Below are 144179 nucleotides of genomic sequence, written 5' to 3'. Positions count from 1 at the left end.
AACCAAGAGCAGAAGGTAACAGAGAAACCATGAGCAGAAGGTAACATAGAAACCATGAGCAGAAGGTAACACAGAAACCATGAGCAGAAGGTAACACAGAAACCATGAGCAGAAGGTAACACAGAAACCAAGAGCAGAAGGTAACAGAGAAACCAAGAGCAGAAGGTAACAGAGAAACCAAGAGCAGAAGGTAACACAGAAACCAAGAGCAGAAGGTAACACAGAAACCATGAGCAGAAGGTAACACAGAAACCAAGAGCAGAAGGTAACAGAGAAACCAAGAGCAGAAGGTAACACAGAAACCATGAGCAGAAGGTAACACAGAAACCATGAGCAGAAGGTAACACAGAAACCATGAGCAGAAGGTAACACAGAAACCATGAGCTGAAGGTAACACAGAAACCATGAGCAGAAGGTAACACAGAAACCATGAGCAGACGGTAACACAGAAACCATGAGCAGAAGGTAACACAGAAACCAAGAGCAGAAGGTAACACAGAAACCAAGAGCAGAAGGTAACACAGAAACCAAGAGCAGAAGGTAACACAGAAACCAAGAGCAGAAGGTAACACAGAAACCAAGAGCAGAAGGTAACACAGAAACCAAGAGCAGAAGGTAACACAGAAACCAAGAGCAGAAGGTAACACAGAAACCAAGAGCAGAAGGTAACATAGAAACCATGAGCTGAAGGTAACACAGAAACCAAGAGCAGAAGGTAACACAGAAACCAAGAGCAGAAGGTAACACAGAAACCATGAGCTGAAGGTAACACAGAAACCATGAGCAGAAGGTAACACAGAAACCATGAGCAGAAGGTAACACAGAAACCAAGAGCAGAAGGTAACACAGAAACCAAGAGCAGAAGGTAACACAGAAACCAAGAGCAGAAGGTAACACAGAAACCATGAGCAGAAGGTAACACAGAAACCAAGAGCAGAAGGTAACATAGAAACCATGAGCTGAAGGTAACACAGAAACCATGAGCAGAAGGTAACACAGAAACCAAGAGCAGAAGGTAACACAGAAACCAAGAGCAAAAGGTAACACAGAAACCAAGAGCAGAAGGTAACATAGAAACCATGAGCTGAAGGTAACACAGAAACCATGAGCAGAAGGTAACACAGAAACCATGAGCAGAAGGTAACACAGAAACCATGAGCAGACGGTAACACAGAAACCATGAGCAGAAGGTAACACAGAAACCATGAGCAGAAGGTAACACAGAAACCAAGAGCAGAAGGTAACACAGAAACCAAGAGCAGAAGGTAACACAGAAACCAAGAGCAGAAGGTAACACAGAAACCAAGAGCAGAAGGTAACACAGAAACCAAGAGCAGAAGGTAACACAGAAACCAAGAGCAGAAGGTAACACAGAAACCAAGAGCAGAAGGTAACATAGAAACCATGAGCTGAAGGTAACACAGAAACCAAGAGCAGAAGGTAACACAGAAACCAAGAGCAGAAGGTAACACAGAAACCAAGAGCAGAAGGTAACACAGAAACCATGAGCAGAAGGTAACACAGAAACCAAGAGCAGAAGGTAACATAGAAACCATGAGCTGAAGGTAACACAGAAACCATGAGCAGAAGGTAACACAGAAACCAAGAGCAGAAGGTAACACAGAAACCAAGAGCAGAAGGTAACACAGAAACCAAGAGCAGAAGGTAACATAGAAACCATGAGCTGAAGGTAACACAGAAACCAAGAGCAGAAGGTAACACAGAAACCAAGAGCAGAAGGTAACACAGAAACCAAGAGCAGAAGGTAACACAGAAACCAAGAGCAGAAGGTAACACAGAAACCATGAGCTGAAGGTAACACAGAAACCATGAGCAGAAGGTAACAGAGAAACCAAGAGCAGAAGGTAACACAGAAACCATGAGCAGAAGGTAACATAGAAACCATGAGCAGACGGTAACAGAGAAACCAAGAGCCGAAGGTAACATAGAAACCATGAGCAGAAGGTAACAGAGAAACCAAGAGCAGAAGGTAACACAGAAACCATGAGCAGAAGGTAACATAGAAACCATGAGCAGAAGGTAACACAGAAACCAAGAGCAGAAGGTAACACAGAAACCATGAGCAGAAGGTAACATAGAAACCATGAGCAGAAGGTAACAGAGAAACCAAGAGCCGAAGGTAACATAGAAACCATGAGCAGAAGGTAACAGAGAAACCAAGAGCAGAAGGTAACACAGAAACCATGAGCAGAAGGTAACACAGAAACCATGAGCAGAAGGTAACACAGAAACCATGAGCAGAAGGTAACATAGAAACCATGAGCAGAAGGTAACAGAGAAACCATGAGCAGAAGGTAACAGAGAAACCAAGAGCAGAAGGTAACATAGAAACCAAAAGCAGAAGAGACATATACAAAGACAAACAGGGCAGACTGTCAAATAGAAAAGGTTAGATGGAGTAAGGATGTAAAAGGCTATGTGGTAGCCATGGTATTCAAGAACAAAACATTCTCATTTGTTCTAAGATTAATAAAATAAACTTTGTTGTATTAATATTCCTTGCTTCTAAATTTTACCTTTCCACGTCTCCCTATCCAGAATGCAACATGAAGAGGCTCAGTGAAGGTGGCTGTGAATGTGTGTAACTGCCTGCTGGGCTCACACAGCTCGTAAAATAGCAGGTGACCAGCCTCGTAGTCTAGATATAGTGCAAATTTCTGACTGGAAGGTTTTTGAGGTAGCGGAATAACTTTAAGGTCATGTCTCATGTAATACTGATTCTCATCCCATCTCCACAAACCCCAGGACTTGTTATTATTCCCAATGTATGACTGACCGCCTTCCCTGTCTATACTGCGATAGGCCATCCCTATAATCCATTCCCCTGATTCACTTCCCTCCACTTCAAAGTAATGTCGCCCTGAGGAGAAACTCCTGGAGCTTAAAACCTGGGACACCTGAAATCTTTCTGGTGTTTGTGGGCGACTCATGCTGATTTCTGACCAGGAGGCAGTTGTCAAGTCACCTGATAAAGTTACATTATTACCCACCGTGCTCACATCCAGCAATATGTCTGAAGCTAAATTTATAACCAGTGCTATGCCTGAACCCACATTCACACCTAGCAACATGTCTGAGACTGAATGTGTGTTAACATTCGCGTCTTGAAGTACATTTATATCTGGGAACATATCTGAAAAACGGCTGAATTCTAGAAACTTGCCTGGATTATCTGTTATATCCAGCTGTCTCTTTAATTCAGTCACAATAGCAGCTAAACCTGTATATACTTTTGATGAAATCCAAGTCACATCCAGATCATCTAGCCCCTGGAGGTTTTTATCAACTCTCTCTCGGTCCCCATGTTTTTTCTCCTCAGATTCACAATAGTCAGCGCTGTCTGATTCACATCCTTGTAAGACAGTTAATGGGTCCGTTGTGTTACACAGCTCCTCGATGTGACCCATCTTCCTGGACAGCTCCTCCTTCTTCATTTCCAGCTGCCGGATTAGATCTGAGACTCGGAGTGAGATCTGCTCTTCTTGTAAGGAAACCTCACAGAGGACTTGTTCCTGTAGATCTCCTAGCTGTTGCCTACTGCCCACAATGAGGGCAGTGACTTTCTCTGATACTCTGGCTACTTTATCTTGCATATGTTGCTTTTGTTCCAGCAGACTTTGTAGTCTTTTCTCAGCCTCCTCCATCTCTGAGGTCAGTTTCTCCAGAATATTTCTCAGTTTCACCTTCTTCTTCACAGTTACCTCATTCAAGGTCTCTACCTGGTGCCCTCTGTGTTCTTCGGCCAGCAAGCAGGACACACAGATATAGACAGTGTCTTCCAAACAGTAATACCCCAGGACTCTCTTGTGGATGGAACATTTTCTGTTCTCTATAGAACTGGTGGGTTCAGTCAACACATGTTCTTCTGACTGGCTGTGGACCATCAGGTGGTTATGACACAGAGAAGCTTCACAATGCAGACATGTTTTTTTAGCAGGTACAGGATATTCAACACAGTAAGTACAGGGGACCCCAGCCTTTTTTTGCACTGGTTCTGAGGGTACGAACAGATCAGCTATATTGCATAGTTTCCTGTTTCTTTTAAGTTCAGGTTTTCTTCTAAACCTTTGTAGGCATTCAGGACAGGAATATTCTCTCTCCTCCTCCTCCTGGGTGTCCAATGTTCTTGTGATACAGGCCCGGCAGTAGCTGTGTCCACATGTTAGAGTTACAGGATCTGTATAAATATCTGTGCAGATAGAGCAGGTTACCTCGTCTCTCACTTGATGAAACGCCATTGTTGAAAGCGGGAAAAAAGACATTCAAATCAATAAAACCAGATGGAAATCTGTTACACCTACAGGGTGTGGTGAGCATGTAATGCAGACTTAACCCTGGAGGTTCCAGATACTTCATGAAAAAGCAAACCTTTGAACCTGAACAGAGGTGTGTTGCTACCTACAAAGGCAAACCTGTGTCAATTGGGCCTTCGTATTATCTGGCTCCACCTCGTGTGAGTGTAGTTACTTGAATTCTTCAAACCATCTGCACTGTATACGGTTTACTTAGTTTTTTCCAAATATGCTGTTTGCCTACCCTTATATATCACTGTGATTATAGGGTGAGATATACCCCATTCTTTAGAACCAAACTATTTATAGGTGTTTTGGCGTATACGTTCACTACATGGATATTGTGCAATTCTAATAATAAAACATTTTCCAGCCTTTGTTTTACTACTAATTCATTTTCACTAAATGTTAATCATATGTATTTGATGATTTCATTGCTGCTGTGCAGACTGTTATCCCAATTCAGATACGTTCTAGGCTGGTATTTGAGTTTGACAACAAGTGTTTTTAATACCCAAAATGAAGATAGTGTCCCGCATCACAGTGCTGACTGCAGCCTACAAGGCGGACAGCTTCTAGTTGGGATTTCTCAGTGAAAGTAGACTATTGGTGGTGATTGGGGGGGAGAACATGTGCCCAATAACTGGGGGATGATTCCACACCCCAAGTTAATTATGTTACTATGAAGATCCTTATTAGGTTTCATAGATGGTAGAGAGGAACCTGCAGCCTGCAGGAGGCAGTGCACTGACTGATTGCTATGCCTTCCCCCATCCCCTCTATACAAGCTGCTGCCAATGTGATGGGTGGAGGAGAGACAAGCCAGGTAGAAACCAGCCAAGCTACTGGTGGGGTGGGAGTAGGATTTAGGCAGACACAAATTGGGGGTGAGAGACGATTGTGAAACAGACACAATTTCCAACTCCCACTATTGCGCCTTCTCCTACTAAATTAACCCAACCAACAATACCTCACTAAATCTCACTATCATCCCATAACTACCATAATACTGCCCAGTCCACGACAAGTCCCACTATCCTGCACTAGCACAATCTTCCCAATACCTGCTACCCTGCATTTCCACACGCTGACCTCCCATAGAGATAGAGCCCCCCCTTGTCCCCATGTGCTGACACTCCATACAGATAGAGCCCTGTGTTCCCATACGCTGACACTCCATACAGATAGAGCCCTGTGTTCCCATGTGCTGACACTCCATACAGATAGAGCCCTGTGTTCCCATGTGCTGACACTCCATACAGATAGAGCCCTGTGTTCCCATGTGCTGACACTCCATACAGATAGAGCCCTGTGTTCCCATACGCTGACACTCCATACAGATAGAGCCCTGTGTTCCCATGTACTGACACTCCATACAGATAGAGCCCTGTGTTCCCATACGCTGACACTCCATACAGATAGAGCCCTGTGTTCCCATATGCTGACACTCCATACAGATAGAGCCCTGTGTTCCCATACGCTGACACTCCATACAGATAGAGCCCTGTGTTCCCATACGCTGACACTCCATACAGATAGAGCCCCTTGTCCCCATGTACTGACACTCCATACAGATAGAGCCCTGTGTTCCCATACGCTGACACTCCATACAGATAGACAGGGCCGGTGCAAGGCGAAGATGCATTTTTCCGCCCCCCCTCCCCTAAAATTAACATCTTCACCTATGTGCCTCCTAACCAGCCCCTCCCTCTTCCCTGCCCCTTAGTGTTCCTCTCCCTTCCCCCCTCTTTTCCCTGTCCCTTGGTTTTTCTCTCCCCTCCCTATCCCTTGGTGCACCCCCCACCCTCTTAGCGGTCACACTCCCCTTCCTGGTGTGCCTCCTACCTGTCTTGGAGCGTTGCGGAGCAGATCCTCTACAGGAGCTTTAGTTTTCTGTACCTGGCTGGACTGACAGGAAGTGCTCTCCCAGTGAGCACTTCCTGTCAGTCTGGTTGGGTACAGGAAACAGAAGCTCCTGTACTACGCTCCGCTCCGCCACACTACACTCAGTGGTGTATACACACTAACAGCCACAAACACTCAATGACAAACACACCGACGTCACTGATCTGACACACACTCACAGACAAACACATACACACACACTCACAGACAAACACATACACACACTCACAGACAAACACATAGACAAACACATACACAGACACACACTCACAGACAAACACTCACACATACACACACTCACAAACACATACACAGACACACACACACTCACAGACAAACACATACACAGGCACACACTCACAGACACACACTCACAAACACATACACACTCACAGACAAACATACACAGACACACACTCACACAGACACAGACACTCACAGACAAACACATACACAGGCACACACTCACAGACAAACACTCACACATACACACACAAATTATTAATAATATCCACCCAGCCTCCCTTCCTGGAGAGCTGGTGTGGATGTGTCCCTGGGGTCCAGTGGGGCTTCGGTGCGGCGGGCGGCAGCGTTCTAATGAGAGGCGGCGAGGGAGCTCTAACCTGTCCGCTCTGCTCCCTCGCGGGCTGTCTACTGATACCGGGAGCCGGAATATTACGTGAAACGCGTTTATGGTTATTAATTCTGTATTTTGTTGTGTATTTTAGATCAATAAAAGTTTATTGGCTACTTTATTGTACCAATCCTCTTTTTATTGCACTCTCTATGCACTTTAAACTTTTTTTTTACCTATTCCTGGCATTTTAACCTTTCCTGGTTACTTTTACTTCCACTGGCAATTTTAAAGTTCCAGGACTCCAAGAAATCCTAGGTGGGGATCATACCACCAGCGCCTATCCATAGAGCAGTACCTCTGCTCTATCTTTGTGAGTATTATTTTATTTCCTCTACTACTCTCTTAACCTATCACAATTGAGAGCACTATTGCTGCTTTTTATTCTTCTATATTGGAGCCTTGGATCACCAGACGGTGCTGACGGACGTATCGCCGCTACAAATCCTATAAGCGGGGATTATACCGCTGTACGCTATCCACACCAGAGCTGGCCCTAGCTCCCTCAAATGTGAGTTTTTTACCTCTTCTTATCTGCACACTGAACCACATCAAAATTGAGAGCACTATTGTCGCTTTCTGTCTTTCTTTTCCGAGTTCTGGACTACCAGACGGTGTTGACGGAGACCCCCTCCCTACATATCCTATAAGCGGGGATTATACCGCTGTACGCAATCCACACCAGAGCTGGCCATAGCTCTCTTGAATGTGAGTTCTCTACATTTTGTTACCCATCACACCCTGAACTTTCATACTATACCATTAGTCGCCTCTACATCTCTTGTATTTACATTTACGGAACGGTCTACACTAGACGCATCCACAGAGGAACTCTATCAAGTATCCTAGACCATCTATTGGCACCCTATCAATACTTTACTGGACTATCTACCCTTATTTGGCGCAGCCCTTCCATATCTTTTTGTATTTAATAGCTATACCCCAAATGAAAACATACATGCATGTTTGTCCATTTGATGTATAATTAAAAACAGACTGCAAAAGATCTGCAGCCTTTGCAAGCCCTCCCCCTTTTCCTCAGAACAGACCTAATGTGGCTGTCTAATCACACCATTCCCAGTGCAGCTCAATGAGAAGTCTTTGCAAGGCAGGTGCAGAGCCATTGCTGCCTCTTGAGTTTAGCACCACTGACCTGGGCCTCTGCTGTGAAAACTGAGTCTGACTCGATTCTCGACGTCCAACATCCTCATGCATTGCCTGAGGACATCAAACAACGCTTGATGAGAAGCATTAGAGTGGTGGAGCACGGCACTTGCCTTTCTTGTCCACAATACTTCTAAGAGAAGCACTGGATTGGACGAGAAGCCAAAAAAATGAAGTGGAGCATACTGCATAATACAGTAACCTCCTTGTTTCACAAGCTGCCTCGTACAGCAGTTAATATGTGTAACATTACGGCAGAGGAAGCTGAGCCACAAAGTCCAAAACTGTTTAATCGTTAATGGAAATCTGCAGCACGAGTTTGGCTTCAGGCATTGTGAGGCTGGTGTGATGAGCTGTAAGGTATAGAAAACATTGGTTGTCGACACAGTCATTTTATTATCAATCCTACTATCAGAATATATAGATATTATTTTATTTGGTATGTTATTTGTGGGAAAATAGTGGCTTTCCAGGTGTTGACACATCTTTGTCTAGGCTATTCATTAAATTAAGAATTGTTAGGAATTCAAAGTGAATGTAAACATTCTCCAAGTCAGCTACACTGCCAGTTCAGCCTTAAATGTTAAATCTACTTTGAATTCAACACATACCTCACTTTAGTGAATAACTCTAGGTAATGAAGTATTTATTAAATTATTACTGTGTGACAGCGAGTTACAAAGCGAGAGACACCGCTTTCAGATGGAATCATGGTACAAACAGAATGCAGCCAGGATGGAAAAGGTGGAACATGGACCAGCTTGAATATAACGAGAGTCAAGTGGCTGGAATGAAATCCGCATTGAGGGAACAGGTTACGTATGGAGTGTCTGGTATATGTGCTTGTGTAGTTTATAATCAGGTTTTTTCACCTGTGGCTTCACCTTTTTTTGCCTTGTCTACTCTATAGTGCCTGTGAGGGAGCCCTATTTTTAAGGTGTGCTGCCTTATATTTATCTCTGTAACGTCTAGTATATTAGCGCTGATCCTTTGTACATATTCTCACGTATACAGATGATTACAAAACATAAAAATAATAAAAAAAAAGACTTGTGCACAAATCCGTTAGATCTGCGATAAACGTATCAAATTTCTGTGAATCTGCGCCCGAATAAATCGACCAGTCCGGGATTTACACGAGGAGACCGAAAATATTCTACTGGTAAATCTCGATCACTTCGTACAGGCATAGATTAACAGCGATTTGATTAATGTGATAAAGGATCTTACGAAACGTGCTGACTGGCAGACACAGTTGCAGAAGGGAGTCTAGCACTGTATGTTGTCTTTATATAACCTATTTTACCATTTGGAATAGAAGTTTTTATATTTGCAAAGAATGAGCAGAGAACTATTTCTTTCATTTTTGTAACAGATTTGGTCACAAGTCTACACAAGGTAATTACAATTTGCATAAATTGCAAAGGGCTGCGAGTTCCCAAAGCTCCCCGTTTTGTGGAATTGTTAAAACAACCATTACTGGGTAGAATTAAAGACTAACACCCACAACTGTAAAAAAACACGGTCACAATGTTTGTATTTATAATCATAGGCTTTGCAGTTTAATGTTTCAGCATCTGATTTTTCTTAGTTTGACCGTTTTATATATATATATTTTTAGCATTTTATACATTACAATTTTATTACCCAATGTACTTTATAATTGTATTATATTGAGCTTAATAATCCAAAAAAAGAAGTCTTACTATTATTTGTTATTGCAATAAAACACATTTCCATAACTATCCATACGACATACCGTTCACACACACTCCCTTGTCAGGACCATCCATGGTAGGTAGGTCCTATCTAAGCAGTCCCTGTTTGTGGCTGACATATCTGCATTTACTTTGTGGTTCCACGTAGATTTAATAGGGATTGTGACTATAGCAGATATTTAGAGATGAGAGATGTGGGTCAGAGGGATATTAGACCAGGAGTTTAAAGAGAGCCATAAAATAAAACATAGTTCAGTAGATATATAAGGAATCCGTTCTTCCAAACTCAGAAATTACAACTATTATGGACTACATGTCCCAGCATGCTCAAGCTTAGGTGTTTATGATAATGAGTACTACATTCACCTTAATTCTTCCTAACACTCATTGGCCGCTGTGATTTAATCAGTAACCATGGAATGTGATATTGTTACAACCATGTATTGTAATCCCTATTATCAGACTAGCTACCTGTACATAGTAATACACAAAGAGGGTCAACCCACATCAAGATCAATATTCCTAGGTCCTGATTCTCAAGCAACATTTTTCCAGATAAGAGATCGCTTTCTCTGATGAGTTTGAGTCACCCCCTAACCAGAAACAAGCATGAAGCGGCTCAGTGAAGGTGGCAGTGAAGGTGTGTAAATGAGTCATTGGGTCAGACAGCTCATAGAAGGACAGCCGCCCAGCCTCATAGTCCAGGTAAATCCCCAATCTCTGACAGGTAGGCCGAGAAGGCAACCATATTCCTTTTCGGTCATGCATCATAACATATAGATTATTATTCCATTTCCACAAACCCCAGGACTTGTTGTTATAACCAATCCCTGATTTGTGCCCTTTCCGGTCTATACTGGGATAGGCCAGTCCCACACTCAGGTCCCCTGATTTACTGCCCTCTACTTCCCAGTAATGTCGCCCTGAAGAGAAACTAACGTTGCTCAAAACCTGAGAAAACTGAAATCTCTCTAGTGTTTCTCGTCGTCTCAGGTTTATTTCTGACCTGGATATAGTTTTCAGCTCTTCGGATATTGCTACATTATTACCCGCTGTGTTTACATCCAATAAGATGTCTAAAGCGGTGCTCACATTCAGTGATCTGTCTGAAGCCTCTAGAACATGGCGCCGTCTCATTACACCAGCCACTATACTGGCTAAACCTGAGTGTAAGATAGCGGAGCCGAGACACACATCTAGATCCTCTACAGTACAAAGAGGGTCTCCTCTCTCCTCGTTATCCCCATCCGCAGCATCACAATAGTCAGAACCGTCCGATTCCGGTTTCTGTAAGATGGTTAGTGGGTCAGTCATGCTAAACAGCCGCTTCTTAATTTGTTCTATCTTCATGGAAATCCCATCTTTTTCTTTTTCAAGCTGTTTTATTAGATCAGAGACTCTACGTGAGACCTGCTCTTCTTGCCTGTTGATCTCACTCAAGACCTGCTTCTCCAAGGCTACCAGCTGTTCTCTGATGCTCCTAATGAGGGAAATTACTTGTTCTGTTAAACCAGTAGCTTTTTCCTGCACATTTCTTCTGTGTTCATGTAGGTTCTGGACTCTTTTCTCAGCATCCACCATCTTTAAAGTCAGTTTCTCCAAAATATTTCTTAATGTTTCCTTCTTCTTCTCAGAAGCCTCATTCAGAGTCTCCACCTGGTGTCCCCTGTGCTCTTCATCCAGTCTACAATACACACACATACTGGTTGCATCCTCAAAGCAGTAATATTCCAGTAACTTCTTGTGCACTGAACATTTTACATCCAACAAGGATTTGGTGGGTTCAATTAAAATATGATCTTCTGATTTGCTGTGACCCCCAGATGGTTTCACACAATGAAGCCTCACACAGGAGACATGTTTTAGCAGCAGGTACAGGTGAGTGAATACAATATGTACAGAGGATCCTAACCTCCTCCTGCTCTGGGTGAGTAGATAGAAAACTCTCTGCTATGTTGCACAGCTTCCTGTTCCTAATAAGTGCAGGGCGCTCTGGAAACTCTGCTCTGCACTCTGGGCATGTATAAACTTCAGATTTCTCCTGCTTATCAAAAACATCCCCAATACAGACCTGGCAGAAGCTGTGTCCACATGTCAGGGTTACAGGATCGGTATAAATACTCAGACAGATGGAGCAGGTCAGCTCGTCTCTCAGATCAGCAGACGCCATTTCTGGAAGCAGGAAGAAGAAATGAAAATTAAATTAAAGTGATCTGATTTCAAAGAAGTGCTTTCACAAACAAGGAGTGGCTGGGTAACTATTCATTTAGATGTTAACTCACTGTTAACCATGCAGTTCCTGATTGTATTTTCTCTTCCATGACACACTAGTCAGATTAGAAATGGTAATTAAAGGGACACTCCAGGCACCCAGACCACTTCTGCTCATTGGAGTGGTCTGGGTGCCAACTCCCACTACCCTTAACCCTGCAAGTGTAATTATTGCAGTTTTTCATAAACTGCAATAATTACCTTGCAGGGTTAAGTCCTCCCCTAGTGGCTGTCTATTAGATAGCCACTAGAGGTCACTTCCTAGTTTCTAGCACAGGAAAACTGTGCTAGAGCGTCGCTGGACGTCCTCACGCTGTGTGAGGACCTCCAGCGTCGCTCAAAACCCCATAGGAAAGCATTGAAATGACTTTTCAATGCTTTCCTATGGGGAGACATAATGCGCAAGCGCGGCATTTCCGCGCATGCGCATTAGGTCTCCTCGGCCGGTGGGCGAGATCAGTCTCGCCCATCGGCCGACGCAATGGATGGGAGGAGCGTCGTGGAGGAGGAGACAGCGGCGAGGGACATCGCCGCTGCCTCAGGTAAGTCACTGAAGGGGTTTTCACCCCTTCAGTAACCGGGGATTGGGGGGTGGGAGGGAGAGGGACCCTCCAGTGCCAGAAAACGGGTCGTTTTTCTGGCACTGGAGTTTCCCTTTAAGAGCTAATACAACTTACTTTTTTTGGGAGTATTAAGATGGTGTGGAAAAATAGGCTTAAGAAAAATAAAATGTAAGTTTATGTTAATACTTTACTACACATTTTCCTCAATAAATAATGCAATAAAAAAATAAACTAAACACATACCTTGAGAGATCTACAGAATGCACTGGAGATTTATCAAACTGCAGTTGCTATCAGAATAATTAGATTGGATCGGACCTCATAAAGTGGATCAGATACCAACAGTATTACCATCGATTAGAATAGCAAATTCAACACAAGCTCAAAAAAGCAAGGTTTGATAAGAAAAGTACTTTAAAGAAAACCAAAAAATAGCTTTATTAGGTTCCAAAAAAAAAAAAAAAAAAGTGAATGGTGCTAATTCCAGTGGTTAGAATGGATAGCTGGAATACCCTGAAAGTGAATGGAAGGTTGCTAAATCGGTTCCAATGTTGCAATAGTCTCTTTGGCAGCAGATAAACCTAGAGTTGAATAACTTGTTAAGAACTAGCTGTAAGCTAGTTAGACACAACCTTTAAAGGGATCCTATAGTGCCCGGAAAACAAACCCGTATTTCTTGTACTATAGGCTCTTGGAGTGCCCCCTCCCTCGGTGCTGAATCCAGCGCCGATGTCCCTCAGCATTGGGTCAGGCTCCACCCACGCTCCTCCGCCGATGGGGAGACCTAACGCACATCAATGGCCGCACGCATTAGACCTCCCCATAGGAAAGCATTATTCAATGATTCAATGCTTTCCTATGGGGGAAGATCTGATGCTGGAGGTCCGTGATTATGTCCAGCGTCCAATAAGTGCGATTTAGTGGCCGTCAGGGAGACAGCCACTAGAAGCTGGATTAGCCCTGCAGTGTAAACATAGCAGTTTCTCTTAAACTGCTGTTTTCGGGGAGAGGGAATACTGAAAGTCCAAATGAAGTAACACTGAGATGGAAAAGAATCCGACAACTCAAGCCCCCCGTTGCTTCGTGGCAGCCCCTAAATCCCAATAGCCGACTTCCTAGACTCGAGCTTTGTTTTTAGTTGGTTAGTCTGGATTCACTTCGCTCGCTCGCTCGCTCGATCTCCTCTGATATGAGGATTGCCTTTTAACAATTGTAGATTATGCTAGCTTTACTGTACCTATAATCTTACATTTTATCAATGACAGGAGGTATATATTTTGCTTAAGTCTCTCTTTACTTAACCCCTTAAGGACGGCGGCGGCATAGCATGTCCACACCGTCCTTCCCACTTACCTACTCACTGGCGAACGCGATGGGGGGGGGGACTTGCCTGGCATCCCAGGCAGTCCCCCCGCGTCTAATCTGGTCCCCCTGGACCATGTGATAGCGGGGACCTCACGATCACATGTACGGAATAGCCGTGCCAGCAGGGGGAGTGCCTGGAATGACAGGTAGTTCCCCTAATGCCTATAGAAAAGTTTAAAGGACCACTATAGGCACCCAGACCACTTCAGCTTTATGAAGTGGTCTGGGTGCCAGGTCCAGCTAGGATTAACCCTTTCTTCTATAAACATGTTTATAAATGGGTTAATCCAGCCTCTAGTGGCTGTCTCATTGACAGCCGCTAGAGGCGCGTCCGTGCTTCTCACTGTGATTTTCACAGTGAGAAGACGCCAGCGTCTATAGGAAAGCATTGATAATGCTGTCCTATGGACTGGCTGAATGCGCGCGCGGCTCCTGCCGCGCATGCGCATTCAGCTGATGACGTTGCTATGGTGGAGAAGAGGAGGAGGAGAGTTCCCCGCCCGGCGCTGGAGAAAGAGTTAAGTTTAACCCCTCCCTGCCCCTAGAGCCCGGCGGGAGGGGGAACCTGAGGGTGGGGGCACCCTCGTGCCAGGAAAACGTGTATGTTAAACTGGCACTATAGTGGTCCTTTAATAAACTTTTAAAACAGTGTAAAATAAAATTATATATAAACTGGGTCAACCCCATTTATTTGAGTGTTTTCCCTGAGCTTCCAACCTCGTACTGTTATATATAAACTGGTTCATGGATTGCAGGAAAGGTTAAAGGACCACTCTAGTGCCAGGAAAACACTCGTTTTCCTGGCACTAGAGTACCCTGAGGGTGCCCCCACCCTCAGGGACCCCCTCCCACCGGGCTCTGGAGAGAGGAAGGGGTTAAACTTACCTCTTTTTCCAGCGCCGGGCGGGGAGCTTTCCTCCTCCTCTCCATCTTGATCGCGACGTCATCGGCTGAATGCGCATGCGTGGCAGGAGCCGCGCTCGCATTCAGCCGGTCGCATAGGAAAGCATTTACAATGCTTTCCTATGGACGCTTGCGTGCTCTCACTGTGATTTTCACAGTGAGAAGCACGCAAGCGCCTCTAGCGGCTGTCAATGAGACAGCCACTAGAGGATTTGGAGGCTGGATTAACCCTCATTATAAACATAGCAGTTTCTCTGAAACTGCTATGTTTATAAAAAAAAAGGGTTAATCCTAGAGCAGGGGTAGGCAACCTTCGGCTCTACAGATGTTTTGGACTACATCTCCCATAATGCTTTTACAGCCATATTGCTGGCAAAGCATCAAGGGAGATGTAGTCCACAACATCTGTAGAGCCGAAGGTTGCCTACCCCTGTCCTAGAGGTACCTGGCACCCAGACCACTTCATTAAGCTGAAGTGGTCTGGGTGCCTAGAGTGGTCCTTTAAAGGATCTTAACATGTATAGCTTGGAGGAAAGACGAGACAGAGGGGGATATGATAGAAACATTTAAATACATGAAGGGAATCAACACAGTAAAGGAGGAGACTATATTTAAAAGAAGAAAAACTACCACAACAAGAGGACATAGTCTTAAATTAGAGGGACAAAGGTTTAAAAATAATATCAGGAAGTATTACTTTACGGAGAGGGTAGTGGATGCATGGAATAGCCTTCCAGCTGAAGTGGTAGAGGTTAACACAGTAAAGGAGTTTAAGCATGCGTGGGATTGGCATAAGGCTATCCTAACTATAAGATAAGGCCAGGGACTAATGAAAGTATTTAGAAAATTGGGCAGACTAGATGGGCCGAATGGTTCTTATCTGCCGTCACATTCTATGTTTCTATGACCACCAATGGAATTAAACTGAAATAAGGCTCTAATAAAGCCAGTCAACTGGACCATATAGGACCAGCTGAACATAATGATTGAGAGGGGAAAGAAACTGAAAGGAATTGTGTTTGGCTAATAAATCTATACATGTGACCCAAGGGGAGGGTCCAGAAGACGGACACTTAAGTATTTAAGATTCACAGGACCATATTACAACTGACTGAAGAAGCTCTACAGGAGTGAAACACATTTGCATAATTCAGGACTTTTTATTTTGTACCTGTATTTATTTATTTTTATTTTTTTTCACCTTCAATATAGTTTTATTACCTCTTCAAAAACTAGTTTCCAGACTCTGCACATGAACCGTTGGCTAATCTCTCGTTAGACTGCAACACAACTTTAAGAGAACACAGACAATGAAGTGTCCAGGACCACATCCACAACAGAAAAAACACAGACAACATGCAGGCACCTAGAGAGACAAACAAGGAATTTTTCTAATAAGCAGCAAAGCTTCAGGGACTGACTGACAGAATCTGGATTGTGATGAGGCTCAGGGTTGACCACCACAACCACTGCTGGAAGGGCTTGAATTTGGAACAGGCATGTCCAGCACTGATGTGTCTAGGTTTGCAGTGACTACAGCAGGTGGTTAAGTGCTTAATTTGAGATTGCAGCCACTTAGTTGATGATTGGCTTCCTGAAGTTCTTTCCAGCAAACACTGCCTTGCTGCCCAGCTCTTCCTCAATCCTGAGCAACTGGTTGTACTTTGCAAGACGCTCAGATCTGCATGGGGCCCCAGTCTTAATCTGTCCGGTACAGAGGCCAACCACCAAGTCAGCAATGAAAGTGTCTTCTGTCTCTCCAGAACGATGACTGACCATCACTCCCCAGCCATTGGACTGAGCAAGCTTACAGGCCTGCAGTGATTCTGTTACTGTGCCAATCTGGTTGACCTTTAGTAGGAGACAGTTGCATGCCTTGTCTTCCACTGCCCTTGCAATACGTTTGGGATTGGTCACAGTAAGGTCATCACCTACTACCTGGATGCCAGTAGACGCTGTGAACTTTGCCCAGGCAGCCCAATCATCCTGATCAAAAGGATCTTCAATGGACACAACTGGATAATCCTTCACAAAGCTCTTGTACAGATCCCCAAGCTGATCGGGGGTGATGTATCTGCTGGGGTCATCTGGTGACTTGAAGTCCAGATCATACTTTCCATCACGGTAGAATTCTGAAGCAGCCACATCCATTCCAATGACAATCTGATCGGTGTATCCAGCCTTGTTAATGGCAGTCTTCAGGAGCTCCAGTGCTTCCTTATTTTCCAGGATGTTGGGAGCAAAGCCACCCTCATCGCCAACATTTGTAGCATCCTGTCCATACTTTTGCTTGATTACATTCTTCAGGTTGTGGTAGACCTCTGCTCCGATACGCATGGCCTCCTTGAAGCTGGTTGCCCCAACTGGCAGGATCATAAACTCCTGCATGGCAAGCTTGTTTCCAGCATGAGAGCCACCATTTATTACATTAAATGCAGGAACAGGCAGCACAACCTCTGGGTTCCCAGCCAGATCGGCAATGTGACGGTACAGAGGGACTCCCTTTTCAGCGGCGCCTGCTTTGCACACTGCCAGAGACACACCCAGGATGGCATTGGCACCATACTTGGATTTGTTCTCGGTCCCATCCATATCCAGCATAAGTTTGTCTATTTTTTCCTGATCCACAACATTTAGACTCTTCTCAACCAGGGCTGGTGCAATGGTTTTATTGATGTGATCAACTGCTTTACGGACACCTTTTCCCAGGTAACGAGTCTTGTCATTGTCCCTAAGCTCAAGAGCTTCATAGATCCCAGTGGAGGCACCGCTTGGAACAGCAGCACGGAACAGACCTTTGTGTGTTGTCAAGTCAACCTCTACAGTGGGTTTTCCACGGGAGTCAAAGATTTGACGAGCATGGATCTTTTTGATAGACATTGTGACTTTCTGTTAAGGGAAGCAAGTTCTCTCCTGAAGGCAATAAGAGAAGAAGACCTGTATTTATTTTATACTGTATTTTTTATGTTTACTTCACATGTTTTTAAATGTATTTGTACAATACATTTTTTGTACATTTTAAGTTAAAGCGGCACTGTCATGCCGAACTTACCTTTCCTCAATCTCTTCCTCTTCTCCCCCTCTCTCAGGATCTGTTATTCTTTTCTTCCTGTCTTCTTTAGTTTTCTTTAAAATCATAAGACAAAGTAGGGACTCTTTGTCTTATGGAGGATTTCTCCGCTTGACCAGCTCAGACCAGCGGAGGAGCAAAGTGTGCTTCATTTCCGCTGGTCAGAGCAATTTTCCCATAATCCTTACCTTTCCTCTGTGTTCCCACGATGCTTCCTGTCATTTTAGACGAAATTGCATTCTAACTGAATGAGAACAGTATGTTCGTTTGTTTTAGAACGCAATTCGGCACTTTGTTCGGATCGCAATTTCATTCTAATTAATAAAACTCCGATCCTATTCATTGCTGTGGCTGCATCTTGCAGCCGCTTAGTAGATAACTCCCTAATTCCCACGGTATCAGGGAGCCATCTACTAAAAGGCTGAAGTACCTAAACTGGTCTTTCAGACAAATTTACTAATACTAAGTAAAGATTACTTAGTATTAGCAAATAATATGCCCCTACTCGCTATACCGCGAGTAGGGGCATGTCTAGTAAGCAGTGAGCAGCCTGTGGCTGCTCACTGTAAAAAAAACTATTGGCCCCCACCCCTAAACGACGGGTGGGGGCCCTAAAGTAAAATAAGGGAGGGAGACCTATTGTCGTCCCCCCGGCCCCCACCCCTGAGCGGCGAGTGGGGGCCATAAATTACAATGGGGGGGGGGACCTACTGTCCTCCCCCCCGGCCCCCACCCCTGGGCGGTGGGTGGGGGCCATAATGGTAATAAGGGGGGGGGACCTACTGTCCCCCCCCCCACCCCTACGCGGTGGGTGGGGGCCATAAATTACAATGGGGGGGACCTACTGTCCTCCCCCCCGGCCCCCACCCCTGGGCGGCGGGTGGGGGCCATAATGGTAATAAGGGGGGTGGGGGGACACCTACTGTCCTCCCCCCCCCGGCCCCCACCCCTGGGCGGCGGCACTAAGTCAATTCCCCTCCCCCGCCCCCCCATCAAGGTGACTAGGGGTCCCCAAGCCCCTAGTCACCCACCCCCCACCCAAATAAAAATGCCTCTACCTACCCCCCTCACCCTAAAAAATAGTGAGGGGGGGAATAAAATTGCTAACCTGTAAAGTAAAATTAAACGTACCATTCGACGTCTTCTTTTTTCTAAAATCTTCATTTTTCAGCCCCAAAAAAGGGCAAATAAAAAAACCATCATACCCGTCGAACTAAAAATAAAATAAAAAACCCGAGCGCAAAAAAAAAACCTGACGGAAAAGAAAAAACTGGAGCGCAAAAAAAATAATCCATCTTCACCCATGGAGGGCTCCGCGCAGACTGAGCTCCGCAGGGCGGGGCAAGGCTTATAAAGCCTTGCCCCGCCCTGCAATTAGGCTAAGAACACTCTGATTGGTGGGTTTAAGCCAATCAGAGTGTTCTTTGTCATTTTACAAGCGTGGGAAAGTTCTTTGGAATTTTCCCACGCTCGTAAAATGACACAGAGCACTGTGATTGGATGGATTTCAAGCCATCCAATCACAGTGCTCTGTGTCATTTTACAAGCGTGGGAAAATTCCAAAGAACTTTCCCACGCTTGTAAAATGACAAAAAACACTCTGATTGGCTTAAACCCACCAATCAGAGTGTTCTTAGCCTAATTGCAGGGCGGGGCAAGGCTTTATAAGCCTTGCCCCGCGGAGCTCAGTCTGCGCGGAGCCCTCCATGGGTGAAGATGGATTATTTTTTTTGCGCTCGGGTGTTTTCTTTTCCGTCGGGTTTTTTTTTTTTGCGCTTGGGTTTTTTATTTTATTTTTAGTTCGACGGGTATGATGGTTTTTTAGTTGGCCTTTTTTGGGGCTGAAAAATGAAGATTTTAGAAAAAAAAGAAGACGTCGAATGGTAAGTTTAATTTTACTTTACAGGTTAGCAATTTTATTCCCCCCTCACTATTTTTAAGGGTGAGGGGGGAAGGTAGGGGCATTTTTATTTGGGTGGGGGGTGGGTGACAAGAGGCTTGGGGACCCCTAGTCACCTTGATGGGAGGTGGGAGGGAGAAAGTGACTTAGTGCCCCCACCAGCCACCCAGGGGTGGAGGCGGGGGGAGGACCGTAGGTCCCCCCCGCCGCCCAGGGGTGGGGGCCAGGGGGGAGGACAGTAGGTTCCCCCCCCTTATTACCATTATGGCCGCCACCCGCCGCCCAGGGGTGGGGAGGACAGTAGGTCCCCCCCCCTTATTACCATTATGGCCGCCACCCGCCGCCCAGGGGTGGGGGCCAGGGGGAGGACAGTAGGTCCCCCCCCCCCTTATTACCATTATGGCCCCCACCAGCCGCCCAGGGGTGGGGGCCAGCGGGGAGGACAGTAGGTCCCCCCCCTTATTACCATTATGGCCCCCACCAGCCGCCCAGGGGTGGGGGCCAGGGGGGAGGACAGTAGGTCCCCCCCCCCTTATTACCATTATGGCCCCCACCAGCCGCCCAGGGGTGGGGGCCTGGGGGGGAGGACAGTAGGTCCCCCCCCTAATTACCATTATGGCCCCCACCCGCCGCCCAGGGGTGGGGGCCGGCGGGGGGAGGACAGTAGGTCGCCTCCCCCCCCTTATTACCTTTTTTTTTTACAGTGAGCAGGCTGTTTAGTGGACATACCCCTACTCGTGGTATAGCGAGTAGGGGCATTGGGGAGATTTTAATCTCCCTTGTGCTATTATGGGGGTCATATTGACCCCCATAGAGTGAGGGGGGGACCTGGGGGGCTTATGAAGTGGTGGGGAGCACCACTGCCGCTTCTGTCTTTACATATTACAAGGAGGGAGCTGTACGCCGGTAGCTCCCTCCTTGTAATAAACCGAACAAACGAACACTGATATTCGGTGTTTGTTTGTTCGTTTGATTTTTTCTATTCATTAATTCGTCTGATGAATGAATGGGTGAAATTCCCGTTCGCATGTCCAGGTGCTTCACTGGGCATGTGCAGGAATCTCACAGTCGGTCTAGTTTGGGCAGATGACGAGTCCCACAGGGACTTCACCTACCCACACAAAGATGGCGGCGCCCTGAATAAAGATCGGGGCAGAAGATAAAGAATAAAAAATAGGTAATGTGGGGGCTTAGGGGGTGACTAGGGGGTCGATTGGATGTAGTGGAGGCGGGAGGGGGGGTTAAAAAAAAAACGGGATTCGGCATGACAGTGCCGCTTTAATTGGAGCCTTCCGAATCTTCATAGGGGTGGGTGGAGCCATTCCCATTCAATTGGTTCAATACTTATAGACCTCAGAGCCAGGACTTTAACCCCTTAACGCTGCCTTTGAGACCGTATGGTAGCCCAGGAATAAGAATTACCCCCATGATGGCATACCATTTGCAAAAGCAGTCAACCCAAGGTATTGCAAGTGGGGTATGTCCACTTTTTCTTAGTAGCCACTTAGTCACAAACACTGGCCAAATATTAGTTTTTTGCTTTTTTCACACAAAAACAAATATGAACGCTAACTTTGGCCAGTGTTTGTGACTAAGTGGCTACTAAAAAAGACTAAACATACCCCACTTTTAATACCCTGGGTTGTCTACTTTTTCAAATGGTATGCCAATATGGGGGTAATTCTCATTCCTGGGCTCTAGATTTTTTTCACACAACTTCCTTTTAAGACATTCTCCCATGCAAGGGAGGGATCCACAACAATTAGTACCACAGCCAATAATGTACCAGTTACCTCCCACACATCTCCTCCTCTTAGTGTGACACATAATCCCATTATTCCAGACACAAATTCCCTGGGTTTCTGGATGTACCCCTAAACATAGGGTTACCCCTTTAAATGTTACATCCCCTGGTAGCCCTGATCTGGGTGAGACACATATCCAAAAATCACCCAGATCGGACCAGGGGTTCGGGAATTATGGAGGGTTAAAGTTTTGACCGACCGCATGGCAAAAGTATCCGAAAATAGTTCCATGTATTTTGGCCCTGCAGTCGGTCACAGAAAAGGGAATTAAAACACACAAATTGCCTGGGTTATGGAGCCTGGGGAGGATTCGAATGAATCCCCTTGTTCGTGGGGGTTCTTTCTACCGAACGGCGGGCCGTTCGGTAGTTTCTACACGAATTGCTGGAAGTCTGGAGGTCTCAGCGGTGATTGCCTGGTCGAGTGTCCGATTTTAGTTCCAGACACTCGACGGCAAAACACTGCTGTTCGGGAGTTTAAGATGGCTGCCGGCACGTGTTTGTTTCCCGAATGGCGACCACCCAGAGGACGAAGAACACATTTCATAAATGGCCAATTATCCGTTTGCAACATTGTTGCAAACAGTAATTGGAGGCACACTTATTCCTGGGTGGTCTGGTTGTTCGGTAGTTTCACTCAATATAATGAATGGAGCGATTCTACCGAACAATCAGACGAATGCTGCATACACATAACACAGTTTACCGAACACATAATATTTAAGACAGCCTGAATGCAATCTGCTACACAGTCTTAAAGGTGTATTGTTCCTAAAAGTCATAATATGTCCACGGATGGCCCTTAGAGGACCAGTAGCAGCAATATAAAATACCAAATGCCCAAATATTGCATTCAAAAGTACAAATTTACCCGGGACCATAGTCAGCAGGTAGGAGGCGAGCAGCCAGGCCTCTCCAATGCCCAGTGGCGAGGCGGGTTCCGCCACACAGTATTCAGTGATATCATGTTCTGTATTAATGTACTAACACTCTGGGTTATGGTTTATTTAAATCACTGAATACTATGTACTAAATATTAATAAAAATATAATGTAATGATGATAATGATATGATGATGATAGTAATAATTATAATGCAATGCTCATAATAATAATATAATAATACTATAATGATGATAATAATAAAATTAATAATATAATACCAATATAATAATGCAATGCTGATAATGTAATAATACAATGCTGATAATAATATAATAAGTATAATAATGTCCTGTTATCCCAATCTGAAACACAGTAAAACTAGTAAAGGAATAAAAGTAGGTCCAACTCCAAGCAAAGTGTAAACTATCTAGCAATAAAGTTAATATAATAATACTATAATGATGATAATTAGAATAAAATAATACTATAATGCTGATACTAATAATGTAATAATAATACAATAATAATAATATAATGCTGATACTAATAATAGTTTCAGCATTATAGTATTCTTATTACATTACTAGTATCAGCATTATAGTATTATTACATTATTAGTATCAGCATTATAGTATTATTACATTATTAGTATCAGCATTATAGTATTATTATTACATTATTAGTATCAGCATTATAGTATTATTATTATTACATTATTAGTATCAGCATTATAGTATTATTACATTATTAGTATCAGCATTATAGTATTAGTATCAGCATTATAGTATTATTACATTATTAGTATCAGCATTATAGTATTCTTACATTATTAGTATCATTATTATATTATTATAGTATTATTATTAAATTATTAGTATCAGCATTATAGTATTATAGTATTATTATTACATTACTAGTATCAGCATTATAGTATTATTACATTATTAGTATCAGCATTATAGTATTATAGTATTATTATTACATTATTAGTATCAGCATTATAGTATTATAGTATTATTACATTATTAGTATCAGCATTATAGTATTATAGTATTATTACATTATTAGTATCAGCATTATAGTATTATTACATTATTAGTATCAGCATTATAGTATTATAGTATTATTACATTATTAGTATCAGCATTATAGTATTATTATTATTATTACATTATTAGTATCAGCATTATAGTATTATTACATTATTAGTATCAGCATTATATTATTATAGTATTATTACATTATTAGTATCAGCATTATAGTATTATTATTACATTATTAGTATCAGCATTATAGTATTATTACATTATTAGTATCATCATTATAGTATTATAATTACATTATTAGTATCAGCATTATAGTATTATAGTATTATTACATTATTAGTATCAGCATTATAGTATTCTTATTACATTATTAGTATCAGCATTATAGTATTATTATGATATTATTAGTATCAGCATTATAGTATTATAGTATTATTACATTATTAGTATCAGCATTATAGTATTATTATTACATTATTAGTATCAGCATTATAGTATTATTATTACATTATTAGTATCAGCATTATAGTATTATAGTATTATTACATTATTAGTATCAGCATTATAGTATTATTATATTATTAGTATCAGCATTATAGTATTATTATTATATTATATTATTAGTATCAGCATTATATTATTATAGTATTATTATGATATTAGTATCAGCATTATAGTATTATAGTATTATTACATTATTAGTATCAGCATTATAGTATTATTATTATTATTATATTATATTATATTATTAGTATCAGCATTATATTATTATAGTATTATTATGATATTATTAGTATCAGCATTATAGTATTATTACATTATTAGTATCAGCATTATAGTATTATTATTATTACATTATTAGTATCAGCATTATAGTATTATAGTATTATTACATTATTAGTATCAGCATTATATTATTATAGTAGTATTACATTATTAGTATCAGCATTATAGTATTATTATTACATTATTAGTATCAGCATTATAGTATTATTACATTATTAGTATCAGCATTAAAGTATTATAGTATTATTATTACATTATTAGTATCAGCATTATAGTATTATTACATTATTAGTATCAGCATTATAGTATTCTTATTACATTATTAGTATCAGCATTATAGTATTATTATGATATTATTAGTATCAGCATTATAGTATTATAGTATTATTACATTATTAGTATCAGCATTATAGTATTATTATTACATTATTAGTATCAGCATTATAGTATTATTACATTATTAGTATCAGCATTATAGTATTATAGTATTATTACATTATTAGTATCAGCATTATAGTATTATTATATTATTAGTATCAGCATTATAGTATTATTATTATTATTATATTATATTATTAGTATCAGCATTATATTATTACATTATTAGTATCAGCATTATAGTATTATTATTATTATTATTATATTATATTATTAGTATCAGCATTATATTATTATAGTAGTATTATGATATTATTAGTATCAGCATTATAGTATTATAGTATTATTACATTATTAGTATCAGCATTATAGTATTATTATTACATTATTAGTATCAGCATTATAGTATTATTACATTATTAGTATCAGCATTATAGTATTATTATATTATTAGTATCAGCATTATAGTATTCTTATTCTTATTATATTATTAGTATTAGCATTATAGTATTATAGTATTATTACATTAATTTTATTATTATTACATTATTATAATTATCCTCATTATAGTATTCTTATTATTATTATATTATTAGTATTAGCATTATATTATTATAGTATTATTACATTATTAGTATCAGCATTATAGTATTCTTATTCTTATTATATTATTAGTATTAGCATTATATTATTATAGTATTATTATTATATTATTAGTATCAGCATTATAGTATTATTACATTATTAGTATCAGCATTATAGTATTATTACATTATTAGTATCAGCATTATAGTATTCTTATATTATTAGTATCAGCATTATAGTATTCTTATTCTTATTATATTATTAGTATTAGCATTATAGTATTATAGTATTATTACATTAATTTTATTATTATTACATTATTATAATTATCCTCATTATAGTATTCTTATTATTATTATATTATTAGTATTAGCATTATATTATTATAGTATTATTACATTATTAGTATCAGCATTATAGTATTCTTATTCTTATTATATTATTAGTATTAGCATTATAGTATTATAGTATTATTATTATATTATTAGTATCAGCATTATAGTATTATTATTATTATTATATTATATTATTAGTATCAGCATTATATTATTATAGTATTATTATGATATTATTAGTATCAGCATTATAGTATTATTACATTATTAGTATCAGCATTATAGTATTATTATTACATTATTAGTATCAGCATTATAGTATTATTACATTATTAGTATCAGCATTATAGTATTATTACATTATTAGTATCAGCATTATAGTATTATTATATTATTAGTATCAGCATTATAGTATTCTTATTCTTATTATAATATTAGTATTAGCATTATAGTATTATAGTATTATTACATTAATTTTATTATTATTACATTATTATAATTATCCTCATTATAGTATTCTTATTATTATTATATTATTAGTATTAGCATTATATTATTATAGTATTATTACATTATTAGTATCAGCATTATAGTATTCTTATTCTTATTATATTATTAGTATTAGCATTATATTATTATAGTATTATTATTATATTATTAGTATCAGCATTATAGTATTATTACATTATTAGTATCAGCATTATAGTATTATTATATTATTAGTATCAGCATTATAGTATTCTTATTCTTATTATATTATTAGTATTAGCATTATAGTATTATAGTATTATTACATTAATTTTATTATTATTACATTATTATAATTATCCTCATTATAGTATTCTTATTATTATTATATTATTAGTATTAGCATTATATTATTATAGTATTATTACATTATTAGTATCAGCATTATAGTATTCTTATTCTTATTATATTATTAGTATTAGCATTATATTATAGTATTATTATTATATTATTAGTATCAGCATTATAGTATTATTACATTATTAGTATCAGCATTATAGTATTATTATATTATTAGTATCAGCATTATAGTATTCTTATTCTTATTATATTATTAGTATTAGCATTATAGTATTATAGTATTATTACATTAATTTTATTATTATTACATTATTATAATTATCCTCATTATAGTATTCTTATTATTATTATATTATTAGTATTAGCATTATATTATTATAGTATTATTACATTATTAGTATCAGCATTATAGTATTCTTATTCTTATTATATTATTAGTATTAGCATTATAGTATTATAGTATTATTATTATATTATTAGTATTAGCATTATAGTATTATTACATTATTAGTATCAGCATTATAGTATTATTACATTATTAGTATCAGCATTATAGTATTATTACATTATTAGTATCAGTATTATAGTATTATTATTATATTATTAGTATCAGCATTATAGTATTATTACATTATTAGTATCAGCATTATAGTATTATTATTATTATTATTATATTATTAGTATCAGCATTATATTATTATAGTATTATTATATTATTATTATCAGCATTATAGTATTATTACATTAATTTTATTATTATTACATTATTATAATTATCCTCATTATAGTATTCTTATTATTATTATATTATTAGTATTAGCATTATATTATTATAGTATTATTACATTATTAGTATCAGCATTATAGTATTCTTATTCTTATTATATTATTAGTATTAGCATTATAGTATTATAGTATTATTATTATATTATTAGTATCAGCATTATAGTATTATTACATTATTAGTATCAGCATTATAGTATTATTATATTATTAGTATCAGCATTATAGTATTCTTATTCTTATTATATTATTAGTATTAGCATTATAGCATTATAGTATTATTATATTATTAGTATCAGCATTATAGTATTATTACATTATTAGTATCAGCATTATAGTATTATTACATTATTAGTATCAGCATTATAGTATTATTATTATTATTATATTATTAGTATCAGCATTATAGTATTATTACATTATTAGTATCAGCATTATAGTATTATTATTATATTATTAGTATCAGCATTATAGTATTATTACATTATTAGTATCAGCATTATAGTATTATTACATTATTAGTATCAGCATTATAGTATTATTATTATTATATTATTAGTATCAGCATTATATTATTATAGTATTATTATATTATTAGTATCAGCATTATAGTATTATAGTATTCTTATTCTTATTATATTATTAGTATTAGCATTATAGTATTATAGTATTCTTATTCTTATTATATTATTAGTATTAGCATTATAGTATTATAGTATTCTTATTCTTATTATATTATTAGTATTAGCATTATAGCATTATTATATTATTAGTATTAGCATTATAGTATTATTACATTATTAGTATCAGCATTATAGTATTATTACATTATTAGTATCAGCATTATAGTATTATTATTATATTATTAGTATTAGCATTATATTATTATTATTACATTATTAGTATCAGCATTATAGTATTATAGTATTATTATTATATTATTAGTATTAGCATTATATTATTATTATTACATTATTAGTATCAGCATTATATTATTATAGTATTATTATATTATTAGTATCAGCATTATAGTATTATAGTATTCTTATTATATTATTAGTATTAGCATTATAGTATTATAGTATTCTTATTCTTATTATATTATTAGTATTAGCATTATAGCATTATAGTATTATTATATTATTAGTATTAGCATTATAGTATTATTACATTATTAGTATCAGCATTATAGTATTATTACATTATTAGTATCAGCATTATAGTATTATTATTATATTATTAGTATTAGCATTATATTATTATTATTACATTATTAGTATCAGCATTATAGTATTATAGTATTATTATTACATTATTAGTATCAGCATTATAGTATTATAGTATTATTATATTAATTTTATTATTATTAGTATTAGCATTATATTATTATAGTATTATTATATTATTAGTATCAGCATTATAGTATTATAGTATTCTTAGTCTTATTATATTATTAGTATTAGCATTATAGTATTATAGTATTCTTATTCTTATTATATTATTAGTATCAGCATTATAGTATTATAGTATTATTATATTAATTTTATTATTATTAGTATTAGCATTATATTATTATAGTATTATTATATTATTAGTATCAGCATTATAGTATTATAGTATTCTTATTCTTATTATATTATTAGTATTAGCATTATAGTATTATAGTATTCTTATTCTTATTATATTATTAGTATCAGCATTATAGTATTATAGTATTCTTATTCTTATTATATTATTAGTATTAGCATTATAGTATTATAGTATTCTTATTCTTATTATATTATTAGTATTAGCATTATAGCATTATAGTATTATTATATTATTAGTATTAGCATTATAGTATTATTACATTATTAGTATCAGCATTATAGTATTATTATATTATTAGTATTAGCATTATATTATTATTATTACATTATTAGTATCAGCATTATAGTATTATAGTATTATTATATTAATTTTATTATTATTAGTATTAGCATTATATTATTATAGTATTATTACATTAATTTTATTATTATTATAATTATCCTCATTATAGTATTATTAATTATTATAATAATAATAGATAGTATATATACCGGTATATAATATCTCTAGGCCCTGGCTGGGTCTCTAACCCTCTGTCACTAAACACACTGACCTCGTGGCACACTCACCATTCCCGCGCTTTGCACTCAGCACACACTATGGGAACAGCGCCCTCATCAAATATGGCCGCCTCTGTCTCCATGGTAACGCCAGAGACGATTGGTCATGTGATATTAGACGTAACTTGTCGCCCAGGATATAAGCTGATAAACTATACTTCCCGTCATGCTCTTGGCACGGTCAGACTCCTGCTGAGGTACGTGCCATCGATACGCGGAACTACAATGACCGTGATGCTTGGCGGTTACCAGGCGCCTTCAGTGACGTCAAAGAGCGGCCGACTGCGGCTGAGAGAGGGCAGTGGAGACAGAGCCGACTTACTGGAGGAGGAGGAGGACAGGGCCAGGTACGGGGGCAGGGGATCTACATGGCCTGAGAGGGTATTCAATATTATACAACTTTATCAATATAGACAATAGTGTTCAACTTTATAAATATATAGACAATATCATACAACTTTATTAATATAGACAATATTATATAACTTTATTAATATAGACAATGTCATACAACTTTATTAATATAGACAATATATATATAACTTTATCAATATAGACAATAGTGTTCAACTTTATTAATATATAGACAATATCATACAACTTTATTAATATAGACAATATTATATAACTTTATTAATATAGACAATGTCATACAACTTTATTAATATAGACAATATATATATAACTTTATCAATATAGACAATAGTGTTCAACTTTATTAATATATAGACAATATCATACAACTTTATTAATATAGACAATATTATATAACTTTATTAATATAGACAATGTCATACAACTTTATTAATATAGGCAATATACATATATAACTTTATCAATATAGACAATAGTGTTCAACTTTATTAATATAGACAAAATATACAACTTTATTAATATAGACAATATTATACAACTTTATTAATATAGACAAAATATATAACTTTATTAATATAGACAATAGTGTACAACTTTATTAATATAGACAATATCATATAACTTTATTAATATAGACAATAGTGTACAACTTTATTAATATAGACATTATTATACAACTTTATTAATATAGACAATAGTGTACAACTTTATTAATATAGACATTATTATACAACTTTATTAAGATAGACAATATATATAACTTTATCAATATAGACATTATTATATCTTTATTAATATAGACAATATTATATAACTTTATCAATATAGACAATAGTGTACAACCTTATTAATAAAGACAATATTATATAACTTTATTAATATAGACAATAGTGTACAACTTTATTAATATAGACAATATTATATAACTTTATTAATATAGACAATAGTGTACAACTTTATTAATATAGACAATATTATATAACTTTATTAATATAGACAATTGTGTACAACTTTATTAATCTTGTTTAGAAAGAAACAGAGTGTGTCAGATTGCTGAAAGATGGGGGGTAACCCCTACTGAATAACAATTGGGGGAAAAAAAAAAAAAAGGAGTACAAGTATACCTGGAGGATACACTAAATTGAAAAGTGCACCTTCCGATCACTAGTACAATAGTAGCAATCCATATTTAAATAAAATATAACTTTTAATAATCAATTTAAAAGCGAAAAAGTTAAGCACAATAGCTAAATGGACAGAAGTTAATCGTAAAAGGAGAAGGGAAAAGTGATAGAAATATTAATCAGAAAGTGCCATATTAATCCAATACTGTCAAATGTAATTAGGGGAATGGGGGGTTAAAACGTGTTTAGCAAATTAGCCCAGCGTTTCCACCTCATTCCTGTTGTTCAGTATCACTTGATATCCAAGACACCCCCAACTCCTCAAAACTAAACAAAAATACAAATCTGACGTACGATAGTAATTGCTACCTAAACGTCTAAACTTCCATCCAATCGAAGTCAAAATAAAATAAACTGTAGCGGAGAGCTGATATCCCACAGCTATTCTCCACTTAAGATCCCAGTGAGGCTCAGGAACAAGTATTATAGATCCAAAGAGTAGTACTTCCAGCAGGTAAAACAATACAGCAATATCCCAACAGCACTCCCAATAACTGGACGACACACAGTATCAGGAGCAGAACTGAAATCTTTAATCACACACTTTCTTTTAAAGGGTTCTCCCTTGCAAGGGAGGGATTTACAGTAATTAGTACAATGTCCAATAGTACAGTAGTTACCTCCCATACCTCTCCTCCCCTCAGTGTGACACATAATCCACTTATAACTTATACACTTTTACCCCGATTCTGGATGTACCCCAAAACAGCCTGGTACAGTTATTTAAGGGGTACCCCTTGGTAGCCCTGATCTGGGTGACTAACATATCCAAAATTCACCCAGATTGGACCAGGGGTTCGGGAGTTAGGTGGAGGGTGTAATTTGACGGGAGGTGAAATACATAGGAAATACTGCCATCCACGGTTAACTTTCCCTTTATACGAATCCCCTCGTTCGGTACTTTAAAACTACCGAACGGGGTTCTGATTAGCCTTCCCGTTCGTGAGTTATGGAGCTCTGGAGGTCTCAGCGGTGTTCAGGTGATCGAGTGGCCGATTTGAGTTCCAGACACTCGACGACCAAACACCGCTGAGATTCGTATGCGTAAGATGGCCGCCGCCACGTGTACGCATACGAATGGCAGCCGCCCAGAAACACACATAACGAGCCTGTTAACTTGCGGTCAGAGAAAGTGTTAACCTTAATAGCTGCCACACTTCTCTCTGGGGTGGTCCCACAGTTCGGTAGTTTCCATTCGTATAGCGTACGGATGGAAACTACCGAATAACATAAGTTTAATGCATGAAAATACACTAGCAATATGAAAAATACTACACAATTAACCTACTGAACACAGTTACATAAGAATGGTACAGGACAGGCTTAATGCATTCCACTACATAAACCAAATAAGATTAAAGAGGGTGGCTGTATAAGTATCGAAAAGTCACAGCTGCAGCATCGTCCCTGTCTGATACCTCCACCCTCCACTAAGCTAGTCCCGACGCGCGTTTCGCTGAAAGTCGGCTCTTCCAAGGGAACCTGAGTACGGGTTTAACCGTCATCATTTGGCTATAAAAAGGGAAAGAAAGATGATAAACACATTATCAAATTCAATCTCAATCCATATGTATGATGAATGGTGGTTATCATGAATGATGTCTCAATTATTGCAGGAATGTTAGTGTATAAATTTAAAGTATATTAACTCCAGTGGGTCCTAGCTTAGACCATTAATAGCTAAAAAGGCAGGTTTACATTTTAATATTGTGGTACCTCTGTATATACTTAACACATACAGAAATACTAGCTTATACAAATGTAAAGCCATAGTGTCAAACACAGGGGGGGAAAGAAAGGGGTCAATCATAAACATTCATGAGCGAATAAATGAAGTGAAATTAAACTCCTCACTTAGTCCTTTGGGGTATAATGTTTGGAATGAGTAAATCCAACGGGACTCAGCCTTTAGTAAGGAGATGTTTATATCTCCCTTTCGATGATTCTGAAAGATTTTTTTGAATCACCTGAAACTTTAGTGCACTAGGTTTTGAGGCAGGATTTAGTCGTATATGTTTGGCAATGGGTGTATCCATATGAGGATTAGTGATGGAATTAATATGTTGTAAAATTCGTCTACGTAGTTGTTGATACGTTTTGCCAATGTACTGTAAACCGTATTCACATGTTATAAGGTAAATCACATTAGTGGACCTACAGTTGATAAAAGAATTAAGCACTATGTCTTTTGATGTTCTTTTATTATGCACCGTTTTAGAAGGTAAAATAAAGTTACAGGCCTTGCAGTGGCCACACTTGAAAAGACCTTTGGTTTGGAGCCATGTTGATATCGTTTGTGCCGGTTTCAAGTGGCTGTGTGTTAAGTGATCTGCCAGATTTCTTGCTCTTCGATAAGTCATTGAAGGCTGATTGGAGATTGTTTTATATAGCGATACCATTTAAATATAGGTGAAGTGTAAATTTCATTGGAGCTAGTGAATACCATAGTCTCTTCCCACCACCCCAAGTATAGGTTGGCGTAACTGGGTGCACATGATGACCCCATGGTAGTACCTCTCAGTTGTAGGAAATATTTGCCATTGAATGTAAAGTAACTGTGTGTTAACACAAACTTTAATAGTGCCAAAATGAACCGTTGTTCCTGTTTGAGGAAGAATTTTGGACTTTTAAACAGGACTGGTTTTATAGTTTATTATTCACTTTTTACTTATTGTATTAAAGTATATATAATTTTTAAACCATCCAGTAATTTTTTTGTCCTCCTTCCTATTTAATACTGCTTTGCTGCTATACCTGGGTCCACTATATCCCGAGGTGGGGATTATTCCACCTGAAATTCTCCAAACTAGAGCAGGTCGTTGCTCTAGTATATGTAAGTAGGATCATCTACTCTTACTACTATATTTTTATTTACGTACTATACCATGTGGCGTATTTTACTCTTGTTTTTTATATAACGAATACTTACACCTATAAATTCACCAACGGTCTTGAACCTCAAGAAATCCATAGACGGGGATTATTCTATCCAGGCTCTTAACACCGAGCTGATATAGCTCCTCAAAGTGTGAGTGTGAATATAACACCTTTGTTCTTGTGGAATTATATCGTTCATACATACTGTACCATTATTTGTATTTTTGTTTCTCTTTTTTTAAGTTACTCCGCTGGCTCAGTATTTCTACTAAACGTATGTACATTTTCTGATCTTTAGCGCTGTTCACCTTTCTATTTTATCTGTCCATTTATCACAAGGTAGAGGGAACACCTTGTTGGTGAACTGCTGCTCACCCTTGAGAAGAGAGCGCTTATTACCCTTTTGCAAATGTGTTTTAATGAGCTAAGGAAGATTGATAAATGAACAGATAGGACCTCCACAGTTTGTTATGCCAAGACCCACTTACTCTATAACTATCCAGCATTTTATTGCAAATAATGTGATCTTATTTTTCCCCAATAGATGGATTTGTGACCAGTAAATAAATAGAAAACGACCACACCATTATTGCAATCCATGATTATGAACAGGAGGATGGTATAACTAACCAGGATAAGGGATGCTTGACTATTCGAAAACTAAGGAAGAGAGAAGGGCCAACCCACAAGATATGTGACTCAAGAATCCATTTCACTGATGCAAGAACATTTTAATAATATAAACATGGACCCACTCCCTGAACATACACTAACAGACACTAGATCTACTCATATTAAGGAGGAATCAGCCTTAGATGATGAAGAAGAACATCTCACAGACACTCACATTTATAAACCCACAGAACAGACACCGACAGAATATCCATCTACTCATATCAAAGAGGAATTGGCCTCATGTGAAGAGGGAAGTCTTACTGATTCTTATTTACTTCTTGAATATAGATCTTTTCAGGTTAAGGAGGAAACTACTTTATATGAAGATGAAACTAAAACAGACAATGACATTTATACACAGAGAGACTATCCAAAAATTCATGTTAAGGAGGAATCCGCCTCACTGGAAGACGACAATAACAAAAGCACCATAATATGTAGATTTATAGAACATTCATCTACAGCTCTTACAAATCACAAGAACGTAATACAGAGCAGTATGAACCTCCGTACATGCCATCACCCCAATGCAATCGACAGGTTGTACACCTGCTCTGAGTGTCTGAAATGTTTTGCTTGTAACTCAGAACTTGTTATCCATAAGGCAATTCACAATGAGAAGAAGTCGACTTCAGAAATTGGGAAACTGTCCAATTGCATATCCCAAGGCTCTCACTCAGGAGAGAAACTGTTATTTACATGTCCGGAGTGTAATAAATCATTTAATAATAAGACACATTTTAAAGTCCACCAAAGAATTCACACTGGAGAAAAACCGTTCTCATGTTCTGAATGTGGGAAATGTTTTATACGGAAGGCAGAACTTATCACTCACCAGAGAATACACACAGGAGAGAAACCATTTGCCTGTTCTGTGTGTGGAAAGCGCTTTAGCAATCGTTCAAATGTCATTGCACACCTCAGAATTCACACAGGAGAGAAACCATTTTCATGCTCTGTTTGTGGGAAACGTTTTACTGACCGTTCAGGTTTGATCACACATCAGAAGGTCCACACAGGAGAAAAGCCCTTTGCTTGTTCTGACTGTGGGAAATATTTTGCCAGTCGTTCACTGCTCATGATTCATCAGAGAACTCACACAGGAGAGACTCCTTACTCTTGTTCTGAATGTGGGAAATGTTTTACCTGCAGCTCCATTCTTGCTGCTCATTGGAAAATTCATACAAAAGAAAAGCCATTCTCGTGTTCTGCTTGTGGGAAAGCTTTTTCCACTAATGGAAATCTCATGACCCATCAGAGAATCCACACAGGAGAGAAGCCCTTCTCCTGTTCTGTTTGTGGTAAATGTTTTACTGACGGATCAGGCCTTGCAATACATCGGAGGATTCACACAGGAGAGCAACCTTTTCCTTGTCCCCAGTGTGGGAAATGCTTTCCTAGTCACTCGCATCTTGTTAGACACCAGATAATTCACACAGGGGAAAAGCCCTTCTCGTGTTCTGAATGTGGGAAACGATTCAAGAACAAGGCAAGTCTTGTTACCCATCAGAGAATTCATACTGGAGAGAAACCATTCTCCTGTTTTGATTGTGGGAAACGGTTTACTGCTCACTCCGGCCTTCTGGCCCATCAAAGAATCCATACGGGAGAAAAGCCTTTCTCTTGTTCTGATTGTGGGAAATGTTTCACTGATGGGTCGGGGCTTGCAATTCATCGGAGGATTCATACTGGAGAACAACCTTTCCTTTGTTCTCAGTGTGGAAAATGCTTCCCAAGCCACTCACATCTTGTCAGACACCAGAGGGTTCATACAGGGGAGAAACCTTTCTGGTGTAGAGATTGTGGGAAATGTTTCACCAACCCTTCAGGCCTAGTTACTCATCAGAAGATCCATGCTGGAGATAAACCTTATGAATGTTCTGAATGTGGAAAATGTTTTGTATTGAAGGGATATTTGACAAGACATTTGGTCAAACACGCAGGAGAAAAAAATGTCAAATATTAGCTAAAGGTAAACAAATCAACCGAGAACATAGTGCAATTTGTCATAGTGCAAATCATTTCAGAGCTTAAGGCATCTATAACTTTTTGAAAATTAGAAAGCCAACAATAGTTAACCAATTTGAGTACCGGTAGTTAGAGGTTTTGTAATATTGTCTTGACTGTGTGTGAGCAAAGGGATCTACAATTAGTCTTACTTTATCCTCGTAAGGTAACATCAGACATAGATTTATGGATCAGATATTTTAGGCCAGTAATTCTTAACCTGTTCCTCAAGAGCTTAAAATGGTCCCCGAATTTATGATTCTCTCCTTATTTTGTTAAATGGTGGTATAAACTGACATGGTTAATATTGTGATTGTAACAGATCACCTGGCACCCCAACTGGGTACCTCCGTTGAAGGATGCTCCTAGCGCTTCCTGAAGGCTCCAAGCACTCAACCAGAGACCATAACCACCGCAGACCCCACGAACCGCCACAGCTTGGTTGGGGTTTCGCCGTCTCCTACCCACCCTGGACCTACGACAAGGCTCCAGGTTCCAGTGGATGAACCTCTCTTTCCCCAGAGAGTAAAGCAGGAACAAGCTCTTAAAAGAGCTTAGTAATTATCCAAGGGAGTATGAAGAGCATAGCAATCCCTTGTAGCTGTTTCCCCCAATAAGAGACAGGACTCGAAATTGAGGGTGAAGTAGAACTGGTTTAATGAGCACAAAGGCATTTCTTATATACAGTTTTCCCCACAAGGTTACCACCCACGTGGACCTTGTGGAGCACAGGACACAAAGTCACAACAGCCAATCAACAAAGTATTGTACAGTCAGACACTCCCAGCTAATGTACACAAACCCTCCCCTCTACCTGTGATACAATTACCAAACACAATGGACTTACTCAATTACCACAGGCAGAAAATATCAAGTTTTACCCAAAGTCCAGAAACACCCCAATACAACAACATATCCCCACAAATATAAATCCATGGATAGCCCTGATCTGGGTGAACAACATATCCAAAAATCATCCAGATCAGAGCAGGGGTTCAAAAGTTTTATGGAAGTCACATTTGACCGACCAGTCTATCTCCTCCTCTATCCTGGAGATAATTGGCTTAAGTGGCTGTGGTAACTTAATTATCTCCAGTAACAGGAAAAGCCAAAAACTGTTACAAAAACCACATAAAAATACATAACTCTTATAATACAATGTTTGACCTATATGTCCAACATATCCCCAGATAGCTTGGATCTGAGCGCTCAATATGTCCAATGTTAAAAGTGCCCTATAGTACAAGGAATGGTGAGGTCAGAAAATAGCAAGGGCTGATGGAAGATTGAGGAGGGACAAAGCAGCCAGTTTCAGCTGGTCTGGCAGTGTCCCTGGGACAACGCCCTGCTGGAGAACAATAGGACAGGAAAAAGGGGGAGGGGAAGAGGCATATTTTTACATGGATTTAAAGGGGCAGACAAAGTGTTTTAAAATCCAATAAGCCAAAATAGACTTTTTAGCATGTCTTTTTGCAGGGCTCATTGTCTTGGGACAGGAGGCTGGCAAGTAGTCCCCTCCAAAAACTCATGGAAAACTCCCTAAAAAAGGGGAGTTTGTCACAGTGATGTACTTACTAATTTTTAAGGAAATCAGGAAAAAAATAATATCATATGTATATTCATCAGTTTAGAGGATATTGACTGAACAGGGGTGTATAATTTTATCACCGATACCCACGATATGCAGTTCCGGGAAGGGTACAGGAAGGAAGATTCCTCATCATTATAACATCTGCCATTGGCAGGCATGCCTTGAGGGGGGGTTGGTGCTGGGGCAGGGAGCAAGAGGGCTGCACCTCCAGCGGGTGCAGATTTTAGTAATTGGTCCATTGCTCAATAATAAGTCTGAATTCAGCTGTCTGGATTCTCTGCATGCATAGTGCCTTGTTCAATGCCGAGTCTGCTAGAGATAGATCACCGAGGGCAGAAATCATAGAATCAAGAATAAATGAGCGAGAGATTAATGTAGTTACAAACTGCATTTCACCAGAGAATACATAACCCCAACACCTCTAAGTGAAAACACCTGTGTGAGATCCGTTCACTAAACACACCAAATACCAAGAAAAGGTGCAGCGCTAAATATAGTACAAATATACCTATCTTCAAAAACAACAATATACAGGACTACAAGGAAAACAACATAGAAAAACAGACAAGGAGGAACTAACATATAACACAGCCAATCTTTAATTATCCTTCTTAATATCATAATATAATCTACATTTACACATTTATTATAATTCTCTTCATTAATTATATATATATGATATATTGCTTCTTCTTTCCTCTGTTTACTTTCTCTCTTGATCTGTGAACCAAATGGAGGGAAATGCAGATATACACACACATAGGTACGTTATATTATGTATTTGCTTTGCCCATTTTAACACCCCTTTGATTCATCTAATGTATATTCTCACATGTTGGTTGAAATTTTGAATAGCAGAATACCACGTTCACAAAATGTATCCATCCTGATAAAGTGGGCTGGTGAAAATCATTGTTATGCTATGCACAAATGCCAGATCTCTACCAAAAGGCACACATTGTTCATACATCCACCCAGAACTAGCGCGGTTCGGGCACCTGGCCCACACTGTCCGGATATCCGGAGGCGCACTGCACACAGACCTAGGCACCGTTTACGGCCTCTTCAACCAGTTATTTTGGATGTTTGTTTGCCACAAGTATTACCCTGAAGGGATCTGCGTATCCACTCATACCGTGTTTTTCGTTATTGGGGTACCTGTGAGTACCAATACACCATGTTATTGATGAAAATGAGTGCCTGCGAGCAAAATCTATACAGTTACAGGTACCTGCGCGTACCAATACAAAAAAATAACAGCACGGCGTTGGAAAAAAGGCAACTAAAAACACCATACGATCGGAGGGGGTTGGTGACCTAAACAAACGCATTCACTGACAGACAGACACGCATATCACTGACACACACAAACACACTGGCAGACATATATGAACCACACACACAATATATATATATATTTTCATTTGATACACTCAAATAGACACACACACACACACACATACACAAATTTTCATAGAAATACACATACAGATATACACACGAGAGATAAATACTAAGATGGAGGAAACTGGCTGACAAATTCTTAGTCACCATGGCACCTAGGATTTATCGAGCCCTGACATAAAGCACATCTGGGTGTGCGGTTTTATAATGATGCTTAAGAAGACTGTGGCGAAACCAACTTCGCCACTGTGGGCTGGAGAAGCCTGGCTGCTAGCCTCCTGCCCGCTGACTATGGCCCCTGGACATATTGCACTCTAAAGACTATATTTGGGCATGTACTAATTTATATTGCTGCTACTGGCCCTTTAAAATCAGCAATGGACATTTTGGGACTACTGTCCCTTTAAGACTGTGAAGCCTATCCTATTGTACTGCCTGTATATTGTATATGTATTTATGTATGCAGTTAACCTGGGTTATATATATATATGCAGCCTTCATCTGATTGTTCGGTAGAATCACTCCATTCCTTGTATTGAGGAAACTACCGAACAACCAGACCACCCAGGACTAAGTGTGCCTCCAATTACCGTTTGCAACAATATTGCAAACGGGTAATTGGCAATCAGTGCAGTGTGGTCTTTGTCCTCTGGGTGGCCGCCATTCAGGAAACCAACACGTGGCGGCGGCCATCTTTAACTACCGAACAGCGGTGTTTTGCCGTCGAGTGTCTGGAACTGAAATCGGACACTCGACTAGGCAAACACCGCTGAGACCTCCAGACTTCCAGGATTTCGTGGGGAAACTACCGAACGGCCCGCCGTTCGGTAGAAAGAAACGTATGAACTAGGGGATTCATACGAATCCCCCTTAGTCTCTATAACACAGACAATTCGTATGTTTCATTCACCTGTTTGTGACCGACCGCAGGGCCAAAATGCATGGAACTGTTTTCGGATACTTTACCCATGCGGTCGGTCAATACTTTAAAGTCCCATAACTCCTGAACCATTTATCCGAATGGGCTGATTCTTGCATATGTTGTCCCCCTGAATAAGGGCTATCAGGGGATACCTGTTTTGGAGGTGTAGCATATGTATTTGGGGTACATCCAGGAATTGGGGAAAAAGGTGTACAGTATAATTGTGTTAAGTGTTAATCTAAGGGGAGGAAATGTGTGGGAGGTACATCCATGTGATTGGTTAATTTCATCCTCCCCCTGGGAGTGTCCTGTATGTACTTGTTGGTAATAAAAGCCAGACTGGGTGTCCCAGTCTTGAGTTCCTGTTTAACCCTCAAAATGAAGTGTCGTCTCGTTCTTGGGGGGGATTGGATTGTAAGCTGACTGCCAAGAGTGTAAGCGGATTGTATGCTTTTCTTGTTCAGCTGTTCCAGTTCGGAGTGTTATTTCGTATCCAGATCGGGAGTGTGGTGTTCTGCAGTAGCTGCCTGTCTATGGAAAAGGGGATTATCGCCTAAACTGGGTTTTATCCTCTTGTAAGTGAAACGGTCCATTACAAAGACAACTTATAAACGGCTATGGACCAGCTATGTCTGGAATCAGGAAAGGGGGGGACTAAACAGAGCATCACCACACACATAACATACAGCCAGAAACACATGTTACACACAGCAATCAAACACACTATGACAAAGGGGGAGACTATGGGAGGGCAAAGGGTAAGACACACTGAGTAATTCACTAAACTAAAATAAATTGCAATGACAAAACTAGCCATGCTGGGAATATTGTTGTGTTCTAGAACCTCGCCATCTATTTTTTGTCTCTGTTTTTCCGTTCAGATTTAATTAGTAAAAATTCAGCATTTAAACAAATAACCCACCCCTGACAATGTCCAGGGCTTTCAGGAGGTGCCTTTATCTGAACTGAAATTATTTAGTGTCAGGACAAGTGAACGGAGCTACCACTAAAGTCCTGTGGACAAGTAGACACCCGTGCATATAATATATAGAATTATATATAAGGTTTGTTATGTGTAAAGAAAACCATAATAATCCAGTTATAACAGTAAACAATAATTTATGAAGAAAAAAAATAAGCCCGTGCAGGTAGCAAATATATTGAAATTGGGTATGTTAGCTTGCTATAGGTTGTAAGTATTGACATATTATTATATTGAGATTACACCTAATACAAATTACACAGGCTTATTTAGGAACGGGATTATTGCCGGGAAAATGAATTTCAGATTATAGACCAAAGGAACCAAACTTTAATTTTCAATTTAATTATTTGGCGTTAAATTTGGAATTCACTTTGAATTGGTAAGTGACCCTGCAAATGGCGATTTCACAGGAGAGAGCTACACAGGAATAAAGCGGGGTTTCTTTTAATATCTGCACAATGATCTGCATGCAGAAAAGGATTTTGCATTTGTTTCTCTTGGGTTAGGGTGATCTCTGTCTGTCACAATGTCCTCATAACGGAGTGTGTCGCCTGAATACCGTGTGGTGTGTCTCAATATTCATTTGTAGAATGAATAACGGTTCAGGCACTCCGAGATGACAAAAATAGCGGCTTTATTGGGGCAAAAACAGCAACGTTTCTCAAAGCTTGATAAAGAGCCGGTAGGGTCAAAGCGTTGCCGGTTTTTCCCCAATAAAGCTGCTCTTTTTGTTATCCCGGAGTGCCTGAACCGGCTTCAGGGCACCGGGGTTACTTGGCGAGTGCGGTATCCAGTACGCCTCAATATTCATTTGCGACTTTTTACAGAACTGACTCAATAAGGAAGGACCGTCATGTAACTATGAGAACTCCTATCCTCATCGAAGGGCTATCCAAGACAAACAGCATTGTTCTGCATATGTCATAATTAGTTAAACATTCAAATTAAGGAATAATCTGTTTATAAGATAGTTTACCGATATCACTGCTCAGAATGCATTGTTTCGTGCTGTGTAGCAGGCAATCAATACCATCTGTCATAGGCAAGCCTTGGTAACAATACTGAAAGTGTTACAACTACGTCATTATACATGGAGGTTGTTATCAATGCGTAATATCATACCAATTTCTGGAAATTGTCTAAGGGCGGTTGCCTAATTGAGCCAACCACCACTCAGGATACATTTTGGCTCTATCTTATTGAGTCCCTAAAAAAGACTCAGTGGACAGTTTGAGTCCTGCACCAGTCCGTTATTATACTGATACTTTTTTTAGATTTATTATTATTTTTCATTAGTTTATAGTGTTATGAAGCCCAATTTCTGGGACCTTTTTTTATAGGATATTATTAAAAGTGACGTTTTAATTAATTGATTATCTTCTCAGGTTATTCCACACTCTCTGCATACATTGTGTGCGATTACCTCCAATTTTCTTTTTCTCTCGGTTACATTCAAATTACAGGGGTTACCCCCCATTAGGAGGCACTAGCTAACTATTTGGCTCAATTTTCTCTCCTCTCCCCCCTCCCCCCCCCATTTTTTTTCCTTTACAAGTATCTATTACTATCAACCACACATTTAACTTTGATTTTTTTTTTTCAATTCATGTCCTATCAACTACATTCATATGGTTAAGTTTGGTGAGGACATATCGTTTTGGAGAGATTTAGTGTCCATACCTTTTATCACATTAGAGCTTAGTCTTATCCACTCACAGCGCCGTTATTTTCACACACTCTATCTCCGCTCTATTCCTATCTCAATCATAGTTACTCCTATTTGCATTTTTATCTGTAGCTATTTTTGACAGTGAGTCAGTGGTTATAGCGGTCCATTCCAGATGTCCTACTTTATCCTCCTTGAATTGCAGGTGAGGTGTCCTGCTCATTAGTGTGTATATCTTTCCATGTATTTACATTAACGCTGCTCTGCTATTTTTCTCTTGTTTAACCCCTTAAGGACACATGACATGTCTGACATGTCCTGATTCCCTTTTATTCCAGAAGTTTGGTCCTTAAGGGGTTAAAGCAGTTATTTATCTTACACTGTTAGTTACTGTGAGCAAGAGAGATATTACTGCAAAAATAAAGATCTTCTAATACAGGGAACAAATCCCAGGTGCCAGGTGGCTATGGTGACTAGGAATGTTGTCCTGGCGCCTGGGATTTATCAGTGACGTGGAAGAATGGAGCGGACTGACTGGGCGAGAGTGGAGCGAAATCTTCCGGCTCTTCTTGCTCTGGTCCCTCGGGTGCCCTGCTGTGATGCCATGTGCCAGGATATGATGTCACTTCGGCCCCGGCATAACTAAAGGGGGTGCAAAAGGGCAGAGCTAGAAGAGTTAGAAGATTTCAACAGCCACACCGGACTCCAGGGAATTATTTATAATAATTTGTGTGTACGTCTCTCTTTCAGTGAGTTGAGTGTGTGTCTGTCTGTCTTTCAGTGAGTGTGTGTCTGTCTGTGAGTGTGTGTGTCTGTCTTTCAGTTAGTGTGTGTCTGTCTGTGAGTGTGTGTGTGTCTGTCTTTCAGTGTGTGTGTGTGTTTCAGTGAGAGTGTGTGTCTGTCTGTCTGTGAGTGTGTGTGTGTGTGCCTGTCTTTCAGTTAGTGTGTGTCTGTCTGTCTGTGAGTGTGTGTGTTTCTTTTTTTTTCCGTGTAGGTTTCAGCTTTCCGAGATATATACATATAGTCTCTAGGTATGTCATCATATTGCTGCATATATATATAAAAAATGTATAAAAAAAAAACATGGAAAACTAAAATTAAACATTAAAAAACAAGATAAAACAAAACAACAACAAAAAGAAACCGAGGACATCCCTCACAAGACAAAGTTACCACCACCACCTATTTTGCGACCTATTAACCAATTTAACATCCTGCATTAAGATTAATGGAATATGAATATCAGACTATTCTTTCCTCTTTATTTACTGGAAAACTGTCAAACCAAAGTTGCCAAATCTTATAATATGCCTCTATCTTTACCCGTGCAGTAAAAAAAACCTTTTCCATCAAAGCAAATCGATCAGTCTGACTTTTTGACGAGCGATTATTAACTTCATAACCAGCAGGTTATAACTAAACTCCTTTTAGCTGCTGGCAGAGACTCTAAGCACCAATGTAGTAATGCTATATTCGGGTATGGGCTCATGACCTTATTTATCAGACCTGAGATCACTTCAAAGATTTCCTTCCAGGTACTTTTGATAACTTTACACTCCCACCATATGTGCACACAGCTCCCTATATTCTCATAGAAACATAGAATGTGACGGCAGATAAGAACCATTCGGCCCATCTAGTCTGCCCAGTTTTCTAAATACTTTCATTAGTCCCTGGCCTTATCTTATAGTTAGGATAGCCTTATGCCTATCCCACGCATGCTTAAACTCCTTTACTGTGTTAACCTCTACCACTTCAGCTGGAAGGCTATTCCATGCATCCACTACCCTCTCAGTAAAGTAATACTTCCAGGGCCGGACTGGGGTACAAAGCAGCCCTGGAAAAAAATATGCCAGCCCCACAGCACGGCGTGGGAAAAAAAAAGGTAAAAACACTATTTTTAAACACACACATACACCATGACAGATGACAGACACACACACACCCAATGACAGACACACACATACCATGAAAGACACACACACACACCTTGACACACACACACATACCATGACAGACACACACATGATGACAGACACACACACACCTTGACAGACACACACATGCCATGACAGACACATACCTTGACAGACACACACCATGACAGACAGGCCATGACACAGAAAAATACACACCATGACCCAGACACACACACACACCATGACAGACAGAAACACACCATGACAAAAACACCTACATACACTCACACTGACAGACTGACACATAATATAGCTACCTGTGGGCGACGGACAGGGAGTTGTACAGGGCAGACAGCTGGGTCAGGTGTGCAGGGGCCGCAGGGGGGAGCTGGCTTCTGGCTGTTCTGGCTCTGTATATGACGTCTTATTCCGGCCCCGGTCTTATTAAGTAGCGCGCGAGGGCTGGGGAGCAGAGTCAGCACTGCCAGCTCCCCTCTGCGGCCGCCAAAACAGCCAGCTCTACCCTGTGGCCGCCAGAATAGCCAGGAGCCAGCTCCCCCTGCGGCCTCCATCTCAGACAGCTGTCTGTCCGACCCCAGGTGCCGACGGCCCACCGGGAAATTTCCCGGTATCCCGATGGGCCAGTCCGGCCCTGAATACTTCCTGATATTATTTTTAAACCTTTGCCCCTCTGATTTAAGACTATGTCCTCTTGTTGTGGTAGTTTTTCTTCTTTTAAATATAGTCTCCTCCTTTACTGTGTTGATTCCCTTTATGTATTTTAAATGTTTCTATCATATCCCCCCTGTCTTGTCTTTCCTCCAAGCTATACATGTTAAGATCCTTTAACCTTTCCTGGTAAGTTTTATCCTGCAATCCATGAACCAGTTTAGTAGCCCTTCTTTGAACTCTCTCTAAGGTATCAATATCCTTCTGAAGATACGGTCTCCAGTACTGTGTACAGTACTCCAAGTGAGGTCTCACCAGTGTTCTGTACAATGGCATGAGACTACAACGTAAGGATTCCATTTGGTGTTTTATGTACTTCTGCGCTCCCGAAAGAGACTGCTCGTTAGCCCTGATTTCCTGGAACTGTTTTGTGCATAGGACCATGTGCACGGTCGGTCTTCAATGAAAATCCCAAAGGTGATTTTTGGATATGTTGGTCACCCAGGTCGGGTCTATCAGGAGATGTGACTTTTGTGGGGTTTTCAAGTGTTTTGGGGGTATTTTGGGGGTTTTCTTATATTGTATGTAGGAGTGTGTAGAATGTTTGCTTGTAACTAGTCTCCTCTCAGGTCCAGAGGGGAATGACCCTGGAATATGAATATGTGTCAGGTTACCCCTTGCATGGGGAGTTACATAAAAGGCCGTGTGTGGCTCACATTAAACAAATTTGTTTAGCCGCTTCATGAAGTCTAGGCTCATGTTTGGGGATTGGAGAGCTCTAATCACTACTCTGCTGGAAACAGGAGAGCTATGATCACTGCAGCACTTGGGATTCGGGAAACTACTAACAGATATACTCAGCCAGAGTATAGGGGATCCGTTACACCTTAATTATACTATTTTTCATCTGACTTTTCTTTTTAAATGTAGATATTTAGTAACTTCCCGGGAATACTACTCTGTGAGGCTTTTAACTGCTTTCCTACTTCCTCCTGGTCCATCCACAAGAGACTCACTAAATTGCTTACTCCCAATAATTCCTGCTCAATCCAATACCAACCCTCCGATTTGGAGGTGGGGGATTGGATTCTACACACATAAACAAGCATGCTAGCTTGGACATAGCTGGCCATACAAGGAAAACCCACGCCCCCTCGATCCTCGTGTCTATATAGCGCCTCTAGCTATATTCAAGGTTTTTTATTATTCCAAATAATTTTGCTCGAGAACCTCTGAAATTGATTACAGCACGCCAGTGGTATCGGTATGGGTATCATTCTAAGGCGATATAGCCATCTTGGCAATATATAGGCTTTTATAAGATTCATTCTACCCAATAGGGATAAATTAAGAGCCTTCCATTTGCCCGTCTGTCTTTGTAAATCGCTAATCAAAGTGGAGCAGTTCAATTCTAATATCTGCCCCATGTTCTTAGGTATATTTATAACTAGGTATTTTAAATAGTTTTCTGTCCAGGTAAAAGGATATTTATCCCACAGTCTATCAAGTCGCGCTGAGTTGAAACCAATCGGCATCGCTTGATACTTCTCAATGTTAATTCTATAGTTTGACAGTCCTCCAAATTTTTCCACCTCTATTAAAACTGCCTCAAGTGACCTTTCAGGCTCTGTCATAGTCAGCAGGACGTCATTCACAAACAAAATTAACTTACACGTCCTGCATACCTGTCTTAATTCCACTAATTATCCTAATTTTGACTGCCAGCGGTTCTAGCGATAGGATATAGGACAACCCGGATGAGTTCTGTTTCGGACCTGAAACCAATCCGAATTAAACCCCTGCCCAACTATTTTAGCAGATGGTGCAGTGTATAAGCCATGACCGAGTTGACTAGACCATCCCCGTAATGAAAAGCTTTAAGTGCCTCCTCCACGAAGCGCCTTCTCCGCATCCAAGGCCAGCACAATCGATGGAATTCTATGAGTTGTTACCTAATGGAATAAACCTATGACTTTACGGGTATTCCTGCTTGCCTGTCTTCTCTTAATAAAACCTGTCTGATCCTGATGTATTATATGAGAGATGACATACTTCATTATTTCAGCAATTACAGAAGAGTAGATTTTGGTATCAATGTTTATTAGGGAAATCGGCCGGTAATTGGAAACCCGGGGATAGGGATTATTGCTGCCTGCAGCATCTCTGTTGGAAATGATATTTTTTCCTTAATCATATTAAAGGTGTTCATCAGGTAGGGACTTATCAGGGATTTAAATTTCTTATAAAATAGAATTCAGTATCTGTCTGAGCCTGGGGCCTTCTTGGGATGGAGCCTATCAATGGCCTTTCTAATTTCATTGTGACAAACTGGACCTCGTCACGGATTCTTGGAGGGGCATACTTGCCAGCCTCTTGCCCTGTGCCCTGTGTTAAATCCTGGTTAAAACCACTGTGTGTGCCTTTTTGTACTTGTATGGCCACAATTTGAATTTTATAAGCGGCACTTCGAAGTCCCGAAGCCATTTGAAGTGCCATTCGACCACGAGGTGGCGGCCATCTTGTTGACATGCACCAAAACCGCAAATAGACTTCAGGGGGACTTAGCCGCAAATGCCCTGGAACTATTTTCGGCATGAAAACCTTGTGGTTCCCGGTCGGTCATCCAGCAGCACTTAGCCGCGATTCTATGGAACTATTTTCGGCTATGGGACCATGCTTGTGGTGTCAGGGTATTTATATCGGCAGACATTTTGTGCTATGATAGAAGTACAAAGTGTATATTCTGAAATCAAAATGAACAGACCAGACTCCATTTTGTATCTTCAAGCTAACAAAGAGACACAAAATTTCTATCCTTTCTCTAAAACTGACCGCTTTGCCCGAGCTGAATGGAATGTGTAGTATATATAAACAACCAAATAGATAAGAGACTGTCTAGGTACTAATGGAATATAATAAATTCTAAAAACCCAGACCTGGGTGACAGAGGATTAAATAATTAAATTTTTATTTCGATATTGTACAACGTCCCATTATAGTTTAAGGTGAAACTTAGTTCACAAACTATCAATTTTAGGAATTATAGCAGAATTTGCAGACGCATAGTCTGGACAAAACTGAGAAAGACCCTGTGATCTGACAGAAAATATAAAGTTATAGCCACCATAAAGATAACGTAAATGACGTCAAAAATAGCCACCAGGAAAAGTTAACTCTTTCCTGGATAGGTATGTGTAGTGGAACAATGCTGCCATCTAGAGTCCAAATATTAAATTGGTTACCTAGAAGGGAACCACACCCCACATTTGTGATTGGCTATCACTTAGAGGAATTTCCCCTTTAAAAAGTAAGACAAAGGAAAGTTTGAGAAGGAGATTGAGAGTCAGATTGGGATGCAGATTCAAATTCGGAGAGATGCAGAGAGCAGGCTCAGAGAAAGAGACCCATGACACTTAGCTACCTGAGGATATCTGATGAGAAAATATCTACACAACTGGTAAATATACTGGCATTTAATTAATTAATTAAAATTAATTAAAATTAATAGCATGATATATGACTGAATAATTCACGATCAGATTTAGAAATCTTAGCTAAATAAGAAATACATAATTAAGCTTTTTATTCTGCAGATAAAAACAATAATAATGTATTTATGTGATTAATCACATATTAGAATATCGTGATATTATCCAGCTGTGTTGATTTGCTATAAATAAGATTAAATATCTGTTTAGACAAATTAATAAAATATCAGCTAATATAACATAGTAGATTTCTCTCATTGGATAAAATCAAGGAAATGGTTGATGACGGGTTAAATGTTATTTATTAAAATTACATGGAGTAGATCTTAACTACTTAGGAGGTCTAGCCAGCATTGCAAGGGTTATTTCTAACTGCCAGCTGAAAGTCTTTATGGCTTTATTGCCTTACGCTACACGCTGTCTCCCAGTGAAACTCTCCCTCTCTGTAAAGAAAGTCGTAAATTGTCTTGACAGCTTGTAGATTCAATGCTGTATTAACCAGGAAGTAAATTGCCACTTTGTATTGCATACCATTTTATACTGCATATTCATTGATTATTACCATATTATATTGCATATTCATGTGATACTGAAATTCCATTGATTATTATCATGCATGTTACTCATCATTATTATTTAAATTGTTAAGAAATAAAAATTATCTATTTTTATAACAATTAGTAATATTAATTATGTGATATAAATTTCATTTAACACGATAACGATTAGGGATCTGAGAATTGAAATAGTGGGCAATTTCTCATCTGTTTACTATTATTATCCCATAAATATCCCCACAGTGGTCGGTCAAATACATGACTTTCATAACATTTTTAAACCCCTGAACTGATCTGGGTGATTTTTGGATATGTTGGTCACCCAGGTCAGGGCTATCAGGGATTCAGGGGATGTAACATTTAGGGATTTTATGTGTTTTAAGGTGTTTGTGTTTTTTTTGTAAAAATTAGTGTTTTTTTGTGTTTGGAGGTAATTGAGTTTAGTATAGTACTTGACTCAATTATCTCCTAAGTAAAGGGGGAGGCTTATTGTATTATGTGTGGGAGTGCCTTAGATTGTAACTCTATTGTGATTGGTGTATACATTTGTGTCCCTGTCCCCAACAAGGTCCATGTGGGTGTCCCCCTTGTGTGGGGACTTGCATAAAAGGCCAGTGTGGCTACCATTAAAGCATTCCTGCTTAACCCTCACGCAACACGTATCCTCGTCTTGTGATTGTAGGGAACCGCTATATTGCTATACCACTAGCTCTTGTAAGAGCTTCACAGCTATACTCTCTTGGAGGAGGATGGGAAGGGACGTCGAGACCCCAACCAAGCTGCGGCGGTTCGTGGGGTTACGGTGCTTATGGTGTCTGTTACAAACTGCCATTTGTAACTGGCCCTTTAAATGACAAATTCCCCTGCTTCCCTGGGTTGTGGAGAAGCCTATTTGCCAGCCTCCTTCCTCATGACTATGGCCCCTGGGAGATTGTGCCCCTGAAAACTTATGGACTTTTATTGGGTGTGTATGGCCCTTTAAGAACCATCTGGGGGACATATTGTGACTTTGTTGAACAATGCCCCTTTAAGACGGTGTCCCCAAACCTTAATATATTGTGTTCCTGGCTTTCTCCCACTTGGTTGAGTAAATGGGGCTTACTGAACCAGGTACCACACAGGCAGACCACCCAGAAGTGGAAGTGTGCAGGCAATTTACCTCCCAGGCTGTGAGGTTAATTGCCGGGTGGCCGCTCTTCGTGCAAACGAACACGTGGCGGCGGCCATCTTTGTTCATTCGAACGAGGTCAGCGGTATGTGTAGCCAAATCCATGTAACTAAAATCGGCTACACATTTCCGCGAACACCGCTGACCCTTACCTTCTCCTACACTGAACTTTCAGCCGCAGAGACTAAGTCCCGTTCGAATGGGACTTAGTCGTTTTTCTGCATGAAATTGACCGGCCGCACAGCCCAAATCTATGGAACTGTGCATTGGGCAGGAAAATGTGCTTGCGGTCGGTCATAAAGGACTTCCGTCTAACTTTTTATCTACTGGAGGATTTATGTGATTTTTGGTTATGTTTATATTTTAATTGTGCTGATGAATAATATGTAATTTATGGAGATTGGATGTATGGTTTTAAAGTTACAGTGTATGTGTAAAAACTGTATTTTTCCTGCCTGTGATAATTATGTTAAGTATTGTGTACCATAATTATATCACAGGCAGAGGGGAGGATTTTGTGTGTAATTGCTGGGAGTGTTTTCGGTAATGTACGTGTATGATTGGTTGTTTTGTAACACCCTGTGGGTGGTCCTATCTAAGGGAACCTGCATAAAAGAAAGCACTTTGGGTGCCAATACACAGAACTTGACCCTCTAACTTGCAGCCTTGACTCATGTTTGTATATTTTATATACACAGTTTTATATATACAGTATATACAGTATAATGCTATGTAAGCTATTTATATCTTGCAGATAAACCAGAGGTATAAGATCAGGTCATCCCTGACACAAGTATCACTCACTGTGTGTCTGGTGTTTATCATTGCGCGCCCTGTACTGTGTATTATTCTATAATAAAGTACTTTAGGAGTCCATAGTGTCCCTTTAAGTGATTTACTGTGTCACAGCACTCTGGACCACTTCTCATTTGTCACTATTTTGTATTTTTTTTAACCAAATCAGATGCTTTTCAAGTTATGAATTGCTAATAGAAAAGTACAGATTATACAAACACACATGCTATGCAGTTCTCCAGGAGAATGGAGAATATGGGAGATCAGAAAGTGAGTCCTTAAGATTAGACAGATTATGTTAAAGGAAAATCTACACTATATATATATACATACACACATATAAAATGGTTAATATATGTATATATATATATATATATAAATATAAAAATACAAATATATTTCACTATATGTATAATCCTTTATAGAGGCGGCTTGAACAAATATTTGTTGGACAACTGATATATTAGCTAACTAAACCCTATCCGCCGTAATATTAATCACCATATGTACACCGAATATTGGTGAAATATCGTCACTGAAAATAACAATGAATATTGCAATGATTAATTCCAGGTATAAATGGTAGCAGCGTTATTGTAGATAATATGGTAAATCAATGTGGCGCTGTGAGCAAACCAGCATAGGAAGGGTATTGAATTTCATCTTAATAAAAATCACACAAATCAAACTGTATAGGAACACGCAACGCAGGATGTGGTTATTAGGAATTTTCCTTTTTTTAACGTGGCTCTATATTTAGACATGGTCTATACAGCACTTTAAATACCGCTGCCGTCATACGCTGTCGTTTTAAAGGAACACTAAGCTTTACACACCATAATCTAAGATTTACACGCCATAATCTAAGATTTACACACCATAATCTAAGCTTTACACACCATAATCTAAACTTTACACACCATAATCTAAGCTTTACACACCATAATCTAAGATTTACACACCATAATCTAAGCTTTACACACCATAATCTAAACTTTACACACCATAATCTAAGATTTACACGCCATAATCTAAGCTTTACACGCCATAATCTAAACTTTACACACCATAATCTAAGATTTACAGGCCATAATCTAAGCTTTACACGCCATAATCTAAGATTTACACGCCATAATCTAAACTTTACACGCCATAATCTAAGATTTACACGCCATAATCTAAGATTTACACGCCATAATCTAAGATTTACACACCATAATCTAAGCTTTACACACCATAATCTAAACTTTACACACCATAATCTAAGATTTACACGCCATAATCTAAGCTTTACACGCCATAATCTAAGCTTTACACGCCATAATCTAAGATTTACACGCCATAATCTAAACTTTACACGCCATAATCTAAGATTTACACGCCATAATCTAAACTTTACATGCCATAATCTAAGATTTACACGCCATAATCTAAGATTTACACGCCCTAATCTAAGATTTACACGCCCTAATCTAAGATTTACACGCCCTAATCTAAGATTTACACGCCCTAATCTAAGCTTTACACACCATAATCTAAGATTTACACACCATAATCTAAGCTTTACACACCATAAACTAAGCTTTACACACCATAATCTAAGATTTACACGCCCTAATCTAAGATTTACACGCCATAATCTAAGATTTACACGCCATAATCTAAGCTTTACACGCCATAATCTAAGCTTTACACACCATAATCTAAGATTTACACGCCATAATCTAAACTTTACACACCATAATCTAAGCTTTACACACCATAATCTAAGATTTACAGGCCATAATCTAAGCTTTACACGCCATAATCTAAGATTTACACACCATAATCTAAGATTTACACGCCATAATCTAACCTTTACACGCCATAATCTAAGATTTACACGCCATAATCTAAGATTTACACGCCATAATCTAGATCAGTGCATATTATATTGAAATAATTATCATTCCAATTATTGCCGCTAATAACAAAACGTGTTAATTTGTGGCCAGGGGATTGCATTGTTAGTAATATATAAATGGGTTTTATTATCTGGAGGGGGATAGGGTAGAAGGAGATTGGACAATTACAGATATAGGTTGATGAAGAAGAGCATAAGGTGCTGGGGGAAATAAAGGAGCCTGGCCAGATGCAAGCTGGGAAATTTGGTTATGCTATTTGGCAGGTATATTGGCCAAACAATATTCTTTTTTCAGGTAGTTCAAAGGAAAAGGACTCACCGTCAGGGGCGTACCTGGAGCATTTGGCAGCTGGGGCAGAGGGCGGATCCGATATTTGCCACCCCCCAGGTGAGGGTGTGAGGGAGGGGGGGGGGGGGGGTGATGTGAGAGGGAGTGATGGTGTGAGGGGGGGGGGGGTGATGTGAGAGGGAGTGATGGTGTGAGGGAGGGGAGTGATGTGAGAGGGAGTGATGGAGGGGGGTGATGTGAGAGGGAGTGATGGTGTGAGGGAGGGGGGGTAATGATGAGAGAGAGTGATGGTGTGAGGGAGGGGGGGTAATGATGAGAGGGAGTAATGGTCTGCAGCTCTGCTCACTGCGGAGCTGCAGACCGGTGTCTGCGATGGGCATCGCACCCGGCGGCATATCGAGCAAGCTGCCGGGCCCCCTCCTGGTGTCGGGTCCTCGGTCAGAGACACAGGACCCAACACAGTCTGCCCCGGTCTCCCCCTAGTGAGTGGCACCCGGGCGGACCGACCCCACCTTAGTACGCCACTGCTCACCATATACCTCTCTGATGAAGTCTAGTTTTTTTCCTGTAATGTTTTGATTTCTTGTCGTACCTGCGCCTAAATGTACCTTCCTATGAAGCGTAAACAAAGAATGAGAACTCTGAGAAAGGACAAAAGCTTAGCGAAACGCAGTAGCTTGCACTTCGGTAAATCCCTGCTTAGGGCTCAAAATAGTTTTTGCTCACTTGTGCCATTACAGAGAGAACCAGTTCCAATGCACATCAGACTGATCCCACCCATATGGGCCGGCATGTTTTCTCTACATGCGAGATACAGCGACCCATGGCGATCGTTTCGGCCTTCTTTGGGGTTCGTCAGCGAGGTGTCACTGATACTCCTCTAGGCACAGTAAGCACGGGGTCCATGTCTGGATTACCCTTTTGAAGATGGATAGAGTCAAGCTAGTGCAAGAAAAACAAAGAATATAAGAACTCTGAGAACTAAGAAAAGCTTAGAGGAACTTAGCCTTTCGGTAAATCCACGCTCAGGTCTCAAAGAAGGTTTTGCTCACTCGTGCCATGACAGAGAGATCCAGTTCCAAGAAGACACATCATACTGACCCAACCCAGGACAGTCCAGAATCGAGCAAATCGAGGAGTACAGCGGCAGGAGATTGTGTTTGGCTTTAAAGTATTTCTGTGTGCATTGTGCAGCCAAGAAAACACCATGAAGTGCATGCATTCTCTTTCAGAGCATCATTTAACTTCAACCATGTGAAAAAAAAGAAAGTGAAGCTGCTGTTAGACTTCAGATGGTTAGACTGTGATTATACCAAATAGAAATGATAGAACCGGACCGAGGAAGCCATAGGACAGCGAAACACGGATCTGGACTACTATAGACTTCATCTTCATATTTGGTATTTAAGAAGCTTGTTCTATTGCATTTTTTCAAATATTGAAATAAAATCCATTTTTAAAAATCAACTAGGACTCCAGTAGTTTTAAAGAATGGTGTGTGGTCCTTAACCACACCGGGCACCTTTACTGAGCCAGCATACAGGCTCCACACGTGTCAGTATAATAATTGCTGTTTATTCACCATATGGAAGTATAAGGAGATGTGCACCATAACTACAATATCCAGAAGGGACCAATAAGCGATACATACCAAAGCTAGGTTACATAGCTCTGGAAATTGGGAGTGTGCAATTGGCTTTTTCATACATCTTGCCATGGTTTTAATGGTTTTACATTATTTCAGTTTCATTCTCTATTTAAAGGAACCCACACAGAATTGAAGTTCCTCACTAATGAATTAAGCCAAGTGTCTTTCAGTACAGATGAATTGTCTTATGTATTACACTAAGATAGCGCTCCACTATTTTCTGTATATGTAATAAATCGAAATGACACGGATCATGAAAAAGCAACTTTCATATGTTTTCAACAATATGTGCTTTTTATAACGAAGGCTGTTTGTACGTAAGATATGATCTTTTTTCATGAAGTGTATAGGGAGAATGTACGAGTCTCAGCCAGGGGTGGTGGATCTAGGGCTGCATAAACAAAGTGATTTAACAACTAACTTGCAGAGAATTGGGCAGTGGGCATGATCTATCCACCATAACCACTCCAAAAAGTGAGTTAGTGCTTAGAGGGACCCTTTTTTATTTCCAAGTAGTTTTTCATCTCACAACAATTTGTTGGTTAGAGGAAAAAAAAAAACACCACTATTTTTTTAAATGAAATCTGACAAATATATAAATAAAAGCACTCTAACCAGAAATGTAAAGAAATAATAGTGCTAAATCCCACTAATTCCTTAAACAAATGAAAGCTCAATATTTGTAGGTGCCATTACACAGTATATTAAATAAATACAATGATACGTACAATTCTATCATCAAATCATAAAAAAATACACATAAAGAAAAAAAATGAATTTAATAATTCAGGCTAAAAAAAACCATGTCCATTTTATAACATCATTCAATAAATTAGCTTTTTAACATGTTGGCTATTATTTTCATATTTCCTACAAATACATTAAAGGCTCCTGTCTGTTGAAGACACCGAATTTATATCATGAACTTTTTGGGACCAGCAGTTCATGTCATTGGGAATCCAATCATTTAATAAGCTCTCATTTAAGTATTGTCCCACCATCGGTTTATCTCCAATGTGAATTCTCATATGACGGTTAAGATGTCCCTTGTGTCCAAAACATTTTCCACAATCACTACACGAATAGGGTTTCTCTCCTGTATGAATGCGCTGGTGTACAACAAGATTTGAGTTATTGGTAAAACATTTCCCGCACACAGGACAAGAAAAGAGTTTCTCCCCAGTGTGAATTCTCTGATGTATAACCAGGCTAGATTTATAGAAGAAAAGCTTCCCACACTGGGCACATGCAAACTTCTTTCCTTTGTGGATGGTTTGATGTTTCTCAAGGCCAGTGTGGCTGGTAAAATACTTCTGACACACAGGACAGCTATAGATCCTCTCTGTGCTGTGTGCTAACTGGTGAGGCTGGACAGTCAGTGCGTTAGTACATTTGTTTCCATAATCCGAAGTGGCCAATGCTGACAAACTCTTTGTTCTTTTCTCTGCAATATTATTATTCACTTTCTGATATCCTCTGTAATGAACAGACTGATATTCTGCTGGTGTATAGATTTCAGATTCAGCGGTATCGCCACACGATTCGGATTCCGCCTTAATGTGATTAAACGGAAATTCAGTCTGTGGATCTTCTACGGGTGTATAAAGGTCGGTGTCTGTCAGATTCCCTTCTTCACATGAGGCGGATTCTTCCTTAACATGAAAAAATCTAGATTGGGACTGCGTATTTGTTGCAGTTTCATTGTCTTCTTCACATGGCAAAGGTTCCTGTTTAATCGACGGATATTCTAAATGTGTAGGTTCTGTGGCTGTATAAATGTTCGTATTTGTAAGATTTTCTTGTATCCAAGGGGCAGATTCCTTTGGAACTGCAGATGAGGTATGATCTTTGGGGGTATAAACCTCACACAAACTTGGCTCTCTCTTTATATGAGCAGGTGTATATTCTGGCTGTTCTGTTGATGTGCAAGTGGCAGGATTTGCTTTTTCACAAGACTTTGTTCTCTCTCTAGTAGATGCGGTTGTACAATCTGTTTGTGTGTAAATGTCTGCATCTATGAAGTCATCTTCTTTAGGCTCCTTAGTAAATGTAGATGTACATACAGTGTGTGCTTTTCCTGTGGAACCATCAAGACAGGTATCTAAATCTTCTTGAGTCAGAATTTTTTTCTTTCCCACGTGTTTAACAGGTTTGCTCAATCTCTTTCGAATCTTCTGTTTTTTGGGATGTTTCGCCTCTGCCTTAGATTTTAGATCGCCTTTCATTTCATTCAAATGATCTGTTGATGGAAATGTTTAAAAAAAAAAAGAAAAAAAGTCAAATTCTTTTGGTGCATTTCTACTAAGTCACAATTTCAGTAACTACAAAAAAAACTAATGCATCCATCTACAAGAACTTTGCGGACAATTTATCAGTGCCAATATTATGTTGAGCATTCCCTTGTTGCGTATTCCATTTTTGTTATTCTGCAAACACATCAGTAGACTGCCAGATGAATCTCACCCTTCATATATCTATCACACTTACTAGAAGAAACATCACTTTTCTTAAAGGAACACGTTAGCCCACCGTAGAGATCATGAATGCAGGAGTGCCCTGGCACCCACCCGGAGTAATTTATCAAACCATTTAAGAACAGTTTGACAGCTTACCTGGGTTCCCTTTGGTGTCCGTGGGTGCAATAGCTGCTAATGGATTCTTCTGCATCAAGCTTCATTAAGCAAAGCAAGGTCACTCTCATCGGCTCAGCTTAGAATGTCTGCTAAGTGCTGCGTGCAGCCATGTATCATCCTCTGGGAGGTTGCCAGGGCAATCCTGGCACCAGAACCACTGGAGAAACCTGTAGTTGTTATGGTGCCAGGAATTTTCCTTTAAATATCAGCTTTCTGCAATACACCTTATAGTTTGATACAGATGACCTGTGTCCATGGTGTTTATTATATACACAACACATAAGAAATGAATGAGGAATTACCTAACATATACAATATTAGACTTCCTTATCCCCGTACCTGCCAAACATGTCATTCTGAATTTTGAAATACAATTAATGAAGAAATGCTGGAACTGGGCACCTCCATCTTGGATTATTTTTACACGTTTTGTCAGTTTTATCTGCTTTGTATCTGTCATTCAGCAAACAGAAATCATACCAGAGGAACGATGGAAAAAGGATTCAATCTTTGTGTTTCTCCTCTCCATTTGCAAAGTTGGCCTTGGTTTCCCCTGGTCTGAACTGGATTATAATGTGATTTGCTAAATCTTTAATATACATTTAGAAGAAAACCTCTGATAAAGTAAAGGTTACCAAGTTATAGGAGATGGTCAATGTATTATTTAATGGGATAAATGACCGTTTCCCTTTAAACTTCTCTTACCCAGTGAGGCGAGGGGATGATGGTCTTCCATGATCACATCTTTGTAGAGATCCCTGTGTCCGTCTATATAGTCCCACTCCTCCATGGAGAAATATACCGTGACATCCTCACACCGTATAGGAACCTGATACACACAATGATACAGTCACAGTCCAGACACATCCCTTGGTTTTACTCATAGGCGTGCGCAGCCTATTGCATTAGGGTGTGCACCCTAAAGCACAAACACACGCCGCATGTATATATATATATACACACACATACATACACTGCTGTGTGTGTGCTGTTAGTGTGCCGTGTGAGAGTGCTGTGTGTGTGAGGGTGCTGTTAGTGTGATGTGTGGGGGAGGGTGTTTGTGTGTGTGTGTGTGTGAGGGTGCTAGTAGTATGCTGTGTGTGAGGGTGTTTGTGTGTGTTTGTCCTGTGAGAGTGCTGTGTGTGTGAGGGTGAAGTTTGTGTGAGGGTACTGTTTGTGTGATGGTCGTGTATTTGTGAGGGTGCTGTTTGTGTGTGTGTGTGTTTGTGAGGGTACTGTTAGTGTGCTGTGTGTGAGGGTGTTGTGTGTTTGTAAATGTGCTGTGTGTGTTTGTGAAGGTGCGGTTAGTGTGCTGTGTGTGTGAGCGTGCTGTGTGTGAGGGTGCTGTATGTTTGGAGAGATTGTGGAGGTAGGGGCAGATTAGTAAATATCCCCCCTCCCTTCTGACCTTATGTAGGGAGGGGGATCCTTGCTGCCATGTGCCATCCCTGGTGGTCCAGTGGAGAGTGAACTCTAGCCTGCGGGGCTAGAGTTAACTCTCGCGAGATCTGAGCGTTGCCGCGGCAACGCTCAGATCTCGCGAGAGGAACCTGGCGGAGCTGCTGTCTAGAGCCAGCACTCAGATAGCGCCGGCGTGAGCCGACAGGGGAGATCTCCAGTGCCGGCAGGGTACAAGTCCTGTGGAATAATGTGTGGGAACTCTCCCAAGATTCCCCCCCCCCCCCCCAAAAAAAATACACACTCGTGTGTGTATGTATGTATGTATATATATATATATATATATACACACACGTGTATATATATATATATATATATATATATATATACACACACACACATTCACAGACACACACACATACATTCACAGACACACACACACACATATACACACACACATACACTCAGACACACATACACTCACAAATAATTTTTTTAAATTAAAAAAAGGCCACCCAGCCTCCCTAACTGGAGTGCTGGCGTGGACTTGTCCCTGGGGTCCAGTGGGTCTGGCGCCTGTCTCCATCTCAGCCGCGGCGAGGGAGCTGTGTGCTCTCTGCTCCCTCTCGCCACACGGGCTGTCTACAGTAGCTGGGAGCCGGAATATGACGAGCACACAGCTCCCTCGCCGTGGCTGAGATGGAGACACCTCTTGCCCCCCCCCCTCCTGCCCCCCATGACAGGGGGAACACAGGGGGAGGAAGGGGGGCATTTGGGGGCGCTGAGTGCCTGCAGGAACTCAGTGCAGGGGACTCAATCCATAGGGGTGCCGGCACACCCCGTGCGCATGGTTTTACTGTTTATTGTCGCATTCCCAGCAGCCTCACCTCTCTAGTCAGCAGCTCAATTATCTGATTGGTCAGTTCCAGGATCTTCTTGTCATGGTCCCTCTCATGTATCACTAGGTGTGATAGATGCTCCGTGTTTATGTTCTGGGTCCTGGAGTAACCTTTCGACACACAGGAACTACTAATGTCTGTGATAATGTCGCCACTTTTCTTCATCACAATAAAATCCTAAATTGTAAGAGCAAATCTAATAAATATAATGTACATAGAAAAAAAATATGTTTGTACATACTGTACTCATTTCTAGAATTAAACTGCAGTGGCTTGATATATCCTCTATTTGTCCATGCTAGACCTGACTTATTTATCACTTCCTCAATTGTGTCTGTCATTCACATTTCAACATGTAAAATTGGAATTCCCCAGAAATTATTCAGATAATTAACCAGAGTTGATGTACTAGAGCAGTGTTTCCCAACCCAGTCCTCAAGGCACACCTACCAGTCCAGGATTTAAGGATTACCCAGTTTTGTCTTCTTTTTTTTTCTAAAAACACCTTAGACAAAACTGGGTAATCCTTAAATCGTGGACTGGTAGGTGTGCCTTGAGGACTGGTTTGGGAAACACTGTACTAGAGAACAAAAAGTTGCATTTTCCCCCCCACTGGTTTTCATTACGTTTTCATTCCAATGGGCAGAAGTGATCTGGGTGCCTGGAGTGTCCCTTTAAGTGGTCATCCCCAATTTGGATAACAATTACATTTTTAGTCATCAGCAAATGTATAAACTAGAAGAGCTGCTTACCCTACACCAACATGGAGTCCTCAGACGGGCAAAGAAGCTGTATCATTTTACATTGGTGTAGCTGTGGGTACAATCCCACACAGGTTCCATGGCTGGAAGGTTTACCGTCGTGCGGATAGCAGAGCCGTAATATCATGGCAGCCAGAACCATTACAATTTGCATCATATTTCACCTGCGAGCACAATACTCAGGTGAAATGTAATGCCCTATAAAGTGTCAAGCAGTCATGCTTGGCACAACAGATGAACTATGACGTTTATCCTACAATTAAAATGTTTGTTCTTTCTGAATAATGAAAATGTTTGTGACCTATAGAGCTGGACGGAATTTAGAGCAGGTCTCAATAAAGCGGACATTGGATTGAGAGCAGCGTAAAGTATGGCAGCACTCACTGCAAACACTTATAATAAAAGCGTAGGGTTGAATAGAATGGAAAAAAACTACACATTACAGATGTTGGACATTACACGGCCTTATGGACCACATCTGGGAGGGAATAAATAATTATAATTGTTGCCTCAACAGCCACTGACCTCTCCAGCCAGCAGGTAGATGATCTCCATAATGACATTACCCAGAATCCCTCACCTCTCCAGCCAGCAGGTAGATGATCTCCATACTGACATTACCCAGAATCCCTCACCTCTCCAGTCAGCAGGTAGATGATCTCCATAATGACATTACCCAGAATCCCTCACCTCTCCAGCCAGCAGGTAGATGATCTCCATACTGACATTACCCAGAATCCCTCACCTCTCCAGTCAGCAGGTAGATGATCTCCATAATGACATTACCCAGAATCCCTCACCTCTCCAGCCAGCAGGTAGATGATCTCCATAATGACATTACCCAGAATCCCTCACCTCTCCAGCCAGCAGGTAGATGATCTCCATACTGACATTACCCAGAATCCCTCACCTCTCCAGCCAGCAGGTAGATGATCTCCATAATGACATTACCCAGAATCCCTCACCTCTCCAGCCAGCAGGTAGATGATCTCCATACTGACATTACCCAGAATCCCTCACCTCTCCAGTCAGCAGGTAGATGATCTCCATAATGACATTACCCAGAATCCCTCACCTCTCCAGCCAGCAGGTAGATGATCTCCATAATGACATTACCCAGAATCCCTCACCTCTCCAGCCAGCAGGTAGATGATCTCCATACTGACATTACCCAGAATCCCTCACCTCTCCAGTCAGCAGGTAGATGATCTCCATACTGACATTACCCAGAATCCCTCACCTCTCCAGTCAGCAGGTAGATGATCTCCATAATGACATTACCCAGAATCCCTCACCTCTCCAGTCAGCAGGTAGATGATCTCCATACTGACATTACCCAGAATCCCTCACCTCTCCAGTCAGCAGGTAGATGATCTCCATGGTGACATTACCCAGAATCCCTCACCTCTCCAGTCAGCAGGTAGATGATCTCCATACTGACATTACCCAGAATCCCTCACCTCTCCAGTCAGCAGGTAGATGATCTCCATACTGACATTACCCAGAATCCCTCACCTCCCCAGTCAGCAGGTAGATGATCTCCATAATGACATTACCCAGAATCCCTCACCTCTCCAGTCAGCAGGTAGATGATCTCCATACTGACATTACCCAGAATCCCTCACCTCTCCAGCCAGCAGGTAGATGATCTCCATAATGACATTACCCAGAATCCCTCACCTCCCCAGTCAGCAGGTAGATGATCTCCATACTGACATTACCCAGAATCCCTCACCTCTCCAGCCAGCAGGTAGATGATCTCCATGGTGACATTACCCAGAATCCCTCACCTCTCCAGTCAGCAGGTAGATGATCTCCATACTGACATTACCCAGAATCCCTCACCTCTCCAGTCAGCAGGTAGATGATCTCCATAATGACATTACCCAGAATCCCTCACCTCTCCAGCCAGCAGGTAGATGATCTCCATGGTGACATTACCCAGAATCCCTCACCTCTCCAGTCAGCAGGTAGATGATCTCCATACTGACATTACCCAGAATCCCTCACCTCTCCAGTCAGCAGGTAGATGATCTCCATACTGACATTACCCAGAATCCCTCACCTCTCCAGTCAGCAGGTAGATGATCTCCATACTGACATTACCCAGAATCCCTCACCTCTCCAGTCAGCAGGTAGATGATCTCCATACTGACATTACCCAGAATCCCTCACCTCTCCAGTCAGCAGGTAGATGATCTCCATACTGACATTACCCAAAATCCCTCACCTCTCCAGCCAGCAGGTAGATGATCTCCATAATGACATTACCCAGAATCCCTCACCTCCCCAGTCAGCAGGTAGATGATCTCCATACTGACATTACCCAGAATCCCTCACCTCTCCAGCCAGCAGGTAGATGATCTCCAGACTGGCATTACCCAGAATCCCTCACCTCTCCAGTCAGCAGGTAGATGATCTCCATAATGACATTACCCAGAATCCCTCACCTCTCCAGTCAGCAGGTAGATGATCTCCATACTGACATTACCCAGAATCCCTCACCTCTCCAGCCAGCAGGTAGATGATCTCCATACTGACATTACCCAGAATCCCTCACCTCTCCAGTCAGCAGGTAGATGATCTGCATAATGACATTACCCAGAATCCCTCACCTCTCCAGTCAGCAGGTAGATGATCTCCAGACTGGCATTACCCAGAATCCCTCACCTCTCCAGTCAGCAGGTAGATGATCTCCATAATGACATTACCCAGAATCCCTCACCTCTCCAGTCAGCAGGTAGATGATCTCCATAATGACATTACCCAGAATCCCTCACCTCTCCAGTCAGCAGGTAGATGATCTCCATAATGACATTACCCAGAATCCCTCACCTCTCCAGTCAGCAGGTAGATGATCTCCATAATGACATTACCCAGAATCCCTCACCTCTCCAGTCAGCAGGTAGATGATCTCCATAATGACATTACCCAGAATCCCTCACCTCTCCAGTCAGCAGGTAGATGATCTCCATAATGACATTACCCAGAATCCCTCACCTCTCCAGCCAGCAGGTAGATGATCTCCATAATGACATTACCCAGAATCCCTCACCTCTCCAGCCAGCAGGTAGATGATCTCCATAATGACATTACCCAGAATCCCTCACCTCTCCAGTCAGCAGGTAGATGATCTCCATACTGACATTACCCAGAATCCCTCACCTCTCCAGCCAGCAGGTAGATGATCTCCATAATGACATTACCCAGAATCCCTCACCTCTCCAGTCAGCAGGTAGATGATCTCCATACTGACATTACCCAGAATCCCTCACCTCTCCAGTCAGCAGGTAGATGATCTCCATGGTGACATTACCCAGAATCCCTCACCTCTCCAGTCAGCAGGTAGATGATCTCCATAATGACATTACCCAGAATCCCTCACCTCTCCAGCCAGCAGGTAGATGATCTCCATACTGACATTACCCAGAATCCCTCACCTCTCCAGTCAGCAGGTAGATGATCTCCATACTGACATTACCCAGAATCCCTCACCTCTCCAGTCAGCAGGTAGATGATCTCCATGGTGACATTACCCAGAATCCCTCACCTCTCCAGTCAGCAGGTAGATGATCTCCATAATGACATTACCCAGAATCCCTCACCTCTCCAGCCAGCAGGTAGATGATCTCCATACTGACATTACCCAGAATCCCTCACCTCTCCAGTCAGCAGGTAGATGATCTCCATACTGACATTACCCAGAATCCCTCACCTCTCCAGTCAGCAGGTAGATGATCTCCATGCTGACATTACCCAGAATCCCTCACCTCTCCAGTCAGCAGGTAGATGATCTCCATACTGACATTACCCAGAATCCCTCACCTCTCCAGTCAGCAGGTAGATGATCTCCATGGTGACATTACCCAGAATCCCTCACCTCTCCAGTCAGCAGGTAGATGATCTCCATAATGACATTACCCAGAATCCCTCACCTCTCCAGCCAGCAGGTAGATGATCTCCATACTGACATTACCCAGAATCCCTCACCTCTCCAGCCAGCAGGTAGATGATCTCCATACTGACATTACCCAGAATCCCTCACCTCTCCAGTCAGCAGGTAGATGATCTCCATAATGACATTACCCAGAATCCCTCACCTCTCCAGTAAGCAGGCAGATGATCTCCATAATGACATTACCCAGAATCCCTCACCTCTCCAGTCAGCAGGTAGATGATCTCCATACTGACATTACCCAGAATCCCTCACCTCTCCAGTCAGCAGGTAGATGATCTCCATGGTGACATTACCCAGAATCCCTCACCTCTCCAGTCAGCAGGTAGATGATCTCCATACTGACATTACCCAGAATCCCTCACCTCTCCAGTCAGCAGGTAGATGATCTCCATAATGACATTACCCAGAATCCCTCACCTCTCCAGTCAGCAGGCAGATGATCTCCATAATGACATTACCCAGAATCCCTCACCTCTCCAGTCAGCAGGTAGATGATCTCCATACTGACATTACCCAGAATCCCTCACCTCTCCAGTCAGCAGGTAGATGATCTCCATGCTGACATTACCCAGAATCCCTCACCTCTCCAGTCAGCAGGTAGATGATCTCCATGCTGACATTACCCAGAATCCCTCACCTCTCCAGTCAGCAGGTAGATGATCTCCATGGTGACATTACCCAGAATCCCTCACCTCTCCAGTCAGCAGGTAGATGATCTCCATGGTGACATTACCCAGAATCCCTCACCTCTCCAGCCAGCAGGTAGATGATCTCCATGGTGACATTACCCAGAATCCCTCACCTCTCCAGCCAGCAGGTAGATGATCTCCATACTGACATTACCCAGAATCCCTCACCTCTCCAGTCAGCAGGTAGATGATCTCCTTACTGACATTACCCAAAATCCCTCACCTCTCCAGTCAGCAGGTAGATGATCTCCATAATGACATTACCCAGAATCCCAGCAGGTAGATGATCTCCATACTGACATTACCCAGAATCCCTCACCTCTCCAGCCAGCAGGTAGATGATCTCCATACTGACATTACCCAGAATCCCTCACCTCTCCAGTCAGCAGGTAGATGATCTCCATGGTGACATTACCCAGAATCCCTCACCTCTCCAGTCAGCAGGTAGATGATCTCCATAATGACATTACCCAGAATCCCTCACCTCTCCAGTCAGCAGGTAGATGATCTCCATAATGACATTACCCAGAATCCCTCACCTCTCCAGTCAGCTGGTAGATGATCTCCATGCTGACATTACCCAGAATCCATCACCTCTCCAGTCAGCAGGTAGATGATCTCCATGGTGACATTACCCAGAATCCCTCACCTCTCCAGTCAGCAGGTAGATGATCTCCATAATGACATTACCCAGAATCCCTCACCTCCCCAGCCAGCTGGTAGATGATCTCCATGCTGACATTACCCAGAATCCATCACCTCTCCAGTCAGCAGGTAGATGATCTCCATGGTGACATTACCCAGAATCCCTCACCTCTCCAGCCAGCAGGTAGATGATCTCCATACTGACATTACCCAGAATCCCTCACCTCTCCAGTCAGCAGGTAGATGATCTCCATACTGACATTACCCAGAATCCCTCACCTCTCCAGTCAGCAGGTAGATGATCTCCATAATGACATTACCCAGAATCCCTCACCTCTCCAGTCAGCAGGTAGATGATCTCCATACTGACATTACCCAGAATCCCTCACCTCTCCAGCCAGCTGGTAGATGATCTCCATGGTGACATTACCCAGAATCCCTCACCTCTCCAGTCAGCAGGTAGATGATCTCCATAATGACATTACCCAGAATCCCTCACCTCTCCAGTCAGCAGGTAGATGATCTCCATAATGACATTACCCAGAATCCCTCACCTCTCCAGCCAGCTGGTAGATGATCTCCATGGTGACATTACCCAGAATCCCTCACCTCTCCAGTCAGCAGGTAGATGATCTCCATAATGACATTACCCAGAATCCCTCACCTCTCCAGTCAGCAGGTAGATGATCTCCATACTGACATTACCCAGAATCCCTCCCCTCTCCAGCCAGCAGGTAGATCATCTCCATGGTGACATTACCCAGAATCCCTCACCTCTCCAGTCAGCAGGTAGATGATCTCCATAATGACATTACCCAGAATCCCTCACCTCTCCAGTCAGCAGGTAGATGATCTCCATAATGACATTACCCAGAATCCCTCACCTATCCAGCCAGCAGGTAGATGATCTCCATAATGACATTATCCAGAATCCCTCACCTCTCCAGTCAGCAGGTAGATGATCTCCATAATGACATTACCCAGAATCCCTCACCTCTCCAGTCAGCAGGTAGATGATCTCCATACTGACATTACCCAGAATCCCTCACCTCTCCAGTCAGCAGGTAGATGATCTCCATACTGACATTACCCAAAATCCCTCACCTCTCCAGCCAGCAGGTAGATGATCTCCATACTGACATTACCCAGAATCCCTCACCTCTCCAGCCAGCAGGTAGATGATCTCCTTACTGACATTACCCAGAATCCCTCACCTCTCCAGTCAGCAGGTAGATGATCTCCATACTGACATTACCCAGAATACCTCACCTCTCCAGCCAGCAGGTAGATTATCTCCATGGTGACATTACCCAGAATCCCTCACCTCTCCAGCCAGATGATCTCCATACTGACATTACCCAGAATCCCTCACCTCTCCAGTCAGCAGGTAGATGATCTCCATACTGACATTACCCAGAATCCCTCACCTCTCCAGTCAGCAGGTAGATGATCTCCATACTGACATTACCCAGAATCCCTCACCTCTCCAGTCAGCAGGTAGATGATCTCCATACTGACATTACCCAGAATCCCTCACCTCTCCAGCCAGCAGGTAGATGATCTCCATAATGACATTACCCAGAATCCCTCCCCTCTCCAGCCAGCAGGTAGATGATCTCCATGGTGACATTACCCAGAATCCCTCACCTCTCCAGTCAGCAGGTAGATGATCTCCATAATGACATTACCCAGAATCCCTCACCTCTCCAGTCAGCAGGTAGATGATCTCCATACTGACATTACCCAGAATACCTCACCTCTCCAGCCAGCAGGTAGATTATCTCCATGGTGACATTACCCAGAATCCCTCACCTCTCCAGCCAGATGATCTCCATACTGACATTACCCAGAATCCCTCACCTCTCCAGTCAGCAGGTAGATGATCTCCATACTGACATTACCCAGAATCCCTCACCTCTCCAGTCAGCAGGTAGATGATCTCCATACTGACATTACCCAGAATCCCTCACCTCTCCAGTCAGCAGGTAGATGATCTCCATACTGACATTACCCAGAATCCCTCACCTCTCCAGCCAGCAGGTAGATGATCTCCATAATGACATTACCCAGAATCCCTCCCCTCTCCAGTCAGCAGGTAGATGATCTGCATGGTGACATTACCCAGAATCCCTCACCTCTCCAGTCAGCAGGTAGATGATCTCCATAATGACATTACCCAGAATCCCTCACCTCTCCAGCCAGCAGGTAGATGATCTCCATACTGACATTACCCAGAATCACTCACCTCTCCAGTCAGCAGGTAGATGATCTCCATGGTGACATTACCCAGAATCCCTCACCTCTCCAGTCAGCAGGTAGATGATCTCCATAATGACATTACCCAGAATCCCTCACCTCTCCAGTCAGCAGGTAGATGATCTCCATAATGACATTACCCAGAATCCCTCACCTCTCCAGTCAGCAGGTAGATGATCTCCATAATGACATTACCCAGAATCCCTCACCTCTCCAGTCAGCAGGTAGATGATCTCCATACTGACATTACCCAGAATCCCTCACCTCTCCAGCCAGCAGGTAGATGATCTCCATGGTGACATTACCCAGAATCCCTCACCTCTCCAGTCAGCAGGTAGATGATCTCCATAATGACATTACCCAGAATCCCTCACCTCTCCAGCCAGCAGGTAGATGATCTCCATACTGACATTACCCAGAATCCCTCACCTCTCCAGTCAGCAGGTAGATGATCTCCATAATGACATTACCCAGAATCCCTCACCTCTCCAGTCAGCAGGTAGATGATCTCCATAATGACATTACCCAGAATCCCTCACCTCTCCAGCCAGCATGTAGATGATCTCCATAATGACATTACCCAGAATCCCTCACCTCTCCAGTCAGCAGGTAGATGATCTCCATGGTGACATTACCCAGAATCCCTCACCTCTCCAGTCAGCAGGTAGATGATCTCCATACTGACATTACCCAGAATCCCTCACCTCTCCAGCCAGCAGGTAGATGATCTCCATAATGACATTACCCAGAATCCCTTACCTCTCCAGTCAGCAGGTAGATGATCTCCATAATGACATTACCCAGCATCCCTCACCTCTCCAGTCAGCAGGTAGATGATCTCCATAATGACATTACCCAGAATCCCTCACCTCTCCAGTCAGCAGGTAGATGATCTCCATAATGACATTACCCAGCATCCCTCACCTCTCCAGTCAGCAGGTAGATGATCTCCATAATGACATTACCCAGAATCCCTCACCTCTCCAGCCAGCAGGTAGATGATCTCCATGGTGACATTACCCAGCATCCCTCACCTCTCCAGCCAGCAGGTAGATGATCTCCATAATGACATTACCCAGAATCCCTCACCTCTCCAGTCAGCAGGTAGATGATCTCCATAATGACATTACCCAGAATCCCTCACCTCTCCAGCCAGCAGGTAGATGATCTCCATGGTGACATTACCCAGAATCCCTCACCTCTCCAGTCAGCAGGTAGATGATCTCCATAATGACATTACCCAGAATCCCTCACCTCTCCAGCCAGCAGGTAGATGATCTCCATACTGACATTACCCAGCATCCCTCACCTCTCCAGTCAGCAGGTAGATGATCTCCATAATGACATTACCCAGAATCCCTCACCTCTCCAGCCAGCAGGTAGATGATCTCCATGGTGACATTACCCAGCATCCCTCACCTCTCCAGTCAGCAGGTAGATGATCTCCATACTGACATTACCCAGAATCCCTCACCTCTCCAGCCAGCAGGTAGATGATCTCCATACTGACATTACCCAGAATCCCTCACCTCTCCAGCCAGCAGGTAGATGATCTCCATGGTGACATTACCCAGAATCCCTCACCTCTCCAGTCAGCAGGTAGATGATCTCCATAATGACATTACCCAGAATCCCTCACCTCTCCAGCCAGCAGGTAGATGATCTCCATACTGACATTACCCAGAATCCCTCACCTCTCCAGTCAGCAGGTAGATGATCTCCATAATGACATTACCCAGAATCCCTCACCTCTCCAGTCAGCAGGTAGATGATCTCCATAATGACATTACCCAGAATCCCTCACCTCTCCAGCCAGCATGTAGATGATCTCCATAATGACATTACCCAGAATCCCTCACCTCTCCAGTCAGCAGGTAGATGATCTCCATGGTGACATTACCCAGAATCCCTCACCTCTCCAGTCAGCAGGTAGATGATCTCCATACTGACATTACCCAGAATCCCTCACCTCTCCAGCCAGCAGGTAGATGATCTCCATAATGACATTACCCAGAATCCCTTACCTCTCCAGTCAGCAGGTAGATGATCTCCATAATGACATTACCCAGCATCCCTCACCTCTCCAGTCAGCAGGTAGATGATCTCCATAATGACATTACCCAGAATCCCTCACCTCTCCAGTCAGCAGGTAGATGATCTCCATAATGACATTACCCAGCATCCCTCACCTCTCCAGTCAGCAGGTAGATGATCTCCATAATGACATTACCCAGAATCCCTCACCTCTCCAGCCAGCAGGTAGATGATCTCCATGGTGACATTACCCAGCATCCCTCACCTCTCCAGCCAGCAGGTAGATGATCTCCATAATGACATTACCCAGAATCCCTCACCTCTCCAGTCAGCAGGTAGATGATCTCCATAATGACATTACCCAGCATCCCTCACCTCTCCAGTCAGCAGGTAGATGATCTCCATGGTGACATTACCCAGAATCCCTCACCTCTCCAGTCAGCAGGTAGATGATCTCCATAATGACATTACCCAGCATCCCTCACCTCTCCAGTCAGCAGGTAGATGATCTCCATAATGACATTACCCAGAATCCCTCACCTCTCCAGCCAGCAGGTAGATGATCTCCATGGTGACATTACCCAGCATCCCTCACCTCTCCAGCCAGCAGGTAGATGATCTCCATAATGACATTACCCAGAATCCCTCACCTCTCCAGTCAGCAGGTAGATGATCTCCTTACTGACATTACCCAAAATCCCTCACCTCTCCAGTCAGCAGGTAGATGATCTCCATAATGACATTACCCAGAATCCCAGCAGGTAGATGATCTCCATACTGACATTACCCAGAATCCCTCACCTCTCCAGCCAGCAGGTAGATGATCTCCATACTGACATTACCCAGAATCCCTCACCTCTCCAGTCAGCTGGTAGATGATCTCCATAATGACATTACCCAGAATCCCTCACCTCTCCAGTCAGCAGGTAGATGATCTCCATACTGACATTACCCAGAATCCCTCACCTCTCCAGCCAGCTGGTAGATGATCTCCATGGTGACATTACCCAGAATCCCTCACCTCTCCAGTCAGCAGGTAGATGATCTCCATAATGACATTACCCAGAATCCCTCACCTCTCCAGTCAGCAGGTAGATGATCTCCATAATGACATTACCCAGAATCCCTCACCTCTCCAGCCAGCTGGTAGATGATCTCCATGGTGACATTACCCAGAATCCCTCACCTCTCCAGTCAGCAGGTAGATGATCTCCATAATGACATTACCCAGAATCCCTCACCTCTCCAGTCAGCAGGTAGATGATCTCCATACTGACATTACCCAGAATCCCTCCCCTCTCCAGCCAGCAGGTAGATCATCTCCATGGTGACATTACCCAGAATCCCTCACCTCTCCAGTCAGCAGGTAGATGATCTCCATAATGACATTACCCAGAATCCCTCACCTCTCCAGTCAGCAGGTAGATGATCTCCATAATGACATTACCCAGAATCCCTCACCTCTCCAGTCAGCAGGTAGATGATCTCCATAATGACATTACCCAGAATCCCTCACCTATCCAGCCAGCAGGTAGATGATCTCCATAATGACATTATCCAGAATCCCTCACCTCTCCAGTCAGCAGGTAGATGATCTCCATAATGACATTACCCAGAATCCCTCACCTCTCCAGTCAGCAGGTAGATGATCTCCATACTGACATTACCCAGAATCCCTCACCTCTCCAGTCAGCAGGTAGATGATCTCCATACTGACATTACCCAAAATCCCTCACCTCTCCAGCCAGCAGGTAGATGATCTCCATACTGACATTACCCAGAATCCCTCACCTCTCCAGCCAGCAGGTAGATGATCTCCTTACTGACATTACCCAGAATCCCTCACCTCTCCAGTCAGCAGGTAGATGATCTCCTTACTGACATTACCCAGAATACCTCACCTCTCCAGCCAGCAGGTAGATTATCTCCATGGTGACATTACCCAGAATCCCTCACCTCTCCAGCCAGATGATCTCCATACTGACATTACCCAGAATCCCTCACCTCTCCAGTCAGCAGGTAGATGATCTCCATACTGACATTACCCAGAATCCCTCACCTCTCCAGTCAGCAGGTAGATGATCTCCATACTGACATTACCCAGAATCCCTCACCTCTCCAGTCAGCAGGTAGATGATCTCCATACTGACATTACCCAGAATCCCTCACCTCTCCAGCCAGCAGGTAGATGATCTCCATAATGACATTACCCAGAATCCCTCCCCTCTCCAGCCAGCAGGTAGATGATCTCCATGGTGACATTACCCAGAATCCCTCACCTCTCCAGTCAGCAGGTAGATGATCTCCATAATGACATTACCCAGAATCCCTCACCTCTCCAGTCAGCAGGTAGATGATCTCCATACTGACATTACCCAGAATACCTCACCTCTCCAGCCAGCAGGTAGATTATCTCCATGGTGACATTACCCAGAATCCCTCACCTCTCCAGCCAGATGATCTCCATACTGACATTACCCAGAATCCCTCACCTCTCCAGTCAGCAGGTAGATGATCTCCATACTGACATTACCCAGAATCCCTCACCTCTCCAGTCAGCAGGTAGATGATCTCCATACTGACATTACCCAGAATCCCTCACCTCTCCAGTCAGCAGGTAGATGATCTCCATACTGACATTACCCAGAATCCCTCACCTCTCCAGCCAGCAGGTAGATGATCTCCATAATGACATTACCCAGAATCCCTCCCCTCTCCAGTCAGCAGGTAGATGATCTGCATGGTGACATTACCCAGAATCCCTCACCTCTCCAGTCAGCAGGTAGATGATCTCCATAATGACATTACCCAGAATCCCTCACCTCTCCAGCCAGCAGGTAGATGATCTCCATACTGACATTACCCAGAATCACTCACCTCTCCAGTCAGCAGGTAGATGATCTCCATGGTGACATTACCCAGAATCCCTCACCTCTCCAGTCAGCAGGTAGATGATCTCCATAATGACATTACCCAGAATCCCTCACCTCTCCAGTCAGCAGGTAGATGATCTCCATAATGACATTACCCAGAATCCCTCACCTCTCCAGTCAGCAGGTAGATGATCTCCATACTGACATTACCCAGAATCCCTCACCTCTCCAGCCAGCAGGTAGATGATCTCCATGGTGACATTACCCAGAATCCCTCACCTCTCCAGTCAGCAGGTAGATGATCTCCATAATGACATTACCCAGAATCCCTCACCTCTCCAGCCAGCAGGTAGATGATCTCCATACTGACATTACCCAGAATCCCTCACCTCTCCAGTCAGCAGGTAGATGATCTCCATAATGACATTACCCAGAATCCCTCACCTCTCCAGTCAGCAGGTAGATGATCTCCATAATGACATTACCCAGAATCCCTCACCTCTCCAGTCAGCAGGTAGATGATCTCCATGGTGACATTACCCAGAATCCCTCACCTCTCCAGTCAGCAGGTAGATGATCTCCATACTGACATTACCCAGAATCCCTCACCTCTCCAGCCAGCAGGTAGATGATCTCCATAATGACATTACCCAGAATCCCTTACCTCTCCAGTCAGCAGGTAGATGATCTCCATAATGACATTACCCAGCATCCCTCACCTCTCCAGTCAGCAGGTAGATGATCTCCATAATGACATTACCCAGAATCCCTCACCTCTCCAGTCAGCAGGTAGATGATCTCCATAATGACATTACCCAGCATCCCTCACCTCTCCAGTCAGCAGGTAGATGATCTCCATAATGACATTACCCAGAATCCCTCACCTCTCCAGCCAGCAGGTAGATGATCTCCATGGTGACATTACCCAGCATCCCTCACCTCTCCAGCCAGCAGGTAGATGATCTCCATAATGACATTACCCAGAATCCCTCACCTCTCCAGCCAGCAGGTAGATGATCTCCATAATGACATTACCCAGAATCCCTTACCTCTCCAGTCAGCAGGTAGATGATCTCCATAATGACATTACCCAGAATCCCTCACCTCTCCAGCCAGCAGGTAGATGATCTCCATGGTGACATTACCCAGCATCCCTCACCTCTCCAGCCAGCAGGTAGATGATCTCCATAATGACATTACCCAGAATCCCTCACCTCTCCAGTCAGCAGGTAGATGATCTCCATAATGACATTACCCAGCATCCCTCACCTCTCCAGTCAGCAGGTAGATGATCTCCATGGTGACATTACCCAGAATCCCTCACCTCTCCAGTCAGCAGGTAGATGATCTCCATAATGACATTACCCAGCATCCCTCACCTCTCCAGTCAGCAGGTAGATGATCTCCATAATGACATTACCCAGAATCCCTCAACTCTCCAGCCAGCAGGTAGATGATCTCCATGGTGACATTACCCAGCATCCCTCACCTCTCCAGCCAGCAGGTAGATGATCTCCATAATGACATTACCCAGAATCCCTCACCTCTCCAGTCAGCAGGTAGATGATCTCCATAATGACATTACCCAGAATCCCTCACCTCTCCAGTCAGCAGGTAGATGATCTCCATACTGACATTACCCAGAATCCCTCACCTCTCCAGCCAGCAGGTAGATGATCTCCATACTGACATTACCCAGAATCCCTCACCTCTCCAGTCAGCAGGTAGATGATCTCCATAATGACATTACCCAGAATCCCTCACCTCTCCAGCCAGCAGGTAGATGATCTCCATACTGACATTACCCAGAATCCCTCACCTCTCCAGTCAGCAGGTAGATGATCTCCATAATGACATTACCCAGAATCCCTCACCTCTCCAGCCAGCAGGTAGATGATCTCCATACTGACATTACCCAGAATCCCTCACCTCTCCAGTCAGCAGGTAGATGATCTCCATGGTGACATTACCCAGAATCCCTCACCTCTCCAGCCAGCAGGTAGATGATCTCCATAAGGACATTACCCAGAATCCCTCACCTCTCCAGCCAGCAGGTAGATGATCTCCATACTGACATTACCCAGAATCCCTCACCTCTCCAGTCAGCAGGTAGATGATCTCCATGGTGACATTACCCAGAATCCCTCACCTCCCCAGTCAGCAGGTAGATGATCTCCATAAGGACATTACCCAGAATCCCTCACCTCTCCAGTCAGCAGGTAGATGATCTCCATACTGACATTACCCAGAATCCCTCACCTCTCCAGTCAGCAGGTAGATGATCTCCATACTGACATTACCCAGAATCCCTCACCTCTCCAGTCAGCAGGTAGATGATCTCCATACTGACATTACCCAGAATCCCTCACCTCTCCAGTCAGCAGGTAGATGATCTCCATACTGACATTACCCAGAATCCCTCACCTCTCCAGTCAGCAGGTAGATGATCTCCATAAGGACATTACCCAGAATCCCTCACCTCTCCAGTCAGCAGGTAGATGATCTCCATACTGACATTACCCAGAATCCCTCACCTCTCCAGTCAGCAGGTAGATGATCTCCAGGGTCAGATTTAAAATGGTTTCAGTCATCGGGTCTTTGTTTGTTTTCATTGTGAAGGAGCCGGAAGCCCTGCTATGCTGTAGTTTCCTGAAGAAGACTTTTTGTGGATACTATGGATATTATTTGTCTAAGATAAGAATAAAAATGTCCAATTAGATGCACAAACAACGTATTTAATATGAAAGCAGGGTGAAGATATAACAGTTCCTTCTGTCAGTGTCACTTGGCAGTGAGAGAGATCTGAGGAATTGTGAGGAATTTCTGTCAGTGATGGGGCAGTGGCAGGTGATGTCATGTGACTGGGGGCAGTGGCCGGTGATGTCATGTGACTGGGGGCAGTGGCCGGTGATGTCATGTGACTGGGGGCACTGGCCGGTGATGTCATGTGACTGGGGGCACTGGCCGGTGATGTCATGTGACTGGGGGCACTGGCTGTGATGTCATGTGACTGGGGGCACTGGCTGTGATGTCATGTGACTGGGGGCACTGGCTGTGATGTCATGTGACTGGGGGCACTGGCTGTGATGTCATGTGACTGGGGGCAGTGGCTGTGATGTCATGTGACTGGGGGCACTGGCTGTGATGTCATGTGACTGGGGGCACTGGCTGTGATGTCATTATGTTGCAGTGTAGCTCAGTATCCAGTAATGTCCCCCCCCATGCCATATAACAGCCTGGATCCATACACAGACACCCAGTACTCACCTGCTCCTGCCTTGGCTGCCTTTGTCCAGCCGGCCACCGTATTTTACCCACAACCGGAAAGTGCGACCGGAAGGCGGAGCTTGCGTGTCACAGCACTTCCGGGTGCTGCGTTCCACAAGTGCGTCATTACTCGGCGACAAACTGCGTGACGTCACTGCCATTCACTAACCATCGAGTTAAAGGTACAGCCCCCTGTTATAGGAGCATCATGGGAATTGTAGTTTGTAACAGCTGAGGGTCTGCAGTATAAATTATTAAACAATGTGCCTTCCCAGTGCAATTATAATAATATCTCACCGTAACCTGGACTGTAATAACCCCCATCTCACCGTAACACGGACTGTAATAACCTCCATCTCACCGTAACATGGACTGTAATAACCTCCATCTCACCGTAACCAGGACTGTAATAACCCCCATCTCACCGTAACATGGACTGTAATAACCTCCATCACACCGTAACACGGACTGTAATAACCCCCATCTCACCGTAACACGGACTGTAATAACCTCCATCTCACCGTAACACGGACTGTAATAACCCCCATCTCACCGTAACACGGACTGTAATAACCCCCATCTCACCGTAACACGGACTGTAATAACCCCCATCTCACCGTAACACGGACTGTAATAACCTCCATCACACCGTAACACGGACTGTAATAACCCCCATCTCACCGTAACACGGACTGTAATAACCTCCATCTCACCGTAACACGGACTGTAATAACCTCCATCTCACCGTAACACGGACTGTAATAACCCCCATCTCACCGTAACACGGACTGTAATAACCTCCATCACACCGTAACACGGACTGTAATAACCTCCATCTCACCGTAACATGGACTGTAATAACCCCCATCTCACCCTAACATGGACTGTAATAACCCCCATCTCACCGTAACACGGACTGTAATAACCTCCATCACACCGTAACACGGACTGTAATAACCCCCATCTCACCGTAACACGGACTGTAATAACCTCCATCTCACCGTAACACGGACTGTAATAACCCCCATCTCACCGTAACACGGACTGTAATAACCTCCATCACACCGTAACACGGACTGTAATAACCTCCATCACACCGTAACACGGACTGTAATAACCTCCATCTCACCGTAACACGGACTGTAATAACCCCCATCTCACCGTAACACGGACTGTAATAACCTCCATCACACCGTAACACGGACTGTAATAACCCCCATCTCACCGTAACACGGACTGTAATAACCTCCATCACACCGTAACACGGACTGTAATAACCTCCATCTCACCGTAACATGGACTGTAATAACCCCCATCTCACCCTAACATGGACTGTAATAACCTCCATCTCACCGTAACATGGACTGTAATAACCTCCATCTCACCGTAACACGGACTGTAATAACCCCCATCTCACCGTAACACGGACTGTAATAACCTCCATCACACCGTAACACGGACTGTAATAACCTCCATCTCACCGTAACATGGACTGTAATAACCCCCATCTCACCCTAACATGGACTGTAATAACCTCCATCTCACCGTAACACGGACTGTAATAACCTCCATCTCACCGTAACATGGACTGTAATAACCTCCATCTCACCGTAACACGGACTGTAATAACCCCCATCTCACCGTAACATGGACTGTAATAACCTCCATCTCACCGTAACATGGACTGTAATAACCCCCATCTCACCGTAACACGGACTGTAATAACCCCCATCTCACCGTAACATGGACTGTAATAACCTCCATCTCACCGTAACACGGACTGTAATAACCCCCATCTCACCGTAACATGGACTGTAATAACCTCCATCTCACCGTAACATGGACTGTAATAACCCCCATCTCACCGTAACATGGACTGTAATAACCTCCATCTCACCGTAACATGGACTGTAATAACCCCCATCTCACCGTAACACGGACTGTAATAACCCCCATCTCACCGTAACACGGACTGTAATAACCCCCATCTCACCGTAACACGGACTGTAATAACCTCCATCTCACCGTAACACGGACTGTAATAACCTCCATCTCACCGTAACACGGACTGTAATAACCTCCATCTCACCGTAACACGGACTGTAATAACCTCCATCTCACCGTAACACGGACTGTAATAACCCCCATCTCACCGTAACACGGACTGTAATAACCTCCATCTCACCGTAACACGGACTGTAATAACCTCCATCTCACCGTAACACGGACTGTAATAACCTCCATCTCACCGTAACACGGACTGTAATAACCTCCATCTCACCGTAACACGGACTGTAATAACCCCCATCTCACCGTAACACGGACTGTAATAACCCCCATCTCACCGTAACACGGACTGTAATAACCCCCATCTCACCGTAACACGGACTGTAATAACCTCCATCTCACCGTAACACGGACTGTAATAACCTCCATCTCACCGTAACATGGACTGTAATAACCTCCATCTCACCGTAACACGGACTGTAATAAACTCCATCTCACCGTAACACGGACTGTAATAACCTCCATCTCACCGTAACATGGACTGTAATAACCCCATCTCACCGTAACACGGACTGTAATAACCTCCATCTCACCGTAACATGGACTGTAATAACCTCCATCTCACCGTAACATGGACTGTAATAAACTCCATCTCACCGTAACATGGACTGTAATAACCCCCATCTCACCGTAACCTGGACTGTAATAACCCCCATCTCACCGTAACACGGACTGTAATAACCCCCATCTCACCGTAACACGGACTGTAATAACCTCCATCTCACCGTAACATGGACTGTAATAAACTCCATCTCACCGTAACATGGACTGTAATAACCCCCATCTCACCGTAACACGGACTGTAATAACCTCCATCTCACCGTAACACGGACTGTAATAACCTCCATCTCACCGTAACATGGACTGTAATAACCCCATCTCACCGTAACACGGACTGTAATAACCCCCATCTCACCGTAACACGGACTGTAATAACCCCCATCTCACCGTAACACGGACTGTAATAACCTCCATCTCACCGTAACACGGACTGTAATAACCTCCATCTCACCGTAACATGGACTGTAATAACCTCCATCTCACCGTAACATGGACTGTAATAACCCCCATCTCACCGTAACATGGACTGTAATAACCCCCATATCACCGTAACCTGGACTGTAATAACCTCCATCTCACCGTAACACGGACTGTAATAACCCCATCTCACCGTAACACGGACTGTAATAACCTCCATCTCACCGTAACATGGACTGTAATAACCTCCATCTCACCGTAACACGGACTGTAATAACCCCCATCTCACCGTAACCTGGACTGTAATAACCTCCATCTCACCGTAACACGGACTGTAATAACCCCCATCTCACCGTAACCTGGACTGTAATAACCCCCATCTCACCGTAACACGGACTGTAATAACCTCCATCTAACCGTAACACGGACTGTAATAACCCCCATCTCACCGTAACATGGACTGTAATAACCTCCATCTCACCGTAACCTGGACTGTAATAACCTCCATCTCACCGTACCCTGGACTGTAATAACCCCCATCTCACCGTAACACGGACTGTAATAACCTCCATCTCACCGTAACATGGACTGAAATAACCCCCATCTCACCGTAACACGGACTGTAATAACCCCCATCTCACCCTAACATGGACTGTAATAACCTCCATCTCACCGTACCCTGGACTGTAATAACCTCCATCTCACCGTAACATGGACTGTAATAACCCCCATCTCACCGTAACACGGACTGAAATAACCCCATCTCACCGTAACATGGACTGTAATAACCCCCATCTCACCGTAACCTGGACTGTAATAACCCCCATCTCACCGTAACACGGACTGTAATAACCCCATCTCACCGTAACATGGACTGTAATAACCCCCATCTCACCGTAAGCTGGACTGTAATAAACCCCATCTCACCGTAACACGGACTGTAATAACTCCATCTCACCGTAACCTGGACTGTAATAACCCCCATCTCACCGTAACACGGACTGTAATAACCCCCATCTCACCGTAACACGGACTGTAATAACCCCCATCTCACCGTAACACGGACTGTAATAACCTCCATCTCACCGTAACATGGACTGTAATAACCTCCATCTCACCGTAACCAGGACTGTAATAACCCCCATCTCACCGTAACACGGACTGTAATAACCTCCATCTCACCGTAACACGGACTGTAATAACCTCCATCTCACCGTAACCTGGACTGTAATAACCCCCATCTCACCGTAACACGGACTGTAATAACCTCCATCTCACCGTAACATGGACTGTAATAACCTCCATCTCACCGTAACATGGACTGTAATAACCTCCATCTCACCGTAACACGGACTGTAATAACCTCCATCGCACCGTAACACGGACGGTAATAACTTCCATCTCACTGTAACACGGACTGTAATAACCCCCATCTCACCGTAACACGGACTGTAATAACCTCCATCTCACCGTAACACGGACTGTAATAACCTCCATCGCACCGTAACACGGACTGTAATAACCTCCATCTCACTGTAACACGGACTGTAATAACCCCCATCTCACCGTAACACGGACTGTAATAACCTCCATCTCACCGTAACACGGACTGTAATAACCTCCATCTCACCGTAACACGGACTGTAATAACCTCCATCTCACCGTAACATGGACTGTAATAACTTCCATCTCACCGTAACACGGACTGTAATAACCTCCATCTCACTGTAACACGGACTGTAATAACCCCCATCTCACCGTAACACGGACTGTAATAACCTCCATCTCACCGTAACACGGACTGTAATAACCTCCATCTCACCGTAACACGGACTGTAATAACCTCCATCTCACCGTAACACGGACTGTAATAACCTCCATCTCACCGTAACACGGACTGTAATAACCTCCATCGCACCGTAACACGGACTGTAATAACCTCCATCGCACCGTAACACGGACTGTAATAACCCCCATCTCACCGTAACACGGACTGTAATAACCCCCATCTCACCGTAACACGGACTGTAATAACCTCCATCGCACCATAACACGGACTGTAATAACCCCCATCTCACCGTAACACGGACTGTAATAACCTCCATCTCACCGTAACACGGACTGTAATAACCTCCATCTCACCGTAACACGGACTGTAATAACCTCCATCTCACCGTAACACGGACTGTAATAACCTCCATCTCACCATAACATGGACTGTAATAACTTCCATCTCACCATAACACGGACTGTAATAACCTCCATCTCACCGTAACACGGACTGTAATAAACTCCATCTCACCGTAACACGGACTGTAATAACCTCCATCTCACCGTAACATGGACTGTAATAACCTCCATCTCACCGTAACATGGACTGTAATAACCTGTATTGGGGAATAGGAGAGCAGCTGTAATAGGGAATAGGAGAGCGGCTGTAATGGGGAATAGGAGAGAGGCTGTAATGAGGAATAGGAGAGCAGCTGTAATGGAGAATAGGAGAGCGGGCTGTAATGGGGAATAGGAGAGCGACTGTAATGAGGAATAGGAGAGTGGCTGTAATGAGGAATAGGAGAGCGGGCTGTATTGAGGAATAGGAGAGCGGCTGTAATGGGGAATAGGAGAGCGGCTGTAATGAGGAATAGGAGAGTGGCTGTCTCTGTAATAGGGAATAGGAGAGTTGCTGTAATGAGGAATAGGAGAGGGGCTGTAATGGGGAATAGGAGAGCGGGCTGTAATGGGGAATAGGAGAGCGGCTGTGATGAGGAATAGGAGAGGGGCTGTAATGGGGAATAGGAGAGCGACTGTAATGAGGAATAGGAGAGCAGCTGTAATGAGGAATAGGAGAGCGACTGTAATGAGGAATAGGAGAGGGGCTGTAATGAGGAATAGGAGAGCGACTGTAATGAGGAATAGGAGAGGGGCTGTAATGGGGAATAGGAGAGCGGCTGTAATGAGGAATAGGAGAGGGGCTGTAATGGGGAATAGGAGAGCGGGCTGTAATGGGGAATAGGAGAGCGGCTGTGATGAGGAATAGGAGAGGGGCTGTAATGGGGAATAGGAGAGCGACTGTAATGAGGAATAGGAGAGCAGCTGTAATGAGGAATAGGAGAGCGACTGTAATGAGGAATAGGAGAGGGGCTGTAATGAGGAATAGGAGAGCGACTGTAATGAGGAATAGGAGAGGGGCTGTAATGGGGAATAGGAGAGCGACTGTAATGAGGAATAGGAGAGGGGCTGTAATGAGGAATAGGAGAGCGACTGTAATGAGGAATAGGAGAGCGGCTGTAATGGGGAATAGGAGAGCGGCTGTAATAGGGAGTAGGAGAGCGGCTGTAATGAGGAATAGGAGAGCCGGCTGTAATGAGGAATAGGAGAGCGGCTGTAATGTGGAATAGGAGAGCGGGCTGTAATGGGGAATAGGAGAGCAGCTGTAATGGGGAATAGGAGAGCGGCTGTAATGAGGAATAGGAGAGCGGCTGTAATTGGAATAGGAGAGCGGCTGTAATTGGGAATAGGAGAGCGGCTGTAATAGGGAATAGGAGAGCGGGCTGTAATGAGGAATAGGAGAGTGGCTGTCTCTGTAATGGGAATATTAGAGCGGCTGTCTCTGTAATGGGGAATATTAGAGCGGCTGTCTGTGTAATGGGAATATTAGAGCGGCTGTCTGTGTAATGGGAATATTAGAGCGGCTGTCTCTGTAATGGGAATATTAGAGCGGCTGTCTGTGTAATGGGAATATTAGAGCGGCTGTCTCTGTAATGGGGAATATTAGAGCGCCTGTCTCTATAAGGGGAATATTAGAGCGGCTGTCTCTGTAATGGGGAATATTAGAGCGGCTGTCTCTGTAATGGGGAATATTAGAGCGGCTGTCTCTGTAATGGGGAATATTAGAGCGGCTGTCTCTGTAATGGGAATATTAGATCGGCTGTCTCTGTAATGGGGAATATTAGAGCGGCTGTCTCTGTAATGGGGAATATTAGAGCGGCTGTCTCTGTAATGGGAATATTAGAGCGGCTGTCTCTGTAATGGGGAATATTAGAGCGGCTGTCTCTGTAATGGGAATATTAGAACGGCTGTCTCTGTAATGGGAATATTAGAGCGGCTGTCTCTGTAATGGGAATATTAGAGCGGCTGTCTCTGTAATGGTAATATTAGAGCGGCTGTCTCTGTAATGGGGAATATTAGAGCGGCTGTCTCTGTAATGGGAATATTAGAGCGGCTGTCTCTGTTATGGGGAGTATTAGAGCGGCTGTCTCTGTAATGGGGAATATTAGAGCGGCTGTCTCTGTAATGGGAATATTAGAGTGGCTGTCTCTGTAATGGGGAATATTAGAGCGGCTGTCTCTGTAATGGGGAATATTAGAGCGGCTGTCTCTGTAATGGGGAATATTAGAGCGGCTGTCTCTGTAATGGGGAATATTAGAGCGGCTGTCTCTGTAATGGGGAATATTAGAGCGGCTGTCTCTGTAATGGGGAATATTAGAGCGGCTGTCTCTGTAATGGGGAATATTAGAGCGGCTGTCTCTGTAATGGGGAATATTAGAGCAGCTGTCTCTGTAATGGGGAATATTAGAGCGGCTGTCTCTGTAATGGGGAATATTAGAGCGGCTGTCTCTGTAATGGGAATATTAGAGCGGCTGTCTCTGTAATGGGAATATTAGAGCGGCTGTCTCTGTAATGGGAATATTAGAGCGGCTGTCTCTGTAATGGGAATATTAGAACGGCTGTCTCTGTAATGGGGAATATTAGAGCGGCTGTCTCTGTAATGGGGAATATTAGAGCGGCTGTCTCTGTAATGGGAATATTAGAGCGGCTGTCTCTGTAATGGGAATATTAGAGCGGCTGTCTCTGTAATGGGAATATTAGAACGGCTGTCTCTGTAATGGGAATATTAGAGCGGCTGTCTCTGTAATGGGAATATTAGAGCGGCTGTCTCTGTAATGGGGAATATTAGAGCGCCTGTCTCTGTAATGGGGAATATTAGAGCGCCTGTCTCTGTAATGGGGAATATTAGAGCGGCTGTCTCTGTAATGGGGAATATTAGAGCGGCTGTCTCTTTTATGGGGAATATTAGAGCGGCTGTCTCTGTAATGGGGAATATTAGAGCGGCTGTCTCTGTAATGGGGAATATTAGAGCGGCTGTCTCTGTAATGGGGAATATTAGAGCGGCTGTCTCTGTAATGGGAATATTAGAACGGCTGTCTCTGTAATGGGAATATTAGAGCGGCTGTCTCTGTAATGGGAATATTAGAGCGTCTGTCTCTATAAGGGGAATATTAGAGCGGCTGTCTCTGTAATGGGGAATATTAGAGCGGCTGTCTCTGTAATGGGGAATATTAGAGTGGCTGTCTCTGTAATGGGAATATTAGAGCGGCTGTCTCTGTAATGGGGAATATTAGAGCGGCTGTCTCTGTAATGGGAATATTAGAACGGCTGTCTCTGTAATGGGAATATTAGAGCGGCTGTCTCTGTAATGGGAATATTAGAGCGTCTGTCTCTATAAGGGGAATATTAGAGCGGCTGTCTCTGTAATGGGGAATATTAGAGCGGCTGTCTCTGTAATGAGAATATTAGAGCGGCTGTCTCTGTAATGGGGAATATTAGAGCGGCTGTCTCTGTAATGGGAATATTAGAGCGGCTGTCTCTGTAATGGGGAATATTAGAGCGGCTGTCTCTGTAATGGGGAATATTAGAGCGGCTGTCTCTGTAATGGGGAATATTAGAGCGGCTGTCTCTGTAATGGGAATATTAGAGCGGCTGTTTCTGTAATGGGGAATATTAGAGCGGCTGTCTCTGTAATGGAAATATTAGAGCGGCTGTCTCTGTAATGGGGAATATTAGAGCGGCTGTCTCTGTAATGGGGAATATTAGAGCGGCTGTCTCTGTAATGAGGAATATTAGAGCGGCTGTCTCTGTAATGGGGAATATTAGAGCGGCTGTCTCTGTAATGGGAATATTAGAGCGGCTGTCTCTGTAATGGGAATATTAGAGCGGCTGTCTCTGTAATGGGGAATATTAGAGCGGCTGTCTCTGTAATGGGAATATTAGAACGGCTGTCTCTGTAATGGGAATATTAGAGCGGCTGTCTCTGTAATGGGAATATTAGAGCGGCTGTCTCTGTAATAGGGAATATTAGAGCGGCTGTCTCTGTAATGGGAATATTAGAGCGGCTGTCTCTGTAATGGGAATATTAGAGCGGCTGTCTCTGTAATGGGGAATATTAGAGCGGCTGTCTCTGTAATGGGAATATTAGAGCGGCTGTCTCTGTAATGGGAATATTAGAGCGGCTGTCTCTGTAATGGGGAATATTAGAGCGGCTGTCTCTGTAATGGGAATATTAGAGCGGCTGTCTCTGTAATGGGAATATTAGAGCGGCTGTCTCTGTAATGAGGAATATTAGAGCGGCTGTCTCTGTAATGGGGAATATTAGAGCGGCTGTCTCTGTAATGGGAATATTAGAGCGGCTGTCTCTGTAAGGGGAATATTAGAGCGGCTGTCTCTGTAATGGGAATATTAGAGCGGCTGTCTCTGTAATGGGAATATTAGAGCGGCTGTCTCTGTAATGGGAATATTAGAGCGGCTGTTTCTGTAATGGGGAATATTAGAGCGGCTGTCTCTATAATGGGGAATATTAGAGCGGCTGTCTCTGTAATGGGGAATATTAGAGCGGCTGTCTCTGTAATGGGAAATATTAGAGCGGCTGTCTCTGTAATGGGAATATTAGAGCGGCTGTCTCTGTAATGGGAATATTAGAGCGGCTGTCTCTGTAATGGGAATATTAAGTCCATGAAATGAAGGTATTGCTATTGTCTCTGTGCACCATGTCAGTCTCTGTCACTGGGAATAACTGCAGGCTTAGGACAGCACCATAAATCTCTAAAAGGACCATTAAATCATTTACCCTCATCAAAAATGGCCGCTGAGCAGTTTCCTTCCTGTGATGTCATCATTGGCGACTCCGTCTCTATGGTAGCGCAGAACCATCTCTATGGTAATGCCCTCATGTACCGTGTCTATGGTGATCCTGCGCATGCGCATTAAGCAGTGCCTTCTGACAGCGGCTCAGTGCGCATGCGTTTCAGTAGATAACGACTACATCTCCCTTGGTCCTTCGCTTTCCCGCGGCTGCTGATTGTGACGTCAGATTCGGGCTTTGTGACAGCAGAGAGGAGGCAGGCAGGAGTAGTGGAGGCGGTGCTGGGAGTCTGGGAGAAGGTAAGTGAGGGTGTGATCAGCACCAGGTATGACCTTACAGGAAATGGTACCTACCGCCTGGGGCACTTACCTACACTCACTCACACTCACTATACTCACTGCCACCACTCACTCACTCACACTCACTATACTCACTGCCACCACTCACTCACACTCACTATACTCACTGCCACCACTAACTCACACTCACTATACACACTGCCACCACTAACTCACACTCACTATACTCACTGCCACCACTCACTCACACTCACTATACTCACTGCCCCCACTCACTCACACTCACTATACACACTGCCACCACTAACTCACACTCACTATACTCACTGCCACCACTCACTCACACTCACTATACTCACTACCCCCACTCACTCACACTCACTATACACACTGCCACCACTAACTCACACTCACTATACTCACTGCCACCACTCACTCACTCACACTCACTATACACACTGCCACCACTAACTCACACTCACTATACTCACTGCCACCACTCACTCACACTCACTATACTCACTACCCCCACTCACTCACTCACACTCACTATACACACTGCCACCACTAACTCACACTCACTATACTCACTGCCCCCACTCACTCACACTCACTATACACACTGCCACCACTAACTCACACTCACTATACTCACTGCCCCCACTCACTCACTCACACTCACTATACACACTGCCACCACTAACTCACACTCACTATACTCACTGCCACCACTCACTCACACTCACTATACACACTGCCACCACTAACTCACACTCACTATACTCACTGCCCCCACTCACTCACTCACACTCACTATACACACTGCCACCACTAACTCACACTCACTATACACACTGCCACCACTAACTCACACTCACTATACTCACTGCCACCACTAACTCACACTCACTATACTCACTGCCCCCACTCACTCACTCACACTCACTATACACACTGCCACCACTAACTCACACTCACTATACTCACTGCCACCACTAACTCACACTCACTATACTCACTGCCCCCACTCACTCACACTCACTATACTCACTGCCCCCACTCACACTCACTATACTCACTGCCACCACTAACTCACACTCACTATACACACTGCCACCACTAACTCACACTCACTATACTCACTGCCACCACTAACTCACACTCACTATACTCACTGCCACCACTCACTCACACTCACTATACTCACTGCCCCCACTCACTCACACTCACTATACTCACTGCCACCACTAACTCACACTCACTATACTCACTGCCCCCACTCACTCACACTCACTATACTCACTGCCCCCACTCACTCACACTCACTATACTCACTGCCACCACTCACTCACACTCACTATACTCACTGCCACCACTAACTCACACTCACTATACTCACTGCCCCACTCACTCACACTCACTATACTCACTGCCACCACTCACTCACACTCACTATACACACTGCCACCACTAACTCACACTCACTATACTCACTGCCACCACTCACTCACACTCACTATACTCACTACCCCCACTCACTCACTCACACTCACTATACTCACTGCCCCCACTCACTCACTCACACTCACTATACACACTGCCACCACTAACTCACACTCACTATACTCACTGCCACCACTCACTCACACTCACTATACTCACTACCCCCACTCACTCACTCACACTCACTATACACACTGCCACCACTAACTCACACTCACTATACTCACTGCCCCCACTCACTCACTCACACTCACTATACACACTGCCACCACTAACTCACACTCACTATACTCACTGCCCCCACTCACTCACTCACACTCACTATACACACTGCCACCACTAACTCACACTCACTATACTCACTGCCACCACTCACTCACACTCACTATACTCACTGCCACCACTCACTCACACTCACTATACACACTGCCACCACTAACTCACACTCACTATACTCACTGCCCCCACTCACTCACTCACACTCACTATACACACTGCCACCACTAACTCACACTCACTATACTCACTGCCACCACTAACTCACACTCACTATACTCACTGCCCCCACTCACTCACTCACACTCACTATACACACTGCCACCACTAACTCACACTCACTATACTCACTGCCACCACTAACTCACACTCACTATACTCACTGCCCCACTCACTCACACTCACTATACTCACTGCCCCCACTCACTCACACTCACTATACTCACTGCCACCACTAACTCACACTCACTATACACACTGCCACCACTAACTCACACTCACTATACTCACTGCCACCACTAACTCACACTCACTATACTCACTGCCCCCACTCACTCACACTCACTATACTCACTGCCCCCACTCACTCACACTCACTATACTCACTGCCACCACTAACTCACACTCACTATACTCACTGCCCCCACTCACTCACACTCACTATACTCACTGCCCCCACTCACACTCACTATACTCACTGCCACCACTAACTCACACTCACTATACACACTGCCACCACTAACTCACACTCACTATACTCACTGCCACCACTAACTCACACTCACTATACTCACTGCCACCACTCACTCACACTCACTATACTCACTGCCCCCACTCACTCACACTCACTATACTCAGTGCCACCACTAACTCACACTCACTATACTCACTGCCCCCACTCACTCACACTCACTATACTCAGTGCCCCCACTCACTCACACTCACTATACTCACTGCCACCACTCACTCACACTCACTATACTCACTGCCACCACTAACTCACACTCACTATACTCACTGCCACCACTCACTCACACTCACTATACTCACTGCCCCCACTCACTCAGACTCACTATACACACTGCCACCACTAACTCACACTCACTATACTCACTGCCACCACTCACTCACACTCACTATACTCACTACCCCCACTCACTCACTCACACTCACTATACACACTGCCACCACTAACTCACACTCACTATACTCACTGCCCCCACTCACTCACTCACACTCACTATACACACTGCCACCACTCACTCACACTCACTATACTCACTGCCACCACTCACTCACACTCACTATACTCACTACCCCCACTCACTCACTCACACTCACTATACACACTGCCACCACTAACTCACACTCACTATACTCACTGCCCCCACTCACTCACTCACACTCACTATACACACTGCCACCACTAACTCACACTCACTATACTCACTGCCCCCACTCACTCACTCACACTCACTATACACACTGCCACCACTAACTCACACTCACTATACTCACTGCCACCACTCACTCACACTCACTTTACTCACTGCCACCACTCACTCACACTCACTATACACACTGCCACCACTAACTCACACTCACTATACTCACTGCCCCCACTCACTCACTCACACTCACTATACACACTGCCACCACTAACTCACACTCACTATACTCACTGCCACCACTAACTCACACTCACTATACTCACTGCCCCCACTCACTCACTCACACTCACTATACACACTGCCACCACTAACTCACACTCACTATACTCACTGCCACCACTAACTCACACTCACTATACTCACTGCCCCCACTCACTCACACTCACTATACTCACTGCCCCCACTCACTCACACTCACTATACTCACTGCCACCACTAACTCACACTCACTATACACACTGCCACCACTAACTCACACTCACTATACTCACTGCCACCACTAACTCACACTCACTATACTCACTGCCCCCACTCACTCACACTCACTATACTCACTGCCACCACTCACACTCACTATACTCACTGCCCCCACTCACTCACACTCACTATACTCACTGCCACCACTCACTCACACTCACTATACTCACTGCCACCACTAACTCACACTCACTATACTCACTGCCACCACTAACTCACACTCACTATACTCACTGCCACCACTCACTATACTCACTGCCCCCACTCACTCAGACTCACTATACTCACTGCCCCCACTCACTCAGACTCACTATACTCACTGCCCCCACTCACTCACACTCACTATACTCACTGCCCCCACTCACTCACACTCACTATACTCACTGCCCCCACTCACTCACTATACTCACTGCCACCACTCACTCACTATACTCACTGCCACCACTCACTCACTATACTCACTGCCACCACTCACTCACTATACTCACTGCCACCACTCACACTCACTATACTCACTGCCACCACTCACTCACTCACACTCACTATACTCACTGCCACCACTCACTCACTGCCACCACTAACTCACACTCACTGTACTCACCGCCACCACTAACTCACACTCACTATACTCACTGCCCCCACTCACTCACACTCACTATACTCACTGCCCCCACACACTCACTATACTCACTGCCACCACTCACTCACTGCCACCACTAACTCACACTCACTGTACTCACTGCCACCACTAACTCACACTCACTGTACTCACTGCCACCACTAACTCACACTCACTATACTCAGTGCCACCACTAACTCACACTCACTATACTCACTGCCACCACTAACTCACACTCACTATACTCACTGCCACCACTAACTCACACTCACTATACTCACTGCCACCACTAACTCACACTCACTATACTCACTGCCACCACTAACTCACACTCACTATACTCACTGCCACCACTAACTCACACTCACTATACTCACTGCCACCACTCACACTCACTATAGTCACTGCCACCACTAACTCTCACTCACTATACTCACTGCCACCACTCACTATACTCACTGCCACCACTCACTCACACTCACTATACTCACTGCCCCCACACACTCACTATACTCACTGCCCCCACACACTCACTATACTCACTGCCACCACTCACTCACTGCCACCACTAACTCACACTCACTGTACTCACTGCCACCACTAACTCACACTCACTGTACTCACTACCACCACTAACTCACACTCACTGTACTCACTGCCACCACTAACTCACACTCACTATACTCACTGCCACCACTAACTCACACTCACTATACTCACTGCCACCACTAACTCACACTCACTATACTCACTGCCACCACTAACTCACACTCACTATACTCACTGCCACCACTAACTCACACTCGCTATACTCACTGCCACCACTAACTCACACTCACTATACTCACTGCCACCACTCACACTCACTATACTCACTGCCACCACTCACACTCACTATAGTCACTGCCACCACTAACTCTCACTCACTATACTCACTGCCACCACTAACTCTCACTCACTATACTCACTGCCACCACTCACTCACACTCACTATACTCACTGCCACCACTCACTCACACTCACTATACTCACTGCCACCACTCACTCACACTCACTATACTCACTGCCACCACTAACTCACACTCACTATACTCACTGCCACCACTAACTCACACTCACTATACTCACTGCCACCACTCACTCACACTCACTATAGTCACTGCCACCACTAACTCTCACTCACTATACTCACTGCCACCACTAACTCACACTCACTATACTCACTGCCACCACTCACTCACACTCACTATACTCACTGCCACCACTAACTCACACTCACTATAGTCACTGCCACCACTCACTCACACTCACTATAGTCACTGCCACCACTAACTCTCACTCACTATACTCACTGCCACCACTCACTCACACTCGCTATACTCACTGCCACCACTAACTCTCACTCACTATACTCACTGCCACCACTCACTCACACTCACTATACTCACTGCCACCACTAACTCACACTCACTCTTCTCACTGCCACCACTCACTCACACTCACTATACTCACTGCCACCACTAACTCACACTCACTATACTCACTGCCACCACTAACTCACACTCACTATACTCACTGCCACCACTAACTCACACTCACTATACTCACTGCCACCACTAACTCACACTCACTATACTCACTGCCACCACTAACACTCACTATACTCACTGCCGCCACTCACACTCACTATACTCACTGCCGCCACTCACACTCACTATACTCACTGCCGCCACTCACACTCACTAGCACTCACTGCCACCACTCACACTCACTAGCACTCACTGCCACCACTCACACTCACTAGCACTCACTGCCACCACTCACTAGCACTCACTCTACTCACTGCCACCACTCACTCACTCTACTCACTGCCACCACTCACTCACTCTACTCACTGCCACCACTAACTCACACTCACTATACTCACTGCCACCACTCACACTCACTATACTCACTGCCACCACTCACTCACACTCACTATACTCACTGCCTCCACTCGCTCACACTCACTATACTCACTGCCACCACTCACTCACACTCACTCTTCTCACTGCCACCACACACTCACACTCACTATACTCACTGCCACCACTAACTCACACTCACTGCCACCACTCACTATACTCGCTGCCACCACTAACTCACTGCCACCACTAACTCACACTCACTATACTCACTGCCACCACTAACTCACACTCACTGCTACCACTCACTCTACTCACTGCCACCACTCACTCACACTCACTATACTCACTAACACTCACTGCCACTACTAAGTCACACTCACTATACTCACTGCCACCACCAACTCACACTCACTATACTCACTGCCACCACTCACTATACTCGCTGCCACCACTAACTCACTGCCATCACTAACTCACACTCACTATACTCACTGCCACCACTAACGCACACTCACTGCTACCACTCACTCTACTCACTGCCACCACTTACTCACACTCACTATACTCACTAACACTCACTGCCACCACTAACTCACACTCACTATACTCGCTGCCACCACTCACACTCACTATACTCACTGCAACCACTCACTCACACTCACTATACTCACTGCCTCCACTCGCTCACACTCACTCTTCTCACTGCCACCACTCGCTCACACTCACTCTTCTCACTGCCACCACACACTCACACTCACTATACTCACTGCCACCACTAACTCACACTCACTGCCACCACTCACTATACTCGCTGCCACCACTAACTCACTGCCACCACTAACTCACACTCACTATACTCGCTGCCACCACTAACTCACACTCACTATACTCACTGCCACCACTCACTCACACTCACTATACTCACTGCCACCACTAACTCACACTCACTATACTCACTGCCACCACTAACTCACACTCACTATACTCACTGCCACCACTAACTCACACTCACTATACTCACTGCCACCACTCACTCACACTCACTATACTCACTGCCACCACTCACTCACTCACACTCACTATACTCACTGCCACCACTCACTCACACTCACTATACTCACTGCCACCACTCACTTACACTCACTATAGTCACTGCCACCACTAACTCTCACTCACTATACTCACTGCCACCACTCACTCACACTCACTATACTCACTGCCACCACTCACTCACACTCACTATACTCACTGCCTCCACTCGCTCACACTCACTCTTCTCACTGCCTCCACTCGCTCACACTCACTCTTCTCACTGCCTCCACTCGCTCACACTCACTCTTCTCACTGCCACCACTCGCTCACACTCACTCTTCTCACTGCCACCACTCGCTCACACTCACTCTTCTCACTGCCACCACTCGCTCACACTCACTCTTCTCACTGCCACCACTCGCTCACACTCACTCTTCTCACTGCCACCACTCGCTCACACTCACTATACTCACTGCCACCACTAACTCACACTCACTGCCACCACTCACTATACTCGCTGCCACCACTAACTCACTGCCACCACTAACTCACACTCACTATACTCACTGCCACCACTAACTCACACTCACTGCCACCACTCACTCACACTCACTATACTCACTAACACTCACTGCCACTACTAAGTCACACTCACTATACTCACTGCCACCACTAACTCACACTCACTATACTCACTGCCACCACTAACTCACACTCACTATACTCACTGCCACCACTCACTCACACTCACTATACTCACTGCCACCACTAACTCACACTCACTATACTCACTGCCACCACTCACACTCACTATACTCACTGCCACCACTCACACTCACTAGCACTCACTGCCACCACTCACACTCACTAGCACTCACTGCCACCACTCACTAGCACTCACTCTACTCACTGCCACCACTCACTCACTCACTCTACTCACTGCCACCACTCACTCACTCTACTCACTGCCACCACTAACTCACACTCACTATACTCACTGCCACCACTAACTCACACTCACTATACTCACTGCCACCACTAACTCACACTCACTATACTCACTGCCACCACTCACACTCACTATACTCACTGCCACCACTCACACTCACTATACTCACTGCCACCACTCACTCACACTCACTATACTCACTGCCTCCACTCGCTCACACTCACTCTTCTCACTGCCACCACTCACTCACACTCACTCTTCTCACTGCCACCACACACTCACACTCACTATACTCACTGCCACCACTAACTCACACTCACTGCCACCACTCACTATACTCGCTGCCACCACTAACTCACTGCCACCACTAACTCACACTCACTATACTCACTGCCACCACTAACTCACACTCACTGCTACCACTCACTCTACTCACTGCCACCACTCACTCACACTCACTATACTCACTAACACTCACTGCCACTACTAAGTCACACTCACTATACTCACTGCCACCACCAACTCACACTCACTATACTCACTGCCACCACTCACTATACTCGCTGCCACCACTAACTCACTGCCACCACTAACTCACACTCACTATACTCACTGCCACCACTAACTCACACTCACTGCTACCACTCACTCTACTCACTGCCACCACTCACTCACACTCACTATACTCACTAACACTCACTGCCACCACTAACTCACACTCACTATACTCACTGCCACCACTCACACTCACTATACTCACTGCCACCACTCACACTCACTATACTCACTGCTACCACACACTCACACTCACTATACTCACTGCCACCACTAACTCACACTCACTGCCACCACTCACTATACTCGCTGCCACCACTAACTCACTGCCACCACTAACTCACACTCACTATACTCACTGCCACCACTAACTCACACTCACTATACTCGCTGCCACCACTAACTCACACTCACTGCTACCACTCACTCTACTCACTGCCACCACTCACTCACACTCACTATACTCACTAACACTCACTGCCACTACTAAGTCACACTCACTATACTCACTGCCACCACTAACTCACACTCACTATACTCACTGCCACCACTAACTCACACTCACTATACTCACTGCCACCACTAACTCACACTCACTATACTCACTGCCACCACTCACTCACACTCACTATACTCACTGCCACCACTCACTCACACTCACTATAGTCACTGCCACCACTCACTTACACTCACTATAGTCACTGCCACCACTAACTCTTACTCACTATACTCACTGCCACCACTCACTCACACTCACTATACTCACTGCCACCACTAACTCACACTCACTATAGTCACTGCCACCACTCACTCACACTCACTATAGTCACTGCCACCACTCACTTACACTCACTATAGTCACTGCCACCACTAACTCTCACTCACACTCACTGCCACCACTAACTCTCACTCACTATACTCACTGCCACCACTAACTCTCACTCACTATACTCACTGCCACCACTAACTCTCACTCACTATACTCACTGCCACCACTCACTCACACTCACTATACTCACTGCCACCACTCACTCACACTCACTATACTCACTGCCACCACTCACTCACACTCACTATACTCACTGCCACCACTCACTCACACTCACTATACTCACTGCCACCACTCACTCACACTCACTATACTCACTGCCACCACTCACTCACACTCACTATACTCACTGCCACCACTAACTCACACTCACTATACTCACTGCCACCACTCACACTCACTATACTCACTGCCACCACTCACACTCACTATACTCACTGCCACCACTCACACTCACTATACTCACTGCCACCACTCACACTCACTATACTCACTGCCACCACTAACTCACACTCACTATACTCACTGCCGCCACTAACTCACTATACCACTGCCACCACTAACTCACACTCACTATACTCACTGCCACCACTCACACTCACTAGCACTCACTGCCACCACTCCCACTCACTAGCACTCACTGCCACCACTCACTCACGCACTCTACTCACTGCCACCACTAACTCACTCACTCTACTCACTGCCACCACTAACTCACACTCACTATACTCACTGCCACCACTAACTCACACTCACTATACTCACTGCCACCACTCACACTCACTATACTCACTCGCTCACACTCACTCTTCTCACTGCCACCACTCGCTCACACTCACTATACTCACTGCCACCACTAACTCACACTCACTGCCACCACTCACTATACTCGCTGCCACCACTAACTCACTGCCACCACTAACTCACACTCACTATACTCACTGCCACCACTAACTCACACTCACTGCCACCACTCACTCTACTCACTGCCACCACTCACTCACACTCACTATACTCACTGCCACCACTAACTCACACTCACTATACTCACTGCCACCACTAACTCACACTCACACTCACTGCCACCACTAACTCACACTCACACTCACTGCCACCACTAACTCACACTCACACTCACTGCCACCACTAACTCACACTCACACTCACTGCCACCACTCACTCACACTCACTGCCACCACTCACTCTACTCACTGCCACCACTCACTCTACTCACTGCCACCACTCACTCTACTCACTGCCACCACTCACTCTACTCACTGCCACCACTCACTCTACTCACTGCCACCACTCACTCACACTCACTATACTCACTAACACTCACTGCCACTACTAACTCACAATCACTCTACTCACTGCCACTACTAACTCACAATCACTCTACTCACTGCCACCACTAACTCACACTCACTCTACTCACTGCCACCACTAACTCACACTCACTCTACTCACTGCCACCACTAACTCACACTCACTCTACTCACTGCCACCACTAACTCGCACTCACTCTACTCACTGCCACCACTAACTCGCACTCACTCTACTCACTGCTACCACTAACTCGCACTCACTCTACTCACTGCTACCACTAACTCGCACTCACTCTACTCACTGCTACCACTAACTCGCACTCACTCTACTCACTGCTACCACTAACTCGCACTCACTCTACTCACTGCTACCACTAACTCGCACTCACTCTACTCACTGCTACCACTAACTCGCACTCACTCTACTCACTGCTACCACTAACTCGCACTCACTCTACTCACTGCTACCACTAACTCGCACTCACTCTACTCACTGCTACCACTAACTCGCACTCACTCTACTCACTGCTACCACTAACTCGCACTCACTGCCACCACTAACTCACACTCACTATACTCACTGCCACCACTCACTCACACTCACTATTCACACTGCCACCACTAACTCATACTCACTGTCACCACTAACTCACACTCACTATACTCACTGCCACCAATAACTCACACTGATTATACCCACTGCTTCCTACACTCACTACACTCACTGCTTCCTCCTCTCACACTCACTGCTTCCTCCTCTCACACTCACTGCTTCCTCCTCTCACACTCACTGCTTCCTCCTCTCACACTCACTGCTTCCTCCTCTCACACTCACTGCTTCCTCCTCTCACACTCACTGCTTCCTCCTCTCACACTCACTGCTTCCTCCTCTCACACTCACTGCTTCCTCCTCTCACACTCACTGCTTCCTCCTCACACTCACTATACTGACTGCACTCACACTCACTGTACTCACTGCTCCCTCCACTCATACTCACTATACCCACTGCTCCCTCCACTCACTGCTCCCTCCACTCACACTCACTGTTCCCTCCACTCACACTCACTGTTCCCTCCACTCACTGCCACCAATAACCCATACTCGCTGTACTCACTGCTCCTCCACTCATACTCACTGCCATCAATAACGCGTTCTCCTATATATATATATAATGTGACAAACTGCCATTTGCCACTGGGCATTGGAGGGGACTGTTTGCCAGCCTCCTGCCCTGCGACTATGGCCCTGGGATGTATTGCCCTTTAAGGAACGGAGTTGGGGCTTATGGACTTATATTATGCTGTTTCTGGCCCTTTAACTGTGTTGTACCACGAAAGGGTTTGTACTTTTAAACTGGCACTTCGGATGCAGTCAAAGTGCCGAAGTCGTCGAACTGGCCGCCATTCAAATACCGAGCACGTGGCGGCGGCCATTTTAACTTATTCGAACGCGGTCAGCGGTGTGTGCAGCCAATTTATGGAACTGTTTCCGGCTACCCAATTGCACGAACACCGCTGACCCGTACCTTGTTCGACACTGCGGCTGGAGACTAAGTCCCGTTCGAAGATTCATTTTCTTGGTGTAAAATAGACCGACCGCACAGCCCAAATCCATGGAACTGTTTTGCCCATGAAAATGTGCTTGCGGTTGGTCAACAGTGACTTATACCCATCTCCTGAACGAATTCGAATGGTTTTTGGGTATGTTTGTGTTTGGAATGTGCTGATTATTAATATTGGATGTAGGGTTTTAGAGTTATGAAAGTTGGGTAAAAAGTATGTTTTAAACTGTACGGATAATTGGGTTACCTCTCAGGCTAAGGGGAGGGAATCTGTGGGATGTAACCATTGTGTGATTGGGTAATGTATAATTGTATGTGGGCGTCTCCCTTGCAGGGGAGAATTGCATAAAAGCTGAGTGTGTGTCATTAAACCTGAGTTCTTCTTAACCCTCAACACGTAGTCTTGTCTCGTGATTGGAGGGAGCAGCTATACTCACACTGGGGATTGCTTTGCTCTGCATACTCCCTGGAGCCTTAATCACTTAGCTCTTTTAAGAGCTTGTTCCTGTAACGCTCTCCTTGGAGGAGAGGTCTTTCCCAGACGGTCCTGGAGGACAGCAGCTGATCCAGGGTGGAAGGAAGACGGCGAGACTCCAGTTAAGCTACGGCGGTTGTGGAGTCTGCGGTGGTTGTGGTGTCTGCTGCAGTGCTTGGAGTCCTCAGGAAGCGCTAGGAGCATCCATTAACGGAAGGATCCGTTACAAAATATATATATATATATATATATCATCTGAGGCACAAAACTGTGCTACATAAACCGCAACACAAATAATTTCACCCCTAAATTGCAGAGAATTGAGCAGGTAGTCTGCAGGGACATGATCTATACACCAAAACGGCTTCGGTAAACTAAAGTTGTTTTAGTGACTACAGTGTCCCTTTATAAAAATGAGTCCCCAGCCTTACTATGAAAATTACCCCATAGCACAGAGCGCTTATTGTTTATAAAACCTCATTGGACGGCAGATATCCTTACTCTGCGCACAGCCCTATCATTTAGTTAATTCTCCACAAAGGAGCAAGTACCACCCCCAGTGCACTGCGTCTCTGTTAATACCCAATTCTGAGCACGTAATACCCTAATTCAAAGCTTGTCCAACAGGATCGTTGATATTATTGTTCTTATGTGTATCCTTCATTTTAAAGGACATTCCAGGGTGGAGTTCTTGTGCATAGCAGGGGTTTCTAGCAATACAGCTTCCCCCGTGATATGGCGGGCTTATAGCAGCAGCAATGTTCGCAAACTGCTACATTTATAAAACACTAGAAAAGCTACAATTTCGGGGGAAATTGTGTGAAGTGTTCTTGCCTCCACCAGTAGTCTACAACTGGAGTGGGCGGAGTAACTGTTATTACTTATTTATATAGCACATTTAACCCCTTAAGACCGGAGGGCGTACAATTACGTCCTTTTTAAAGCGGCTCTAAACGCCGCCGGGAGTAATTGTACGCCCTCCGATTTTTTTTCACTTACCCGGTCGCCGGCGATCCCACGCCGGCGATCGCGGTTGCTATGCAAGAACACTTAATAATATATATGTGAGATAACAGTAAGTGGTCTTGCTATGCAAGAACACCTAATAACTGCAGGGAAGAGGGGGAACTCATTTCATCACGGTTTATGCACAGGGCATAGATTGTTGTAGAGTTTGGGGGCGTCTATATGCTTCTCATTTGAATATTACATATAACCCCTGCACTACTAAACCCCTTCTGAAATTTAGCACTTTAATTAAACTTTTTTGTGCCTATTTTTCTGTAGACTTTGCTAAGTCAAAAGATCCAGTGTGTTGCAAAATAATACACTGCCCAGAAAACAAATTGCAAATTTTTTTTTATTTTTTTTTAAATTTTTTATTTTTGCAGTGCATAAGGTGTTACAGCTTTACACGGGGTACCCCAAAGGCAATCCTCGTGTTGGTCAGACAATAGGTACAATGGGGTATACGTTTGTATGTGCACATTTTTTTTTTTTTTGTGATGGTCTCGTTCTGACAAAAGGATATACAGCATTATTTAGTCGATTAATTACATAGAGGTGTAAGTTATGCAGGTATGCAATACAAGTCATATACGGTTACTTAAACAGGTAGTTGCGTTACACATGCGTAGGCCCTGTGTTTTGCGTGCTAATGATGTTTGTCCAGGATTGCTCCTAGGTTACTCACCCGGGGAGGCAGGGTGCATGATTTAATTACAGGCAGCGCGTGGGGGCACATGGTAGACAAAATGGCCTGAAACATAGCTGTTGTAAGCGATGTGAGAGTGCAGACTGAATAGTGGTTACTGCAATGGTAATGTGCCTTGAGTGTTGGCATGGTATGTGTTGCAGTGTGTGAGGTGTAAGCAGTATGCCGTGGTCAGAGGTGCAGCATGTACATGTTACATGTGTTAAAGCCAGGCAGCTATCATACTAATTATAGGATTATATCACCCAGTCCGTTCTAGAGTTCGTGTAACGGCACACGCGTCAGGAATCACTGACATGGCGTGTCCGATGCTTCATGGGTGGCAGTGTATATAATCCGCCAGTGTTGGTTTCGGCCCGTCAGCGCGACCCGGTGTTAGTCTCCTTGTAGGCTGAGGTTCCTCTCCAGATGCGTCGCCCGGGCTTGCTGCTGTGAGGAGTTGAGAGGAGCGGTCTCCCAGATCGGCATTGGGGGTTGTTTTTCTGGCGTGTGGCTCCCAGCGGTTGGCGGCAGAATCATGGGTATGGAGTTGAGTCTCTGCAGGTTGGTGACTCCGCCTCTCCGTTACCGGTAAGCCTCTGCTGCTGCCTGTCTACCGATGGATTGTGGCTCTGACAGGTGAGATGTCGCTTGGCGAGCTGATGGAGGGTGAAGCCGCCGTCTGTTCAGGCTTCCTGAGCCCGTGCTTGTTCGTCGCCCTCGGTGCACGTGGCAGTCGCCATCTTGTGCGGTGCGGTCGGGCCCTCAAGCGTGTCTATGGCGCCTGTGTGTTCCGGCTGCCATGCCTCCGGGTGGGGACCGGGATCACCCCCCCGGTCCATAGGGGGTGGACCAGGGCCGGATCCGCTCTAATTCGAGCCCCAGGCTGGGCGCTGTGAGGCAGGATAGCGGAGCGTCGGCCGCCCGCTCCACTCACCGCCGAAGAAGGCCGGGGTCTCGCAGCCCTCTCCTCCAGGGGACTGTAGCTTAACAAGCCAGCCTCTCCCTGGCTCCAGCAGGCCCTCAGCTTTGGGCAATCTAGTGGTCGGTCGTTCCTTGGGCAAAATTAGATTTTTCCGGCGTATTTGGATTTGAAGCAGCAGGAGCTCCTTCTGCTTGCGACCGGCCATCTCGGCGGTCCGGCCCCGCCCCCCCCAAATTGCAATTTTAAAGGAAGGAGTTAGGAATATGAACATGTATTCCTAATCCTTTACTGTTCTTATTATTTATGTTATCGTCAACATTTTCCCCAGCACTGGAGCATTAAGAGAAACCTTTCTAACATTCATTTGACATGGGGGACAGTATGCTTACCAAACAAGCTTACAATCTAAAAAAAATAAGTTTTTCCTCCCTTTTAGCCCTTGCCGCACTGGTTACTGTACGCCTCACCTTCATTACTGAGATCATAAATCCTAATGATTTCATCCAATCCAGTCATTGGCAGACTAGTGCACATGTGCAGCAAATAGCTGCACCAATCGCATCTCCTCAGAGATGCATTGAGTCAATCTACAATCTTTGCAGGACTGAATCCAGGAAGTCCACCTAGTGGCTGTCAGAGTGACAGGTGGCATTAGGCAGCAATGTAAACACAAAAGGCAAATTTTACCATGATGAACCTTCAGGGACAGTCTATATGCCCAGAACTGCTACATTAAGCTGTATTAGTTCTAGTGACTATATGTCCCATAAATCAAAGGTAAATAACAATTAAAGGGACACTATAGTCACCTGAACAACTTTAGCTTAATGAAGCAGTTTTGGTGTTGTGGCAAATCTAGCCACTTACTGAGTGTAACTGTATAGTTTATGCTATTGCCCGTATTGTTTATTTCACCGAATAAAAGATCAATGTATGAAGCATTCGTGTGTTACAGCACACGAATACTGCTAGTGTTGACCTTGGTTATCCACGAACAGTGAATCACCGCACTGTTCGTGGAACAAGCAAAGTACCGAATGGGAGACCACCCCTAGCAGGTCGTGTGTCTCCAATTAGGTACTTTGCAACAATGTATCTGCTAATTAATGTCTGTTGCGGGTGGCCGCCCTCCGTGTACCGAACACGTGGCGGCGGCCATCTTTGTTTTTGGAGAGCCAGCGGGGTTTTGTCGTCGAGTGCATGGAACTAAATTCGGCTCCTCGGCAACACAAGCCCTGCTGGACTTCCAAGCCATTCGGCAGTTTTCTTCTTTCGGGAATCTCGTTCCCTCAGTTAATGCAACCGTTTTAAACCAAGTGGTCCTGATACGGTAAAATGATCGGCGTTCGGTTATTTGTGCTCAGGTCCCAGCTATGTAATAAGGGGTTTAGTAGCTGCCTAGCAGGAATATTAGGGCAGTTATGGGTTTTAATGTAAAAACTGTATTTCTCTGTACCAAGGGATAATCCCATTAGCAATGCATTCTGGGGTAATTATCTCCTTGGTACAGCTGTGTATGATGGGTATTCTGTCTGTAAACTCAGTCCCCTACTGGGCAAACCCTGTAATGTGACTTGGGAAACCCCTTACATTTGTAACCACATAAATACTGTGACCTGTGATTAAAACCTCAGTTGACCTCCAAGCTATGTGTCGTCTAGTTCTTGGGAGAAAGGGATTGTAACTACGCTACCTGGATTTTACCTACTTTGTACCTGCTTTATTCTGTCTGCCAGCGGATATACCGTGGATAATACTCTGCTACAATTGGTGGCAAGCGAAGGGATTTAAACCACACAGCAAAGCAGCGTTCGGCAGAAATTGACGCAAACAGAGGAAAAGAAACATCAATTCGTGAGTTAAACCATTCGGATGAAACCGGAGTTCGGGAATACGTGGAATCACACGAACAGCCGGTGAATGGAAACGAATTATGCACTTTTGAAACGGAGCACATTAAAAGAATGACTGAAGGCAAGGGGAACAATAGCCAGCAACAAGACAAAGGCTACCCTTATTTCTGAGCTCATGGAAGGAGACAGAGCAGCAGCACCTCCAAGGGAGAAGGCACAAACTGAATTTCAGAAAGAATTCAGGAGTAGGTTGACCCTGTACCCAACTACACCATCTCCAGAGATTTTCGAAAGGATCATGGCAGATGTACAAGAATACCTCATAGCCAGAGGGGTCCAACCAAACCAGCAAGCCAGAGGGGAGTCGCCGGCTTCACCCAGCAGGATACAGGGAAAAACAAAGATTCCCTACCAAGCTTTTAAAAAATTTTACGGACACAGAGGGGGATATTGACCGATATTGGCAGGACTTTGAAAGACTGCCAGCTGCATGATATCAGGCCCCAAGATCAGGTACCCCTGCTAGCCGGTAAATTATCTGGCCGCGCGGAAGCCTACCGGGCCGTGCCTGATGAGGACAGCAGAGATTACCAGAAGGTAAAACAAGCCATCCTAGTCCGGTATGCTGTTACCCCCGAGGCATACCAACTCCAATTCCAGGACCTGAAAAAACAGGAGAAGGACTCCCACGCTGAGTTTGCGTACCGCTTACAACGAGCAGCCACCGGGTGGATTGAGGCGGCGCAAGCAACTACACAGAACGAGATCATGCAACTACTGCTGTTGGAACAGTTCTACCGGAGATTGTCTACAGAGATGCAGAACTGGGTAAGGGACCGTAAACCGTGTACCTTACAAGACGCAGATAAACACTAAGACACTAGGCGAGAGCAACGCCCACCGCCTAAGGTATTTCCCCAGCCAAGCACCTACCAGCCTGCCTTGGCCGATCCAGCTCACACACGATCTGGGGGAGCCAACAATCTGTACCAACCAAGGTACCCCACCCGGACACACATCCGATGCCATACCTGCAACCAACTAGGGCATGTACAAAGAGAACGCCCCCCGAAACAGGGCACGACCACCAAGGCCAACCGTTTGGCCCTAAAGCTGCAGTACACTGCTACCAGACGGGAGCATTTATCCAGCCCTGCACAGCCACCCAGGTAGAGGAACCTCTAGGCACTCTCCACGAAGTTAACCCCGTTCAAGCGGCATCCGACAACCGCCAAAGCCATCGACAAGTTGTCCACGTAGAAGGGAAACGTATGGAAGGATTGAGAGATTCCGGGGCCACCATCACCTTGTGATCCAAACTGAACAAATAATGAACAATACGTGATGAGTGAAGTGGGAGGAAAGAAAAGAGGAAAAAATTAAAAAAATGTGCGGTGAAGAGTGAGAGTGCTGAGTGTCGAGAGTATGAGAAAGAAAGCAGGGCATAAAAACTACAAAAAGAATCAACGTGAAAGAATACTGATAAGCAGAGACAAGTTAAGATTTTCTCTCTCCTCTCTCATATATATAACATTTTAGTGTTTTTTTTTTTCACCAGCAGGGGCACTACCTGTCAGTTCAGGCAGTTACAGATCAATCACATGGCCCGTGGGGTCCTAATTTGCCGAGGTGAGACAGTCTGAGACCCCCCCTCACTTTTGTTGCCAACGGTTTACACATTAATGGCTGTCTTTAGTTATTTCGAGACAGCAAATTTACCCTGTTATACAGGCTGTACATTGTAGCAGAGTGCCATTTCTCCCGTGTTCTCACATGAAAAGATATAATAAAATATTTACAAAAATGTGAGGGGTGCGCTTACTTTTGTGAGATACTGTAACATTTTTATTAATATGAAATGGTAGTTGTCCAAACCCTCCATTTAACAGAAATGACTAGGAAATTGCAAATTTCAAGGGAAAATAGTGAAATGTATCTAACGTGCATTTTCTTTTTCACATCTCCTCCATAATTGTGATTAGTAGATAAACTCCAAAATGTGTTGGTCTGGGTAAATAGTGCAAGAAAGTGAGTGGTCACCTGATATTATTAAGAAAGTTCTAATTTATAACAGATTGAATAGGCAAATGACCTGACGTTTCATCTACTCGTTATTAAGATGAAATTAAAAGGGAGTTTCCAAAAATCAAATTAATTGGTACATCTAGAAATCGTCGCCATTCTAGATATTGCCAGTAAAGATTGCTGTTACCGGGACATTCCAAGGAGGTAGAGTGGCCGTTCTTACTGCCAGTTAAGCAGGCCCGGTGCTTGACGTTTATCATTGCCACAAGCTGTGGTAGCTTTTTACACAGAATGTGAAGGTTTACCGTCTTCCTCATCCATAATCTGGTGGCCACGGGACCTTTGAGTGTTGGACAAGACCTGTTTTTGTCAGAGTTCGAGTAGAAGGAAATGAAAATTTAGGCTTATTTCATTTGGATATTTTTCTATTTATTGAACAGCTCTACTCCCATGTCAGTAGGAACACATTTCAATTTTAAATTCTTATTTTTTTTTTCTTTTTCTTATTTAATAATGGCTTTTCTCTACATAAACAATTTTGCTGCAGGCAGTTATTTGTTTCAATGTTCCACCGTTACAGTGTTTTAGGTTAAATGTTCTACTGTACTTCCCGAGGAAGTTAGCCAGGCAAAGATAACTCTTCCTGTCTCTTGTCCTGTAGGATTCACTATTTGGTAGTCGTGGAGAATGTCTGCAATCTTTCTCGTAGGAAGTGAAAAGATGCTGGAGTGACAGTTCTTTGAGGTAAGACGTTTACTTGGACTCCCCATTAATAGTCTATCTCTCTTCTCCTGCAATGCTTTAGATTTCCATCTACGTTGATGCCGTTTAGAGGAGTGGAGAGCGCTGATGTTTTGTGTGTAAGGTCAAACTGGCACATTTCTCAGGTAACTGAGAATCCGATCTTGCACCCTCATTTTTTCATTGGTGATCCCTTCCTTACTAACCCTGTAGTGTAGGCTTAGCTTTGTTTTAAACTAAACTGACCCTTAACTGTCCACCCCAGTTGAAACGCTTCATTCTGGTGTATCTGAGCAAAGCTAATCTGACGCTACCTCGAAAAATCACTCTGCTTACTGTTCTAGCGGGATCTAACCAGCAGGGGAGGACTCTGCAACATGGTAGGTTACTGTGCAAGCCTGGACTACATTGCGATAAAACCCATAAAGGGGTATTTACTGTATGTGGTATTATTGCAACACATTATGATGACATTTTGGCAAGCTGTGAGCCCAGCCGTAGCAGTGGATTTTATAAATACCCACAAGCACTGTGTTATTGTGTTTTTATAAATTCTATTTATACAGCCATGTGTACAGTTTACTAAAATAGACCCTTCACCAGGCCTGCTGAAGATTGTTAAAGGTATGTGAGAAAGTGATGCTTTGTAATCTTTAATAATGTCTTCCTTCATATTTCTGCAGAGTATAAAAGAAGAAGATAAATAATCTGTAACTTTTTTTTATTTCTCTTGGGGATTCATAGTTGCAATTGGTTATAAAAAATGCTGTTTGTCCTTTATTTTGACAAGCTTGATACATAAAACATGTTCTACTTTCACTATTGGATAATATTTGGTAGATTTCATTTAAAACATTGGATTGGCACAGAAACACATTGACGTTGGATGGTGGGTTTTTGGGCATTTAGTGCTCATTGATTTGGTTTTTGCAAAGTCTTGCGGTGGGTGCAGAGATATGGTTAGAGGTGATGCCTAGATGCATTTATCCGCAAAATTTAAGTTTTCCTGTACTCCAGCTGGTATCCGAGATATGCCTTCTAAATTTTATATTTATATTTATATATACCAAACCTCTTTAGCTGTCCTTTGACCACACGTTCTGTCAGTTCCTCTTTTTTGTTCTTTTTTTACCTTAATTTGTCTGTCTTGCACCCTACCCATCTCTTATTCTTCTATTAATTCTATTTTTTCTTTTTACATATAATTTTTAAACATGATGAAGACTTGCTTACATGGGATACGCAGTAGGTAGAAGAAATCCTATCCTGACTCTGCAACTGTCCATATCCTACACGTACTGACTGCGACGCTCCATATCCTATACGTACTGACTGCGACGCTCCATATCCTATACGTACTGACTGCGACGCTCCATATCCTATACGTACTGACTGCGACGCTCCATATCCTGCACGTACTGACTGCGACGCTCCATATCCTACACGTACTGACTGCGACGCTCCATATCCTACACGTACTGACTGCGACGCTCCATATCCTATACGTACTGACTGCGACGCTCCATATCCTACACGTACTGACTGCGACGCTCCATATCCTACACGTACTGACTGCGACGCTCCATATCCTACACGTACTGACTGCGACGCTCCATATCCTACACGTACTGACTGCGACGCTCCATATCCTACACGTACTGACTGCGACGCTCCATATCCTACACGTACTGACTGCGACGCTCCATATCCTACACGTACTGACTGCGACGCTCCATATCCTACACGTACTGACTGCGACGCTCCATATCTTACACGTACTGACTGCGACGCTCCATATCCTGCACGTACTGACTGCGACGCTCCATATCCTGCACGTACTGACTGCGGCGCTCCATATCCTGCACGTACTGACTGCGACGCTCCATATCCTACACGTACTGACTGCGACGCTCCATATCCTACACGTACTGACTGCGACGCTCCATATCCTACACGTACTGACTGCGACGCTCCATATCCTGCACGTACTGACTGCGACGCTCCATATCCTGCGCGTACTGACTGTGTTCTGTTCCTGTTGGTTTCCAAAGTAGCCAAGTGTGTGTTTCTTGCCATTGATCCACTCGTGCTTCGTCCCATTTATTCTACTTGGCTGTGACAGGTAACCTCACCTTGCCTGAAATCCAGCACAAATGGGGACACTGGATTACATTTTTTGTCTTCATTCCCATCAGTGCAGCCAATAAATTCATCTATTAACTGATCTGCTGCACATTGAACCTCAAACACTAAATCACCTGGATTACAGCCAGACTGATGAAATACATAGGGTGTGATTCCCCAATTGTGACTATTTAAGTCATGATTATTGATAGATGCACTGAATATACTAATAGCGTTAATGGAGCTTAAATCTCTAAAAGCCTCTTTGTTTATAAGGTAATCACTAAAACCATTGAATCTAGTTTAGGGAAAGATATGTGAGAACCTGCACACAGAGGTGACCCTTCTCAGGGTGTAGAAAGGGGATTATGTAAGGGGGTATACCCATGTTGCTGCCTGTAACTCAGATCCTGCAAAAAGTGTGACTTGCAGGCCTTCAGACCACCTGCTTGTTTCTCGCACAACATCCGTCAGAGTAAAGAGAGGACCGCGCATGGATCTGTGTTTCTTCTGGTATTGGCACAGTTCTTAAACGGTTGATGCAGGAGGAGTGCTGATAAGTGCTATAAGAATTACAGTTCCTTGCGTTTTGCATAACACCACAAGTTGGAGCTCTAAACCCTGGACCTCCAGGAACAAAAGGGCTTACACCCTTGCAAGGGATCAAATTCTACTTGCCAATCACAATGGTGAGTCCTGATATAGTCCGTCCCTTTTTACCCGCTCTGGATGCTCAATGCTACCGACTTTATAGAAAGCGATGACATGGTGATTATTACTAGATGAAACCGCAGATAAAGGAAAATGTATGAAAATTTGAGGTCCTGCCTTAGTCTGAATATTGTACCTGGTTTCTGACCAATCTATTTTTTTATTTCTAAGAACGACTTTATGTAAAGTAGCAGAGCATGAAACCATTTTACATAATGTTTAGGATCCTTTTAAGATCTTGAAAGGATTCCAAGCACAAAACTAAGTTCCTCTCTAGCTCCCTCAGAACCCAGATCACTGAGCAAATTATCATGCTGACTTTAAAGGAAGTCCCGTTTATATAACACAGAGTTATGGGTAATTCTGCAAAACATATTGCATATGTAATAATAATACTATAACAATTGAGCTTGGAATAAATACTGCTGAAGTGATGCCCTTTGAATTAAATAAGCGGAAATCCAGGAAGATTGTGTGTGCCTACTGGTAAATATTCTGGAAAAGTTGAACAAATCAATGTGGCGAAGTGGCAGTTTGTTAATCCAGGTAATCCTATTGTTGTGGCTAGTCTTTGCTAATTATTAGTAGGTCCTGTTAATCTCACTGCAGGTTGGAGGGTGAGGTAAAAGGTGTTATTAAGGATTCCATCTGAGGAACTTGACTGTCTGAATATGAAAGAGGAAAATCTAGAAGATGGTGAGGAGATGCTGGATCCTATCTTGGAGATGATTTACCAATTGAATAAACAGGTAGGACATGCACAACAACGTGCTCTCAGCCAATACGATAATATGTATGTCAGCATGGATAGATCACACCTTTTCTTTATAAGGAAAAGTAATAACTAAAGAGTATTAATATTAGCCAGCTTGTGCTTGCTTGGCTTATGATGCAGCCAGTGATGGAGTTTCATCTCCATCAGCAGAGGAGTTAACCAAAGGATGCACACACAGACCCCAGGCACGGTGACCATGTGCTTGGAGTAACCCTTAAAGCCCGGGTTTGACAAATTTGCTTGGAATCTAGGAGCCAGCTAAAAAAAAGTTAGGCCTGGTTTTTCCAACATCAAAAATAAAATTCTTAGCCACCAGAACCACTACAGCTTAATGTATTTGTTCTAGTGTCTATAGTATGTCCCTGCAGGCCTTTCAGACAAAAGGCCGATTTTACTTTGCCTTGTACCAGCTCTATTGACAGTCAGTTAGACGGCCTACGTTTAGCGTCCCATGTTCTGCATGGAGCCGCTTAATGCTACCCATACGGATGCATTGATTCAATGCATCTCTATGAGGAGATGTTGATTGGTGCAGCGTAGCTTTTTGCCGCGCATGCACAATAGTGTTTAAACGCTTTCCTATAGGAAAGCATTGGATTGGCTGAAATCCATAGCAGCCGTGGAGGTGGGGCCAGCCACAGTAAGACCTGCACGATGTGGAGGAAAACGGTGAGTAAAAACGCCTATCCAATGTGATTGGAGGGTGGCAGGTCACCTAAACACACGCACACTCACTGATTTCACAGACATACACTGATACTGAAACACAACTCAAACACACATTTTTACATACACTCTCAAAATTTTCTATGGGAGTTCTGGACTAGATTGGCTTTCCATGGGGTCCAGTGGGGCTACTTAGATAATCTCCCTGGTCTGCTCCCTCAAGTGCGCTGTTTAGTGATGCGGGGGCCAGAGTATCCTGGCTCCCGGCATCACTCCAGGGCATGTGAGAGAGCAGTGAGATGCGTCCTTCAGGGGCCCCAGCACTCTCTGAATTGCCCACGATCTCAGACAGCCAGCCACCTCGGGGCCTGTATGGGCTCACAAATCAGAGCCCTGGATTCCGTCACATTCCTGGCTCGTGGGATTTGTCGAACCCTGCTTTAAACGTTGTGATAAACAAAATTTATGGCTTCTGCTTCTGAAAAATCGATTTTCAAAGTCCTTTCTTTTGATATATTTTAGGACCAGTGTGAGTTTGAGGAAGTGGCCATTTATTTCTCAGAGGAGGAGTGGGCCTTTTTAAGAGATGAAGACAAGTCCCTTTACAAAGATGTGATGATGGAGAATTACCAGACCCTCAAAACACTAGGTAAGAAACCTTTCCCATTAGAAAGTTGAGGGTAACACTTTGGGTATTAATAGTAGGGTTCTGGGTTTTATTCCCTTCCGTTTCTCAACTGAACAACAAGCTCCAGTTATGTCCTCGCTGCTGTGGTTGATGACCTTTTACTTATTCAATGGGCATCCACTTTTCAGTTGCGGTGGTGGAATATCCCAAAAAGACTTCTGATTGTTTCGGTCATTTTGTTTTTTCTCCAAATTTAAAACAAACAAAAAAAAACCTTAAAAACTTTGTGGCTCCCTTTTCACCTAACCACCTTACTTAACGCCTTAGACCATATCCGGAGCACACCTACATATTCAAATTAAAACTATCTTTTCTTCAAACAGTTGCCATCTCCCGAACGTCCAGTTCTGTGCCCCGTTCCCAACGTCCATGGTGAAGTTGCACCGGATAATTCCCATGCATGATTCCACCTTTTGCGAAATTTGAGAGAGAGTATCCTATGGGTCTGTAGAGTGATATTGACATGTCCTATTTTGATAGACTGACCTAATTACTTAAAGGAAAAAAAAAGAAAAGTTGCAACCTTTCTAAATTTCAAGTGTAGGAGAGAAAAATAAAGTCCAATATGGTTGGGAAAGTCCATGTAAATTGATGGAGATGAAGTTAGACAGTGTATGTGTATCTATATATATTTAAAATAGAAATTGGTAAAGATTGTGTGATTTTTCAGAGTATTAAAAGAAACACTACATTTTTTTTATGTACTGTGAGTGCAACCCAACTTTTTATTCTGATAATTTTCCTTTAGGATGAATTTTTTTATTTAGGATCTTGTGTGCCAGGAAGATGACAAATTCCTTATAATCTAATATGTTTTAAATTTCAGATCATTGTAACCAAACATTCTGCAAGTTATTTCTCTATAGGAGTACGGGTGACTAAACACACACACTTTTTATACGATAGTAATAATATTGTTTTAATGGCTTGCACAGTAATATAGTTTATATAGCTCTGATAACAGTTTTAGATAAGATTCGCGTCCATCAAGTTTAACCTTTCACACATTCCTGTTGTTACTGTTACTCTAAAAGAAGGCAAAACATGCATTGGCGTAAGAACCTCAAAATTTTGGGGGATACAGCCCTACACAAAGAAAATCCGGCATCTGCTTAGAGATCATACTTCAAACAAAAAGCTATTCTACGGGCAGATATGTTTGTTTCGCTGTGGAGACTGTAAGTAACATTCCAAGTGGCAGTGAAACTCTGGGATAAATTATGTGTGCCAGGTATGTGTTTAGTTGTGGTTGTTAATTGTATAGAGAATTTAGATTTTTTTTTTTTTTTTTTAAAGATATAATGAGCTATGGATTCTCGTAGCCTATTTAAAGCATTTGTGTCACCTTCTAGAGTCTATGCATATTTTGCAAAGACCCTTGATGGTGACTTCATTGCTTGGATTGCAATGACCTGGGAGTGCAGGCGGAGCCCCTCGTAGCCTCCACCCTGACCATCTGGTGGATTCTCTTCAGCTCCTGGTGCTTCATCTGCCAGAAGCCCACATCAGCGGTGTACTCTCGTGCATGCTTAACAGTACAACACTGATGTCCTTGCGGGATCTAATGAGACCGCAGGAACCTCCATAGGCAATGACTGTTAACTCACAGCCATCACTAGTGACACTGGTCGAATTGACAAAACTTGACTGCAGTAGCTCCACCTATTGTCAAGTGTAGGAAAAAGTTCCTACTTTGTCTTCTATCTTTTGACTGCATTGGAATTTCAGTAAAATTCGAACACTGTCAATGTGAGCATTTCATGAAGATTTTATCTTTATCAAATAGTACATTTTTTTTTGGGGGGGGGGGGTCATTTTATTCAGGCTGGCTTCACCCTTTGACCAAATATGAATATGCAGTTTCTCTAAATACGTTTTCAGACTAAAGTGCTATTTATTAAAATATATATGGTTAGATAAACATAGTCAACATTGACACCATCTAAGTGCTCGCTTACAGTGGTTTATATCTGCTCTATGGGTAGTAATGTTTGGGGTATTCTCAGTCAGGATATTCCATCACCTGAGAACTGATGGCTGATATCCCTGTTCTTCAAGACCAGGTCTTGAGAAGATATTCAAGAACAATGCATTTGTTTGATGGAGTAGACATCCAGTGTGCTGGATTTTCAGGTATTAAAATGTACCCAAAGATATGGGATATAATGAGTTTCTGAAATTAATTTTGAGCATCTCAGATTACTAGGCTTACAACAGTGGTGAAGCCTGCCTATTTCACCACCATAAACGGTGATCTCTCCTTGATCGGGCCACCACAAACACAAGGTTATAAGAAATTTTGGTTAGCCGAGAGGTAGGGGGAAAAGCGTGAATCCTTACTGCTCTTACAGAAGGTAAGTATAGGTGTTATTGGTTATAGAATTGATCAATCTCTGTAGGGTAAAGTGACCCAAAGTAGAGATGACAAAAAATGTATTGGGTTTATGGAGATTAACCTTAATCGGTAGCCAGCATAATTTACCTGGAGAAGAAGTGTGGATGTGTAATATTGAAGTAGAATAGGTGCCCCTTTCAACAATCTTGAGCTTGGCCCACAGGTCTGCGATCCCAGATCTCATCGTAACCTTAAAGTAGTGAGTTAGCAGTTGCTTATGCCCCTGCAGAGACTAGAGGACACTTTCAAATTACTTGGCACTGGAACAACCCCATTGGATCAACAAGCAGTTCTAGACTATTGCTGTGTGTTCTTGTTCCATCTCTCGAAGGAGGGTTGGACAATTAGATTGTGAGGATAATACCCGCATCTGGAATCTATAAACTGGAGTTTATCAGGAATTAATAGGTAATTTAGGAGATCGTGTAGGAATTAAAAAGGGGTGATTATGCCTTCAGCTTCTAGAGAATACTTTAAAGGGCTGAGCCTGGTTTAAAGTAGAAATGAGGCAGGAATACCAAATGGTTGTGAGATCCGATTACGTTTTGGCAGCAGATCTAATTGATATGTCTGGTAATTGGAGGAATGGCAGATTTGTTTTTTCCCTTTTCAATAAAGTTGCTACCGTATATTTTTTATAAACATGTGGTTCTACTATAAGACAAAGTCTCTTTAATATTAACACACAGCTTCTTTATCACACTCCCAAAAAGTTTTGAGTTGTGCTTTACTGCTTGATATTTTTTGTTATAGGCACCATTTCTCCTAAAATGCACTTTTGAATCACAGAAACATTGGGTGCTTGTTTGAGCCTCTTCCATAAATAAGTATCTTGGTTACATGGTACCTGAGGCTGAAATGTTATTGTGGCACATGGTGACATACATAGACATTCATATTCACATGTACTTACACATACATTAATATATACAGACACACATTGACACATATAAAACACACACACGTACACAAATTTATGCATAGATATGACTCAAAGCCTCTAAGCACACACTTTTTTTTAATTTTATTCTTTTTAAATATGGGACCACCCTGCCTCCATTTTCTGGCCTTTAAATGGATCTGGATGGGACCTCATCCTTGGTGCTGTCAGCAGCTCCGTACTAACACCGAGGCTGGGGTGACGTCACATTCCGGGTCCCGGCATTAGCGCTGTTCGAATGAGGGAGTTTGGAAAAAGTATTGTGAAATCTTTCTTTGTGCACTATTGGAGAAACCAATACTGCAAAGTGTTTCTCTCCAAGTACCAAAGACAGATCTGAAATTATTGAAAATTAAACAAAATATTTGACTTCTCTTTCCATGAAAATGTGTTACTGAAATACATAATTTTGCATGTGCTCATTATTATTATTATTGCTATTTGTAGAGCGCCAACCGATTCTGTATCACATTACAATATTATGAGAGGTAACGATAGGTTGTAGAGGACCCTGCTCAAACAAGCTTACAGTCTATAGGAGGTGGGGCATAAAACACATTAGGCCAGGAAATAGTAATCAAATAAGGTTGGAGTGAAGCAGAGCTGGAGGAGAAAGTAGAGTGCTGCCCTTTAGGAGAGAGCAAGAGACAGGTATGTGAGGTAGAGGGTACTCTGGGAGGCCATAAGCATTCCTAAAGAGATGGGTTTTAATGCACTTCTTAAACCATTGAAAACTAGGGGAGAGTCTGATGGCGGTAGGCAGGCTATTTCATAGGAAGTGAGCCGCCCACAAAAAGTCATGCAAGCATGAGTTGGCTGTACGGGTGTGAGCAGCGGACAGGAGAAGGTCACGGGCAGAACTGAGAGACAGAGAAGGGTCATACCTATGGATCTGTGAAGAGATATGAGGGGCTAGAATTCAGTGATTTAAAGGTATGGGTTAGCACTTTGAATGGATTCTTATAGGATACAGGTAGCCAATACAAAGACTGACAGAGAGGAGAGGTGTGAGAGGAGCGACAGGTGAGGAAAATCAGTCTGGCGGCAGCATTCATTACAGACTGTAACAAGGTAATATGGCTTTTGGGAAAACCAAATAGCAGAGGTTTACAATAATCCATGCAGGAAATTACTAGAGCATGGACAAGCCCCTTGGTAGCATTTCCGTAAGAAAGGGGCGGATGCGGCTATGTCGACAAGACAGTGCTTTTGCAAGGATGGACTTATATGGATACCCCTAATTTGAAGGGAGAGCGAAAGAGGAGGATCAGTATTGGGAGGAGGAAAGACAAGGAGCTCAGTTTTAAAGAGATTGAGTTTCAGAAAGCAGGACGGCATCCAGTCATAGATGGAAGAAAGGCAAGCAGTGACACGTTGCAGGATGGCAGGGGAGAGGTCAGAGGAGGAGATATATATAAGTGGTAGTGGAATCCAAAAGAGGTAATAAGCTTGCCAAGAGAGGCAGTATAAAGAGCAAATAGAAGGGGACTAAGGACAGACCCTTGGGGGACTCCAACCGAGACAGAATGAGCCTAGGAGGTATCATTAGAAAAGGAGACACGGAATAAGTGTTGGGAGAGATAAGCGAAAACCACATGAGGACAGAGTCACAGAGACTGTGATTGAAGAGTTTGAAGAAGGAGAGCATGATGTCATAGGCAGCAGAGAGGTCAAGAAGAATTCGTATGGGGTAGTGGCCTTTGGATTTAGCTGCGATTAGGTTGTTAGTAACTTAGATAAGAGCAGTCTCAGTAGAGTGGAGAGGGCAGAAGCCAGATTGAAGAGGGTCAAGGAGAGAGTTGAAATTGAGGAAGTGAGCCATATGGTTAAAGGCAAGTCTTTTCATAAGCTTTAAGGAAAAAGAGAGCAGGGATATGGGACGATAGTTAGAGGGAGAGGTTGGGTCAACAGATCTTTTTTTTTTTTTTTTTTTTTTAAAGGATAGGTACTAAAGTGGCATGTTTAAGGTCAGCAGGGACAACGCCAGAAGAGAGAGAGAGCAGTTGAAGATGTGTGTTAAGAAAGGCGCACGACAAGGGGAGAGAGATCGGTTAAGGTGAGATGGGACAGGATCGAGTGTGCAAGTGGTGGGGCAAGAGAAGAGGAGAAGCGCAGCCACCTCTTGTTCAGTAGCCTTGGAGAAAGTCTGAAGGGTAGGAAAGGCATGATATACGTGTGGTTGAGAGAGTATTTATGTAGTCAAGGTGCAAACCTAAGACACTTTTGCAAAATACATGGCATCACTGTCAGCTAAGATGTGATTAAACTTTAACAATAATGACAATTCCAAAGAAAACTGCTGCCAAGAAGAGCAGTATGTCAGGTGTGCTACTATTTCTACCAGTAATATTGTGTGGTTGTACACTTTTTGCAGCACCAACTGCAGAGGAAAAGCCTTAAAAGGCAGTGTAAGACAGGAGTACAACGATACCACCAGCTATACAAAACAGGCACACTCACAACCTTCGAGAACCTAAAGACACTAGCTCCACTAACCACCAAAGATCACTTTAGGTACATACAACTCCGGGATTTTGCCGGACGCACACAAGTACGGACAGCCGCTAATGCCAAACCAACCTTCTATGAAACACTCTGCATGACTAGCGGACCACGTACTGGCCTTATTACACTCCTTTATACACAACTAAATGCACCAGCAGATAATACCTATACCCCCTAATATGTCACATAGTGGGAAACGGACCTACAGCAAACATTAGAGAGCGGAGAGTGGCAAGACATATGGGAGTCAGCAGCAAAAGCATCCACATGCGTGCTGCACCGAGAACAATGTTACAAAACACTTATGATGTGGTAAACCACCCCAGTTAAGCTGCACTGCATTGGCAAAACACCTACTGACGTATGCTGGAGAGACTGTGGCGAGAAAGGCACATATCTACATATGTGGTGGACCTGCCCTTTTGGGGAGACGTAGCCCAACTAGCGTCAGAAGTGCTACGCAGACCGATAAGACCAGACCCATGGACATTCCTAATAGCAAGACCGACTGACTGCCTACCTAACAAAGAACAAAAATTACTCAACAAAATAAACCTGGCCGCTACGAGAGCCATAGCACAAACCTGGCTGCAAACGGACATACCACAAATGGAGAGGGTCATCCGCAACATCAAGGAGGCCCATCTCATGGATAAATTAACAGCACAAATCAGATACCTACTCACTCTTCCTCAAAACATAGGAGCCATGGGAAGACTATACTAACCGCTGACGAACACACTGACGCATTGTCACTTACTACTTAAAATCCCCGGAGGCGTCCTGACCCACACAAGCGGAGCCTATAACCTACCCTACCCCCCCCCCCCTTTATTCTTACGCACCTACCCTCATCTCTTCACCTATCTACGCTGACCTATCTGTGGTCACTTCACTAAAAATATTCATGTTCATACAAGGTAGCTATATTTAACTTGAAAATACATATATAACAAAACGTTATCCTCACGGGCATACAAACTTCAAGAGTCAAAAAGATACATGCTACGAACGATCTCCAACAATGAGCATCGATCAAGACCCCGACCCTACAAGGTGATCAAAGTAACGGAACAGATCGCCACCCTACCGATCCACACTGGAACATATGCTCAGTATTGTTACCACCTTCTAACACAGTGTATGCATGTAAAATGACACCAATTATAACCATATATAGAAGTATGTCTCAAAACAAGTATCCTGTACAAATCGAAATGCTTCTACCAAACCCATTGTTGTAATCACTTGATATGCATGAAATAATAAATAAAAAAATTTAAAAAAGCAGTGTAAGACAGTAATACTTTGATCCACCAACATGGATAGAGTAATAATGGTCTTTAAAGCTCTTAGCCTGGGGGAAAAATAGAAAGGTTATAAGCAAACTAGACAAACAGTTTAGAAAGGAGAGCCAAAATAAAAAAGAGAGAAACTGAACATTAATTGGGGAAATAAAGAAACCAGAAATTGATCGAGTATAGTATTCGATAAGCTTTGCTGGAGTTGTGGCGTATTAATAATGCAGCCTTATAAATAATATGTAGCTCCCATCAAATTAAGGGAAAATCACAGAACCCCATTGTATAGTGCTACGGAATCTGATGGCGCTATATAAATAATAAAATAATAACTGGTCTAAACACAACTAAATCCAATTTGAGTGTTTTCCTGCTAATAATCTGCCAGTAAATTTATATTGTGTAAATCGCCATCTTATAGGTTAAGTTTGTGCATTTTTGCGTGTCTTGTATTTATGTCCTGACATTGTGGCAAGCTTGGGGTGAGCTCAAAATCTCATTGTGCACCATTACCCCTGTTTACACATACAGGACGAATCAATGTAACACCTCCGATTGTGTCGGTGATGGAACGAGGAGAAGAGCCGTACGTGAGAGGTGAACGTCGGTCGAAGGAGAAGATAAATAATTACATTAATGCTGGTGCAGGTTAGTAATGCACATTATAAAACAGAAGGTTAAACATTGACACAATCTGGTGCGAGTGTTTATCTCTCTCTTTTTTTTTATTTTATAAAATCTATACTTTTCTTCATAAAAAGTAGCATATAATCCTATTATATATCCCATTCATTTTATTCACAATTTCCCCCAATAAATATACTGTCCGTTACTGTAACGGATCACCTGGCACCCCGACTGGGTACCTCAGTTGAAGGATGCTCCTAGCACTTCCTGTAGGCTACAAGCACTCCAGCAGACACCGTAACCACCGTAGACTCCTTCAGCGAGCAAAACCGGAACAAGCTCTTAAAAGAACTTTGCAAGGGAATATGCAGAGCATAGCAATACCTTGTAGCAGATTCCCCCAATAAGAGACGGCACTCCAAATTGAGGGTGAAGTAGAACTGAAGCTTTAATCCAACACTCTGCTTTTATGCACATTTTACACACATAGTACTGCCCACAGGGTTTTGCAGAACAACCAATCAATACTTACATTTTCAGAATCAGCATACTCCAAATACAAACATATGTCAAAATCATTCAAATCGGTCCCCTGGGTTGGTCTCCCAGAAGCGGCATCCGCCAGGCCATTTGTTCCTCCAACCGGTATGCGACACCAGGAAGGTGCTGCTGCCGTTGATAACTGTAAGCATGGCTTGGGTGTGGTAAGCCAATTATCTCCAGCATACAGAAAATATATCCATTTACAACAATAGTAAAAACACATAAAAATACATAATTCCTATCATACTGAACAGAACCCCCACAATTAACCTATCCCCAGATAGCTTGGATCTGAGTGCTCACTATATCTGAACAGCGCTCAGATCCCACAAACAGTCAAATCGCCACGGGGTTAAAGTTTAGCAACAAGTTCCAACTGGTCTGGCAGTGTCCCTGGGACAACGCCCTGCTGGAGAACAATAGACAGGAAACAGGAGAGGGGCAGAAAAATCCAATAAGCCCAAATAATGCTTACACAGGGCAAAGTCTCCCAGGGGCCATAGTCACATGGCAGGAGGCCAACGGTCTCCCCTTTTGATAAGCAGTCCTGCTGCTGGGGATCTGGACCGGCTATCCCGCACCCCTGTAGACCGGGTGCAGAGACCGCAGTCCCATCTGGGAGAATAAGGTCCCCGTTTGGGAAATAAGCTGCCGCTTGTGAGAGGTGGTAACTGGCTCCTCTCCCTGACACTCTCTCCAATGCTGGAGAGGGGGACCGACTGTCTCTCCTTCCTGTAATACCCTCTGCCACTGGGGGGAGAGACCAACTGTCTCTGCTCCCAATAACTCGTGCAGCTGTTGGGAAGTGAGACCGACCGTCTCCCCTTCCAATAACATACTCAGCCGCTGGGGAGGAAGGACGGCACCTTCGGCTCCCAGGAGCTCACACTGCTGCTGGGGAGAGAGACCAACTGTCTCCTCTCCCAAGGATGCACACTGCCGCTGGGGAGAGAGACAGACTGTCTTTTCTCCCAGTAACCCATACTGCTGCTGGGAAGTGAGACAGACTGTCTCCCCTTCCAATAATGCGCTCTGCCGCTGGGGAGTGAGACCAGTTGTCTCTCCTCGCACTAGGACGCCATCCCACCGCTTGCCACCAATGTAACGGATCACCTGGCACCCCGACTGGGTACCTCCGTTGAGGGATGCTCCTAGCGCTTCCTGTAGGCTCCAAGCACTCCAGCAGACACCATAACCAACGAAGACTCCTTCAGCGAGCAAAACAGAAACAAGCTCTTAAAAGAACTTAGCAAGGGAATATGCAGAGCATAGCAATCCCTTGTAGCAGATTCCCCCAATAAGAGACGGCACTCCAAATTGAGGGTGAAGTAGAACTGAAGCTTTAATCCAACACTCTGCTTTTATGCACATTTTACACACATAGTACTGCCCACAGGGTTTTGCAGAACAACCAATCAATATGTACAATACACTCCGACAGGGCCGGTGCAAGGATTTTTGCCGCCCTAGGCAAAAGTAAAGTTTGCCGCCCCCCAACCCCATGTGACATCACAATGCCCCACCCATATGATCTGCCATGTTAACTAACGCCAGTGCTGCAGTTCCGCCGTGTTTACTTTAAAAGGCCTGCAGGGACAGGCTATAGACACCAGAACCACTACATTAAGCTGAAGTGGTTCTGGGGACTATAGTGTTTCTTTAATGTGAGCTAAATTAGAGATTAGTGCCACGAATGATATACTAGATTGCCTACTTACAACCAGATGAGGATGATGATGGACTCTAGCTGCAGTCTGGAGGCTGTTTGTAACTGTGGTCACAAAAATCAATGTTCTGGGAGAACGGGAAGCAGCTCCATTTTTTGGGGGCCCTTTACACAGCTCAAGGTCTGGGTCCCAGGGTCCACCTTCATGTTCCACCAATGAGTTTGTTCACAGGGGGTGGAGTGTGTAGGGAATGTCCTGATATGTGTGTAAGGAATGCATTGTGTGAATCTGTGTTTGTATGTGTAAGGGCTGCAAGGTGTGTTTGTGTATGTACGGATGCAGTGTGTGCGTCTGTAAGGGGTGCATTAAGTGTGTGTAAGGAATGCATTGTGTGTAAGAGATGCATTGTGTGTAAGGGTTGCATTGCTTGTGTGTGTGTCTGTGTGTGTAATGCATTGTGTGTTTTTCTGTGTGCAAGGGGTGCATTGTCTTTGTGTGTAAGTGGTGCATTGTGTGTGTGTGTGTGTGTGTGTGATGGATGTCAATCTCTTCCCCCTCCCTTGTCACTCTCTTCTCCCCCCTCTCCCTCCCTTGTCACTCTCTTCTCCCCCTCTCCCTTGTCACTCTCTTTCCCCCCCCTTGTCACTCTCTTCTCCCCCTCTCCCTTGTCACTCTCTTCTCCCTCTCTCCCTTGTCACTCTCTTCTCCCCCCCTTGTCACTCTCTTCTCCCCCGTTGTCACTCTCTTCTTCCCTACCCCTCCCCACTCTCATTCCCCCACCCTCCCCTGTCAATTTCTTTCTCTCCCCCCCTCCCTGTCAATTTCTTTCTCTCCCCCCTCCCTGTCAATTTCTTTCTCTCCCCCCTCCCTGTCAATTTCTTTCTCTCCCCCCTCCCTGTCAATTTCTTTCTCTCCCCCCTCCCTGTCAATTTCTTTCTCTCCCCCCTCCCTGTCAATTTCTTTCTCTCCCCCTCCCTGTCAATTTCTTTCTCTCCCCCTCCCTGTCAATTTCTTTCCCTCCCCCCTCCCTGTCAATTTCTTTCCCTCCCCCCTCCCTGTCAATTTCTTTCTCTCCCCCCTCCCTGTCAATTTCTTTCTCCCCCTCCCTGTCAATTTAATTCTCCCCCCTCCCTGTCAATTTATTTCTCTCCCCCCCCTGTCAATTTATTTCTCTCCCCCCTCCCTGTCAATTTATTTCTCTCCCCCTCCCTGTCAATTTATTTCTCTCCCCCTCCCTGTCAATTTCTTTCTATCCCCCTCCCTGTCAATTTCTTTCTATCCCCCTCCCTGTCAATTTCTTTCTCTCCCCCCTCCCTGTCAATTTCTTTCTCTCCCCCCTCCCTGTCAATTTCTTTCTCTCCCCCTCCCTGTCAATTTAATTCTCCCCCCTCCCTGTCAATTTAATTCTCCCCCCTCCCTGTCAATTTAATTCTCCCCCCCTCTCTGTCAATTTAATTCTCTCCCCCCTCCCTGTCAATTTAATTCTCTCCCCCCCCTCCCTGTCAATTTATTTCTCCCCCCTCTGCCTGTCAATTTCTTTCTCTCCCCCCCTCCCTGTCAATTTATTCTCCCCCCCCCCCCCCCCCCCGTCAATTTCTTTTCCCCCCTCCCTGTCAATTTATTGTGTGCACTTCCTGTTAGTCCGGCCGGGTACAGGAGACAGATGCTCCCTTTACCCGCGTACCATACAGTGCTCGGCCACGCTACAGTGAGGGAGTGACAGGAGGGAGCGCTGAGCGCTTCCCTTCTGTCAGCCCCTCTCCTCATGCTGCGCCCAGGTATACATCACATTCACATAAATTTACATTTTCAGAATCAGCATAGTCCAAATACAAACATATGTCAAAATCATACAAATTGATCCAGTGGTTCAAAAGTTATTTGGAAATGTTTGACCAACTGCAAGCATGGCTTGGGTGTGGTAAGCCAATTATCCCCAGCATACAGAAAATATCTCCATTTACAACAACAGTAAAAACACATAAAAATACATAATTCCTATCATATTGAACAGAACCCGCACAGATAGCTTGGATCTGAGCGCTGACTATATACGAACCAGGGCCGTCTTTAAGGAGGGGCAAACGGGGCAGCTGTCCTGGGCCCAGTTACTCATGGGGGGCCCAAAGCAGCTGCCCCGTGGGCCCCGCTGCCTGCAATAAAAAACTTTTGAAAAAAAATATTTCCCTACCTAATGGGCCCGCGGTGCTAGTATCGCGGCTGCACCGGGGCCCGCACACTAATGGGGCCCACCGGGTGGCCCATACCCTTAGGGCCACCCAGTGAGCATGTTCCAGCAGGGGTCCGGTCGGCGCTGTGGCCCTTTAACAGCGCGACCGGGCCCTTGCTTAACGGCTGCATGGGAGGAAGTGACGTCCGCGAATCACTTCCTCCTACCTCACAGATATCGGGCCGCACGGGAGGCTGCTGAGCCAGGATCCAGTGAGGAGGGGGAGCAAGCAGAGACAGACTCCCAACTACCCCAGCCAGCACACTGGACCCCAGGGAAGGAAGCCTCTTTCAAAGGTAGGAAACTGAAGAGTGTCTGTCTGTGTGTGTGTGTTTGTGTGTCAGTATGTATGTCTGTGTGTGTCAGTATGTCTGTGTGTGTGTGTCAGTATGTATGTCTTTGTGTGTGTGTGTGTGTCAGTTTGTGTGTCTGTATGTATGTCGGTGTGCCAGTCAGTATGTCTGTCACAGTGTCAGTATGTCTGTCACAGTGTCTGTGTGTGTGTGTGTCAGTGTGTATCTGTATGTTGTCAGTATGTATGTATCTGTGTGTGTGCCAGTCAGTATGTCTGTGCATGTATCCGTATGTAGCCAATGTGTGTATCTGCATGTGTGTCAGTGTTTGTATCTGCATTTGTCAGGTTATGTATCTGTGTGTCTGTGTGTTGTCATTGTGTATCTGCGTGTATCTGCGTGTGTGTCAGTGTGTGCATCTGTATGTGTGTAAATGTGTCTGTATAGTTGCATCTGCATGATTGTTGGAGTTGCATGACAGATGGGGATCTGCCTTTTGCCCCCTCTTGCCCAAAATAATTCATGCACCAGAGCCCTCTCTACTTTACGTCCGCCTCTGCGTTGGGGTGGGGGGCATGATTGCATGCCAGGGAGGGGACGACAGGGTTCAGGGGGCCCAAGCAAATGTTTGCCCAGGGTCCAATCCATATTAAAGACGGCCCTGATACGAACAGCGCTCAGATTCCACAAACACAGTCAAATCGCCATGGGGTTAAAGTTTAGCAACAAGTTTCAACTGGTCTGGCAGTGTCCCTGCGACAACACCCTGCTGGAGAACAATAGACAGGAAATGGGGAGGGGCACACCTTCTCATGTATTCAAAGAGGCAGAAAAAGTGTTTCAAAATCCAATAAGCCCAAATAATGCTTACACAGGGCAAAGTCTCCCAGGGGCCATAGTCACATGGCAGGAGGCTGGCAATCAGTCTTCTCCAATGCCCAGTGGCGAGGCTGGTTCCGCCACAGTTACCACATATATATATATATATATTTTACATTTTAGGTGCCTTGAATGTGTATTTCTTTTTCCGTTTCAGGGAAATTCATTATACACAGTTTAATAAATTTGTACTGCACCTTTTGGCCGATCTACTGAAATAACAGACTCTCAAATTCAACTCGGCTGAGTTGGAGGTTTCTTCCAACTCTGGGGCCATGTACATGTCACAATGCTCTCACTATAGTGTGTGCTGATTGAGTGGAAATATAATGAGCAGAGTATTGTGGGATATTAATGGAGGCTGCAAACAGGTACGTACTAAATCTCACACGTGTGAAGATACACCATGAATAAAAAGAAACTTGACCAATACTCCACATTAACTCATTTTATGTAATTTGGCCCTTGAATTGGAAGAGAATGGCTAGCAAAAATATATCTGTGTAAGTATTCATCCCTTGGGGTTGTCTCCATATTTTGTAGTGTTACATGCTGAAATTTAAAGGGATTATTTTGTTTGGATTTGCAAATTACAGTGATCATTTTTCTTAGTGTGCTTCAAAAGTTAAAAACATTCTTTGGCTGTATATGTATTTATTATTGAGTAAAACCCTGGTAGAACTACCTTTGACTGATATTGCAGCTGTCTATTTGTTTGGATAAGTTCCTACCAGCATTGTGCCCTGAATCCTCCAATTTTTGCCTTAGTTCTTTTGAGATGTAATGGAAGTGTTGGTAAAAGCAATAGTAAGCCTTACCACAGAGTCTCAATCAGATTGAGGTATCGGTTTTGACTGGTCCATTTGAGGACTTTAAACCTTTTTGGTTTTATATCAGTCCATTGTTTAGGGTCAATCTAATGCTGTAGATCCTCCAGCCCAGTCTCCGGTATCTTGGAGACTGCTTTTCCCTTACCCTTAACATGTATTAGGCGTTATCCATCTTGTCCTCCGTCCTGCACTGTTTCCAGGTTCCTGCCAATGAAATGCATCCCCACAGTATGATGCTAGCACCAACAGGCCATGTCATGGAGTTGATGTGACCAGAATCTACTTTGTGTTAAGGTGCAAACTTTCAGCTTTAGTCTTATCATACCACAAAACAATCTGCCCCTCCCCACCCCCATTAATGGCTTTCGTCTTTCAATGTCTCTGTAAATCGGCTTCATTTTACTTGTCCCATGGATCTCCCATTGCAGGGGTAGTTTACTCCCAGTGGTACATGTATGACTAATTCACTCCTTACCATGTCACTGAGTTTTTGGAGACCGTTTTCTCTAGGCAGAATTGCAGTTGTGCCATACAAAATATGAAGATGCCCAAAGAGAGTAAATACTTTGTCTTTTTGCTATTACTTGGTTGTAATTTTTCATGTATGTGAACCATCGCAGTTGACTTCTGTAGCTGTGGCTGCTTAAGAGTAGAGACCCTCTTCAGGCAATTATTCTTCAGTTGTGGAGGTGGACGCAAGTTAATCAGACTATAGAGAAGCCTTTGGAGCTAGTTATGTTAAGTTGTACTTATGTGAACCTGACACTATACAACAGTAGAGCCTTGTTTTTACAGAGTTTATGGAACCTTAAAAAAAAAAATCTTTTAATATTTTCGAACTCACTTCCCAAATTCTCCACTTTCAAAAGCTACATTAAAGGAAGAATACATTACAACTTGGGGTTTACCACGTGAGAATTTCTATGACTACCTTGAAACAGACTTAAAAGGTAAATCCCATCATGCGTGATAGGTGGTGTTAAAATGTGGAACTTCAGCATGCAAGAGGTTGGCTCTAAAAGGGCTGTGAATCACAGGTAAGTAAGCACTCACAAGGTCAACTATAGTTTCTAAGATTAGATAGAATTATGTTCCCTAGACAATTTATATGTGTAATAATAAAAATATCTAAGTAACCAAGAGAAGTAGAAGACTTGGTGATGGCAGCAGAAGGACCTGTTCACAGTGTAACTATACACCAGTTACATTTTATAAAGGAAAACTAATACATAACTTCATTAGGCTACATAATATCAACCAAAATACATTTAGAACTACATTTTCTAGTGTGCTGTATTGTATACAAAATATCACATACGTGTGTGATTTGTTTTATATTCAAAGCAAATAACATTCTTTTAATTTAAAGTTCTGTCTCACAACAGCTTACTGGAGATACTGGAAAGTAGAGAATAAATAGACAGAGCTGAATTAAAAAATAGAAAGCACAAATAAAATATCTTCTAAAAAGAAAATCCTGGAAAGAAATTATCAAAAGAAGATAAGAAATTAAAAAAAAAAGCACTATTACATCCCAAAAAGCATGACGGTGTGTGTGTGTGTGTGTGTGTGTGGTGGAGAATGCTTCTTTGAATCAAACAATAATGAGCAATCGATGATCAGGCTTTAAATGCAGTAAAATACACAACAATAAATGCTTGGTAGACTTGTGCACATAAGTTACAGGATTTAAAATATGTTTACTTAACCGTTTATTTAAAAATATGAGAAAATAATAAAAATAAAGTTGGACATTTTTAACTGTGGTTCCCCATTGTTCTAAGCTCTGATTATGCTCCTGGAAGTTTGCGTAGAGACCGTATACAGAGAAGAGGAGAAAGGACAAACTGTTTCTATTAGTCCTCACTTGCCATGTGTGCTCTGGCTATACCTTGCCTGAGATGGATTGTGATGTCATTTATAAAACTTAAAAGAAAATGAGTCATCACATGGAAAAAAATATCTTACACTATGTGACAGACTGCCTGGCACCCCGACTGGGTGCCTGCGCCAATTGCTGCTTCCTAGTAGCCTGGAGTACTATAAGCACTGCACTGGACACCATAAGCACAGTAGCCCTTTAGCCGCCACAGCTTGGCTGGGGTCTCTCTGTCCTCCACCCACTCTGGACCAAAGCCCAGGATCCCTCATCCAGTGGGTCCTCTCCTACTCCAGAGAGTCTAGCAGGTATAGCTTGGATCCGTTCCAAGGTGTTAATAGGTGTTAACAAGCTCCCGGGTGGTCCCTGGTTTGTGCGGTTGTTCGGTAGTCAAACGGGACAATGTTAGAATAGGAGGGGAATGCAATCTACCGAACAGACATGCGGATGGAACAGAAAGCTTTTTCATAGTTCTGAACCAAAGTCTAACACATGGGCCATAGTACTGAGGCAAGAGGCTGGCAAGCAGGCCCCTCCAAAATCCAGTGGCGAGGTTACTTTCGCCACACACTGGTTTATTTTTCAATGGTATCATCCGCAGATAAGTGACAGTCAAATGAGAGGAACAGTATTAGTCTACCAATAACTCTACTCCAAGCCTAGTCTTGCATTTTGCTAGTATGGGAGCAAATCGCTATAATTTGAGATAAAACAGTTAAAAGAACATGCAAGACACATAAAGCACTTCAGCTTGCTGGAGTCAGTCACATTTGTGACTGTTTATAAAAATGCTGATCAGACAGCTGGGCAGGTTTGCTTATATTATAGCCACAGTGCTAACGGGAATGGCAGGTGCCATGATCTTGTCCTCACCCATTCTAAATATGCTGTATTATAGCTTATTGGAAAGCCACAATCGTGTGTGCAAGCTAGCTGCTCCACTACAGGTCCTTATCAATGAGAAGCCTTTCATTTGTGTATTCCCTGGCACATCCGAAAAGTCTATGCCAGAGCAAGATGGGAGGGATGGCAAGAACTGTAGGGAGCAGGTTTATACACCCCGAAAGAGAAACGTGCAGGAAAAAAATAAATCCATATTTTCTTTGTTTGTATATCAACTAAGTTGAAAGATAAAAAAATCAAAGAAAAACCTTTTCAATGAATTGTTAACTTAAATCATCTATCACAAAGGAAAAGGTAAAATAAAAACACTGGGATCTGTTAACCCCTTAAGGACACATGACATGTCTGACACGTCATGATTCCCTTTTATTCCAGAAGTTTGGTCCTTAAGGGGTTAACAAGTCAAAAAGTTAATGATTAATAATAATTTCAATTTATACCTGTAACGGATCACCTGGCACCCCGACTGGGTACCTCCATTGATGGATGCTCCTAGTGCTTCCTGAAGACTCCAAGCACTCCACTCGACACCATAAGCACTGCAGACCCCACTAACCGCCGCAGCTTGGTTGGGGGTCTCAACGTCTCCTACCCACCCTGGACGTACAAACAGGCTCCAGTGGGTGAACCTCTCTTCCTTCAGAGATCGAAGCAGGAACAAGCTCTTAAAAGAGCTTAGTGATTATAGCCAGGGGAGTATACAGTGTATAGAAATCCCCGGTGTAGATGCAGCCTTTTCCCCCACACATGAGACGAGGCTCTATGTTGAGGGTAAAACAGGAACTCCGCAGTCTTAGGGTTTATTGTCTCTTATATACAAGTTTTCCCACAAGGTTACCACCCACGTGGACCTTGTGGAATACAGGACATAATGTTCGAAAAACCAATCAGGACAGACTTGTACATTTAAACACTCCCAAATACTACACACAAACCCTCCCCTCTGCCTGTGATATAATTACTGAACACAATGGGCTAACTTAATTATCACAGGCAGGAAAATATACAGCTTTAAACAATATTCATAACTTCCAAACTATACATGCAATTTCCATACAACATATTCTGAACCAGCATAATCAGTATACAGACATATGTAGAAATCATCCGAATTGGTTCAGTGGTTTGGAAGATAGCTGGTAGTCCTATTTGACCGACCGCAAGCATGGCTTTCCTGCCCAAAAGAGTTCCATAGATTTGGGCTGTGTAGTCGGTCTATTTTACATAGAAAAAAGACTACGTCCCATTCGAATGCACGAACGGCAGTCAGTTCATGCAAAAATCCCATATTAATGCGGCATTCGAATATGCGAACGCACGTCGATTTCCATCGAAGTGGCAAAGAAGGTAAGGTTCAGCGGTGTTCGTGCCGTTGTGTAGACTATTTCAGTTCCATGAACTTGACGGCAAAACACAGCTGACCAGGTTCGACTAAACAAGATGGTCGACGCCACGTGTTCGACTATACGTACGGGGGCCACCCAGCATTCAACAATTAACTTGCGGTTAACCACCAGCCTAGGAGGTAAATGGGCTGCACACTCCACTTGTGTGTGGTCTGCCGGTTCGGTAAGCCCCAATTACCGAACCATATAGGAAAAGGACACAAACAAAGTATGTTCACAGTCTGGGGACACAGTGTTAAAGGGGCACTGTCTCAATATGCCCAAATAATGTTTTTAAAGGGCCATACACCGCAGGGCCATAGTCATAAGGCAGGAGGCTGGCAATTAGGCTCCTCCATAAGCAAGTGGCGAAGGGCATTTCGTCACAATACCTACCTCAGATTCACATGTTCCCAACTTTGTAATAGAATTAATAACTTATTTATCAGATTGAATTGCAAAAACAGTGAACCCCAAAATGATGGATTTACACAAGAATGGGTAAATAGTGTTTCAGCACTATTTACTATGCTGTATAAAGATACATCGTGCTAATAAATAAATTGAGCTCAGAAAGATGCATTATATTTACTATCATAGCATGCAGGCAGGTTTCTGATCCTAGCTCAGCCCGTAGATTTATCATCTCTCTGTAAGTGCATGATTGTCACAATGCTGGCTTCCAGGTGCACTTAACCCCTTAAGGACACATGACGTGTGACATGTCATGATTCCCTTTTATTCCAGAAGTTTGGTCCTTAAGGGGTTAAGCTTTGTCTCAATAAATGATAAAACAAATGTCTTGAGTCTTTGAGCCCCTGCGTGTACTATTAATCTTGCAGGTATCACTGGGCTATTTCCTATGTGTCCAGCTTACTGCTTGATACATTTATTTAGGGACCGGGACACTGCGATCTCTGAATAATACAGAATAATGCTGTCTATGACAACCTATTATATCAATAAACTTGTTAAAACCCCTCTACATTTTCTTATATTTGCTTTTCTGCAATTTTACTACATAGTGATTATATATTTTTTTAGCTCTGTTTTTTTTCTTTTTTTTTTTTTTAAAGCTTCAACAAACAATTAGCAGTGACTGCTGAACTGACACGAACAGAAGCTGCATTTTATGAATTTTAATTTTAGGAATGTAAAACTACTGTGCATAGAGTTAGTGGTCAGCAGAAGCCAGCACTGTCATATAACTACGAAAACACTGGTAAATGTTATCAGTGTACTACCAATGCTTTATTAATTAACCTTTAATGCATGCACTATTGCTATTATAAGACAAGGGTGTAGATTTTTTTGAGATATTGATGGAATGATACAAAGCTATTTTTGTGTGACAGAGTTGTCTTAAATGCATTTTGGGAGGTATGACTGAAACCAATGAGCAATTTAACTTTTTCTAAAGCTATTGACTGACCACCATGGGAAAATAGAACAGAGTAGAATGCTTTATGTTCTGTAAACCTAACAATATAATGTCAATACTGTGTCAGAACAAAATATTCTTTTTTACCAGATGGCGTTTTGGGGAAAACTGCCGATGGACACAACTTTACCCTCAATTCATCAGACTGGGTAATGGAAGACCTTGGTTTCTTTGCTCTAAGTTATCAGAGAGAGAACATGATCAAGGCAAGTGTACCTAGAAAAAGTTTGAGAAAATCTATGAGAATAAAGTTTGAGGAAGCACATTCCAGTGATGAACATTTCCAGAAGTCCTTAATGTTTACAATAAAGCAGGAGCCAGAATATCCAGAAACTCACATTAGCAACTACACTCATGGAAACGTGTTTGCATGCTCCGAGTGTGGCAAAAGGTTCTCTTATAAATCAGAACTTCTTAGACATCAGAAAGTCCATTCGGGCAAAAAGCCGTTTATGTGTTTTGATTGTGGGAAAGGTTTTGCTAGTAAATCAAATCTTTTTGTACATCGCAGAATTCATACAGGCTATAAGCCATTCAAATGTTCTGATTGCGGTAAGTGCTTTACACAGAAATCTGGTTATGATGCACATAAAAGAATTCATACAGGAGAGAAACCATTTGTTTGTGCGGACTGTGGAAAACGGTTTAGTCAAAAATCAAGCTACATTGCACATAGGAGGACTCACACAGGGGAAAAACCATTTGCATGTTTTGATTGTGGAAAATGTTTCAGTAGCATCTCTGGTTTTGTTAATCACCATAGAATTCACACGGGTGAAAAACCATATGCCTGTACTGATTGTGGGAAATGTTTTACTCAAAAGTCTGGTTACATTGCACATCAGAGAATACACACTGGAGAGAAGCCATTTGTATGTCCTGATTGTGGAAAATGCTTTAGTCAGAAGGCAAGTTTTATTACACATCAAAGGATTCATACAGGAGAGAAACCGTTTGTGTGTCCTGACTGTGGCAAGTGTTTTAGTAGCATTTCTGGCTTTCTGACTCATCAGAGAATTCACACAGGCATCAAGCCGTTTGCTTGTGGTGATTGTGGAAAATGTTTTACCCAGAAGTCAGGTTATATTGCTCATCGGCGAATTCACACGGGTGAGAAACCATTTGCATGTTCTGATTGTGGGAAACGGTTTACTCAGAAGTCTGTGTATATCGCGCATAGACGGATACACACAGGGGAAAGACCTTTTGAATGTTCTGACTGTGGAAAGCGCTTTACACAGAAGTCAGTATATATCGCACATAAGCGAATTCACAGTGGAGAAAAACCTTTTTCATGTTCTGAATGTGGGAAATGTTTTGCCAACCCCTCATATCTCAATGCTCATATGAGAATTCACTCAGGGGAGAAACCATTTGCATGTGCTGATTGCGGGAAATGCTTTACGCAGAAGTCAATTTATATCACACATCAAAGAATACACACGGGAGAGAAACCATTTGCCTGTGCTGAATGTGGAAAATGTTTTACCCAAAAAGCAAGTTATGTGGCCCATCAACGAATTCACACAGGAGAAAAACCTTTTTCTTGTTCTCAGTGTGGGAAATGTTTTAGCAGTGTTTCAGGGTTTATCACCCATCAGCGGACTCATACAGGTGAGAAACCATTTGTGTGTTCAGATTGTGGAAAATGTTTCACTCAGAAATCAGGTTTTGTTGCACACTATAGAATTCACACAGGAGAGAAGCCATTTTCATGCGGTGAGTGTGGGAAATGTTTTAGCCAAAAATCAAGTTATATTGCACATAAGAGAATCCACACAGGTGAAAAACCATTTATTTGTTCAGCTTGTGGAAAGTGTTTTAGCAGTATTTCTGGTTTTGTTAACCATCAACGAATTCACTCGGGTGTGAAACCATATGAATGTCCTGATTGTGGTAAATGTTTTACTCAAAAGTCAGGTTACATTACCCATCAGAGAATACACACAGGGGAGAAACCTTTTGAATGTTATGATTGTGGCAAATGTTTTACCCAAAAATCTGTGTATGTTGCTCACCAGAGAATCCATACAGGAGAGCGTCCATTTGCGTGTTCTGAATGTGGGAAATGTTTTACTCAAAAATCTGGATATATCGCGCATCGAAGGATTCACACAGGAGAGAAACCATTTTCTTGTGCTGAATGTGGGAAATGTTTTGCCAATTCCTCATATCTTAGTGCACATCAGAGAATTCACACTGGTGAAAAACCATTTGCATGCTCTGAATGTGGGAAATGTTTTACACAGAAATCAATTTATGTTGCTCATCAGAGAGTCCACACAGGTGAGAAACCGTTTGGATGCTCTGAATGTGGGAAATGTTTTACTCAAAAGTCAAGTTATGTTGCCCATCAGAGAATCCACACAGGAGAGAAACCTTTTTCTTGCCCTGATTGTGGAAAATGTTTCAGTAGCATTTCTGGTTTCATTAACCATCGGCGAATTCACTCAGGTGTGAAACCATATGCTTGTGCAGATTGTGGGAAGTGTTTTACCCAAAAATCAGGCTATGTTGCACATCGGCGAACTCACACAGGGGAAAAACCATTTGCATGTTCTGAATGTGGAAAATGTTTTAGCCAAAAATCAGGTTGTGTTGCGCATCAAAAAGTTCACAAAGGGAATAAACCATTTATCTGTTTGGTATGTGGAAAATGGTTTGCTAGTATCTCAACTCTTAACCTACATCAAATGATTCACATAGATGAGAAACCATTTGTTTGTTCTCAGTGTAGTCAATGTTTTACTTCTAAGTCAGAGTTTCTTGCACATCAGCTGATTCACACGGATGTAAAACCAATTGTATGTTCTGATTGTGGGAAATGCTTTACCAAAAGTTCAGATTTTGAGGCACATCAAAAAGATCACAGAGACAAACCATTTTCATGTTCTGAATGTGGACAGTCATTTGTCAATCGGCCAGATCTTGATCTACATCTGATAATTCACGTAGACGAGAAACCTATTATATGCTCTGATTGTGGACAGTGTTTTACCAAAACAACAGATCTTGATGCACATCGAAACATTCACAAAGAACACAAGCCTTTTCTTTGTTCTGAATGTGGTAAAGTCTTTACTAATAATTCAGATCTTGATGTACATAAGAAGACTCACACTGGCGTGTCACCATATGCATGTCAAGAATGTGGGAAAGGTTTTGTCTTGAAATCTGCATTTAACAAGCACCTGAAAACTCACAAAAGATAGTTACAGTTTCTATGTTCTGTGGTGATTAATGTTTCACTAGTGACTGTAAACTTGATACATATCGCACACTAGAATAGAAAACGTTTGTAGATTCCTAATAGAAACTATTTTCATTTGGTTCATTTAGTTACTTGTAAATAATTGGTTCAGCAATCAACCGTTTGAAGGTTGATATGCTGTCTCAACCAATATTTCTTTTACTGTCCATTTTAGGCTTTGTAGATATTGAAGACTTAGCACTTACAGCAAATAGTTCCATTTTAAATTCATTTTCTATCTCACGTTACTTTTTCTGTTTTTACATTTATTCACATTGTTTTAAACTTATGTGATACTTACATTTAGATACATTACTGGGTTTATCATTTCACTCACAAATGTCTTGATTTAATAAGCTTCCTAAATTATTCAATACTGTTAAAAAAACAAAAAAAACCCTTTCAAAATGATTTATCTGCAACAGTTCCCATAGATATTAATGGTGACTTCCGTAGATAAATATTTTGTAATGTATTTCTAACAGTATTGAATCAGCTGGAAAGCTTATTAAAGGAACTAATGGGCACCATAACAACTTCATTGAAATTAAGTTGTTATGGTGCCAGGAGGTCCCTGGCACAGACTCACCTTAGGGGATAGACCGTTCATGAATGGTTTAAGCGCATATTCTGTGTACCAGCACCAGATCTCTTTGCCTCCCTGTAATACTGTTTGCCAAAAAAGCTTCAAAAAGGACATTTATTGCTGCTAAGGGCAAGGGCATTGCTGATTGTCTGAGAGCAGTCCGCTGACGCTCTCAGCCAATCAGTGGCTGCCCTTTCACAAAGTGGCTTAAGAAACGTACATATATTTCTCAAACAGTTTTTCCGAATGGTGAGCCATTGATTGGCTGAGAGCGTCAACTGACTTCTCTCAGATAAACAGCAGAGCCCCTGCCTGCATCAGCCATAATCTTTAGTTTTGCAGCTTTTTTTCCAAACGGACAAGGGGGCCGAGAGATCCAAACCACTTGTGAATTGCTTGTAAGCCTGATGTGTCTCATGCATCATTTAGCAGCCCATACAAGAGAATAACCACGTGTAGACCATTTTGTTACATGGTTTGTGTCACTGTTACAAACATTTCCACATAAGCATTTATTTTAAATGGACATGTGCAATAGTGTCACATATTATTTTTTTCATCTCAATCTGTGCTCAAACCTTTTGTTTATCTAATTAAATACGACTGGTAGCACTTTTTTTAAATCAGTTTAACTTTCCATGCTTATAATATAAATATCTGTTGACTTCTCTGGAAGTTTCTGTTTGATATACCTCACTTTCCTTGTTGAAGATTTAAAAAAGTTGAGGAATTCTGTATAAACTATCCAATATCAGATTGCTCATTGTTGATTATGGAGTGTACCGGAGGTGTGTGTAAGCTTCCTGTTTCCAAATAAATCTAATCTGAGACCTCTGAGGTTGTGTTTAATGTTGGTCTGTGTTCCTCTTATTGTTGTAGCTTGTAGGCAAACGTGACAAATGTCTAAATAACTGTGTGAGCTATGCCATGAGCAATCAAGCAGCATGAGGGTGCTGAAATTGCACACTATTTCTAGTTATATACTGCTAACTAACTAGCATCTCAATCAAAAAGAATACACGCAAAGCAAACTAAATATGAAGAATTTACAGTTGAGAAACCAGGGATTTTAAAAAGGACTTGAAACATCATTATAAAACCTAGAAAAAGGGAAAAAAAAAGTATACCAGTGCTGGATACAGTATATGAAATACAATATACAATGCAAGTGCTCCAGATCTTTTACAATACAGATGCTAAAAAATCAAGTGTAATCTCTCCAAATACACCCAACAAATATACAAATAGCCAATATGGTGTAGCGCTTTATATAAATGGAGATTAAATACCTTAAAGAAGTATAGTACGGTGATGGTGGTAATTGTGATAAAATGCCTATATGACATATGGACTGATTGCCCAGCTGAGGAAGCCGAGGAGAATTTGGCAAAACGCGTCCTGGGGACAGATGAGACTTGTGGACTTTGCCTTTATAGTGTGTTTATTTTATGCACAGCTAGTTTTTGTTTTTAATATATGTTGGGAGATACCCTTTAATAAATAGTAGTTTTACACAAAATTTGGGCATTAGGTTCCTGCTTATAGGAGTGTAGTCCTTAATTACACATTGTGCTGTTATTGAGCCTATGATGACGGCTCCATCTTTGTGAGTATTACTCTACCTGATTATTCTCCTTCTTATATTGGATATACAATATTGCACCATATACTTTCTTTGTTTGAGCCTATATATAGGACAAATGAAAAGATTACACATAAAGAAGGGGAAGGTCGCCTAAACTGACCTACAGGCTATTAATCCTTGAGCTGGGTTCTTAGCTCAGAAGAATGTGAGTGGTTCCATATACTTGTTTTACTCCACGCTGTTTTTTTAGTTTTACACTATTGGACTTTTCTTTTTTAGGCATTTTATCACAAATACCACCATCACCGTACTATACTTCTTTAAGGTATTTAACCTCCATTTATATAAAACGCTACACCATATTGGCTATTTATATCATTATAAAACCAACTACTAGCAGCTACAGCATGTAAATGCAATCCCTCCAAACGTGCAGACAAAGTTATAATAGACCTTCATTTAATATTGTTGGATAAGCTTTCCAAATGATTTAATATTTTTAAAGTGGACGTTTCTAATTATTTTTTCAACATATTAAAATATCAAATATATAAAAAATGTAAAAATTTTAGATATGTTTTCATTATATTAAATCATTTTAAAAGTTAATGCAAAAATATGACATTATTTGAAAAGTTTACCCAACGATATTAAAGTAAGGCCTAAATCTGAATAGAAAAATGGAGGCAAAAAATTCTCTAACTTTGCTATAGTTGCAACAATGTGAGTTACCCTGAGTGTCTCACCTTCAACTCACAGATAGTGTCTCCCTTTGTCATATTGTCTGGTGTGTTCTTGCTGTAAATTACCCTGAGTGTCTCACTGTAACGGATCCCCTATACTCTGAGTATGTCAGTTAGTAGTCTCCCGAATCCCAAGTGCTGTAGAGCTCTCCAGTTTCCAGCAGAGTAGTGATTACAGCTCTCCAATCCCTCAAATATGAGCATAGACTTCATGAAGGGGTAAAACAGTATGAGATCACTTCAGACAGTATTAGCACTGTGTGACCTCACTTCAGACAGTATTAGCACTGTGTGACCTCACTTCAGACACTATTAGCACTGTGTGACCTCACTTGAGACACTATTAGCACTGTGTGACCGCACTTCAGACAGTATTAGCACTGTGTGACCTCACTACAGACAGTATTAGCACTGTGTGACCTCACTTCAGACAGTATTAGCACTGTATGACCTCACTTCAGACACTATTAGCACTGTGTGACCTCACTTCAGACAGTATTAGAACTGTGTGACCTCTGTGACATCACTTCGGACAGAATTAGCACTGTATGACTTCACTACAGACAGTATTAGCACTGTGTGACCTCACTTCAGACAGTATTAGCACTGTATGACATCACTACAGACAGTATTAGCACTGTGTGACCTCACTCCATGACAGTATTAGCACTGTGTGACCTCCCATCAGACAGTATTAGCACGGTGTGACCTCACTTCAGACAGTATTAGCACTGTGTGACCTCACTACAGACAGTATTAGCACTGTATGACATCACTACAGACAGTATTAGCACTGTGTGACCTCACTCCATGACAGTATTAGCACTGTGTGACCTCCCATCAGACAGTATTAGCACGGTGTGACCTCACTTCAGACAGTATTAGCACTGTGTGACCTCACTACAGACAGTATTAGCACTGTATGACCTCACTACAGACAGTATTAGCACTGTATGACCTCACTACAGACAGTATTAGCACTGTATGACATCACTACAGACAGTATTAGCACTGTATGACCTCACTACAGACAGTATTAGCACTGTGTGACCTCACTTCATACAGTACTAGCACTGTATGACCTCACTACAGACAGTATTAGCACTGTATGACCTCACTACAGACAGTATTAGCACTGTATGACATCACTACAGACAGTATTAGCACTGTATGACCTCACTACAGACAGTATTAGCACTGTGTGACCTCACTTCATACAGTATTAGCACTGTGTGACCTCACTTCAGACAGTATTAGCACTGTATGACCTCACTACAGACAGTATTAGCACTGTATGACCTCACTACAGACAGTATTAGCACTGTGTGACCTAACTTCAGACAGTATTAGCACTGTATGACCTCACTTCACAAAGTATTAGCACTGTGTGACCTCACTTCAGACAGTATTAGCACTGTATGACCTCACTACAGACAGTATTAGCACTGTGTGACCTCACTTCAGACAGTATTAGCACTGTGTGACCTCACTTCAGACAGTATTAGCACTGTGTGACCTCACTTCAGACACTATTAGCACTGTGTGACCTCACTTCAGACACTATTAGCACTGTGTGACCTCACTTCAGACACTATTAGCACTGTGTGACCTCACTTCAGACAGTATTAGCACTGTGTGACCTCACTTCAGAAAGTATTAGCACTGTGTGACCTCACTTCAGACAGTATTAGCACTGTGTGACCTCACTACAGACAGTATTAGAACTGTGTGACCTCTGTGACATCACTTCGGACAGAATTAGCACTGTATGACCACTTCAGACAGTATTAGCACTGTATGACCTCACTACAGACAGTATTAGCACTGTGTGACCTCACTTCAGACCGTATTAGCACTGTATGACATCACTACAGACAGTATTAGCACTGTGTGACCTCACTCCATGACAGTATTAGCACTGTGTGACCTCCCATCAGACAGTATTAGCACTGTGTGACCTCACTTCAGACAGTATTAGCACTGTGTGACCTCACTTCAGACAGTATTAGCACTGTGTGACCTCACTACAGACAGTATTAGAACTGTGTGACCTCTGTGACATCACTTCGGACAGAATTAGCACTGTATGACCACTTCAGACAGTATTAGCACTGTATGACCTCACTACAGACAGTATTAGCACTGTGTGACCTCACTTCAGACCGTATTAGCACTGTATAACATCACTACAGACAGTATTAGCACTGTGTGACCTCACTCCATGACAGTATTAGCACTGTGTGACCTCCCATCAGACAGTATTAGCACTGTGTGACCTCACTTCAGACAGTATTAGCACTGTGTGACCTCACTACAGACAGTATTAGCACTGTATGACCTCACTACAGACAGTATTGGCACTGTATGACCTCACTACAGACAGTATTAGCACTGTGTGACCTCACTTCAGACAGTATTAGCACTGTATGACCTCACTACAGACAGTATTAGCACTGTATGACCTCACTACAGACAGTATTAGCACTGTATGACATCACTACAGACAGTATTAGCACTGTATGACCTCACTACAGACAGTATTAGCACTGTGTGACCTCACTTCAGACAGTATTAGCACTGTGTGACCTCACTTCAGACAGTATTAGCACTGTGTGACCTCACTTCAGACAGTATTAGCACTGTATGACCTCACTACAGACAGTATTAGCACTGTATGACATCACTACAGACAGTATTAGCACTGTGTGACCTAACTTCAGACAGTATTAGCACTGTATGACCTCACTTCACAAAGTATTAGCACTGTGTGACCTCACTTCAGACAGTATTAGCACTGTGTGACCTCACTTCAGACAGTATTAGCACTGTGTGACCTCACTTCAGACAGTATTAGCACTGTATGACCTCACTCCATGACAGTATTAGCACTGTGTGACCTCCCATCAGACAGTATTAGCACTGTGTGACCTCACTTCAGACAGTATTAGCACTGTATGACCTAACTTCAGACAGTATTAGCACTGTATGACCTCACTACAGACAGTATTAGCACTGTATGACCTCACTACAGACAGTATTAGCACTGTGTGACCTCACTTCAGACAGTATTAGCACTGTATGACCTAACTTCAGACAGTATTAGCACTGTATGACCTCACTACAGACAGTATTAGCACTGTGTGACCTCACTTCAGACAGTATTAGCACTGTGTGACCTCACTTCAGACAGTATTAGCACTGTATGACCTCACTACAGACAGTATTAGCACTGTATGACATCACTACAGACAGTATTAGCACTGTATGACCTCACTTCAGACAGTATTAGCACTGTGTGACCTCACTTCAGACAGTATTAGCACTGTGTGACCTCACTTCAGACAGTATTAGCACTGTGTGACCTCACTTCAGACAGTATTAGCACTGTATGACCTCACTCCATGACAGTATTAGCACTGTGTGACATCACTTCAGACAGTATTAGCACTGTATGACCTCACTCCATGACAGTATTAGCACTGTGTGACCTCCCATCAGACAGTATTAGCACTGTGTGACCTCACTTCAGACAGTATTAGCACTGTATGACCTAACTTCAGACAGTATTAGCACTGTGTGACCTCCCATCAGACAGTATTAGCACTGTATGACATCACTTCAGACAGTATTAGTACTGTGTGACCTCACTACAGACAGTATTAGCACTGTGTGACCTAACTTCAGACAGTATTAGCACTGTGTGACCTAACTTCAGACAGTATTAGCACTGTGTGACCTCACTTCAGACAGTATTAGCATTGTGTGACCTCACTTCAGACAGTATTAGCACTGTGTGACCTCACTTCAGACAGTATTAGCACTGTGTGACCTCACTTCAGACAGTATTAGCACTGTGTGACCTCACTACAGACAGTATTAGCACTGTATGACATCACTTCAGACAGTATTAGCACTGTATGACATCACTTCAGACAGTATTAGCACTGTATGACATCACTTCAGACAGTATTAGTACTGTGTGACCTCACTACAGACAGTATTAGTGTAACGGATCCACTGGCACCCCGACTGGGTACCTCCGTTAATGGATGCTCCTAGCGCTTCCAGAGGACTCCAAGTACTCCACCAGACACCATAAGCACCGCAGGCTGCAGCTATCTCCCTTCAGAACGAAGCAGGAACAAGCTCTTACAAGAGCTCAGTGATTATAGCAAGGGAATATGCCTAGCATAGCAATCCCTTGTAGCAGATTCCCCCAATAAGAGACAGGACTCAAGTTGAGGGTAAAAATAGAACTCCTTGGCTGCTAGCTTGCAGCCCTTTTATTAGGTGCTCCCATGAAGGGGAGGGACACACACAGTAACGTACATTAACCAATCACACAATAGTTACGTCCCACACATAGCCCTCCCCTCTACCTGTAAACTAATTATCTGTACACACAGGAAAATACAATTATCATAGGTAGGGAAAATACAGTTTTTACCCAACATTCATAACTCCCAAAATATACATCACATTCGCATAAAAATACATATTCACAATCAATCCATTCAGGGGAATAACATGTAAAAAAATGGCATGAATCAGACCAGGGGTTCAAAAGTTAGTAAAAGTATCTTTTGTTCCCCCTGGCTCAAACAGTAAAAGTAAAACATCCCCACAATGCATCCTGGCTTCCTCCCTTCTGCCCTGGAGATAATTGGAGAAGGAATCTAATTATCTCCAAAGACAGAGCCAAACTCCATTACCCACATGGCAGACAAAAAGACAGTAAAAGACATAAAATTACATACTGATACATTTAGTACATAAAACACACATTTCTACATATCCCCAGATAGCTTTGATCTGACTGCACATTATTAGATGAATGGCACTCAGATCACATGAATAAGCCTTTCTGCAGGGAAAATAAACAGTTTAACCTGCAGGGCCATAGTCCAAAGGCAAGAGGCGGGCAAGCAGCCCCCTCCAAGGACACGTGGCGAGGTCGGTTTCGCCACAATTAGCACTGTGTGACCTAACTTCAGACAGTATTAGCACTGTGTGACCTAACTTCAGACAGTATTAGCACTGTATGACCTCACTACAGACAGTATTAGCACTGTATGACCTCACTACAGACAGTATTAGCACTGTGTGACCTCACTTCAGACAGTATTAGCACTGTATGACATCACTATATACAGTATTAGTACTGTGTGACCTTACTACAGACAGTATTAGCACTGTGTGACCTAACTTCAGACAGTATTAGCACTGTGTGACCTAACTTCAGACAGTATTAGCACTGTATGACCTCACTTCAGACAGTATTAGCACTGTGTGACCTCACTTCAGACAGTATTAGTACTGTGTGACCTCACTTCAGACAGTATTAGCACTGTGTGACCTCACTTCAGACAGTATTAGCACTGTGTGACCTCACTACAGACAGTATTAGCACTGTATGACCTCACTACAGACAGTATTAGCACTGTATGACATCACTACAGACAGTATTAGCACTGTATGACCTCACTACAGACAGTATTAGCACTGTATGACCTCACTACAGACAGTATTAGCACTGCGTGACCTCACTTCAGACAGTATTAGCACTGCGTGACCTCACTTCAGACAGTATTAGCACTGTGTGACCTCACTACAGACAGTATTAGAACTGTGTGACCTCACTTCAGACAGTATTAGCACTGTATGACCTCACTACAGACAGTATTAGCACTGTATGACATCACTACAGACAGTATTAGCACTGTATGACCTCACTTCAGACAGTATTAGCACTGTGTGACCTCACTTCAGACAGTATTAGCACTGTGTGACCTCACTTCAGACAGTATTAGCACTGTGTGACCTCACTTCAGACAGTATTAGCACTGTGTG

The 144179-nt window shown here is 42.9% G+C and overlaps 5 protein-coding genes and 1 pseudogene across 9 annotated transcripts; 2 read left to right on the top strand and 4 right to left on the bottom strand.

The window, feature by feature from the left end:
* Nucleotides 1-2510: 2510 nt before the first annotated feature.
* On the bottom strand, nucleotides 2511-4259 carry LOC134574871 (E3 ubiquitin/ISG15 ligase TRIM25-like). The gene has a single exon (XM_063433920.1). The coding sequence runs from the start codon at nucleotides 4257-4259 to the stop codon at nucleotides 2511-2513; it is 1749 nt and encodes a 582-aa protein (XP_063289990.1).
* A 5475-nt stretch (nucleotides 4260-9734) lies between these two features.
* LOC134575235 (nuclear factor 7, brain-like) lies at nucleotides 9735-11904 on the bottom strand (annotated as a pseudogene).
* Nucleotides 11905-16348: 4444 nt separating this feature from the next.
* On the bottom strand, nucleotides 16349-17765 carry LOC134575264 (enolase). Its single transcript, XM_063434526.1, has one exon. The coding sequence runs from the start codon at nucleotides 17714-17716 to the stop codon at nucleotides 16412-16414; it is 1305 nt and encodes a 434-aa protein (XP_063290596.1). The 5' UTR covers nucleotides 17717-17765; the 3' UTR covers nucleotides 16349-16411.
* Nucleotides 17766-34495: 16730 nt separating this feature from the next.
* On the top strand, nucleotides 34496-37603 carry LOC134575192 (gastrula zinc finger protein XlCGF26.1-like). The gene has a single exon (XM_063434434.1). The coding sequence runs from the start codon at nucleotides 34540-34542 to the stop codon at nucleotides 36460-36462; it is 1923 nt and encodes a 640-aa protein (XP_063290504.1). The 5' UTR covers nucleotides 34496-34539; the 3' UTR covers nucleotides 36463-37603.
* An 18656-nt stretch (nucleotides 37604-56259) lies between these two features.
* On the bottom strand, nucleotides 56260-76993 carry LOC134575217 (oocyte zinc finger protein XlCOF8.4-like). Of its 2 annotated transcripts, XM_063434471.1 has the most exons (5): nucleotides 76921-76993; nucleotides 76188-76342; nucleotides 60426-60614; nucleotides 58846-58969; nucleotides 56260-57746 (listed from the first exon to the last, which is right to left on the bottom strand). In XM_063434471.1, the coding sequence occupies exons 2-5, from the start codon at nucleotides 76263-76265 to the stop codon at nucleotides 56389-56391; spliced, it is 1749 nt and encodes a 582-aa protein (XP_063290541.1). In that variant the 5' UTR covers nucleotides 76266-76342; nucleotides 76921-76993; the 3' UTR covers nucleotides 56260-56388. The 2 variants fall into 2 exon arrangements, with proteins under 2 accessions (XP_063290541.1, XP_063290542.1); XM_063434472.1 differs by lacking the exons at nucleotides 76188-76342; nucleotides 76921-76993 and adding an exon at nucleotides 63814-66115 and having other exon boundaries at nucleotides 56261-57746.
* Nucleotides 76994-87106: 10113 nt separating this feature from the next.
* Nucleotides 87107-135635, top strand: LOC134575153 (zinc finger protein 585A-like). 4 transcript variants are annotated; one of them, XM_063434371.1, is made up of 6 exons: nucleotides 87107-87183; nucleotides 107304-107386; nucleotides 110828-110967; nucleotides 112182-112308; nucleotides 120020-120136; nucleotides 132256-135635. In XM_063434371.1, exons 3-6 carry the CDS (start codon nucleotides 110890-110892, stop codon nucleotides 135375-135377), a joined length of 3444 nt encoding a protein of 1147 aa, XP_063290441.1. In that variant the 5' UTR covers nucleotides 87107-87183; nucleotides 107304-107386; nucleotides 110828-110889; the 3' UTR covers nucleotides 135378-135635. The 4 variants fall into 4 exon arrangements, with proteins under 4 accessions (XP_063290441.1, XP_063290442.1, XP_063290443.1 ...); XM_063434372.1 differs by having other exon boundaries at nucleotides 110807-110967; XM_063434373.1 differs by lacking the exons at nucleotides 87107-87183; nucleotides 107304-107386; nucleotides 110828-110967 and adding an exon at nucleotides 112671-112790 and having other exon boundaries at nucleotides 112223-112308.
* Nucleotides 135636-144179: the final 8544 nt, after the last annotated feature.

The sequence above is a fragment of the Pelobates fuscus genome, chromosome 10 (genome assembly GCF_036172605.1).
Source record: "Pelobates fuscus isolate aPelFus1 chromosome 10, aPelFus1.pri, whole genome shotgun sequence".
NCBI lineage: Eukaryota > Metazoa > Chordata > Amphibia > Anura > Pelobatidae > Pelobates > Pelobates fuscus.
Note: the sequence above shows the minus strand (reverse complement) of the source record. Positions and strands in the feature narration are given on the sequence as shown.

Bases quoted from the DNA above. Each gene is read 5' to 3' on its own strand.
- LOC134574871 (XM_063433920.1), bottom strand. From the start codon at position 4,259: ATGGCGTTTCATCAAGTGAGAGACGAGGTAACCTGCTCTATCTGCACA.
- LOC134575264 (XM_063434526.1), bottom strand. From the start codon at position 17,716: ATGTCTATCAAAAAGATCCATGCTCGTCAAATCTTTGACTCCCGTGGA.
- LOC134575192 (XM_063434434.1), top strand. From the start codon at position 34,540: ATGCAAGAACATTTTAATAATATAAACATGGACCCACTCCCTGAACAT.
- LOC134575217 (XM_063434471.1), bottom strand. From the start codon at position 76,265: ATGAAAACAAACAAAGACCCGATGACTGAAACCATTTTAAATCTGACC. The intron at 60,615-76,187 runs GTGAGGGATTCT...CTTACAATTTAG, and splicing joins TCTACCTGCTGACTGGAGAG to GATTTTATTGTGATGAAGAA. The intron at 57,747-58,845 runs GTAAGAGAAGTT...TTCCATCAACAG, and splicing joins TCATCCCCTCGCCTCACTGG to ATCATTTGAATGAAATGAAA.
- LOC134575153 (XM_063434371.1), top strand. From the start codon at position 110,890: ATGAAAGAGGAAAATCTAGAAGATGGTGAGGAGATGCTGGATCCTATC. The intron at 112,309-120,019 runs GTAAGAAACCTT...TTACACATACAG, and splicing joins CCAGACCCTCAAAACACTAG to GACGAATCAATGTAACACCT. The intron at 120,137-132,255 runs GTTAGTAATGCA...CTTTTTTACCAG, and splicing joins TTACATTAATGCTGGTGCAG to ATGGCGTTTTGGGGAAAACT.